A 139,779-nucleotide genomic window follows, 5' to 3' on the forward strand; every position below is an offset into this window, starting at 1 on the left:
CTGTTAATTTTATCTGTCCAGTGTTGGTTGTTGTGTGTTTGACCAATGCCATAATTCTAGGGTGTTCCTCACCAATGGGGATGAATGGGAAGCAATTAAAATAACCTTTCTTACTGCTCATAGCCTTACTCAAAATTGAGCCTTTTAAATGTCTTGATAAATGGGTAAGAATAGTATTTCAAGTGTAATATACTACTACATCCAAAATTCAGTGATGACTGCCTATCACTGTGTTGCTTTTACATTGGAAGGGGATCCAATATAAGATTTCTGCCAGATGTTGAATACTCCAACCCAGTTATTACCCATGGACTGCAGAAATAATGATGACATGGGTCCATAGAATCTTTGACTCCACTGTCAGATTGATTTAGGCCAGAATTCCATGTATCATTCTGGCTTCCTTAAGCTCCCATCTTATCGAATATGTCAGGTCCTTTAAGATCAATGTCATCTCTAACTTTATATCAAAGGGTTTTTTCCTTGAATTTCTTTTGTCAGATATTTATATTACTACATTCCTTTTCAGTTTTTAAATTTTTATTTTATTCTTTGCATTTTCAGAACTTGCTTTTATATCTGTGCACACAGTGGTCTCGGTCAATGACTCACCCATATTTTCTGCATCTGCATGAAGTACTTTCGCTGAAGTTCTTAAAAATGCCTTTGTGGTCCTATGTCACACAGAATGGTGATGATCAGGAAATCCATTCACTCAATTATCATTCTATACAATGCACTCCTTGGTGCAAACGATGGAGAGGGGAATTTAAAAAAGGGAAAGAAGTCTCTCACTTCTTGAACTGGACACAGGAGTTCTCAAATTAAAACCAGAAATCATAAAAAGAGGGAGCAGGTGCTTACTGGCACCATGAATACTAGACACCAGACTGGACAGTGAACTGTATTTCCTTGCAAAGTTTTCAAAACACCCAACCAAGCACTGCCTTAAGTCCAGCAAGTACAACGCTCTGGAAGTTTCCACCAAAATGCAGTGGCTGGCATTTATGGATGAAGATGCAGGCTGAGCATCCCTGCCACAAACACCCCAGTCCCCTGGTTTTAGCTAAAGGTGATGACCTCCAGCTGCTGCTTGGCCTCTATGGCTATGGCACACTGCATGGCACTGGGGATGACCTTCTTCCGCTTACTGGGCACATTGTTCTCCTGCTGCTTCAGATCAAATGCCTTGGTGAAAGCCTTGGTGCAGTAGCCACACATGAAGGGTGTCTTGTCATTGTGCCTCTGCTCGTGGTCCTTGAGGTGGGACTTGTTCTTGAAGGCTTTATTGTATATGTAACAGAGGACGCACCTCTCCTTGCTGTAAGCCCTCACATGCTTCTTTAAGTCTGGAGCATGGATGAACAATTTGCTGCACACCTTGCAGCTATAGGGCTTGTAGGCTGCATGGGTCTTCAGGTGCTTCTTTTTTTTTTTTTTTTTTACAATACTGTATTGGTTTTGCCATATATCAACATGAATCTGCCATGGGTGTACATGTGTTCCCAATCTTGAACCCCCCTCCTACTTCCGTCCCCATACCATCTCTCTGGGTCATCCCAGGGCACCAGCCCCAAGCATCCTGTAACCTGCATCGAACCTAGACTGGCGATTTGTTTCTTATACGATACTATATCCTTCATGTGTGCCTGGGTGATGAGGCCTGTAGTGCACATCTTGTAGACGAAGGGCCGGTCGGCTATGTGCAAATTTTTGTACTTCCTCAGCCAGCCCTCATCTGAAAGCGTCTTCCCACAGGCCTGGCAGGTGATCTGTTCCTGGTGATGGTCATCCAATAGGTACCCGAACTTCATGTTGCTGGCAGCTGTGGTCCAGCCTGGAGTCGTTCATCCTTCACTTTTCCCATCTCATTGCTCAATGTTAAGGCATTGAGGGGTCTGGTATCCCAGATCCTTGGACTTGGCGGTCTCCATGGATTTGAATTTCTGGTGGTAGCTGTTAACTTGCCCTATTCCTTGCTCCCCAGCTCTTTCAAGATTGCTTCCTGGACTCTGAACATTGTCTTGGGCGTTTTACTGTCCTTCTGACTTGCAGGGGCAGGGGGAGAAATGCCTTCTACTGTGTCATTGGAGGGACTATTGTCCTGGTCTCCGAGTTCCTCCTTGTCTTCATCCTGAGTGTCAGCAGCATCTCCAGTGGGGTAATTGATCTTGAGGTAGTACTTGCTTTTGGATTGGTCATTATTTTTGCCTGGACTGGACACGTCCAACTTCTGAGAACAGTTTATCCAAAAATCGGATACCAAGAATCTGACCCGATGACATCATTAAATTAACATTTTTTTCCCCACAGAAGCCTTTAACCATTTACATATAATTGAATACCTCTTCAAATATATCAGAATGGCAAAAAAAAATCTGCTTCTATTACTGAAGAGATATCAACATCAAGCTTATTGAAAAGCTTTCTAAATTAGGTACCATAGGGGGCAATGGTATATTTGTGTGTGCTCTGAACTTTACATCATCAGCCACGATTCCGACATTGAAAAATTCTCCTTCCAGGTTTTGCTCATTTAGTGTCTTCAGAGACAGAGTTTTATGATCTTTGTCATATTTAATGGATGGTTCCAAACATGATTGAAAACTCCATGAATGCCCAAGATGGTGGAGGGATAGTACAGGGAGACCACATTCTTCCCCACAAATTCATCAAAAGATAATTTGAATGCTGAGCAACTTTCACAAAACAACTTCTGAATGCTGGTAGAGGACACCAGACACCCAGCAAGGCAGCCCATTTTGTTCAAAATGAGATAGGACAAAATATAAAACATTTTTAAAAAAGAGAGAGAGACAAAAGAATTAGGGACAGAGATCCATCCTAGGGAGGGAGTCATGAAGAAGTTTCCAAACAGTAGGAAACCCTCTCACAGAAAGGTCTGGGGGTAGTTTTGTAATCTTAGAGGGCAACATAACTGGGAGGGAAAAGCACTACAAAATATGTGACTAACTGCAACTCCCAGAGGAGAAGTAGCCCAGATGCTCGCCTCTGCCACCAGCTAGAGGGGGCTGGACAGGGAGGCACGGACTGCATCATTGGTGCTTAGGGTAAGGACCAGGTCTGAATGCCCTGAAGACGACCCGAGGGAGCTAATGTGAGATAGCAACCCAAATTGTGGCATTGCCAGAGGTGGGGGAGGGGAAGGAGAACTTTCCCTTGAAAGGTGCTGACAAGCAGCCAGGCTGCTCAAAGAAGAAAGGATTGAGTGAATACCAAAGGAGAGCTAGCTGGCTGCTAATAGGGCCCTTTCCCTTGCTGAAGGCAGAGAGTCAGGTGTAGGACAGCCAGAGCCAAAAGGCAAGGGGCAATCTCGGCCCCAGAGACCGTCATCTTTCACCACATTCTGAGTAGGCTCCCAGTTGCTAACCACATCTTCCTGGGATCCTGGAAGTTTAGCATCTGCCAGCAGTGTCACGGCCTGAGGTCAGCGTCCCAGAGGAGACACACGGCATAACTGAGACAGTGCTCTCATGGCACACGGGGAAACCTAGCAGCTGGGACAGGGGAGGTGATTAAGATGCACGACCCACCCGGGACAGTGTGCTTACCAAGCACCTGAGCTGCTCGGACCTGGGAAGGGCACAAAACAAATGCCCAACTGAGTCTGTACCCTTGTGGAGTACCCAAAAACCTGAACCTGAGCAGCCTAGACCTGGGAAATGCAATAAATGCAAGGTCCACTTTGGAGAGTGGCCATGCAGAGTACCCTGGAGCTTGAGCAGGGTAGAGCCGGAAAGCACATGCCATGAACTGGGGCAAACCCATTGTGGTCCATACACTGAGAACACTCCTCACACACACCAGCAATATTTTTTGCAATGTCCCTCCCTCCCTACAACACAGCAGAACAAGTGAGCCTAAATAAGTGACCACCTTTGGCCTCTTGTGTCAGGGAGGAAATTAGACACCGAAGAGACTTGCGAACAGAGGAAGTTAAACAAAGAAGAGGGAACTGCCCTGGAAATGACAGGTGCAACTGATTAAAACCCTGTAGTTAACATTGACTAAATATTGGAGGGGGACTATAGACCCCCTCTGAAAACAAGGACAAGCTGGTAAAATGAACTATCTGAAACTGTATTGAGGCCACACTGCCCAAAACATCTCCAGAAAAATTCCAAGATATATTTTTACTATAATCACTTTTTAATATTTTTTTAAATTCAAGTTCTTTATTAGTCTCTTAATTTTAATTTTTAAACCTACTATAACCTTGCAAAAAGAGACCTTTTTTACAGTAGACTATATATATATATATATATATATATATATATATATATATATATATATATATATAATTTGGGGGATGAATTCTGGTTTGTATTTTTAATATAGTATCTTTGAGAATCTACCTCTACTTGAGATTTTTAATCTTTGCTTTTTGGTATTTGTTATCAATTTTTTACCTTTAAGAATCTAATCTTCAGTATCCATTTTCACTTAGGGGTGTGATTAACGGCTTGATTGCTCTCTTCACTTTTGACTCTCCCTTTTCTCCCTCAGGTCACCTCTATCTTCTCCTTCCCCGTACTTTCCTCTACTTAACTCTGTGAATCTCTATGGGTGTTCCAGACTGTGGAGAGCATATATGGAAATGATCACTGACTAGATTAGTCTCTCCCCTTTTGACTCCCCCTCTTCTCCTCCTGGTCACCTCTATCTCCCTCTTCCCTCTTCTCTTCTCCATGTAACTCTGTGACACTCTCTGAGCGTCCCTTGCTGTGGAGAATTATTTCACCATTAAACTAGATGTTTTATCATCTGTGCTGTATGGATAGAGAAGTATTCAGCCTACTGTTAGAATAAAACTGAAAGCCAGAGGAAGGAAATTTAAATCCAAAACTTGAAATCATCAGAGAACTCCTGCCTCCCAAGAAATTCAATCAACAACAGCTCATCTAAAAGCCTCCATACTTACACAGAAACCAATCTCCACCCAAGAGCCAACAAGTTCCAGAGCAAGAAATACCATGCTAATTCGCCAGCAATGCAAAAACAGAGACCTGAGCATTAAAATATAGGCTTCCTGAAGTCACACCAAACCCATAGCAAATCAACACTCACTACTGGCCACTAAATTCCAGGGAGAAGAGCTCCAGCTTCATCCACCAGAAAACATGCAAGCTTCCCTAACCAGGAAACCTTGACAAGCCACTAGTCCAACCCCACCCACAGGGACGAACCACCACAATAAAGAGGAAACACAAACTTTCAGCCTACAGAAAGGCCACCCCAAACCCAACAATCTAAACAAAATGAAAAGTCAAAGAAATATTCAGCAGGTAAAGGATCATGATAAATGCCCACTAAACCAAACAAAAGAGATAGGGAGTCTACCTGAAAAATAATTCAGAATAATGATAGTAAAACTGATCGAAAATCTTGAAAATAAAATGGAGTGACAGATAAATAGACTAGAGACAAGGATTGAGAAGATACAAGAAATGTTTAACAAGGATTTAGAAGAAATAAAAATGTCAATCAATGATGAGTAATGCAATAACTGAGATCAAAAGCACTCTGCAGGTAACCAAGAGTAGAATAACTGAGGCAGAAGATAGGGTATGTGAGGTGGAAGATAGAATGGTAGAAATAAATCAAGCAGAGAAGATAAAAGAAAAAAAAAAGAATTAAAGGAAATTAAGACAACCTCAGAGACCTCTGGGACAATGTTAAACACACCAATATTTGAATTAGGAGTCCCAGAAGAAGAAAAAAGGAAGGGCATAGGAAAATACTTGAGGGTATAATAGTTGAAAACCTCACTAAAATGGGGAAGGAAATAGTCACCCAAGTCCAAGAAACCCGGAGAGTCCCAAATAGGATAAACCCAAGGCAAAACACCCCAAGACACATATTAATCAAATTCACTAAGATAAAATACTAAGAGCAAATATTAAAAGTAGCAAGGGAAAAGCAACAAATAATACACAAGGGGATTCCCATAAGGATAACAGCTGATCTTTCAATAGCAGCTCTTCAGGCCATAAGGGAATGGCAGGCCATACCTAAAGTGATGAAAGAGAAAATACATATTAAAAATGAATATTAATCTGCTGTTAAAAAGAGCACGTTTGAATCAGTTCTATTGAGATGGATAAACTGGAGCCTATTACACAGTAAAGTAAGTCAGAAAGAGATACACCAACAGAGTATATTAATGCATATATATATGGAATTTAGTAAGATGCTAATTCACTTCAGTTCAGTTCAGTCGCTCAGTCGTGTCCGATTCTTTGCAACCTCATGAATTCCAGCACACCAGGCCTCCCTGTCCATCACCATCTCCCAGAGTTCACTCAGACTCACATCCATCGAGTTAGTGATGCCATCAAGCCATCTCATCCACGGTCGTCCCCTTTTCCTCCTGCCCCCAATCCCTCCCAGCATCAGAGTCTTTTCCAATGAGTCAACTCTTCACATGAGGTGGCCAAAGTACTGGAGTTTCAGCTTTAGCATCATTCCTTCCAAAGTAATCCCAGGGTTGATCTCCTTCAGAATGGACTGCTTGGATCTCCTTGCAGTCCAAGAGACTCTCAAGAGTCTTTTCCAACAACACAGTTCAAAACATCAATTCTTTGGTGCTCAGCCTTCTTCACAGTCCAACTCTCACATCCATACATGACCACAGGAAAAACCATAGCCTTGACTAGCCGGGCCTTTGTAGGCAAAGTAAAGTCTCTGTTTTTGAATAAGCTATCTAGGTTGGTCATAACTTTTCTTCCAAGGAGTAAGCGTCTTTTAATTTCATGGGTGCAGTCACCATTTGCACTGATTTTGGAGCCCAAAAAAATAAAGTCTGACACTGTTTCTACTGTTTCCCCATCTATTTCCCATGAAGTAATGGGACCAGATGCCATGATCTTCATTTTCTGAATGTTGAGCTTTAAGCCAGCTTTTTCACTCTCCTCTTTCACTTTCATCAAGAGGCTTTTTAGTTCCTCTTCACTTTCTGCCATAAGGGTGGTGTTATCTGCATATCTGAGGTTATTGATATTTCTTCTGGCAATCTTGATTCCAGCTTGTGTTTCTTCCAGTCCAGTGTTTCTCATGATGTACTCTGCATAGAAGTTAAATAAGCAGGGTGACAATATACAGCCTTGACGTACTCCTTTTCCTATTTGGAACCAATCTGTTGTTCCATGTCCAGTTCTAACTGTTGCTTCCTGACCTGCATACAGATTTCTCAAGAGGCAGGTTAGGTGGTCTGGTATTCCCATCTCTTTCAGAATTTTCCAATTTATTGTCATCCACACAGTCAAAGGCTTTGGCATAGTCAATAAAGCAGAAATAGATGTTTTTTTTCTGGAACTCTCCTGATTTTTCCATGATCCAGTGGATGTTGGCAATTTAATCTCTGGTTCTCTGCCTTTTCTAAAACCAGCTTGAACATTTGGAAGTTCACAGTTCACGTATTGCTGAAGCCTGGCTTGGAGAATTTTGAGCATTACTTTACTAGCATGTGAGATGACTGCAATTGTGTGAAACTTTGAGCATTCTTTTTCATTGCTTTTCTTTGGGATTGTAATGAAAACTGACATTTTCCAGTCCTGTGGCCACTGCTGAGTATTCCAAATTTACTGGCATATTGAGTGCAGCACTTTCACAGCATCATCTTTCAGGGTTTGAAACAGCTCAACTGAAGGTCCATCACCTCCACTAGCTTTGTTCATAGTGATGCTTTCCAAGGCCCGCTTGACTTCACATTCCAGGATGTCTGGCTCTAGATTAGTGATCACATAATTGTGATTATCTGGGTTGTGAAGATCTTTTTTGTACAGTTCTTCTGTGTATTCTTGCCACCTCTTTTTAATATCTTCTGCTTCTGTTAGGTCCATACCATTTCTGTCCTTTATCGAGCCCATCTTTGCATGAAATGTTCCCTTCGTATCTCTAATTTTCTTGAAGAGATCTCTAGTCTTTCCCATTCTGTTGTTTCCCTCTATTTCTTTGTATTGATCGCTGAAGAAGGTTTTCTTATCTCTTCTTGCTATTCTTTGGAACTCTGCATTCAGATGCTTATATCTTTCCTTTTCTCCTTTGCTTTTTGCCTCTCTTCTTTTCACAGCTATTTGTAAGGCCTCCTTAGAAAGCCATTTTGCTTTTTTGCATTTCTTTTCCATGGGGATAGTCTTGATCCCTGTCTCCTGTACAGTGTCACGAACCTCATTCCATAGTTCATCAGGCACTCTATCTATCAGATCTAGGCCCTTAAATCTATTTGTCACTTCCAAAGTATAATCATAAGGGATTTGATTTAGGTCATGCCTGAATGGTCTAGTGGTTTTCCCTACTTTCTTCAATTTGAGTCTGAATTTGGTAATAAGGTAATGATCTGAGCCACAGTCAACTCCTGGTCTTGTTTTTATTGACTGTATAGAGCTTCTCCATCTTTGGCTGCAAAGAATATAATCAATCTGATGTTGGTGTTGACCATCTGGTGATGTCCATGTGTAGAGTCTTCTCTTGTGTTGTTGGAATAGGGTGTTTGCTATGACCAGTGCATTTTCTAATGATGCTAAGATGCTAATAATGACCATATATGCGAAACAGCAAAAGAGACATTATTGATGGTCTAGTCTAGTATTGATGTTGTTTGTGGTTTATTCTGTTCCACTGACTTCAACTTCATTCTGACGCAAACACCTTCTTGTTCTGATGACAGTGGCTTTACTCTGGGTACCTCTCCGTGATCTACTGCAGCCCCCACATGCACACTTAGATATCGTGCAGGAGGAATTTAGCAGCTCAGCCATAAGAAGCTGGTGAGATGCTGGGGCTCAGTGTTGGGACCAGGGAGGCCCTAGTGAATAACTGAGCTGAGGTGGCAGAAGCATGAGGCCCTGGTCACTTCTACTCAGTGTGGGATGCCATCAATAGTGTAAGTTTTGATCTATCCGGAACTCTCCACTGACTTGGGCTGGGACTTTTCATATGCACATCCCTTTTCATTTTTAAATCTGTTTGCTTGTATATTTTTTCTATGTAATTTTTGCAACTTTCATTTGAGTTTTATCTCTTGTTAACAAAATATAGCTGGATTTAGCAATCCCAATCTGAGAGCATCTGCCATTTAATAATGAATTTACATCATTTACATTGCCTATTATTATGATTATATTTAGACCTATTTCTTAATCTTATTTGGTGTCTTTCTTTTTGCCAGTTTCTAGAGTTTTTTTCCCATTTTTAAAAAATCTTTGTTGACAATCCTTGTTAGATTGACTGAGGCTTCTTTTTTACTGTATTTTTCTTCTATTTTATGCTCACTATTACTAAGAAGTAATGAAATCCTAAGCCTAACCCTAACCTGAGCTTTTACCTGAGCTCTGTAGAACATTCATATTGTGCTTATGGCTTATATCTTGGGCATATCTCACTGTTTTTGTGGTCACTTTCAGGGATAAACCGTCTAATTCTAAGTATACAAACAGAAATCTAGTCTATTACTGCATTTTTGACCTCTCACTCTGCTTATAGTTGAATCTGACTCATGATTGGAAGCCTGAAGTGAGAAGTGATCATAGAGAGGAGGTTATGTGTGGATGGCTTCTTTCCTATTTCTTTAACATCCTTTTTATGCCTTTCTTCCCTGTGTTGACTAAAAAAAAATGTACAACTTGCCACAAGTTTTATTTGGGGCAAAATGAAGACTGCAGCCCAGCATCTCAGATAGCTCTGAGAGACTGTTCCTGTTATAACCACATGTTCTGGAAAACAAACTCATTCAGAAGGACAATGCAGATAGTGAAGTGCAGTTTATTACACCAGTGGACCCAAGGCAGAGTCTCCTCTTAGCCAAGGACCCCAACCAGCATTTGTGAAAATCTTTTATACCCCATGTGTACGTGTCTGAACCCACCACCCCAATTTCCTTGCTGCTACTGCTGCTAAGTTGCTTCAGTCGTGTCTGACTCTGTGCGATCCCTTAGACGGCAGTCCACCAGGCTCCTCTGTCCCCGGGATTCTCCAGGCAAGAATACTGGAGTGGGTTGCCATTCCCTTCTCCGGTGCATGAAAGTGAAAAGTGAAAGTGAAGTCCCTCAGTCGTGTCCGACTCTTGGTGACCCCATGGACTGTAGGTAGGCTCCTCAGTCCATGGGATTTCCCAGGCAAGTGTACTGGAGTGGGGTGCAATTTCCTTGAGACTTACATAAAACAAAGGAAGGGTAAATACAATCACAGTAATCCCATCATTCATGTGTTAGGTGTTCAAACAGTTAATAATCAATAAGCCTGCGGTTACATCCCAGTAGATACAGAAATAATTTATGACCTGTCCGGAGGCAGGGGTGATTAGAGTGTGTTTTCTCTTAGGCGATGAGTAACCTGGATGTGATCTTCAAGATTTCCCTGTCTAGATGGGGTCTTATCCTTTTATTGTAGTTTCCATAGGCACTCAGCACAGAGTTCAGCATCCATTGGAGAGGTGGCCGAGCGTGATAAGCATGAACAGGCCAAAGACGGAATTCAGCTCTGTTTCCTCCTTCATGCTCCTCTCTTGATGCTCTTAACTCATATTATGAGCATCATTCATAGGGATATATTGCACCCTGGCTCTCCGGCTGCCAGTTTGGGAGAATGACATCAACCTTTGGGTTACAAAGTTCATAACACATTGTAAAATTCAGGGTCCAAAAAGCAGAACTATCAAGGTAACTATAACAGTGGTAAATATAGTTTTCCACCAATTGCCCTTCATCCAAGATAGGACTGAAGTCCAGAAAGGAATGTTTTCATTTGACATTGTTTTTACCTGGTTTTTCATGTCATCTAAACAGTCAATACATTGCTAGATAAGTCAGGATTGTATACACAACATTCAACCTTAATTATAGAACAAATCCCTCCTTGAGCAGCTGTGAGTATGTCCAAAGCCATGCTATTATGAATTACCACTTTTCTCATTTGGATTTGCTCTTCATTTAAGGCTTGGATGGCTTTTGTTCTATCTAGGAGGGCATGTTTTGTGAAATTAGTTAAGGCCTCTACTTTAATCATGATATCGCTTGTCCCTATAGAGGGTACAAATAAGGCAGCAATATACTCACACCATTGTAACCTGGATCTTGTCCACCTAGCATGTAAATAAGGTAGATTTACCAGGGCTTGTTGTAGGTTAAGCTTTTGTTACACTGGCATTTATATCAAATGTAACCCCATGACTCGAATCTATTGACTGTAGGTTTTACACCAAGAAAGCAAGGAGAGGTTATGATAAACAAGAGAGAAGAAAGTCTCTTTTTGCCATCCCAGAAAAGAACAGAGTGGTTTAAAATCTCCTTGGTAGAGCAGTGACACCCACCAAGAAAGTCCATCCATCACTGACAGAGGCATAGCCCTACATACCCAGCAGTTGGAAGTGTTACGGAAGTCTGTATAGGAATATGCCCATGAGATGAAAACATTGTCCTGAGTTGAAATGGAAGTTAAATTCAAAATCACGTTGATGAGGCCAAGCAGCAGGAGTTGATTGTGCAGCTTTATCCTGAAGGGGTTCTTCCAGGATCTTCTCTTCCTTCTTCTCAAGGATGGTCTTAGTCTCTCGAGGGTCGGTGGGGTCCCTCTGTGCAGTCCACTCAGCGTTTTATGGGTCTGCGTGGTATGTTCTCTTCACCCTCGTATGATGGATCCAAGGGACAATACCTGCAACTTTAACTGCAGTAGGGGTAGTTAGAATAACATAAGGGTCCTTTGACCAAGAGGCTAGCAAATCATGTTTCCAATCTTTGATGCATACTTGGTCACCAAGCGTAAACTCATGAATCTGTTCCCCAAGGGGGAATGACACCCTTTCTTGTACAAACTTAGTTACCCGATTTATTATCTTACCCAGTTCTATCTGCTGTGAAATCCTATCCCCCCTTACCTGACACCTGTTTTATAATGGGAGGGAGCTTCCCATACACAATTTCGTATGGAGAATAGCCTTGGGACTGTGGGGTCATCCTGAGTCTGAGCAGAGCCATTGGAAGCAAGTCAACCCAGGAGCAGTCAGTCTCTATGATCCACTTGGAGAGTCTCTTTAATGTCCGGTTGGTTCATCCCACCATCTCAGAATTCTGGGCCTATATGCAGTTTGCAGTTTCCATTTGATGTTTAAAGTTTTGCTTGCTTGTTGTACTAAATCAGCTACAAAAACCGGGTCATTGTCTGAACTAATACTGGTAGGAAGTCCAAATCTGGGACTATTTCCCTAAGCAGGCACCAGGCTACTTCTGATGCTCTTTCAGTCCAGGTAGGAAAAGCTTCTACCCATCCTGAGAATGTATATACCATGACCAGCAGGTAACAGTAGTATCAGTGAAGTTTCATTTCAGTGAAGTCCACTCCCAGGTGTTCAAAGGGCAGCATGCCTTTCAGCTAAATACCTGGAGGTTTTTGTCTGAATACCCGAGAGGCAGCATTAACCTGTGAGCAGGCAGCATGCCCTAGGTGGGTCGCTTGGTGTGTTTGGCTTACCAGATTGTGTGACAGCTCCTCCAGTACCAATAATTTGCCACTTGGCAATTCCCACCATTCCTTTTCAGTTTTGATGGACCCTTCCACATTGGCTAACCTGACAGCCATTGTCCTTCTTTTGTAAGGCTAGTACCATCAGTATATAAGACCCAACTAGGGTCTGGAACCTTGTGTCCTTCTTTAAAACAAACCCCAGATACCTTACCTCTTCCTTGCAGATCTGTGCCTTCTTCTTCAACACCCAGTAGGTAACCTGCTTTCATCAGCACCTGGAGCAATGCTTTTGTCCCTTTCCAGCATTTTTCCTTGGTCTCAGCAGCCAGCAGCAGGTCATCCCCATATTGTAGGAGCCAACATCCATACCCTTCCAGATAGAATGAGTTCAGGTCAGAAGCCAAGGCTTCTCCAAAGATGGCTGGGGAGTTCTTAAACCCTTGTGAGGGAGTCCAGATGAGCTGATGTTTGGTGACCCCGACTAGATCTTCCCATTCAAAGGCAAAGATGGGCTATGACGCTGGGGTGAGGCATACGTAGAAGAAGACATCATTGAGGTCTAGGTGAGTATAAACTTTAGTCCTTGGCCAGAGGAGGTTAAGTAAGGTATAGGGGTTTGAAACAGTGGGGTGTAAAGTCATAGTAGCTTGGTTGACTAGCCTGAGATCCTATACAGGCCTATAGTCCTGTCCTCCTTCCTTTTTGACTGGCAGGATCAGCGTATTCCAAGCCAACCGGCACTCCACCAGAATGCTGTCTTGTTTCAATCTATTGATGTGGGGCAGTATGCCGGCCCAGGCCTCTATCAGTAGCGGATACTGGTGCTTTCTAACCGGGATGGTGCCTGGTTTGAGTTCTGTTATCACTGGGGCTTGATGTTTAGCCAGCCTGGGGGGAGGGGGTTCGTCTTCTGCCCAGACCTCATGGAATAATTGAGTTAGCTCTCTCTCAGGCCCTTCTGGCCCACCAGGTTCTTCCTTTGGAAGCTCATGAAACCTCCACTCATCTTGGGGTGGTATTGAGAGAGAGCGAGCAAATAAATCATAGTGTCCATCTGGAAGGTGAGCCTCTCCTCAGGGGAGAAAGTCACTTGTGCTCCTAATTTGGAGAGCAAGTCTCTTCCCAATAAGGGTACTGGGTACTCAGGAATGTAAAGGAATTCATGAATCACTTGGTGTACCCCCATCTGACATTTTCTGGGCTGGCAAAATGATTTAATCATTTCTTCTTCCTATACCCCAGTTACAGCGGTAGTTAGTCTTTTTGGAGAGTGGTGCCACAGGTTTTGTTACTACCGACAGTTCTGCTCCTGTATCCACCATGAAGTCAATGTTTTGGTCCCCCACTTTTAATGTTACCATGGGCTCTCGGGACCTGATATCTCTGAGCCCTGGCAGCCCTATTTTATTTCCAAGTCAGCAAGCCCCACAACTGTGGGAGCTTCCTCTTCCTTCCTTGCCTTAGGACATTCATTCTTCCAATCGCCAAAAGCTTGGCACCAGGCACACTCGTTTGGCTGTAACGGGGCCTGGGGACTCCTTTGGGACCAGTTGAAAGACTGTCCTGTCCCTGGGGCAGATTAGGTTTTTTGGAGGGCCCGAGATAGACTTTTCCAGAGCAGCAGCTAGCATTGCAAATGTCTTGTCTGTTCTCTTTTTTTCCCTCTGGCTCTCTGGCAGAGTGCAGTCTCTGCTTACTTCCAACATCTCCCTCCCTTTCTTGTCAGTACTCATCCGGAGAGGCAGGTATAGCTTGGGCCGCAGCTGCATCCTGGAAGTGTTGGCCAGAGGCTTCTGTCACTGGGATTGGAGCCTGCCGAGGTGGTGGCTCTAAGACCTCCAGGAGAGCTGGTGGAGGAACAGCCGCTGCTGCAGGTCTTCACCTGTCCCTGGATTGGGCATTAAGGTGGCTTCCTGTTCTCACTTCCTTCCATCTTTCTTACCTTCTCAGACCTTCTTCTACTTTTCCTTTTTTGTTCTGTCTATGAAGTTCTCAGTACCCTATGTACTTCTGATACTTCCACTTAATGACACTTAAATTCCCATTCTGCCTCCTTCTTAATTGGGGTGAGAAGAGCCTTACCTGCCAGATCCCAGAGGGAGAAGGGGGATCAGTGGGCTTTCACCTGCCGGTCAGCACAGCTGAACCAGAACACCAGGTGGTCCAAGACTGTTTCTCCCTTAAAGTCCGTTCTGCCTTGGTGGGCTTGATCAGGTGTGGATGAAAACACAGATGGGTTAAATATCCCATGTCCAAGGCTATCTCTGGAAAAGCCAATTCCTACTCACTTATGTATCTCCCTCCTTCTTGCCTAACAAATCCGAGGGGGTCAAGAATTTCTCAGCACACGGGACGCTTCCTGCGGGAGGGCAGAATATGAGCATACAAGGACCAGTTTCCTATCCCCAAAATCCCCTGGTGATCGCTGGTAATAATTTTCCCTGGGACAGCATGGACACACCTCCTAAATGACCTTCACAAATTTCCTTCCTAAACCCTAGAACACTTGTCGACCTGTGTACCAAACAATCGCTGCTGCCTGCCTATTCCAGGCCCCTGTGGCTCCGTGCTCCTTCTAGTCCCTCCCAGGGGCGTGATCAGGCCCCCTCTTCCATCCTGCCGGGTGGGTTCCTCCTCACCTGAGCGCTCAGTTCCCTTGCTGCAGTTTACTACCTGCCAAAGTGAAGAAACCAGGTGTTGAAAGGCTGAATTCTTCCAGTGGAGTGAGAAGCCTTCCCCCCTTTAGGAGATTCAAGCCACAAAGCCTCGGGGTGGCCTCAAATGAGACCTGTCTCCTCAAAGTGAGGAGTTTCCCAGCCCATGCACCAAATGTTATAGCCACATGTTCTGGGAAACAAACCCACTCAGAAGGACAATGCAGATAATGAAGTGCAGTTTATTATACCAGTGGGCTCAAGGCAGAGTCTCCTCTTAGCCAAGGACCCTGACCAGCATTTGTGAAAATCTTTTATACCCCATGTATACATGTCTGAACCCACCACCCCAATTTCCTTGAGACTTACATAAAACAAAGGAAGGGTAAATACAATCACAGTAATCCCATCATTCATGTGTTAGGTGTTCAAACAGTTAATAATCAATAAGCCTGTGGTTACATCCCAGTAGATACAGAAATAATTTATGACCTGTCCGGAGGCAGGGGTGATTAGAGTGTGTTTTCTCTTAGGCGATGAGTAACCTGGATGTGATCTTCAAGATTCCCCTGTCTAGATGGGGTCTTATCCTTTTATTGTAGTTTCCATAGGCACTAAGCACAGAGTTCAGCATCCATTGGAGAGGTGGCCGAGCATGATCAGCATGAATAGGCCTAAGATGGATTCCAGCTCTGTCTGTTTCCTCCTTCACTCCAAAGCAGCCTTGGGGGAAAGTTAATATATAAGGTTTTGGTGAAGGGGAAGTTCAATACTATGAAGCATTCATTTTACAAAATGGTTTTTGTTAGTCATGAGGATCTGATGTCACCATAAAGGGATTTATTGCTTCTCTAGATATGAGGAGATGCAAGGGTTGAGATCATAAAATCTGTTCCTAAAAACATCCAACTATCTAAAGACCTGTCCCACCATATTCCCTGGAGTACAGAGTGCCTCATTCCACCCTGAACTCCCTCAGGGATTGTTGAAGGTAAACAGCTAGAGTGGCATGTGGTTCAATCTCCGTAGAGGCAGATGGCAAATTCCTTTGTTGTTCAATCATTGGTAATTCTCTTAAAATGAAGTCGCTCAGTCGTGTCCGACTCTTTGCAACCTCATGGACTGTAGCTTATCAGGCTCTTTCATCCATGGGATTTCTCAGGCAACAGTACTGGAGTGGGCTGCCATTTCCTTCTCCAGAGGATCTTCCTGACCCAGGTATAGAACCCAGATCTCCCACATTGTAGGCAGACGCTTTACCATCTGAGCCACCAGGGCAATGCTCTTAGTAAGTGCCAATTTGTAGTTGACACCTGCTTGCTTGGCTGCCTCTAGCTCATGCAAGATGATTGGTGTTTAAAGGGAAGGAGAGAAGAAGAAAATACATCTTACCAGCCTGATCTATTGTATTAGTCATGATGTGTCATGTGCCCAAATTCAAATATACTCTCCATGGTTATTCCTCTTTCTGAATTCTTGAGAAAGCCTATTGCCTTAGGAATATTCCAGTACCTGTCTGTTCCAATGTCTTGGAAATGCCCTTATAGTTGACTGCTTAGCAATTTCCTCTCCTTTTCTATTTCTGGAAGTAATGAATTGTTCCATCCTAATTTTTTTAGAGAGAGTAATTTCTCCATGCAGGACTATCTCTTGGTATAACAAAAGGATTCTGAAAAGTACAGGCAGGGATTGTCTGATACTGATCACTTTGATAAGATGGATGCTATAGGTGTTGCAAGAGGGCATCAGAGGGCAGACACACTGAATCATACTCATAGAAAACTAGTCAATCTAATCACACTAGACAACAGCCTTATCTAACTCAATTAAACCAAGCCATGCTCACAGGGCAACCCAAGTCGGGTAGGTCATGGTGGAGAGGTCTGACAGAATGTGGCCCACTGGAGAAGGGAATGGCAAACCACTTCAGTATTTTTGCCTTGAAGCACCATGAACAGTATGAAAAGGCAAAGTGATAGGATACTGAAAGAGGAACTCCCCAGATTAGTAGGTGCCCAATATGCTACTGGAGATCAGTGGAGAAATAACTCCAGAAAGAATGAAGGGATGGAGCCAAAGCAAAAACAATACCCAGTTGTGGATGTGACTAGTGATAGAAGCAAGGTTTGATGCTGTAAAGAGCAATATTGCATAGGAACCTGAAATGTCAGGTCCATGAATCAAGGCAAATTGGAAGTGGTCAAACAAGAAATGACAAGAGTGAATGTGAACATTCTAGGAATCAGAGAACTAAAATGGACTGCAATGGGTGAATTTAACTCAGATGACCATTATATCTATTATAGCAGGCAGGAATCCCTCAGAAGAAATGGAGTAGCCATCATGGTCAACAAAAGAGTCTGAAATGCAGTACTTGGATGCAATCTCAAAAACGACAGAATGATCTCTGTTTGTCTCCAAGGCAAACCATTCAATATCACAGTTATCCAAGTGGATGCCCCAACCAATAACACGGAAGAAGCTGAAGCTGAAAGGTTCTATGAAGACCTACAAGACCTTTTAGAACTAACATCCCAAAAAGATGTCCTTTTCATTATAGGGGATTGGAATGCAAAAGTAGGAAGTCAAGAAACACCTGGAGTAACAGGCAAATTTGGCCTCGGAATGCAGAATGAAGCAGGGCAAAGACTAATAGAGTTTTGCCAAGAAAATGCACTGGTCATAGCAAACACCCTCTTCCAACAACACAAGAGAAGACTCTACACATGGACATCACCAGATGGTCAACACCAAAATCAGATTGACTATATTCTTTGCAGCCAAAGATGGAGAAGCTCTATACAGTCACCAAAAACAAAACCAGTAGCTAACTGTGGCTCAGATCATTAACTCCTTATTACCAAGTTCAGATTCAAATTGAAGAAAGTAGGGAAAACAGCTAGATCATTCAGGTATGACCTAAATCAAATCCCTTATGATTATACAGTGGAAGTGAGAAATAGATTTAAGGGCCCAGATCTGATAGATAGAGTGCCTGATGAACTATGGAATGAGGTTCATGACATTGTTCAGGAGACAGGGATCAAGACCATCCCCATGGAAAAGAAATGCAAAAAAAAAGCAAATTGGCTGTCTGGGGAGGCCTTACAAATAAATGTGAAAAAAAGAGAGGTAAAAAGCAAAGGAGAAAAGGAAAGATATAACCATGTGAACGCAGAGTTCCAAAGAATAGCAAGAAGAGATAAGAAAGCCTTCTTCAGTGATCAATGCAAAGAAGTAGAGGAAAGCAACAGAATGGGAAAGACTAGAGATCTCTTCAAGAAAATTAGAGATACCAAGGGAACATTTCATGCAAAGATGGGCTCGATAAAGGACAGAAATGGTATGGACCTAATATAAGCAGAAGATATTAAGAAGAGGTGACAGGAATACACAGAAAAACTCTACAAAAAAGATCTTCATGACCCAGATAATCATGATGGTGTGATCACTAATCTAGAGCCAGACATCCTGGAATGTGAAGTCAAGTGGGCCTTGGGAAAGCATCACTATGAACAAAGCTAGTGGAGGTGATGGACCTTCAGTTGAGCTGTTTCAAACCCTGAAAGATGATGCTGTGAAAGTGCTGCAGTCAATATGTCAGTAAATTTGGAATACTCAGCAGTGGCCACAGGACTAGAAAAGGTCAGTTTTCATTCCAATTCCCAAGAAAGGCAATGCCAAAGAATGCTCAAAGTACTGCATAATTGCACTCATCTCATATACTAGTAAAGTAATGCTCAAAGTTCTCAGGCTTCAGCAATATGTGAACCGTGAACTTCCTGATGTTCAAGCTGGTTTTAGAAAAATCAGAGCAACCAGAGATCAAATTGCCAACATCCGCTGGATCATGGAAAAAGCAAGAGAGTTCCAGAAAAACATCTTTTTCTGCTTTATTGACTATGCCAAAGCCTTTTACTGTGTGGATCACAATAAACTGTAGAAAATTCTGAAAAAGATGTGAATGCCTGACCACCTGACCTGCCTCTTGAGAAATCTGTATGCAGGTCAGGAAGCAGCAGTTAGAACTGGACATGGAAGAACAGACTGGTTCCAAATAGGAAAAGGAGTACGTCAAGGCTGTATATTGTCACCCTGCTTATTTAACTTATATGCAGAGTACATCATGAGAAATGCTGGACTGGAAAAAACACAAGCTGGAATTAATATTGCAGGAGGAAGTATCAATCACCTCAGATATGCAGATGACACCATCCTTAAGGCAGAAAGTGAAGAGGAGCTAAAAAGCCTCTTGGTGAAAGTGAAAGTGGAGAGTGAAAAACTTGGCCTAGAGATCAACATTCAGAAAACGAAGATCATGGCATCCGGTCCTATCACTTTTTGGGAAATAGATGGGGGAACAGTGGAAACAGTGCCAGACTTTACTTTTTTGGGTTCCAAAATCACTGCAGATGATGACTGCAGCCATGAAATTAAAAGATGCTTACTCCTTGGAAGAAAAGTTATGACCAACCTAGATAGCTTATTCAAAAGCAGAGACATTGCTTTGCCGACTAAGGTCCGTCTAGTCAAGGCAATGATTTTTCCTGTGGTCATGTATGGGTGTGAGAGTTGGACTGTGAGAAAGGCTGAGCGCCGAAGAATTGATGCTTTTGAACTGTGGTGTTGGAGAAGACTCTTGAGATTCCCTTGAACTGCAAGGAGATCCAACCAGTCCATTCTGAAGGAGATCAGCCCTGGGATTTCATTGGAAGGAATGATGCTAAAGCTGAAACTCCAGTCCTTTGGCCACCTCATGCGAAGTGTTGACTCATTGGAAAAAACTGTGATGATGGCAGGAATTGGGGGCAGGAGGAGAAGGAGACGACAGATGATGAGATGCCTGGATGGCATCATGGACTTGATGGACGTGAATCTGAGTGAACTCCCGGAGTTGGTGATGGACAGGTAGGCCTGGTGTGCTGCGATTCATGGGGTCGCAAAGAGTCGGACACAACTGAGCGATTGAACTGATCTGATCAATTAAAAAAAAAAATCTGTAGTGATTCTGAGTGTGAAGGTGTGTGGAGGTGTGTGTGTAAGAACATGTGTCAAAGCTTGGGAAGCACTTCAAACTGTTACCGAGTTCAGGCTTGCTCTGCTCATTGCATGACAGGTCAATGAATCTGAGAGATGAGGTGTTGAGGCAAGGAATACTACTTTATTTTGATAATCAGCTGACCGAGAAGATCCCAGGCTAGTGCCTCAAAGTAACCATCTTGTTGGGGTCTGGATGCCACGTTCTTTTGTAGAGTCAGAGTAAAAGAAGCAGTGAGGAACTAAAGTCAAAAGGCAGAATAGAGAGGGAGAGGCAGTGAGGAAGTAAAGTGAAAGTGTCTTCAGTCTTGCAAAACATCTCCAAAGGTATGGCCCTTCTTTGGAATGAATATGTTAATCTCTTCACAGGTGGGTAGCATGATATTATCTCTCTGTGAGCTGAACAAAGGTACTTTAATTCAGTCAGGCAGAGGGGCAGGGTTCCTTTGAAGCACAACATTACGTATGATTATAATAACAAAAGCAACAAAAAACAAGTCAGAAAAACAGTTTCCAACATGGAGTCAGAATTGGCTTCTTCTCTGCAGCACGGTCAGAACTGGTTTCTTCCCTGCAACAATTCCCCACTGTCAAAGTCCATTTCACAGTCTTGTGGATCAAAGGGTGAAGACGGTTCTGCTTAGTTAGATGGCTCTTTCTGGGAGTTTCCACCATCACTGCCAGTTTCTCAAATGTTGAGATTTGTCTTCATTTTGTTCCTCTTTTGGTGTCTATTTTACACCTGTAGACTTAGAAATATTGAACTTCAAATCCATGAGTCAGCATCTCAAGTTAAGAAATTTAGCACTTTTCTATGTATGGGAAGATACAAGAGTCAGGGCTCATTAAAATTATTTCCTTGATGTGTACCTCAGCCATCTGAGGCCTGTAATGCTGTATTCTTAGTGTTTCCTCAGAGTTCACCATAGGGAGTGGCTGCAGTCCAATGACTGCCAGGTGGCAGGCATTCCCCTTCCTCAGGGTTCACTGGCTCATGTTGAAGGGCTGCAATTGCTGATTCCATTCCTCAGGTCTTCCCCTCTTGGTCATGCAATTTGATAAATATTTGGGACGCATTTCCCAAATATGATCAACTTTTGTCCCATAGCACTGGGAGGCTCATCCTCATTCAAGCAAACATTCTTGATAGCTCACTCCAGGTGTTAAGGTTTAGAACAGGCCCCATCAATAATTAAAAAATTCTCTGGATTCTAACTACAATTCAGGAGACATTTTCCTTGTTGCTTTTTCTCATATCTAGAATCACACTACTGCAATTATTTTATGTTACAAATATTATTTCCTTAAAGTGTTTATCTTAGAAGTTTTGTTGGAGGCCTAATTACATATTAGCTACTTCAAGAGACAACAATCTTATAAATTAAACAAGATATAAGTAATGCATAGTTCAGCAAGGAGATACAGAGCACAATTTGAAAACAAAGAAGAAATTTAAACAATGACTAGTATAACTAGTTGTAATCCAGTTGCAGTAAATGAATGACCAAAGGAGCCAAAGCTGACTTAATTAGCTTTCTGCAGTTTTGTTGTACTGCTATGCATGCTTATGCATGGCTTAATCTTTGAGGCAAGGATATGTTGCTGGCAGGATCAACCAGGTAGAGAAAAAAAAATATATAAACGTTCCCAAATATACAATCTACAAAACCATTGAAAGTCATATTTAATTGAAGGAGAAGGTCTTTCTTAGAGCTGGAAAATACAGATTTAAACCAGTAATCCTTTTAGATAGAAACCATAAAAGTTACAAGCATATTTACCAGTTTACTCAGTTCTCTGTAACTAATCCTTTTTGTTAACAGTGTTATGAAGTCATCAGTTTTCTCATTAGGATTCTTCAATTTTTTGCTCAGTTCAATATTATGTTCTAAAAGTCAGAAACTTGTATATATATGAAAGTACTTTTTTATAAATCTTGAAGAGGAGATATTTGTATTTACATACAAATTGTGAAATTATTTCTTCTAGTTCTGTGAAAAATACTATTGGTACTGGATAGGGATTACATTGAATCTATAGATTGCTTTGGGTAGCATACTCATGTTCACTATATTGATTTGTCCAATCAATAAACATGGTATTTTTCTCCATCTATTGTGTCATCTTTGATTTCTTTCATCAGTGTTTTATGGTTTTATATATATAGATCTTTTGTTTATTTAGGTAGATTTGTTCCTAAGTATTTTATTTTTTTCATTGCAGTGGTGAATGGAATGGCTCCTTAATTACTCTTTCTCTTTACTCATTATTAGTGTATAGGAGTGCAAGGGATTTCTGTGTATTAATGTTATAACCTACAACTTTACTATAATCATTAATTAGCTCTAATAATTTTCTGGTGGTGTCTTTAGGGTTTTCTATATAGAGAATCATGACATCTGTAAACAGTGAGTTTTACTTCTTTTTTCCCATCTGGATTGCTTTCACTTCTTTTTCTTCTCTGATTGCTGTGGCTTAAATTTTCAAAACTATGTTGAATACTAGTGGTGAGAGTGTGCACCTTTGTTTTGATCCTGACTTTAGGGAAAATGGTTTCAATTTTTCACCATTGAAGATAATATTTGCTGTGCATTTATCATGTGTGGCTTTTATTATGTTTAGGTATGTTCCTTCTATTCCTACTTTCTGGAGGGTTTTTATCAAAAATGAGTATTGAATTTTGTCAAGGCTTTCTCTGCATCTATTGAGATAATCACATGTTTTTTATCTTTCAATTTGTTAATGTGGTTTATCACATTGATTGATTTGTGAATACTGAAAAATCCTTGCAACCCTGGGATAAAGCCCACTTGGTCATGATGTATGATCTTTTTAATACGTTTTCAGATTCTGTTTGCTAGAATTTTTTGAGGAGTTTTGAATTTATCTTCATCAGTGATATGGGCCTATAGTTTTCTTTATATATATATATAAAATTTGTGGCATCTTTTGGTGATGGTGGCCTCATAGAATGAGTTTCACAGTTTACCTTCCACTGCAATTTTCTGAAAGAATCTGGGCACCATAGGTGTTAGCTCTTCTCTAAATTTTTGGTAGAATTCACCTGTGAAGACATCTGGCCCTGGTTTTTGTTTGTTGGATGATTTTTTGGTTATAGTTTATATTTCCGTGCTTGTGATGGGTCTGTTAAGATTTTCTATTTCTTCCTGGTTCAGTTTTGGAAGGTTATACTTTTCTAATAATTCATCAATTTCTTCCCAGTTATCTATTTTATTGTCATATAATTTCTGATGGTAGTCTCTTATAAACCTATTTCTGTGTTGTCTGATGTGATTTCTCCATTTTCATCTCTAATTGTGTTGATTTGATTCTTCTCCCTTTTGTTCTTCATGAGTCTGGCTAATGTTTGTCTCTTTTATTTATCTGCTCAAAGAATCAGATTTTAGTATTGTTGATTTATGCTATAGTCTCCTTTGTTTCTTTTTCATTTACTTCTGCTCTAATTTTTATGATTTCTTTCCTTCTACTAACCTTGAGGCTCTTCCTTTCTTCTTGTTCTATTTTCTTTAGGTGTAAAGTTTGGTTATTAATTTTACTCTTGTTTCTAGATGTAAGCTTATATTGCTACGAACCTTCCCCTTAATACTGCTTTTACTGAATCACATAGATTTTGTCTTGTTTTGCTATCATTTTTATTTGTTTCTATGCATATTTTCATTTCTTTTTTTATTTCTTCCATGATTTGTTGATTATTCAGAAGCTTGTTGTTTAGCCTCCATATATTTGTATTTTAATAGTTTTTTTTCTGTAATTGACATCTCATTTTACCATACTATGATCAGAAAAGATGCTTGAAATGATTTCAATTTTTTTGAATTTACCAAATTTAGATTTATGGCCCAGGATATGATCTCTGTGCACTTTAGGAGAAGGTGAAATTCATTGTTTTGGGGTGAAATGTTCTACAGAAATCAATTATGTCTGATTGGCCCATTGTATCTTTTAAAGTTTGTGTTTACTTGCTAATTTTCTGTTTGGTTGACCTATCCATAGGTGTGAGTGGGGTATTAAAGTCTCCCAGTATTGTTGTGTTACTGTTAATTTCCCCTTTCATACATGTTATCATTCCCTTACATTTTGTGGTGCTCCTATGTTGGGTACATATATATTTATAATTATTATATCTTCTTGGATTTATCCTTTGATCATTATGTAGTGTCCTTCTTTGTCTCCTTTCATGGCCTTTATTTCAAAGTCTATTTTCTCTGATATGAGTATTTCTACTCTTGCTTTCTTTTCGTCTCCTTTTTCATGAAATACCTTTTCCAGCTTTTCACCTTCAGTCTGTATGTGTTCCTTGGTTTGAGGTGGGTATCTTGTAGACAGCGTATATAGAGGTTTTGTTTTTGTATCCATTCAGGCAAGCTTTGTCTTCTGGTTGGGGCATTCAAACCATTTACATTTAAGGTAATTACTGATAAGTATGATCTTCTTGCCATTTACTTTGTTGTTTGGGGTTCGAATTTATAAACCTTTTCTATGTTTCCTGTCTAGAGAAGATCCTTTAGCATTTGTTGAAGAGCTGGCTTGGTGACACTGAATTCTCTCAGCTTTTGCTTGTATGTAAAGGTTTTCATTTCTCCTTCATATTTGAATGAGATCCTTGCTGGGTATAGTAATCTGGGTTGTAGGTTTTTTGTGTGTGTGTGTTTGTTTGTTTGTTTTGTTTTGTTTTTAATTTCATCACTTTACGTATGGCCTGCCATTCCCTTTTAGCCTGAAGAGCTTCTATTAAAAAGATTTTAAAATTAAAAAAATAAAAAATAAAAATTAAAAAAAAAAAAAAAAGATCAGCTGTTATCCTTATTGGAATCCCCTTGTGTGTTATTTGTTGCTTTTCTCTTTTTGCTTTTAACATTTTCTGTTTGTGTTTGATCTCAATGAATTTGATTATTATGTGTCTTGGGGTGTTTTGCCTTGGGTTTATCCTGTTTGGGACTCTGCATTTCTTGAACTTGGGTGGGTATTTCCTTGCCCATTTTAGGGAATTTTCCAACTATTATCTCCTCAAGTATTTTCCCATGCCCTTTCTTTTTCCTTCTTCTTCTGGGACTCTCCTATGTTGGGGTGTTTAACAATGTCCTAGAGGTCTCTGAGGTTGTCCTAATTTCTTTTAATTATTTTCCTTTTTTCCTCTCTGCTTCATTTATTTCCACAATTCATCTTCCTTCTAATGTATCCTAACTTCTGCCTCAGTTATTCTACCCCTGGTTACCTGCAGAATGCTTTTGATCACAGTTATTACATTATTTATTATTGATTGACTCTTTTTTATTTCTTCTAGGTCCTTGTGAGGAGAAGGCAATGGCACCCCACTCCAGTACTCTTGCTTGGAAAATCCCATGGATGGAAGAGCCTGGTAGGCTGCAGTCCATGGGGTCACGAAGAGTCAGACACGACTGAGTGACTTCACTTTCACTTTTCACTTTCATGCATTGGAGAAGGAAATGGCAACCCACTCCAGTGTTCTTGCCTGGAGAATCCCAGGGACGGGGAAGCCTGGTGGGCTGCCATCTATGGGGTTGCACAGAGTCGATATGACTGAAACAACTTAGCAGCAGCAGCAGCAGCAGCATGTCCTTGTGAAATATTTCTTGCATCTTCTCAATCCTTGTCTTTAGTCTATTTATCTGTTACTTCATTTTGTTTTCAAGATATTTGATCATCTTTACTATCATTATTCTGAATTGGGCATTTATCATGTTCTTTTCAGTTCAGTTCAGTTCAGCTGCTCATTTTTGTCCGATTCTTTGTGACCTCATGTCCCACAGCATGCCAGGGCTTCCTGTCCAACTCCAACTCCCAGAGTTACCCATTGAGCCAGTGATGCCATCCAACCATTTCATCTTCTGTCATTCCCTTCTCTGTTGTCTTCAATATTTATCAGCATCAAGGTCTTTTCAAAAGAGTCAACGCTTCACATCAGGTGGCCAAAGTATTGGAGTTTCAGTTTCAATGTCAGTCCTTCCAATGAACACTCAGGACTGATCTCCTTTAGGATCTGCTGGTTGGACCTCTTTGCTGTCCAAGGAACTCTCAAGAGTCTTCTCCATCATCAGAGTGCAAAAGCATCAATTTTTTGGCACTCAGCTTTCCTATTAGTCCAAATAGCATATCCATACCTGACTACTGGAAAAACTATAGCCTTGACTAGATGGATCCTTGTTGACAAAGTAATGTCTCTGCTTTTTAATATGCTATCTAGGTTGGTCATAACTTTCATTCCAAGGGGTAAGTGTCTTTTGATTTCACAGCTGCAATCACTGTCTGCATTGATTTTGGTGCCCCCCAAAATAAAGTCAGACACTGTTCCCACTATTTCCCCATCAATTTGCCATGAAGTGATGGGACTGGATCTTAGTTTTCTGAATGTTGAATTAAACCAATATATTCACTCTTCTCTTTCACTTTCATCAAGAGGCTCTTTCGTTCTTTTTCACTTTCTGCCATAAGGTTTTTGTTATCTGCATATGTGAGATTATTGATATTTCTTCCAGTAATCTTGATTATAGCTTGTGCTTCATCCAATCCAGCATTTCTCATGATATATTCTGCATATAAGTTGAATAAGCAGGGTGACAAGATACAGCCTTGACATACTCCTTTTCCTATTTGGAACCAGTTTATTGTTCCATTTCCAAGTTCTAACTACTGCTTCCTGACCTGCATACAGATTTCTCACGAGGCAGGTTAGGTGTGCTGGTATTCCCATTTCTTAAATAATTTTACACAATTTATTGTGATCCATACAGTCAAAGTTTCATTGAGTTAGACAAGGCTATTGTACTTTGATTTGACTGACTAGTTTTCAGCCTTCTCTTACTCAATGAATCTAAGCCATGCCCTGTGCAGCTACCTAAGATGGGTGGGTCATGGTAGAGAGGTCTGATAGAATGTGGTCCACTGGAGAAGGGAATGGCAAACCACTTCAGTATTCTTGCCTTGAAACACCATGAACAGTATGAAAAGGCCAAGTGATAGGATACTGAAAGAGGAACTCCCCAGGTTAGTAGGTGCCCAATATGCTACTGGAGATCAGTGGAGAAATAACTCCAGAAAGAATGAAGGGATGGAGCTAAAGCAAAAACAATACCCAGTTGTGGATGTGACTGGTGATAGAAGCAAAGTCTGATGCTGTAAAGAACAATATTGCATCGGAACCTTGAATGTTAGGTCCATGATTCAAGGCAAATCGGAAGTGGTCAAACAGGAGATGGCAAGAGTGAACATCGACATTCTAGGAATCAGTGAACTAAAATGGACAGGAATGGGTGAATTTAACTCAGATGACCATTATATCTACTACTATGGGCAGGAATCCCTTAGAAGAAATGAAGTAGCCATCATGGTCAACAAAAGAATCCAAAATGCAGTACTTGGATGCAGTCTCAAAAATGACAGAATGATCTCCATTCGTTTCCAAGGCAAACCGTTCAATATCACAGTAATCCAAGTCTATGCCCCAACCAGTAATGCTGAAGAAGCTGACGTTGAACGGTTCTATGAAGACCTACAAGACCTTTTAGAACTGACACCCCAAAGAGATGTCCTTTTCATTATAGGCGCCTGAAATGCAAAAGTAAGAGGTCAAGAAACACCGGGAGTAACAGGTAAATTTGGCCTTGGAATACAGAATGAAGCAGGGCAAAGGCTAATAGATTTTTGCCAAGAGAACGCACTGGTCATAGCAAACACCTACTTCCAGGAACATAGGAGAACACTCTACACATGGACATAACCAGATGGTTAACCCTGAAATCGGATTAATTATACTCTTTGCAGCCAAAGATGTAGAAGCTCTAAACAGTCAGCAAAAACAAGACCAGTAGCTGACTGTGGCTCAGATCATGAGCTCTTTATTGCCAAATTCACACTGAAATTGAAGAAAGTAGGGAAAACCGCTAGATCATTCAGGTATGACCTAAATCAAATCCATTTTGATTATACAGTGGAAGTGAAAAATAGATTTAAGGGCCTCGATCTGATAGATAGAGTGCCTGATGAACTATGGACTGAGGTTCAAGACATTGTACCAGAGATAAGGCTCGAGACCATTCCCATGGAAAAGAAATGCAAAAAGGCAAAATGGCTGTCTGGGGAAGCCTTACAAATAGCTGTGAAAAGAAGAGAAGCAAAAAGAAAAGAAGGAGAGGAAAGATATAAGCATCTGAATGCAGAGTTCCAAAGAATAGCAAGAAGAGATAAGAAAGCTTTCCTCAGCGATCTATGCAAAAAAATAGAGGAAAACAACAGAATGGGAAAGACTAGAGATCTCTTCAAGAAAATTAGAGATACTAAGGGAACATTTCATGCAATGATGGGCTCGATAACGGGCAGATGATATGGACCTAACAAAAGCAGAAAATATTAAGAAGAGGTGGTAGGAATACACAGAAGAGCTGTACAAAAAGATCTTCATGACCAAGATAATCACGACGATATGATTAGCCACCTAGAGTCAGACTGCCTGGAATGTAACGTAAGTGGTCTTAGAAAGCAGCACTAAAAACAAAGCTAGTGGAGGTGATTGAATTCCAGTTGAGCTATTTCAAGTCCTGAAAGATGATGCTGTGAAAGTGCTACACTCAATATGCCAGCAAATTTGGAAAACTCAGCAGTGGCCACAGGACTGGAAAATGTCAGTTTCCATTCCAATCCCAAAGAAAGGCAATGCCAAAGAATGCTCAAACTACCACACTATTGCCCTCATCTCACATGCTAGTAAAGTAATGCTCAAAATTCTCCAAACCAGGCTTCAGCAATACGTGGATCATGAACTTCCAGATGTTCAAGCTGGTTTTAGAAAAGGAAGAGGAACCAGAGATCAAATTGCCACCATCTGCTGGATCATCAAAACAGCAAAACAGTTCTAAAACACACACACACACACACACACACACACACACACACACACATGAATTTCTGCTTTATTGACTATGCCAAAGGCTTTGACTGTGTGGATCATGATAAATTGTGGAAAATTTCGAAAGAGATGGGAATACCAGACCACCTGACCTGCCTCTTGAGAAACCTATATGCAGGTCAGGAAGCAACAGTTAGAACTGGACATGGAACAACAGACTGGTTCCAAATAGGAAAAGGAGTAGGTCAAGGCTGTACATTGTCATCCTGCTTATTTAATTGATATGCAGAGTACATTATGAGAAAAGCGGGACTGGAAGAAACACAAACTGGAATCAAGATTGCTGGGAGAAGTGTCAATAACCTCAGATATGCAGATGACACCACCCTTATGGCAGAAACTGAAGAGGAACTAAAAAGCCTCTTGATGAAAGGGAAAGAGGAGAGCGAAAAAGTTGGCTTAAAGCTCAACATTCAGAAAACAAAGATCATGGCATCTGGTCCCATCACTTCATGGGAAATAGATGGGGATACAGTGTCAGACTTTTTTGGGAGGGCTCCAAAATCACTGCAGATCGTGACTGCAGTCATGGAATTAAAAGATGCTTGCTCCTTGGAAGAAAAGTTATGACCAACCTAGATAGCTTATTGAAAAGCAGAGACATTACTTTGCTGACTAAGGTCCGCCTAGTGAAGGCTATGGTTTTTCCTGTGGTCATGTATGGATGTGAGAGTTGGACCATGAAGAAGGCTGAGCACCGAAGAATTGATGTTTTTGAACTGTGGTGTTGGAGAAGACTCTTGATATTCCCTTGGATTGCAAGGAGATCCAACCAGTCCCTTCTGAAGGAGATCAGCCCTGGGATTTCTTTGGAAGGAATGATGCTAAAGCTGAGACTCCAGTCCTTTGGCCACCTCATGCGAAGAGCTGACTCATTGGAAAGGACTCTGATGCTGGGAGGGATTGGGGGCAGGAGGAGAAGGGGACAACAGAGGATGAGATGGCTGGATGGCATCACGGACTCGATGGACGTGAGTCTATGTGAACTCCGGGAGATGGTGATGGACAGGGTGGTCTGGCGTGGTTCGATTCATGGGGTTGCAAAGAGTCAGACACGACTGAGTGACTGAACTGAACTGAAAGGGTTGGATATGACTGAGCAACTGAACGGAACTGAACTGAAAACAGTCAGGCTTTGGCATAGTCAATAAAGCAGAAATTTATGTTTTTCTGGAAGTCTCTTGCTTTTTCAATGATCCAGGAGATGTTGGCAATTTGATGTCTGGTTCCTCTGCCTTTTATAAAACCAGCTTGAACACCTGGAAGTTCACGGTTCATGTATTGCTGAAGCCTGTCTTGGAGAATTTTGAGCATTATTTTATTAGCGTGTGAGGTGAGTGCATTTGTGCGGTGGTTTGAGCATTCTTTGGTATTGACTTTCATTGGGATTGGAATGAAAGTGACCTTTTCCAGTCCTGTGGCCACTGCTGAGTGTTCCAAATGTTCTGGCATATTGAGTGTAGCACTTTCACAGCATCATCTTTCAGGATTTGAAATAGCTCAACTGGAATTCCATCATCTCCATTAGCTTTGTTTACAGTGATGTTTCCTAAGGCCCACTTGACTTCCCATTCCATGCTGTCTCTCTCTAGGTGAGTGATCTCACCATCATGATAATCTGGATCATGAAGATCTTTTTTCTACAGTTCTTCAGTGTATTCTCACCACGTCTTCTTAAAATCTTTTTCTTCTGTTAGCTCCATACAATTTTTGTCCTTTATTCGACCCATTTTTTCATGAAATGTTCCCTTGGTGTCTATAATTTTCTTGAAGCAATCTCTAGTCTTTCCCATTCTTTTATTTTCCTCTATTTCTTTGCACTGATCATTGAGGAAGGATTTCTTATCTCTCCTTGCTATTCTTTGGAATTCTGCATTCAGATGTTTATATCTTTCCTTTCCTCCTTTGCTTTTCACCTCTCTTCTTTTCATGCTCCTTTACCAGCTGACTATTTCTCTGCCTTTTTATTTTGCTTATATTGCTCTGTTTGGGGTGGCCTTTCTGTAGACTGGAAGTTTGTGGTTCCTCTTTATTTTAGAGGTTGCTCCCTGTGAGTGAGTTTGGAGTAGTGGCTTGTCAACATTTCTTGGTTAGGGAAGCTTGCATCGGTGTTGTGGTGTGTGAAGCTGAATCTCTTCTCTCTGGAGTGCAATGAAGTGTCCAGTGTGAGTATTGGTTTGATATGGGATTGGTGTGACTTTGGGAAGCCTTTATTTTAATGCTCAGGGCTCTGTTCCTGCATTGTTGGAAAATTAGAGTCATATGTCTTGCTCTGGAACTTGTTGGCTCTCGGCTGGAGCTTGGTTTCAGTGTTGGTTTGCAAGCTTTTGAATGAGCTCTTGTTAGTTAATGTTCTCAGGATTCAGGAGTTTTCTGGTGTTCCTAAGTTTTGGATTAACTTTCTTGCCTCTGGCTTTCAGTCTTATTCTTACATTAGCCTCAAGACTTCTCCATCCATACAGTGCAGTTGATAAAAAATCTAGGTTAATGGTGAAAAGCTTCTCCACAGCAAGGGACACCCAGAGAGGTTCATAGATTTGCATGGAGAAGAGAACAAGGAGAAGGGAAATGGTGGTCATCAAGAGGAGAACAGAGGGATTGAAAAGCAGAGAGAGCAATGTAGCCAGTGATCAATTCTCTATGTGCTCACCAGTCTCAAACACACAGTTAGGTTCATGGAGTTACTTAGAGAAGAGCAGAGGAAGGAGCGAAATAGAAGTGGCCAGGAAGAGAAGAGGGGGAGTCAATAGGGGAGAGACAAATCTAGCCAGTAATCAATTCCCTAAGTGTTCTCCACAGCCTGGAACACACAGAGAGATTCATAGATTTAAGTAGAAAGGGAAGGGTAAAGGAAGAGATAGAGGTGACAGGGTGGAGCAAAGGGAGAGTCAAAAAGGGAGAGAGCGATCAAGCCAGTAATCACACCCATAAGTAAAAATGGTGGAGAAGGCAATGGCACCCCACTCCAGTACTCTTGCCTGTAAAATCCCATGGACGGAGGAGCCTGGAAGGCTGCAGTCCATGGGGTCGCTGAGAGTTGGTCACGACTGAGCTACTTCACTTTCAGTTTTCACTTTCATGCCTTGAAGGAAATGGCAACCCACTCCACTGTTCTTGCCTAGGGAATCCCAGGGACGGTGGAGCCTGGTGGGCTGCCGTCTGTGGGGTCGCACAGAATCAGACACGACTGAAGTGACTTAGTATAGCATAGCATAAGTAAAAATGGATACTGAAGATTACATTCTTAAAGGTACTAAAATGATAACAAACACCAAAAAAAAGATTTAAAATCTAGAGCTTAAACTTTCAGTTCAGTTCAGTTCAGTCACTCAGTCGTGTCCGACTCTTTGTAACCCCATGAATCGCAACACACCAAGCCTCCCTGTCCATCATCATCTCCGGGAGTTCACTCAGACTCACGTCCATCGAGTCCGTGATGCCATCCAGCCATCTCATCCTCGGTCGTCCCCTTCTCCTCCTGCCCCCAATTCCTCCCAGCATCAGAGTCTTTTCCAATGAGTCAGCTCTTCGCATGAGGTGGCCAAAGGACTGGAGTTTCAGTTTTAGCATCATTCCTTCCAAAGTAATTCCGGGGTTGATCTCCTTCAGAATGGACTGGTTGGATCTCCTTGCAGTCCAAGGGACTCTCAAGAGTCTTCTCCAACACCGCAGTTCAAAAGCATCAATTCTTCGGTGCTCAGCCTTCTTCACAGTCCAACTCTCACATCCATACATGACCATAGGAAAAACCATAGCCTTGACTAGCCGGGCCTTATTCAGCAAAGTAATATCTTTGCTTTTGAATATACTATCTAGGTTGGTCATAACTTTTCTTCTAAGGAGTAAGTGTCTTTTAATTTCATGGCTGCAGTCACCATCTGCAGTGAATATCATATATATTTTCTTAATATTTTTGTGATTGATTTTGTTTGTATTTTTAATATTGTATTTTTAAACTCTTTAAATACAATATTAAAAATACAAACAAAATCAATCACAAAAATATTAAAAATATATATATATATTTGTGTTAAAAATAGGGTGTCTTTTTTGGAAGGTAATAATAGGTTATTAAAATGAAAATTAAAGGAGTAATAACTTAACATTTAAAAAATGGAAAACGATCATAGTAAAAATATATCTAAGTATTTTTCTGGAGCTGTTGTGGGCAGTGTGGGGTCAGTTCAGTTTCAGGAAATTCCTTGTTCCAGCTTATACTTCTTGTGAAGGTCTATAGGTCTCTTCCAATACTTAGTCAATGTAACTGCAGGGTTTTAATCTGTTGCACCTTTCAATTCCAGAGCAGTTCTTTCTTCTTTGTTTATTTTGGCTTTCTGTGTTTGCGAGTCTCTTCAGTGTCTAATTTCCATCCTGACAGAAGGGGATGAAGGTGGTCACTTATTTAGGCTTACTTGTTCAGTTGTGTTGAGGGGAGAGAGGAACATTGTAAACAAATATCACTGGTGAGTATGGGGAGTGCTCACAGTGTATTGAGCACACTGGGTTTGCCCCAGCTCACGGTGGCATGTGCTTTACCAGTCTACACTGCTCAGGCTCCAGGTTGCTCAGGAGGGGTACAGTCCAATTGTTCAAATCACGCCCTGCATTTAGTGCACTTCCCAGGTCTAAGTTGCTCAGGTTCAGGTTCTCAGTTATTTCACAAAAGCACAGACTCAGTTGGGCTTGCGTTTTGTGCCCTTCCCAGGTCCAAGCAGCTCAGGCCATGAGGGGCTTGGCGAGTGCACTGTCCCAGGTGTGCTGTGCCTCTTAATTACATCCCCAGTCCAGTCGCTCGGTTTCCCAGGTGTACCATGAGAGCACCATCTCAGGTGTGTCTCCTTCAGGGAGATGATCTCAGGCTGTGATCCTCCTGGAAGATGTCCACCATCCAGGATCCTAGGAAGACTTGGTTAGCAACTGGGAACTTGCTCCCAGTTTGGTGGAAGATGCCCTCTCTGGGGCCGAGATTTCCCTTTGCCTTCTGGCTGTGGCTGTTGCATGCCTGCTTCTCTGCCACTGGCAGGGAGAGTGGCCAGTCTGGAGCTGGCTAGCTCTCCTTTGGTATTCGCTCAATCCTTTGTTCTGTGAGAGGGTCAGGCTGTGCCTTAGGTTAGAGCTTTCTGTGGGAAAGTTCTCTCTCTCTCTCTCTCTCTCTCTCTCTCTCTCTCTCTCTCTCTCTCTCTCTCTCTCTCTCTCTCTCTCTCTCTCTGTTTTTTCCACCTCTGGTTATCCCACAGTTTGGGTTGCTATGTCATGTTAGCTCCCTCAGGTTGTTCTCAGGGCATTCAGGTCTGGTCCTTACCCTAAGCATGCAACCTGCACATCCCTATTTGACCCCCCTTGCTGGTGGTGGCCACAAGTGTCTGGGCTACTTTTCCACTGGAAGTTGCAGTTAGGCGTGTGTTTTGTGTGTGTGTGTGTTCCTGGTTATAAAAGCCCTTTGAGATTCCAAAATTTCCCACAGACCTCTCTGGTAAGAGGGTTTCCTGGTGTTTGGAAACTTCTCCTCCTTCACGACTCCCTCCCCAAGATGGGTCTCCATCCCTAACTCTTTTGTCTCTCTTTTTGTCTTTTATATTTTGTCCTACCTCATTGAAGAGAATGGGCTGCATTTCTGGGTGCCTGGTGTCCTCCACCAGTGTTCAGAAGTTGTTTTGTGGAAGTTGCTCAGCATTCAAATGATCTTTTGATGAATTTGTGGGAGAGAAATTTATCTCCCCATCCTCTTCCTCCACCATCTTAGGAATGCCCCCTTGCTTTTATGATTTTAACATCTCTAGTATGTGCCCCAAAGTTCTTTCCTCTGGATAGATGAAATATCCACCATTATAAGTTTGATAACACCAAAACACAAAAGAAAAGACATAGGGAAATTCTGACACAGGCAGCACAAATTCCAGCATAAATGGACAGACAAATCAATTCTCAAATCAGGTAAATAAATTTACCTTACCAAACAAATGAAATAATTCCAACTAGACTATCCACCCCCATAAGAACTAGCTTCCCAATAAACCGGTTCCAACTGAATCAGCTCCCAAATCAGATAAATGAATTTACCTTACAAATGAGCTAATTCCAATGAAGGTGGGCTTGCCCCACAAGAACTAGTTCCCCAATGAACTAGTTCATGGGAGGGTTCAGCAGCACTTCCCCTCTTCAACAGGGTACCCTAATCAAATTGGCTTTTCTCTTAAAAGAAAAGCCCAAATTGGGGGTGGGGGTGGATGTTCCCGATGTGCTCAATGGAGTGACTTACCCTCCAAAACTGAACCTGTCAGCTCATAACACCAAAGGTCTCATAAAACAAGTGGATATTTTGCTTTCATGTGGCAAAACCAATACAATATTGTAAAGTAAAAATAAATAAATAAAATAATAATAATAATAATAATAATCAAGTGAATAGTCTGGACTGGCTATCCAATTGGGTAGACTTACCTTACAAATGAAATTGAGGCTGTCAACTCATAGAAGTGTTCCTTGTCTCAACTGCTGAGCCCTGGGTCAGCCAGTGCTGCTTCAGTTAATTTTGAAGGAAAGAACCTCAGGACAAATTGTCCTGGCAGCTGCTAGGGTTGTGCCCCAATATTCCTTGATTAGGGCTGGCGAGCCACAAGCAGCAAGGATCCTGGCTGGCTAAGCCAAACTATTACTGTAACCTCAAAATAACCATTTGTTGGGGTCTGGATGCCATTTTTTTTTGTAAAGTCAGAGTGAAAGATACAAAGAGTGAAAGAAAGATTCTATCAAAAGGCAGAATAGAGACAGAGAGGCAGTGGGGAAGTAAAGTGAAAGGGTCTTCAGTCTTGCAAAACATTGCCAAAGGAATGGCCAGTCTTTGGAATGAGTGTGTTAATCTCTTCTATTCACAGGTGGGTAGGGTCAGATTATCTATGAGCTGAACAAAGGCAGTTTAGTTTATAGTCAGGCAGAGGGGCAGGGTCCTTTGAAGCATGCCATTTTGTATGATTATAACAAAAACAATGAAAAACAAATCAAAGGAACAATTTCCAACAGCCAGTCATAACTTGCTTCTTCTCTGCCCAAAACTACACATAACCTCTGAAATACCTAATTGTGTCCATATCCATTCCCTTGTTTGCAAATCACTGCTGTGCTGAGCCACACATTTTGGTGGGATGTGTCATATTCTTAACTAACTGTATGCATAAATAAATATTTCAGTCTTTGTGTGGGTACTCAGGCTTCCCAGGTGGTACTAGTGGTAAAGAACCCATCACCCAGACTTAAAAAACACGGATTTGATCCCTGGGTCAGGACGATCCCCCAGAGGAGGAAATGGCAACCCACTCCAGTATTCTTGTCTGGACAGTCCCATGGACAGAAGAGCCTGGTTGGTTATGGTCTATAGGATCGCAAAGAACTGGACATGACTGAAGCGACTTAGCACGTGGGTATACTCAGGCGTCTCTCATTCAAAGAAGTGAAGATATTGAAAGCTTTTACTACTTACTTGTGTGTTCACTCTTTTTTGCATGTTTTCTCTCCCTGTTTCTCCTTTTTTTTCTTTTCTCTCATGCATCTGGGATAGTATTAGTAGATGGTAGTTAGAACTGGTTCCAAATTGGGAAAGGAATATATCAAGGCTGTATATTGTCACTGTGCTTATTTAACTTATAGAGAATATCATGTAAAATGCTGGGCTGGATGAAGCACAAGGTGGAATCAAGATTGCCAAGACAAATATCAATAACTTCAGATATGCAGATGAAAAACACCCTATGGCAAAAAGTGAAGAGGAACCTCTTGATGAAAGTGAAAGAGGAGAGTGAAAAAGCTGGCTTAAAACTCAACTTCAAAAATTAAGATCATAACATCCAGTCCCATCACTTCATAAAAAATAGATGGGGAAACAGTGGAAACAGTAACTAACTTTATTTTCTTGGGTTCCAAATCACTGCAGATGGTGACTGCAGCCATGAAATTAAAAGACACTTGCTCCTTGGAAGAAAAGCTACGACCAAACTAGACAACATATTAAAAAGCAGAGACATTACTTTGCCAACAAACATCCATCTAGTCAAAGCTATGGTTTTTCCAGTGGTCTTGTATGGATGTGAAAGTTGGACTATAAAGAAAGCTGAGTGCCAAAGAATTGATGCTTTTGAAGTGTGGTTTTGGAGACGACTCTTGAGAGTCCATTAGACTGCAAAGAGATCAAACCAGTTTATCATAAAGGAAATCAGTCCTGAATATTCATTGGAAGGACTGATGCTGAAGCTGAGACTCCAATACTTTGGCCACTTGATATGGCCAAACTCAGTATGGAACTGACTCACTGGAAAAGGCCCTGATGCTGGGAGGGATTGGAGGCAGGAGGAGAAGGGGATGACAGAGGACGAGATGGTTGGATGGTATCACTGACTCAATGGACGTGAGTTTGAGCAAGCTCTGGGTGTTGGTGGTAGACAGGGAAGCCTGGCTTGCTGAAGTCCATCAGGTAGCCAAGAGTGGAACATGATTGAGCAACTGAATTGAGTTAGAACTGTATGTCATGCTGTATCCAAGTGGGAAGATGCCTCTAGATTGTGTTTCTGAGACTTCTGTGTGTGCAGGCTCCTTGGTGGACTCATACAAATTGTAGGTTCTGATGGGTGTTTGAAGAGAGAGAAAAGAAGGTCCAGAGTATTCCTCTCTCCTTACTTTCCTTGGGGAAGTCTCTGATAGCAGCTGTTCATGACTCTAGCTTTTAGTGTGAAGAGGAAAAGTTAAAATTTTACATAACCTCCTGTTCCTTCTGCCTCTGTAAGTCAGATTGCTCCTTGTAAAGTCTGGATCACGTAGGTCATGTAGTCTCAGAAAGAGGGGACTGACAATACTAGGAACAGGAGCTTATCTCACTCACCGTTGTCCTGCTCTTTGCAATCGTCCAGACCCTGCAAACCCACTTAATCATGACTGTTCATGTATAAAAACTCTGTAACCCCTGTGTTTGGGGCTCAGAGCTTGGAGTGTTAACTTCTCTGGGTTCTCTGGTGTAAAAAACCTGAATTCTCCAATTCTCCGAGTGTGGTACTTGGTTTCTCGAGTACTGGTTTCTGCAACAAGTGAACATGAGTGCTAATGTTTTAGCTTCTGCCAGATCATTCTGGCCACAGTGGTAAGTTTCCACCTTCTCTCTTTGTCTCTTCAGCCTCAGGGTAGTAGTAGCTTCTTATTGTTGTTAATCTTTCTAATCTGTCAAATTTATGTTTTCATTGTCATGTCTATTTCAGGTTGTTGCCGTTTCTCAGTAGGTCTCAATGTGCTGTGCTAAGTCGCTTCAGTCATGTCCAACCTAAGAGAACCCATGGCACACCAGGCTCTTCTGTCCATGGAATTTTCCAGGCAAGAATACTTGAGTGGGTTGGCATGCCCTTCTCCAGTTTTTATTCATACTGTCGACTAAAAAATCATAGTCACAACCTGAAAGTAGAGAGTTATTTTATTTGGTGGCAATGTTTAGGACTCTGAGGCTGAAGACAGCATCTCAGTAGCTCTGAGGAAACTGCTCCAAGGAGGCAGGGAGGAAGTCAGACTATATACAAGTTTTCAACAAAAGGAGTAGGTAGTCTGAGCATCAAAGATCAGGTATCAAGTTAAGGAATTTAGCATGCTATGAATGGGAAAAAGCAAGTCTCTGGGCTCATCAAATTCATTCCTTTCATATGCACTTCAGCTACCTGGGGCCTGTCCTTTTTCCTTGTTCCTCTCTTTCCTTTCCCCAGCTCCTCAGCAATCACTGTCAGGAGGTGGCAGCATCACCTGGATAGCAGTTTGGGGAACCTCATTCACATTTGGAGGCTGGAAACTGCTGATGGCTGTGACATTTCTTATTTATGAAAATGGCAGGAGATATTTTCATTCCACAGTACCTCTTATTTAAGATGCATTCACCATTTTTTTTTTTTCAGTTCTTGGAATTTGCCATGATATTTCTCTGGTTGCCTATGTCTCTATTTTGCTTTGCCAGTAAATCTTATCCTTTTTTTTTTTTTTTTAAAGCTATCTCCAACTTTTCCTCCTTTGAGTCTCAGTTAAGATTTTTTTCCCCAGGACATTGTCTCAGTCTTCTTTCTTCTTTTAGTCTGGATTAAGACCCTTGATTCTGTGCTCTCATGTGTTTTGTACTCCCCCAGTATCTAACTGAATTGCATTAGGATTGTAGTTTTAATTTGTATCTCTCATTAGTCTGTAGCACAAAGGCCAAACCTATATTGAAAGCATTTAGCATCATATGCCCAGTACCTAGCAGCAAATACATAATGAACACTCAATAAACAACTATTGGTTGTATATGTATTGTTGAATGAACCTCACTTATTTTATTCTAATGACCTTAGTTGTTTATGTGCCTACTTCCCCCTTTAAATCATAAGTGTCTTGATTGCAAGGAATTAGTGTTATCCCTCATGTCTACAGCATGAAGTTCTATACCCACATAGTATAAAAAGTACATACAAGACACAAATGATTTTGAACACTAAGCATTATTTTTGAAAAGGAGTAAATAGAAGTTCACAAAGGTTAAGTAAACTGACTAAGGTCATCAAACTAGGATCTAATGGTGAGAATAGACTCCAGTCTGCTAATTCATATTTGTTGATCTTTTATATTTATCAAATCTTCTGAGTTCAATAATTTGTCCTATACCATTAATTTAACAATTACCTTCTTTATAGATTTATACTATGTAAGTCTTAATAACAATGGACTACAGAGTTAAATATTTGTCTTTTATTTTTTAAAAGGAAGGAAATATCTATCAATTACATGCATAGATAATTATCCCTTCAAAATGAAAAAAAAATGCATCAACCAAAACTTGTTCAACAATACTCATAGCAGCCTTTTCCACAATAACCAAAACTAGTAAAAACCCAAATGTCCACCCAAATGTGATATATTTTACAGTGAAACACCACTTGACATTAAAAAGTACTAAACTACTGATGTGTATAACAACATGGCTAATTATCATGCTGATTGAAAGAAGCCAGACACAAGACAGTACATACTGTATGATTTAATTCATATAAAGTTCAAGGATAGATAAAAAGTAATTTATATTGAGAAAAGAATGGTGCTTGTCTGTGTGTTAAGGTGAGGATAAGCTGAGAAGTAGTATGAGACAAAGGTTCAATATCTTCCTTGAGGGGTAGTTATAAAGGTGTATATAAATTGCCAAAACATGAAGCTGATTATTTAAGAACTGTGCATTTTATTAAATATAAATTGTACTTCAATGAAAACAGAAAATAATAGAGAGGTGCTTTTCTGGAAATAATATTCCATTGATCCTAAAATCACATTATGTATTGCTTCTATAAAAGGCTAGACTTGATAATGAGGGACACCAATATTGAGTTGTTGTTCAGTCGCTCAGTCGTGTCCAACTCTTTACAACCCCATGGACTCCAGCACAACAGACTTCTCTGTCCTTTACCATCTCCTGGGGCTTGCTCAAACTCATGTCCATAAGATTACTCTAGAACTTGGTCTAGCGGAAACCTGGAAAATAATTACTAAGAATAGTGTGTGAGTGTGTGCTCAGTCATATCTGACTCTTTGTGATCCCATGGACTATATATAGTCTGCCAGACTCCTCTGTCCATGGAATTCTCCAGGAAAGAATACTGCAGCACATTGCAATTCCTTACTCCAGGAGATCTTCCTCACTCAGGGATCAAACCCATGTTTCCTGTGTCTCTTGCATTAACAGGTGGATTCTTTACCACTGAGACACCTGTAATGGTTAGTGTCAAATTTGCTATCTTTGATCTGAAAATAAAGTAAATAGCTAAATCCTGTGTATAGGATGATAATAAATAAAATTGCAGATGGAAAAATTTACAAGAAAATTAAATTTTAACTTTTCAAGATCTTTAATTTATGCCCTGCTTAAAAAAAAAAAAAAGATTTATTTTCAAGAAGACAGCTCATTGACATACTAAAAACATATGTATTGGTGAGATTGTGTCCTCAAATTATTCCTTTTTTGTTGAAAAATGGGTCATTGATTTATCATTAGTTGTTAGGTTAGATGGTGTTAGGCAAATAAGGAAAAATGGGTCATTGATTTATCTAATAGCCTTGGGCTCCCATACTTTAATTACCTGTGTTCTCCGTGAATAGTTAGCTATGGTAGCAGTACCACATTCTGTTTTGTGAAATATTTACTTACTTATATCAGCCTTCATTTCTTCTTTCTTCCTTCCCTTCTTTCCTCCCTCTTTTTCAATGTATGCATATTTATATGTAGTTTTTGCTTTCTATAAGACAGGCAAGTGTGACGATTATTAAAACAAGAATTTACCATGAAAACATTTTCCCACTTTTACTGTATAATTTTGCTGTATTGTGTTCACACACAAAAAAAGGAAAAATACTTTTCTTTGGTATCAAAAATATCTGTATTTGCCATAATGCTCAAAATGTACATCACTTTAAAATAGATCCATCAACATCCCCCATGAATTTTTTAAATTACATACCTTTAGTCCAGAAAAAACACCTATTTCTGCTTTATTGACTATGCTAAAGCCTTTGACTGTGTGGATCACAATAAACTGTGGAAAATTCTGAAAGAGATGGGAATACCAGACAACCTGACCTTCTTCTTGAGGAACCTGTATGCAGGTCAGGAAGCAACAGTTAGAACTGGACATGGAACAACAGACTGGTTCCAAATAGGAAAAGGAGTACACCAAGGCTGGATATTGTCACCCTGCTTATTTAACTTATATGCAGATTATATCATGAGAAACGCTGGGCTGGAAGAAGCACAAGCTGGAATCAAGATTGCCAGGAGAAATCTCAGTAACCTCAGATATGCAGATGACACCAACCTTATGGCAGAAAGTGAAGAACTAAAGAGCCTGTTGATGAAAGTGAAAGAGGAGAGTAAAAAATTGGCTTAAAGCTCAGCATTTAGAAAACTAAGATCATGGCATCTGGTCCCATCACTTCATGGGAAATAGATGGGGAAACAGTGGCTGACTTTATTTTTCTGGGCTGCAAAATCACTGCAGATGGTGATTGCAACCATGAAATTAAAATACTCTTAATCCTTGGAAGGAAACTTATGATCAACCTAGACAGCATATTCAAAAGCAGAGCCATTACTTTGCCAACTAAGGTCCATCTAGTCAAGGTTATAGTTTTTCCAGTTGTCATGTATGGTTGTGATATTTGGACTATAAAGAAAGCTGAGTGCCGAAGATTTAATGCTTTTGAACTGTGGTGTTGGAGAAGACTCTTGCAAGTCCCTTTTACTACAAGGAGATTCAACCAGTCCATTCTAAAGGAGATCAGTCCTGGTTGTTCATTGGAGGGACTGATGTTGAAGCTGAAATTCCAATACTTTGGCCACCTGAAGCGAAGAGCTGACTCATTTGAAAAGACCCTGATGCTGGGAAAGATTAAGGGCAGGAGGAGAAGGGGACATCAGAGGATGAGATGTTTGGATGGAATCACTGACTGGATGGACATGGGTTTGGGTGGACTCTGGGAGTTGGTGATGGACAGGGACGTCTGGTGTGCTGCGGTTTATGGGGTCCCAAAGAATCGGACACGATTGACCGACTGAATTGAACTGTTCTATTCAATTTTAGAGGCTGAAAATACAAAACATTTATAGGAAAATAATAATGCTTATAAAGAATTTTATAATATTATGGGACAAATACAAAGATGTAGTTCAGAAATACGATAGTAATCAGAGAAAATTCATAATTTTTGTCAACATGCCACGGGATTCATATGTATATTATTAATAGCAACTGTTAACTATATGGACAGTGTGATGTGGATGCTTAGCACTGAAAACTCAGGGAAATAACTCAAACAGATATTGCATAAACCTTTTCCTTCTTTTGTTCATGCGTACATGCTCAGTTGCTTCAGTAGTGTCTGACTCTTTGTGACCTTATGGACTGTAGCCCACCAGGCTCCTCTGTTTGTAGGATTCTCCAGGCAAGAATGCTGGAGTGGGTTGCCACGCCCTCCTCCAGGGAATCTTTCCCACCCAGGGATCGAACCCGCGTCTTCTGTGGCTCCTGAATTGCAGCCAGATTCTTTACCACTGAGCCACTGGAGAAGCCCTTTCCTTTTTTAAGATTGGCTCTATTCTTTCTTTGAAACTAATAACACAAACATTTGTTGATGAAAATAATCAACAAGCAATGCATAATAGAAATAGAAAAGAGTTTTATTTGTGCCAAACTGAGAACTGTAGCCCAGAAGATAGCCTCTCAGATAACTCTGGGGAAATTCTCTGGAGAAGCATGATTTTCAGTACAATTTTATATCTCTTCAGAACAAATAACATTAAAAGTATCAGGAATACATTCCTTCAAGGTTTGAAAAAAACACAGATCAGCACATACACAGCGAGTCACTATGGCTGTGGCACCTAGGAAGTGAATCTTATCATCAAAGAAATACCAGCATTGATATCCAGGAACAGGAGGCATTTAATCTTTACTTTTAACATGACCATTATTTACTTCTGGTCAATCCGCATGTTTCTTTATTATTTATTTACTTATTTAGTTTTAGCATGTTGTTAAAAGACATTCAAGAAACAATACAAAGCATGGATAGCAAAATACACAGCCTCATTATAGGAATAAATTCTGTTAGAAGCACAAACAATTGAACAAATGTAGGATGGGTGGGGTGAGCAACAGGAGGATTGAAGAGATGTCAAGCCCAGGTTAGAGTGTTAACCCCTTCCACACTTAGTGCCTCAGAAGTGGGGAGGAGAGGCCCTGCTTGCTGCATTTGAAGGGATCTCCCAGTCCAGAACCCTCATTTCTATCTACTGGAGCTGGGGGAGTAGCTAGACTGAATACTTCGGGGTCAGAATTCAACAGTCAGGAAGATCCAGTTCCTGAGTAAAGGGAAAATCAGGAAGGGTTCTGAATGTTAGGAAGAAGGCTATGCTTTGTATTCAATGGCCATGTGTTCAACAAACAAGCTGTTCAGTTAGCATAAAAATCATGTTTACTTATGTAAGACAGAAAATGACTCTCTCATACTTCAATAAGGGAAAACTTACATCACATTCCACTTTTAATTGCATATTTTCCAAGTTGCCACAGGCAAACATGTAGTAAGTATTAAATTTGTGATGCCATTTCATTTGGTAATCTATATACCACATCTATGGAAAGAGTTTGACAAAGGAAAACAATAGAAAAGAAGACATCAGATTTAAAATCATGCTTAATTTGAGGATAATAAATGTGAAAAAGGTACAATGATACAAAAATAAATGTAACTATTTGGTATGTCAGTCTCTCTGGTGAAATCTCACTGAGTTTATAAGGAACCAGTACATATTTTTCAGACTCTTTTGTTAACCATGATGGCTACTCCATTTCTTCTAAGGGATTCCTGCCCACAGTAGTAGACATAATGGTCATCTGAGTTAAATTCACCCATTCCTGTCCATTTTAGTTCGCCGATTCACAGAATGTCGACGTTCACTGTTGCCATCTCCTGTTTGACCACTTCCAATTTGCCTTGAATCATGGACCTAACATTCCAGATTCCTATACAATATTACTCTTTACAGCATCGGACCTTGCTTCTATCACCAGTCATATCCCAAACTGGGTGTTGTTTTTGCTTTGGCTCCATCCCTTCATTCTTTCTGGAGTTATTTATCCAATGATGTCCAGTAGCATATTGAGTACCTACCGATCTGGGGAGTTCCTCTTTTAGTATCCTATCATTTTGCCTTTTCATACTGTTCATGGGGTTCTTAAGGCAAGCATACTCAAATGGTTTGCCATTCCTTTCTCCAGTGGACCACATTCTGTCAGACCTCTCCACCATGACCTGCCCGCCTTGGGTGGCCCCACATGGCATGGCTTAATTTCATTGAGTTAGACAAGGCTGTGGTCCATGTGATCAGACTGACTAGTTTTTTGTGATTATGGTTTCAGTGTGTCTGCCTTCTGATGCCCTTTTGCAACACCTAATATCTTACTTGCATTTCTCTTACCTTGGACGTGGCGTATCTCTTCATGGCTGCTGCAGCAAAGCGCAGCTGCTTCTACTTAACTTGGACGAGGGTTATCCCCTCACAGCTGCCCATCCTGACCTTGGACATGGGGTTGCTCTTCTCGGCCGCCAGCCCTGACCTTGAGAGTGGGGTAGCTCCCCTTGGCCACCCCTCCTGACCTTGAACATGGAGTAGCTCCTCTCGGTCCAATGGAGTAGCCATCATGGTCAACAAAAGAGTCTGAAATGCAGTACTTGGATGCAATTTCTGAAATGACAGAATGATTTCTGTTCGTTTTCAAGGCAAACCACTCAGTAAGACAGTAATCCAAGCCTATGCCCCAACCAGTAACGCTGAAGCAGCTGAAGTTTAATGGTTCTATGAAGACCTACAAGACCTTTTAGAACTAACACCCAAAAAAGATGTCCTTTTCATTACAGGGGATTGGAATGCAAAAGTAGGAAGTCAAGAAACATCTGGAGTAACAGGCAAATTTGGCCTTGGAATACAGAATGAAGCAGGGCAAAGTCTAATAGAGTTTTGCCATGAAAATGCCCTGGTCATAGCAAACACCCTCTTCCAACAACACAAGACAAGACTCTACACATGGACATCACCAGATGGTCAACACCAACATCAGATTGATTATATTCTTTGCAGCCAAAGATGGAGAAGCTCTATACAGTCAGCAAAAACAAGGCTGGGATTGACTGTGGCTCGGATCATGAACTTCTTATTGTCAAATTCAGAATTAAATTGAAGAAAGTAGGGAAAACCACTAGACCATTCAGGTATGACCTAAATCAAATTCCTTATGATTATACAGTGGAAGTGAGAAATAGATTTAAGGGACTAGATCTGACAGATAGAGTGCCTGATGATCTATGGAATAAGGTTCATGACATTGTACTGGAGACAGGGATCAAGACCATTCCCATGGAAAAGAACTGTAAAAAAGAAAAATGGCTGTCTGGGAAGCCCTTACAAATAGCTGTGAAAAGAAGAGAAGCAAAAAGCAAATGAGAAAAGGAAAGATATAAGCATCTGAATACAGAATTCCAAAGAATAGCAAGGAGAGATAATAAAGCCTTTCTCAGCGATCAATGCAAAGAAATAGAGGAAACTGTTCTATACAACTGTGTCTCTTTTGCTGTCTCACATACAAGGTTATTGTTACCATCTTTTGAAATCCCATATATATGCATTAGTATACTGTATTTGTGTTTTTCGTTCTGGATTACTTCACTTTGTATAATAGGCTCTAGTTTCATCCACCTCATTAGAACTGATTTAAATGTATTATTTTTAATGGCAGAGTAATACTCCATTGTGTATATATACCACAGCTTTCTTATCCATTCATTTGCTGATGCTCCAATTAAATAAATACATTTATATTGAAAAAGGAAAAAAAATAAATAGAGGAAAACAACAGAATGGGAAAGACTAGAGGTATATTCAAAACAATTACAGATACCAAGAGAATATTTCATGAAAAGATGGGCTTGATAAAGGACAGAAATGGTACGGACCTAACAGAAGCAGAAGATATTAAGAAGAGGTGGCAAGAATACACAGAAGAACTGTACAAAAAAGATCTTCACAACCAAGATAATCACAATGTTGTGTTCACTCACCTAGAGCCTGACATCCTGGAATGTGAAGTCAAGTGGGCCTTAGAAAGCATCACTACGAACAAAACTAGTGGAGGGGATATAATCCCAGTTGAGATATTTCAAATCCTGGAAGACGATGCTGTGAAAGTGCTGCACTTAATATGCCAGCAAATCTGGAAAACTCAGCAGTGGCCACAGGAGTGGAAAAGGTCAGTTTTCATTCCAATCCCAAAGAAAGGCAATACCGAAGAATGCTCAACCTACCGCACAATTGCACTCATCTCACACGCAAGTAAAGTAATGCTCAAAATTCTCCAAGCCAGGCTTCAACAGTACCTGAACTGTGAACTTCCCAATGTTCAAGATGATTTTAGAAAAGGCAGAGGAACCAGAGATCAAATTGCCAACATCCACTGGATCATGGAAAATGGAAGAGAGTTCCAGAAAAACATCAATTTCTGCTTTATTGACTATGCCAAAGTCTTTGACTGTGTGGATCACAAGAAACTGTGGAAAATTCTGAAAGAGATGGGAATAAGAGACCACCTGACCTGCCTCATGAGAAACCTATAGCCAGGTCAGGAAGCAACAGTTAGAGCTGGACATGGAACAACAGACTGGTTCCAAATAGGAAAAGGAGTACGTCAAGGCTATATATTGTCACCCTGCTTATTTAACTTACATGCAGATTATATCATGAGAAACACTGGGCTGGAAGAAGCACAATCTGGAAACAGGATTGCCAGGAGAAATCTCAGTAACCTCAGATATGCAGATGACACCACCATTATGGCAGAAACTGAAGAGGAACTAAAAAGCCTCTTGATGAAAGTGAAAAAGGAGAGTGAAAATGTTGACTTAAAGCTCAACATTCAGAAAACTAAGATCATGGCATCTGGTCCCATTACTTCATGGGAAATAGATAGGGAAACAGTGGAAACACTGTCAGATTTTATTTTTGGGGGGCTCCAAAATTCCTGTAGATGGTGATTGCAGCCACAAAATTAAAAGACCCTTACTCCTTGGAAGGAAAGTTATGACCAATCTAGATAGTATATTGAAAAGCAGAGACATTATTTTGCCAACAAAGGTCCATCTAGTCAAGGCTGTGGTTTTACCAGTGGTCATGTATGGATGCGCGAGTGTGAAGAAAGCTTAGCACCAAAGTATTGATGCTTTTGAACTGTGGTGTTGGAGAAGACTCTTGCGAATCCCTTGTACTGCAAGGAGATCCAACCAGTCCATTCTAAAGATCAGTCCTGGTTGTTCTTTGGAAGGACTGATGCTAAAGCTGAAACTCCAATACTTTGGACACCTCATGCGAAGAGTTGACTCATTGGAAAAGACTCTGATAGTGGGAGGGATTGGGGGAAGGCGGAGAAGGGGACGACAGAGGATGAGATGGCTGGATGCCATCACCGACTCAATGGACATGAGTTTGGGTGAACTCCAAGAGTTGGTGATGGACAGGGAGGCCTGGCATGCTGTGATTCATGGGGTTGCAAAGAGTTTGACACTACTGAGTGACTGAAATGAAATGAACTGACCTATCCTGCTCTTAAGTACTAGGGCCCTTATTCACACTAATTTTTTTTTTTTTTCTCCTGGAATTTTTAGGAGTAGGTGATTTAATTTTTTCTATGCCTTCACCTCTCTCTGTGGAAACAAGGAGCTCTAATGTTAAGAGTTTTGCCCAAGAGGCAGCTGAAATTTGGCATCCTAGTTCGGGTTCTCATTTGCACAGTCCTTGATAATCTTTGCAGATTTGATAATTCGTCTTGAATACTTTTCCATATCCTTTATGAATTGGATTTATTTTATAGTAAGAAAATAGATTCCTAAGTGGCCAGAATCCAGATCCAGTAGTTTTCTTCCCCTGGCAGTTAGAACTGGGGGTAAGATCCTTTTCTATGTCAATCAATGAATTTGTTCCATTTTACTCCGTTTGCTAGCTCAGGTTCTAATTTCATTCCAGGGAATCACAGCCCATCATTTCTCTTCTGGAACTCCAGGGAGCTGCTGAAATTTTCACTAATCATTAAATACTAGCCAGAAAGACTAAGGGTCAAGGACAGCAAACCACATTTGCGAGCAGCTGCAGCTGGAAAGGAGATTAAATACTTAAGCAAGCACAGCTGGCAGAGCTGGTGATGGTTCACAGGCTGGGGCTCCTGTTGCCTCTGCTGCTGGGTCAGCTCTGCTCCCAGCTTCTGGGAACCTCTGGGAATAGCATGCTGCACTACTGGAACCTGAGGGCAGAAAATGACAGCTGGGGATCCAAAAGAATTCAGGATAATGACTCGGTGGCATCTGCTCACACACTTCTCTTCTCCCTGGATTACCAGCATGTGCAGACTCCTTTTGAGATCACACTATGGATTATGTTAGCCTCTCTGGCAAAGATAGGTAAGTGAGGAATTTCCCAAGGCTTTCCCAGGGAGTTGCCTAATAGGGAGAGTGGGGCACGGAGTGAGTGGGGGATCTCAGGGCTTTTCCAGATGTTAAGAAAGGCACCTTTTTCTTAATAGAACAGAGAAAGGCAAACTGGAATATCTTCCTCCTTAGCTGTTCCAAAATTATCTTTATCTTCATAGCTCAAACCTTCTTGCAGTGATAATGTTCAAATGTTGGTGGTCTCCCAGTGGGAGGAGGCAGAAATAGGCCCAGCAAAGGGACTTAGACTGCAAAGGGTCCCAGTTGTTCAAGGGTTGAGCAGACAAGACATAATTTTAAAAGGGAGAGCAGAGAAATCTAAATAGAATGATCCTAACTGATCTGAGTCTTTAGACAGCCTTTTTTCCTCACAGGATGCTTGCTATAGTTGCCATGTAGTAACAAAATGGGACAAGTCCGTTTTGTATTTTTTAAAAGATAAGCCTTTATGCCATTACTCAGAATTTAAGATAAAACACAAACTAAGACCAGATCCAGAAAGAGAAGAACTGTTATGTTTTAACTATTTCAACTTTATGAACACCCTGAATTTCTAGCTTTATGATTCTCCTAAGGGGATTTATTCTGTTTTCCTTTGTATGTTCTTTAATAATTTATCAGACTTTTGCCTTGATGGTGTTAAAGTATTTATGATAAAGTTATCATTTTTTTAGGTTCAGAACAAAAGCAATGTCAGGAAAACTTCAAAGTCTATAGAATTTTGTTATTTTAAAATTAATCTTTTTTCTAAAATAAATCATGTTCAGCATTTCAAAGTTTTATTTTAGTGACTATATATACTAAAGCTTTACCATTCATGACATATATTATTTAATGAGGACACAAAAAATCCATAGATTCATAGCATGATAAGTTGTCAGAGCTGGAAAAACCCTGAGAAATCATTCTCATCCAACTCCTTCATTTTGTAGATAGGAAATCTGAGGCCCAGGAAGAGAAGATGCTTTGTGAAATTCAACAAAATGGAACTAAAAAGCTCATTTTATGCCTCCTTGATTAGAAGTATATACTGTCTTGGGTGATAATAAAGAACATTTGTGTATTCTTTTAAATTGTTAGGGTTAATAATTAAGATTATTAGGGTTCAGGTTCTTTTAAATTATTTTTATATTATTAGATATGTTGATTATATTAAATAGCCTAATTAAATGTTAATTTCAGGATGATAGGGCAAAGGGACTTCCCAGTAGTCTTCCATTCCCATTTGTTAAAGTAGGAATTTATTGAACCATCACTGACAGATAATTTTTTTCTGTGACCTTGTAAGAGAATGTAAATTTAAAAAGCTAACCAAATTAATTAATTAATTAATTTAAAAAGCCTTCCTTGTTAGCAATCATTCAACACATATTTTTTAATACATTTTATGTGTGAAGAATTATATTGGGGCCAGGGGCTACAGTGATGAATAAGGCCCCATCCTTCCCATGGGAAGTTTTCAAATTATTTCAATGCCTAGAGAAAATAAGTGATTCTGTAGAGGATAAAGAAGGGCACATCATGGTTTAGTGGAAAGATAAGATTACTATGAGCTGTTTAAAATTTTCTCAAATTAGGAGCCAGTGCCTGGCACATAGGTACTCAATAAGTATGTGTTAGATAAGTAAAGTACTTCTTTGTCTCATATATATCATTTTTAATATGAGAATAACAGTATTTACATTGCTATTTTGGTATGATGGACTTCCCTGGTAGCTCAGATGATAAAGAGTCTGCCTGCAATGCAGGAGATCTGGGTTACATCCCTGGGTCAGGAAGATCCCCTGGAGAAGGGAATGGCAATCCACTCCAGTATTCTTGCCTGGAGGATTCCATGGACAGAGAAGCCTGGTGGGCTACAGACCATGAGGTCTAAAAGAGTTGGACACAAGTGAGTGACTAACACTTTGCTGTTGGTTTGATGAGAGAATCAAATAGAAGCATATACGTGAGAGCACTTTTGAAAATATTTCGAAATAAACTCTAGCATAGGAACCAATTGGCTTTCTTTTCTAAAATGTGTTCATTATTTATTTGATAAGTATCTGTTGAGCTATTTCTATGTGCTAGCAATGTGCTAAGGGATTATTGTAAAAACTATCCTCAATCCTTGAGAAAATTGTAGTCAAATTATCTAACATATATTAGAAAAGGATCTCAGCAGTGTATTGGTGAGGACTGGCTTAGACAGGAAGGAATGGATTATCTTAGATGGTCATTAAGGTCCTTTCTATAATAGAGAGGATTGATGATAATTAGAGTAATTTTCTGCAGGCTTCATGTAAGTTAGAGCATGATGATGTGGAATATAAGGTGGGCAGAGGAAAAAGAATACAGCATAAAACAGAGAACTGCTGCCATGTAGGTTGCTAGAGATGGCTGTATTTCCCTCATGGGAAGAAAGAAACATATCATTCTATGAAAAACAAACTTTATAATTGGGATTGTATTTTGATAATTCAGTAGTATGCATTTATGTAAGCCCATATCTGTCAATCAGACTAAGTGACAGTTTTGGGTAATTATATGAACATTGAGCTAAAAGTCAAGATACCTGTCTAGGTTATCATCCCAACTCCACCACATACTTACTGTTCAGCCATGAAAAGTAGCTTCACTTCTTTGGTCTCAGTTTCCTTATAAATAATTATGATTCCTTATGAGTGAAGAATCAGTTATGATTACTAAAGCCCTTTTCGACTCTTATTATTCAAAGCAGACATTTGAATTATGGTTGTCATTTCTGATGTCTTTAACTATGATCATGAGAAAAGCAGAAGAACATTGCAAGCTGATAAGTGTGTTTCTATTTTAGAATACATACTCATATTTGAAAATGATTCAGTGGGCATATGAATAAACTTGCTGTTAGTTATGAATATTTTAATTCTATTAGTAAATATTTCCCATCATAAAGTAAAGTGTCTTCACTCATGCCTCTGCATCTTTATTAAGTCATTATTAAAATGTAAAATGACTGAGAAGCTATTTTTCTGAAATCATAAGACTTGACAAGAAGGCTGACATATAAGGATAATAAAGATGTTTATTAGTCTATTTTTTTCTCTTTTCTAGGATTTCATCTCTATAATAAGATACCCGCAGTTGTACCTGAAAGCTGCCTTTTGATATTTGTAGGTCTCATCATGGGAGGACTAATTTACAGTTTAAATGACAAATCCCCACCAGTCATGAACAGTGATATATTTTTCTTGTATTTACTTCCACCAATAGTCCTTGATGCAGGATATTTTATGCCCAGTCGGCCATTTTTTGAAAACATAGGAACCATTCTGTTGTATGCTGTAGTTGGAACAATGTGGAATGCATTTGGAATAGGCCTTTCCCTCTATGGCATATGTCAGGTGAAGCTCTTCAACCTTGAAGATGTGTCATTGCTCCATAACCTTTGGTTTGGTAGTTTGATTGCTGCAGTCGATCCTGTGGCTGTACTCTCTGTATTTGAAGAAATTCATGTGAATGAAAAGCTTCACATTTTGGTGTTTGGAGAATCCCTCCTTAATGATGCTGTTACTGTTGTAAGTATCCTAGACATGAGTTTTCATGGTAATTAATCAGGTTCCCTTATGCTCACCCTTGAAATTTAAATAATAATTTAATTCTAGTTTAGATCATGATTGAACAATTTAGTCCTAGGAATAAGGTTATGAATTTAGATAATATGATTTACTCACAATTAATATGTTTTCAAAAATAAAAATGCTCCTTTGATACTATACTAACCTTTATCAGTTTATTAAGAGAAAATTAGGGTATGCCTTCTGGGGTCACAGTCTTCCTAGTCATGTTACAAGAATATTTTAGCCATAAAGGATATATTCATAGCCCATCAGACTATTTTAAAGCAGAATCATGCATAATTTAATACTGATCTGTAGAAATATCTTTTGATATAAGGAAGCTTTCTAGGAACTCATATTGGGAAGGAAATGGGGAGTTGAAGAACTTCAAAGTTGAGAAACCTCAAATTAGAAGGGCATAAATTGAGACCTTCCTAATTGGTAAATTCACTCTAATCTTTTTTATTTTATTTTTATTTTTTATGCAGGTGCTCTATAAGCTGTTCAAATCTTTCTCTGAAATGCCATCTATCGAACCATTGGACATTTTGGCTGGGATAGGAAAGTTTTTTTTGGTTGGAATAGGAGGCATTTTCATTGGGCTCTTGTTTGGCATGATTGCTGCCTTTACCACACGCTTTACCAAGACCATCCGGGTCATCGAACCTCTCTTTGTCTTCTTATACAGTTATCTCTCCTACCTGACAGCTGAAATGTTCCATCTCTCAGGTATTGTGGCGTAAGTATCTGGACAAGTCTTTGATCTATTGAATTTCTTTTAGGAATTGATTCTTATTTTCCACTAGAAATCTAGGAAATTGCATTTCCTAAATATGGAAGGTGACCCTCCATTTATGTTCTTCAATGATTTCCTGTTACCTCTAATAGTCACTTAATCATAGGACTGCAAGTGTTACTGTTGTCAAGCTCATGGACTCCCTGTAGAGATTAAATGTCTACATCTCAACTATCTTGCCTGTGTTGGGATTGGGGGTCAGTAGGACTCTCATTGCATAACAAAAATGCTGAGAATTTGGCATGGGGCTACCTTGAGCACTCCTCTCTTTGCAGGGGAGAATTACTCTCCTAATGGATTAGTGTATCTGAACCCAGTAATATTCCAGTGGTAAGTAATTAGATAGCACACTATATCAATAAACTTGGCATTAGCTCTTATATAGATAGACTTTCTGCCATAAAAAATAACTTTATGACTTGTTTTGTAAACCATGACATATGCCATATTTTTCTCTTCTCTATCACTGGCATTTAACCAATGATGATAGTACCTCATATCTAGCTTATAAGGCTAAATGCCCATATGGTAAGTATTAACACCTAAATGCTTTTGCGCTAGGGTTTAGATAGATCACTACTTTCTGTGTTTTTAAAAGAAATGGAATGCATTATCTTTTTCAAATGACACATGTTTTCTGAAAGCTCAAAGAGAAAAAGAAAAAAAGAAAAGATTAATATTTAAAAAAGCAAATTATTTATTTATTTTAATTGGAGGCTAACTACAATATTGTGATGGTTTTTGCCAAAATTAAGTTCTTTAGAACTAATGCCATTTGACTTTAGGTTACTCTTAGTTCTCAAAGGACTTACTGTACATGAGAAATGTCATAAAATTGTGATTGAAGTTAGTCTGTTTTAAATAAAACGTTCTAGGTTGAAAGCAACCTATCTAGCATCTGGGTGATTGCATTTTAATTGGTTGAGAGATGTAGTTTGTGTTTTAAATTGTCTTTGATTTTTATTGTTTGTATTACTATTAATGAAAGACGTAGAAAAAAGCCAAAAAAGGAATTGGATGGGGCAATTTACATTCTTTTAATCTAGGACATTTTCCAAAGTTTTAATATAGTATCATTTAAGTGGTTTCCTTCTTTTGAGCACCCTGCACTTTTAAAGAACTTGACAATGTGGCGAGTCCTGAAATAAAGAAACAGGGAAAACAATGTTGTCAGAATTACTTGTTTCCTCTGAAACTCTCTTGATTCTTAACTTTCTTATAACTCTAATATATTTTATTTTGGATTAAGAATATGAGAATCTTTCAGAGTCATATCTGACAATCTTTTTCCTTTTGACTGCTAAAGATATTGGAAAAAAGACCTTCCTTTATTTTTATGGAGGTAGTTTAACAAAATAATTAAATGATTAATTCAGACCATCTTAGGCTAACACTTTATATGCATTTTTGTTATTTTAAAAGGTACTTGTGTAAATATCCTTTAAATATATATATATCTTTATAAACTTTGTGTTATATGCAAAACTTTGTCTTACTTAAAGTGAAATTGTTTTGGATGTAGTTGGAAAAGAAGAGCACAAGTATGATTTAAAGTATTGGGGAAAATCTTTTCCTAAGATATTGTATTAATTGGAAAATTAATTAGGCTGAAAGCACTAGATTAAGTAATGGAACTCCAAAATTTAGGTCACAAAAATGACAAAATAATGATGGTATTAAAACTTGTAATAAAATGAACAGAATGATAACTGTCAAATCATAGATTTTAAATATTAAATACATTTGAAAATTAATTTATTTTTTTGTGATGGAAATAGAAAACCTCCTTCAAAACTTTCTGAGTTTCAGTTTCTCTGTTAAAAATAGATGATAATATCTACATTACAGAATGATTGTAATAAAATGAAATAGTGTATTAGTTGAATTTTTCATTTAAATATATAAACAGCAAATTTTAGACATTATGTAGTTATTTATTGATCGAATCACTGTGTTAAGCATGAAACAAAAGTATAATCATAGTCACAATGTCACTTTGGGAAGATTTTCCCTTCCTTTCAATTTGTTGAATTATCCAATATGAAAATGTAGCACAAAACACTTACACTCATTCAATTATTAGTCATTTTTTTCATAAATGAGCTGTGTATAAATCAAGTTCTGCCTGAAGGATTACTGATTCTTAGAATGGTCAATATTATAGATTTTTTTTGTTGTTGTTGAAATGGAAATGAGGACACAGTTTTACTGTGAGGAAAGTAATTAAAATCTATTAGAATTATGAGGTTGAAGACTATTTTTAGCCTAAAAGCATAAGGTATCAGTCTTAATGATGGGTGCTTGTAACAGTGGTATATTGCATCCATTATAAGAAACATTTTTGTTCCTTTTCAATAATTCATTGTTTCTCAAGTCAATAAGTACACATTTACTGATATCTTAAAATAGGTTTATAATATATAATATTATAGGTTTATAATATTATAGGTATATAATAGTATATAGTATAATAGGTTATATTATGTGGCCTCCTACTTTAGAAATTTTTTCATAAAAGAAAATCTGATCATCAGAAGTACCAATTGCTATATAAATTTATTTTCTAAATTACCAAATGTATTTATTTATTTATAAAAGTTCCAATTTATTTATAAAATATTAAACTTTATTATATCTGTATATATACATTTATAGAAAATTAAATATAATTTTAATTTTATCAAATATAGAAAATTAAATATATGTATATATCTTTGTATTATAAGTTAATAGTTGTTAGTGATTCTTTGAGATGAATAGTCAAGTCTAGCTTTCTATTAGACACTTGATAATTTGTTTTTTATCACCATTGTATTTTGTTACATTTTTTAAAAAACGTGACAAATGTGAGTTTGCTTCTCTGAGTTTCAAATTGTTCTGTATTTCATTCAAAAAATTATTTGCTATTGTTGCCTATCAGCATAAGTGGAGAACAATATTTTTTAATTAACTTTGGTTGGGTCAGACAGCTATGACTGTCTAATATTGCTTTTGAGAATCTCAGAAAATAGTAGGCATTGTTATTTTTATTTATTTTTTCCATTCTCATATTTTTTTAAAATATAAATTTATCTATTTTATTTGGAGGTTAATTACAGTATTGTACTAGTTTTGCCATACATCAACATGTATCCACAGGTATACACGTGTTCCCCATCCTGAACCCCACTCCCTCCTCCTTCCCCGTACCATCCCTCTGGGTGGTCCCAGTGCACCTGCTCCAAGCATCCAGTATCATGCATCAAACCTGGACTGGTGATTCATTTCATATATGTTATTTTAAAATTAATCTCCAAAATATATTGGCATTGTTTTAGATGTCAGATTGACATCACTGTTTGGCATAGGACACAAATAATTTCTATATACAATTAACAAAGTGAACCATTTGTTGGCCCTGTAGATAGTATTGCTTTCCTGGTGGTTCAGACGGTAAAGAATCCACCTGCAATGAGGGAGACCTAGGTTCAATCCCTGGGTTAGAAAGATCCCCTGGAGAAAGGAATGGCTACCCACTCCAGTGTTCTGGCCTGGATAATTCTATGGATTGTATAGTCCATGGGGTCACAAATAGTAGATAATATTATAACAAGGTTATAGTGTAGAAAACAGCAGACCAATTAATTTCTCATCTTTCACCCTCATATTGTAGAACTTCCTTAGTAGTCCAGATGATAAAGCATATTTAAATGCAAGATTATGTTCTCTACACAAAATTATTTGTGCAATTAACTTGTTTGTGATTTCTATTCAAGAGCTTGTACAAAATTGTTTTGCATTCTAATAAAAATGAATAATTATAGCTAAAATACTCAAAGGATGTTCTTTTAATATACTATTTTATTCACCCTGTCATGAAAAAAAAAACTCTCTAAATTTTGTAAAAAGAGACACTAGATTTAGAAATGTTTTTACATAATGACAAATACTATTTTTGTGAGATCAGAAATACGTTAAAGTTATTTTCATGCATTTGATATGAACTATAAAGCTAAGGTGTTAGAATTTAGGAATGTTCTGGCTTAAGGATCCAGTTCTATAATGGGTTTGATCTGTACCAGTTGGTAATTCCATAACTTATTATTTTCACAATATAATAGTACTCTATCAAAGAAAGTGTCATCAATCAGCACAAAAATGCTCTCTATAATGAAGTTTATATATTGTATTATAACTTTCCTTCACTTTCAAAACTGTTCAAATCTAATAGAAATTCCTTTTTGTTTGCTGAAAAGCTAAAACTCTATGCCTGTGGAGCATAGTTCTCTTTCACTTTTTTTTCTTATTTTTTCTTTAATTTTACTTTATTTTAATTTACAATGCTGTAATGGTTTTGCCATACATCAACATGAATCCGAAACGGGTGTACATGTGTTCTCAATCCTGAAGCCCCCTCCCATCTCCCTCCTCATACCATCTCTCTGGGTCATCCCAGTGCACCAGCCACAAGCATCCCATATCCTGCATCAAACCGAGACTGGCGATTCATTCCTTATATCATATTATACATGTTTCAATGCCATTCTCCCAAATCACCCACCCTCGCCCTCTCCCACAGAGTCCAAAAGACTGTTCTATACATCTGTGTCTCTTTTGCTATCTCACATACAGGGTTATCGTTACCATCTTTCTAAATTCCATATATATGTGTTAGTATACTGTATCGGTGATTTTTTTTTTTTCTGGCTTACTTCACTCTGTATAATTGGCTCCAGTTTCATCCACCTCATTAGAACTGATTCAAATGTATTCTTTTTAATGGCTGAGGAATACTCCATTGTGTATATGTATCACAGCTTTCCTATCCATTCGTCTGCTGATGGACATCTAGGTTGTCTCCATGTCCTGGCTATTACAAACAGTGCTGCGATGAACATTGGGGTACACATGTTTCTTTCAATTCTGTTCTCCAGAGTGGCTGTACTAGTTTGCATTCCCACCAACAGTGTAAGAGGGTTCCCTTTTCTTCACACCCTCTCCAGCATTTACGGCTTGTAAACTTTTGGATTGCAGCCATTCTGACTGGTGTGAAATGGTACCTCATTGCGTTCTTGATTTGCATTTCTCTGATAATGAGTGATGTTGAGCATTTTTTCATGTGTTTGTTAGCCATCTGTATGTCTTCTTTGGAGAAATGTCTATTTAGTTCTTTGGCCCATTTTTTGGTTGGGTCTTTTATTTTTCTGGATTGAGCTGCAGAAGTTGCTTGTATATTTTTGAGATTAGTTGTTTGTCAGTTGCTTCATTTGCTATTATTTTCTCTCATTCCGAAGGCTGTCTTTTCACCTTGCTTATAGTTTCCTTTCTTGTGCAGAAGCTTTTAATTTTAATTAGGTCCCATTTGTTTATTTTTGCTTTTATTTCCAATATTCTGGGAGGTGGGTCATAGAGGATCCTGCTGTGATGTATGTCAGAGAGTGTTTTGCCTATGTTCTCCTCTAGGAGTTTTATAGTTTCTGGTCTTATGTTTATATCTTTAATCCATTTTGAGTTTATTTTTGTGTATGGTGTTAGAAAGTGTTATAGTTTCATTCTTTTACAAGTGGTTGACCAGTTTTCCCAGCACCACTTGTTAAAGAGATTATCTTTAATCCATTGTATAATCTTGCCTCCTTTGTCGAAGATAAGGTGTCCATAGATGCATGGATTTATCTCTGGGCTTTCCATTTTGTTCCATTGATCTATATTTCTGTCTTTGTGCCAGTACCATACTGTCTTGATGAATGTGGCTTTGTGATAGAGCCTGAAGTCAGGCAAGTTGATTCCTCCAGTTCCATTCTTCTTTCTCAAGGTTGCTTTGGCTATTCGAGGATTTTTGTATTTCCATACAAATTGTGAAATCATTTGTTCTAGCTCTGTGAAAAATACCGCTGGTAGCTTGATAGCGATTGCATTGAATTTGTAGATTGCTTTGGTTAGTATCCTCATTTTCACTATATTAATTCTTCCAATCCATGAACATGGTATATTTCTCCATCTATTAGTGTCCTCTTTGATTTCTTTCACCAGTGTTTTATAGTTTTCTATATATAGGTCTTTAGTTTCTTTATGTAGATATTAAGTATTTTATTCTTTTCATTGCAATGCTAAATGGATTTTTTTTTCTTAATTTCCCTATTTTCTAATTATTAGTGCATAGGAATGCAAGGGATTTCCGTGTGTTGATTTCATATCCTGAAACTTTACTCTATTCATTGATTAGCTCTAGTCATTTTCTGGTGGAGTCTTTAGGGTTTTCTATGTAGAGGAACATGTCATCTGCAATCAGTGAGAGTTTTACTTCTTCTTTTCCGATTTTATTTCTTTTTCTGCTCTGATTGCTATGGCCAAAACTTCCAATACTATGTTGAATAGTAGTGGTGAAAGTGGGCACACTTGTCTTGTTCCTGACTTTAGGGGAAATGCTTTCAATTTTTCATCATTAAAGATAATGTTTGCTGTGAGTTTGTCATATATAGCTTTTATTATGTTGAGGTATGTTCCTTCTGTTCCTGCTTTCTGGAGAGTTTTTTTTTTTATCATGAATGGATGTTGAATTTTATCACAGGCTTTCTCTGCATCTATTGAGATAATCATATGGCTTTTATTTTTCAATTTGTTAATGTGGTGTATTACATTGGTTGATTTACGGTTATTGAAGAATCCTTGCATCCCTGGGATAAGGCCCTCTTGGTCATGGTGTATGATCTTTTTAATGTGTTGTTGGATTCTGATTGCTAGAATTTTGTTAAGGATTTTTGCATCTATGTTCATCAGTGATATTGGCCTGTAGTTTTCTTTTTTGTGGCATCTTTGTCGGGTTTTGGTATTAGGGTGATGGTGGCCTCATAGAATGAGTTTGGAAGTTTACGTCCTCTGCAATTTTCTGGAAGCATTTGAGTAGGATAGGTGTTAGCTCTTCTCTAAATTTTTGGTAGAATTCAGCTGTGAAGATGTCTGGACCTGGGCTTTTGTTTGCTGGAAGATTTCTGAGTACAATTTCAATTTCGGTGATTGTGATGGGTCTGTTAAGATTTTCTATTTCTTCCTGGTTTAGTTTTGGAAAGTTGTAATTTTCTAATAATTTGTCCATTTCTTCCACATTGTCTATTTTATTGGTATATAATTGCTAATAGTAGTCTCTTATGATCCTTTGTATTTCTGTGTTGTCTGTTGTGATCTCTCAATTTTCATTTCTAATTTTTTTTTTATTTGTTTTTTCTCCCTTTGTTTCTTCATGAGTCTGGTTAATGGTTTGTCAGTTTTATTTATCCTTTCAAAGAACCAGCTTTTAGCTTTGTTGATTTTTGCTATGGTCTCATTTGTTTCCTGTGCATTTATTTCTGCCTTAATTTTTAAGGTTTCTTTCCTTCTACTAACCCTGGGGTTCTCCATTTCTTCCTTTTCTAGTTGGTTTAGGTGTAGAGTTATTTATTTGACTTTTTTCTTATTTCTTGAGGTATGCCTGTATTGCTATGAACTTTCCCCTTCGCACTGCTTTTACAGTGTCCCACAGGATTTTGGGTTGTTGTGTTTTCATTTTCATTCATTTCTGTGTGTATTTTGATTTCTTTTTTGATTGCTTCTGTGATTTGTTGGTTATTCAGAAGCTTGTTGTTCAGCCTCTATATTTTGGAGTTTTTCATAGTTTTTCTCCTGTAATTGAGATCTAATCTTACTGCATTGTGGTCAGAAAAGATGCTTGGAATGATTTCAACGTTTTTGAATTTACCAAGGCTAGATTTATGGCCTATGATGTGATCTGTCCTGGAGAAGGTTCCATGTGCGCTTGAGAAAAAGGTGAAACTCATTGTTTTGGGGTGAAATGTCCTATAGATATCAATTAGGTCTAACTGGTCTTTTGTATCATTTAGAGTTTGTGTTTCCTTGTTAATTTCTGTTTAGATGATCTATCCATAGGTGTGTGGGGTATTAAAGTCTCCCACTATTATTGTGTCATTGTTCATTTCCCCTTTCATACTTGTTAGCATTTGTCTTACATGTTGTGGTGCTCCTATGTTGGATGCATATATATTTATAATTGTTATATCTTCTTCTTGGATTAATCCTTTGATCATTATGTAGTGTCCTTCTTTGTCTCTTTTCACAGCCTTTGTTTTAAAGTCTAATTTATCTGATATGAGTATTGCTACTCCTGCTTTCTTTTGGTGTCTATTTGCATGGAAAATCTTTTTCCAGCCCTTCACTTTCAGTCTGTAGGTGTCCCCTATTTTGAGGTGGGTCTCTTGTAGACAACTTATATAGGGGCCTTCTTTTTGTATCCATTCAGCCAGTCTTTGTCTTTTGGTTGGAGCATTCAACCCATTTATGTTTAAGGTAATAATTGATAAGTATGATCACATTGCCATTTACTTTATTTTTGGGGGTTCAAGTTTATACACCCTTTTTGTGTTTCCTGTCTAGAGAATATCCTTTAGCATTTGTTGGAGAGCTGGTTTGGTGGTGCTGAATTCTCTCTGCTTTTGCTTGTCTGTAAAGCTTTTGATTTCTCCTTCATATTTGAATGAGATCCTTGCTGGGTACAGTAATCTGGGCTGTAGGTTACTTTCTTTCATCACTTTAAGTATGTCTTGCCATTCCCTCCTGGCCTGAAGAGTTTCTATAGAAAGATCAGCTGTTATCCTTATGGGAATCCCCTTGTGTGTTATTTGTTGTTTTTCCCTTGCTGTTTTTAATATTTGTTCTTTGTGTTTGATCTTTGTTAATTTGATTAATATATGTCTTGTGTGTTTCACCTTGGGTTTATCCTGTTTGGGACTATCTGGGTTTCTTGGACTTGGGTGATTATTTCCTTCCCCATTTTAGGGAAGTTTTCAACTATTATCTCCTCAAGGATTTTCTCATGGTCTTTCTTTTTGTCTTCTTCTTCTGGGTCTCCTATGATTCAAATGTTGGGTGTTTAACAGTGTCCTGGAGGTCTCTGAGATTGTCCTCATTTCTTTTAATTAGTTTTTCTTTTTTCCTTTCTGATTCATTTATTTCTACCATTCTTTCTTCTATTTCACTAATCCTATCTTCTGCTTCTGTTATTCTACTATTTGTTGTCTCCAGAGTGTTTTTTATCTCATTTATTGCATTCTTCATTATATATTGACTCTTTTTTGTTTCTTCTAGATCCTTGTTAAACCTTTCTTACATCTTCTCAATCCTTGACTCTGGGCTATTGATCTGTGATTCCATTTTGATTTCAAGATTTTGGATCATTTTCATTTTCATTATTCAGAATTCTTTATCAGGTAGATTCCCTATCTTTTCCTCTTTTATTTGGTTTGGTGGGTATTTATCCTGTTCCTTTACCTGCTTGGTATTCCTCTGTCACTTCATCTTGTTTATATTGCTGGATTTGGGGTGTCCTTTCTGTATTCTGTGAGTGGGGTTATATCAGTGGCTTGTCAAGGTTTCATGATTAGGGAAACTTGTGTCAGTGTTCTGGTGGATGGAGCTGGATTTCTTCTCTCTGGAGTGCAATGAAGTGTCCAGAAATGAATTATGAGATGTCAATGGTGTTGGGGTAACTTTGGGCAGCCTATATATTGGAGCACAGGGCTGTGTTCTTGTATTGCTGGAGAATTTCCATTGTATGTCTTCCTCTGGAACTTGTTGGCCCTTGGGTGGTGCTTGGTTTCAGTGTACGTATGGAAGCTTGTGATGATCTCCTGTCAAGTAATGTTCCCTGGAGTCAGGAACTCTCTCGTGTTCTCAGGGTTTGGACTTAAGCCTCCTGCTTCTGGTTTTCAGTCTTATTTTCACAGTAGTCTCAAGACTTTTCCTTCAATAAAGCACCATTGATAAAACCCCAACCACAGTGAGGAAGCTCCACAATAAAGAGAACTCTCTTTCGCTTTTGGAAAAAGTTTTTTTTTTTTTTTCCCCCCTAACCAACTGACTCGCAGATGGCTTTAGTTTTCATCTGTGATCTTCGTTATCTGTAGATTCCAGTTAAGTACCTTCTAATTGTTTTATATCCTAGTTGGACACTTTAAATACTAAACCTAAATTTAAGGTGAAGTCCTAGCTCAAAATATGTACATAAATAAAATAAATTATTATAACTACAGTCCATGTTATATTTTTATGGTTGATACTATTAACCTGGAAATATTCCTTAAAGATATCAAATGTTAATAGAATCATAGAGTTTCTTTAAAATGTAATTTTCTTTCTATTTCTTTTGAAATGTATCAAGCCTATATACCTTTTTCATTTGGAGTAACAGACAGGATACTTGTACATTTAACTACTGATATTAGAGCAAACAATTGAATTGGGAATCATGAAAATGTTTCTGCTTACCAGTTCCACTGTTTTAATTCAAAATTTCCAAGACTGAAATAGAATAGGTTCTGTTAGCTGTCTTTAGCAAAACTTCTCTGGCCTACCCAGGTTACTCAGTTTTGAAATTTCAGTGCCAAAAATGTTCTCAGGAAAGAACCAGTGCCTTTGTGCTGAGAATGATATAAGAAATAAGATCTGTAGAGAGACTTGCACACAGTAGGGACTCAATTGTTTCTTTTTGAATGAATGCACACGTGAATGCATAAATGACTAGGGAAATTTTGGATGAGACATCATGAAACCACTTCTGTAAAAGAAAGTACTTGTATTGATCATGAAAGAATTATAACCCTGCATAGCAATCCAGAAAGCCAAAGCAATTAAAAAGAATTATTTTGAAAAATCAAACTTTTTTATTCTCTGTGACATTTCAGAAATAAAACTCTAAAAGACTAAAGTGGTAACCACCTAAGTCAAGAGAAATGAACGTTGCAAAATTACAAATTCTTTTTGAGTGACATTTTTTATGGAAAATAATTTTTCAGAAAATAAGTACTCATAAACTAATGAGTTCTTCTAGAGAAACATAACCAAAAAATGTTTTGTACAATCAAATAAATGTTCCTACTCAATGTATTCCCCCCAACAAATCTCGTTACCCAAATTATACTAATTCCTCAAAGACGTGAATCACTTCTTCATGAAGACTGTATCACTCATAGAAATTTATTTGCAACTTTGTCTTAACCCTAGTCACCTCTGCCTTGTGTCATGACTACTCATTTAGATGTTTCTCCCTCACAAATATTAGCTAATATTCATTGAGCACATCCAGTATGTCAGACATTATGCTTATCGCTTTACATACCATTTCTTGTTTAATTCTCATGGCAGTTGAGGCATTTATTTTGCCCATTTTACAGACCAGAAAACTCAAGTTTAGAAGGATTAACTAATTTGCCTAAGCTTATGCCCCTTGGCAGCTCTAAGAGCAGGGATTCACTCATATATCTGTCTGACTGCAGACCCCAGTGCCTTAAAAATGAAAGTATTAGTTACTCATTGGTGTCTGACACTTCGACCTCATGGACTGTAGCCTCAAAATGGATTAAAGATCTAAATGTAAGACCAGAAACTATAAAACTCCCAGAGGAAAACATAGGCAAAACACTCTCTGACATAAATCACAGCAAGATCTTCTTTGACTCACCTGCCAGATAATGGAAATAAAAGCAAAAATAAAGAAATGGACATAATTAAACTTAGAAGCTTTTGCACAGTGAATGAAACTGTAAACAAGGTGAAAAGACAGCCTTCAGAATGAGAGAAAATAATGGCAAATGAAGCTACTGACAAGGAATTAATCTCAAAAATATACAAGCAGCTTATGCAGCTCAATACCAGAAAAATAAATAACCCAATAAAAAATGGGCCAAAGAGCTAAATAGACATTTCTCCAAAGAAGACATACAGATGGCTAACAAACATGAAATGCTGCTCAACATCACTCATTATCAGCGAAATGCAAATCAAAACCACAATGAGGTACCATTTCACACCAGTGAGAATGGCTGCTATCCCAAAGTCTACAAATAATAAATGCTGGAGAGGGTATGGAGAAAAAAGAACCTTCTTGCACTGTTGGTGGGAATGCAAACTTATATAACCACTATGGAGAACAGTGTGGAAATACCTTAAAAAACTTGGGATAGAACTGCCATATGACCCAGCAATCCCACTGCTGGGCATACATACTGAGGAAACAAGAATTGAAAGAGACACGAGTACCCCAATGTTCATCACATCACTGTTTATAATAGCCAGGACATGGAAGCAACCTAGATGTTCATCGGCAGATAAATGGATAAGAAAGCTGTGGCACATATACACAATGGAATATTAACTCAGCTATTAAAAAAAACACACACACACACATTTGAATCAGTTCTAATGAGGTAGATGAAACTGAAGCCTATTATACAGAGTGAAGTAAATCAGAAAGAAAAACATCAATACAATATATTAACATATATATATGGAAAAACATCAATACAATATATTAACACATATATATGGAGTTTAGAAAGATGGTAATGATGACCCTATATAGGAGACAGGAAAAGAGACATAAAAAGAACAGACTTTCTTTTAATCTTTTTTTAAAAAAATATTTTATTATTATATTTTTTTTTTTACTTTACTCTGTGGTAAAAGGCAAGAGTGGAATGATTTGAGAGAATAGCATTGAAACATGTATATTACCGTATGTGAAATAGATGACCAGTCCAAGTTCAATGCATGAAACAGGGCACTCAAATCCAGTGCACTGGGATAACCCAGAGAGATGGGATGGGGAGGGAGGTGGGAGGGGTTTCAGGATAGGGGACGCATGCACACCCATGGCTGATTCATGTCGATGTATGGCAAAAGCCAGTACAATATATAATTAGCCTGCAATTAAAACAAATAAATTAATAATTTAAAAAATTGTTCCATCCATTAAAACCAAAGGAAAAGCTTCCATCCCCAGCACTACAGGACCTCCAGCTCACAGGATGTATAAGTCAGTTTGCTACCACTTACTAATAGCTATATTCTGGATTAAATAGATTTTGTGTGATGGTCTGTGAATACAATTGTAATTCATAACATTGATGCTTTAAAATTCTAAATATAGACATTTGAGATGCATTTCATTCATAAATGAATGTTTGTAGATACTTTGTATCCTTCTCATGTCTAGTCCCTTGAAAATGCAAAGTACAATAGAAACCTGTGCATGGTTTTGTGTTACAGGCAATCATTATTTACTAGTTGTGTTTCTATTCTTTTAGTTTGTGTGTATTTATTTATTTATTTTTTATTCTTGAGATCCAGTCCCAGAAACAGCAACTATTATTTGATAGATAAATTCTGGAGATTTTGGAATTAAGTGGTTCCAGAATATATTTCAATAAATGAAATAGTCATTGTAGAACTAACGTATTCATGTTTTTGTGTTTGAAAATATAGCTCACTATTCATTATAATTAAATTGTTTTTAGTATGATGAGGGTCATTTGTTTCTTAAACTGAGGTAAAGATGGAGGACAGTAGGTAGCATAGGATAGTGATTAAGACCATAGTGTTTGAAATTAAACAAATCTGGGTGAAGTCTCAGGTCTACTATTAATACTTAATAGTTCTGCGATTGTGTTGTATTAAAAAATTAGATGTAAAGGGCTTAACACAGTACCTGGCCCATGACAAGAGCTTAAATGGTATATCATATTGTTGTATTCTCTTTTCTCTTCATCCTTGAGAATATGTGAGCCCTATACTCTATTAACTGTAATGAGAATAAATCGTACTTATTTCTGCCTACCAGATTTTCTCTTTAGGCCAGGCACACACGGAACTGGTAACTTATAGTGCTGCTAGCTGTGTATGAGTTACACTACGTAACTTTGGAAAGTGGTTTAATTTTTTTCTTATAAATTATTCTTATTCATTGCAAAATATTTACAAAATTGACAATTTTTTTAATTCTAACCAAATATGCAAAGATATCTATAAACAATATTCTGGTGGACATTCTTCTAGTTTTTTTTTTTTTCTATGTATTATGGCATTTAAAAAGCATGATAAGAAATCCACTATAAAGAAGGGAAAAGGTTAGTTTTAATGATAGAACAGGCTGGTTCTATTTCTTTCAGGACAATGGGGCCAGGACTGTATTCATGTTGAGTACAACATAATAGATGTCTTTCACCAGTATAGAGTGGCTTCTCTCTGCAAAGACGTATAAAGGTCATTTCTTTCTAAGCCATGGCAGCTTTCTTTTCTCCATACACTGAAAAACACTGGACTTATTATAACTTGTTACACTAGGCAAATTTTATACTTCACTAGTACACTGTTTTTTTAAATTTTACTTAAATTGAATTATTTGTGAATTATCTAAGAATTACAACCCAGTGCAATTGCTGACATTTTCAGGGGGTGCAGTGGAGCAATGGACTTAAACCTGTTGTTATGATATGTTTTCTCTTCTTAAGTTAAGATGTAAAAGCAACCTGATTAAAATTAGATTTGAACAGGACAAAATAATGTACGTTTTATATTGATCCAAAGCCTAAATCCATTCAAATATTAAAACTTCATTCATATAAAAGCACAAAAATTCTCATTTCCTCACTCTTTTCAAACTTAATGAAATGATTTACACATAAAGCATTAATTGCAACATTTACTGCTTTAATGTATCAGTGTAGCAGCCATACATTCAGAGGTTTATCTGATTTTAGTTATCTACTGATAATACTTGATGCTTGTTCTGTCCACTTTTCAGAGTGAAATGCACTTCCTATTTATTCTTCTTCAAAATTAAAAAAAAAGAAAGTACAAAATTAAAACAAGCTTTACAACTATAAGGAAACTTAAAGTTAATTTAATATAAACCCCTCATTTTTCAGCTGAGGAAACTGATGTCCAGAAAGACCAAGAGATGTATGTATGATTACATATTTGAATTTTTCACACAGGCGTATAACTAAGTTATCTCAACAAATCAGAGTCTCATCTACTTTTAAAGAGTTCCTAGAGAAAATAATTTCTACACAAAGTTCAGCCAATTTAAAAAGGTTAATTGTGGCAAAAATTACATAATATATAATTTACCATCTTAACTATTTTTAGTGTACAGTTCAGCAATATTAAATATATTCACATTCAGCCAAATTTTTTTTGCTTCAACATAATTTATAATCACTTTCTTGAGACCAAAAGCCATACTATTATATTAAAAGGTTCAGTTGTTATTTTTGTGCTCCTGGAGTGACAACTCTACAATGTGAAACAATAAATAGTGGATGAAGGCTGGTAATTTTGTAACTGTTACCTAAATATCAAATCATGTCAAATACGGTATGAAATTCCAGTTAAAAGGCAAAAGAGAGATTGTTGTAGAAATAATAGCCAGATCATTAAAGATCATTGTTTCTTTTGCTTTTTATATACTGGGATGAGACTAAAGAGAAACATTATTTTCACAAGCCATTTGAATTATTTTGTTTTGTGATAAAATACAATTTTTGTATTTCATTCTTTCAAAGGAGGATTTAGTTTCTAGATATTTTATAAATTTTAGCATTATTATGAAACTATCAAGAAGATATTTCCCTAACATTTTATTATAGAAGATTATGGAAACAAAGAATTATTGGTTTTGATTTGTTCTTGATACATAGAGATACTTTTAGATATAGTTGAATCAATTACTTTTCATAAAAGCATACTATGATTTTCTCACTTGGCTTCATTACTGACTACTGCATTGGGACTGGAGTGTAAACAGTCACATCGAGTGAGGGCTCTCTCCGATTAAAATGAATTCCAGTAAAACTGTTTTCATTGTCCCTGAGAAACACTTTATTTATTTATTTATTTTTAACATTTCTGCATGTCTTATTTTTTAATTTTTTTGAATATAAATTTATTTGTTTTAGTTGGAGGTTAATTACTGTACAATATTGTATTGGTTTTGCTATACATCAATCAACATGAATCTGCCTCAGGTATACACGTGTTCCCCATCCTGAACCCCTCTCCCTCCTCCTTCCCTGTACCATCCCTCTGGATTGTCTCAGTGGAGCCTATTATTCAGAGTGAAGTAAGCCAGAAAATTAAAAAAAAAAAAAAAAAAAAAACACCAATACAGTATACTAACGCATATATATGAAATTTAGAAAGATGGTAATGATAAAGCTTTATGCGAGACAGCAAAAGAGACACAGATGTATAGAACAGTCTTTTGGACTCTGTGGGAGAGGGCGAGGGTGGGATGATTTGGGAGAATGGCATTGAAACATGTATAATATCATATATGAAACAAATAGCCAGTCCAGGTTTGATGCATGATACTGGATGCATGGGGCTGGTGCACTGAGATACACTTTAATTAAAAAAAAAAAAAAAAAGCAGACGAGTATTTATGAGCTCCTATATTCTCAGTGCTGGAGGGTAGAAAAGGTAGAAGAGGAGGCTGGCTTCATGACTCTCTCAGCACTGAAGACCTAAAGCCTGTAGCATTCCCTGAGTGCTTCCTTGTTTTGCTCCATAATAATTTCTTTTAATCTTTAATGCCATTTGATATTGCAGCTTCTTTTTTAAAACTTTGTATTGTGGTATAGCCAATTAACAATGTTGTGAGTTTTAGGTGAACAGCGAAGGGACCTAGCCATGCATCCACATGTATACATTCTCCCCCAAACTCCCCTCACATCCAAGCTGCCACATAACACTGAGCAGAGTTCCATGTAAATATTGCATAGTTTCTGATTCGTATTAACTACTTAAATAGTGAAGACAGTTTTCAACCAGCTACTCATTAAATCTTTTGTTACCAAAGTCAGGTTCAGCTGCTTACATCTTGAAAGCCAGTACTGGAGACACAAGCGTTGGTTGGAAAAGGAAAGTTCACTCTATTCAAGAGGCTGGCAACCTGGGGAGAAGGTGGACTTGTGTCCCAGAACCCATTCCAAAGATTTTGCTCTAGTCATGAAAGTTTTTAAAGGAAAAGCTAATCACAGTTAATCATTTCAGGATGGGATGAGAACCTTCATCATCTTTCACTGTGTGCAGACTTGCTGACTCTGTGTGATCTTTCTTTAGATTCTATCTCATTCATACAGTAAATGGGGAAAAAATCTACTAATCAGTTAATTCTTCATTTTATTTTTTCAGTCTAAGAAAAGAATCAACAAATAAGGCATTATATGATCAAAAGATTTGGGAGATATCCTTGGGCCAGAGATTAATGAAGTAGGGGGGCACCTGGTATAAAAGCTGAGTTAAAATATAGCTACTAAAGTGATGAAACAAAGGGACTCTTGCAAAGAGCTACTCCCTACAAAAATCTGTGTTTATTTATTTATTTATTTATTTATTTTGCAAAGAGCTGCTTACAATTTGACAGGTAAATTAAGTGCCTAGCAACCTGAGTTACAAAATTTGTGTACAGAGATAAAACTCCCTTTTAATTATTAGAGCTTGCTGATACTTCAATACTGTATATAGTAAGGGTGAAAACAGATAAGTGATTGGAATTAATTGTCTAATAAGTGATCTTTAAAAACCCTGTTATTTCTTTAAAATCTTTGTCATAGTATTTTTTTAAGAAAAACTATTGTTAGAACTTTATTACTAAGTGGCTGTATTTTAAAAAATAATATTCCTCTCTCTTTTAAAAATATTTTGCTGAAAGAAAACTTTGGAGTTTTATAGTGAAAATAGAAAGAAATAAAGAGTAAAAAGGGGTGACCAAAAGTCTGTTGGGTGACAGCTGATAGTGAAGGGAAAAGAAATCAAAGAAATAGGGATAGGAAACTTTATAAAGTAGATGCAAATTATTACTAAATTAGCTTTTGCGGAGTACCAAACTACAAGAACACAAATATAGTTTATGTAGGCAGGCTTCATTTGTTTTGCATGGAGAACTACAGGAACCATATATGATTATTACTGGTAAAGATTTGACACGGTTCTTTTCTGATACAAGTTTTAGATTGTAGATTCTAGTCCTAGCCACTACATACAGAGGTGAATAGTTATAACAATTTTATAGCAATTTACTATTGCCCCATATAGAGCTTGTCATGTAAAGGGAAATCATAAGGTATGCAGAATGTAGGAAATAAAGCATACCTGAAATTGTTTAAGTCTAGTGAAGGTATATCTCATTTTATTGTGCTTCACTGTACTGCGCTTTGCAGTTATTGCATAATTTACAAACTGAAGGTTTGTGACAATCCTGCATTGGGCAAGTCTATCAGCACCGTTGATCTAATAGCATTTGCTCACTTCATGTCTCTATGTCACATTTTGGTGATGCTTACAATATTTTGAACTCTCTACTAACAAAAAGATTACAACTCACTGAAGGCTCAGTTGATGGCTAGCATTTTTAGCAATAACAACTTTTAAAATTAAGGTATGTACAGTTGATTTTCAGAAATAATACTGTTGCATATGTAATAGGTTACAGTACAAAGTAAACATTACTTTTTTTGTACACTGGGAAACTACAGTCTGTGGGATTGCAAGAGTCAGACATGACTGAACAACTAACATGACTATATGGACGTTTGTAGGCAAAGTAATGTCTCTGTTTTTTTAATATACTGTCTGTGAAGTGAAGTTGCTCAGTCGTGTCCGACTCTTTGTGATCCCATGGACTGTAGCCTACCAGGCTCCTCTATCCATGGGATTTTCCAGGCAATAGTCCTGGAGTGGACTGCCATTTCCTTCTCCAGGTGAACTTCCCAACCCAGGGATCAAAACGGGTCTCCCGCATTGTAGACAGACGCTTTACCGTCTGAGCCAAATGCAAAGTACAAGTAACTAGACAGTAATATACTGTCTAGGTGTGCATAGTTTTGTGTGTGTGTGTGTGTTTTCCCAAGGAATAAGTGTCTTTTAATTTCATGGCTTCAATCACTGTCCACAGTGATTTTGGAGCCCAAGAAAATAAAGTCTGCCACTGTTTCCATTGTTTCCTCATCTATTTGTTATGAAGTAATGGGACTGGATACCATGATCTTTATTTTTTGAATGTTGACTTTTAAGTCAGCTTTTTCACTCTTCTCTTTAATATTCTTCAAGAGGCTCTTTGATTCCTCTTCATTTTCTGCCATAAAGATGGTGTCATCTGCATATCTGAGGTTATTGATATTTCTCCTGTAAATCTTGATTTCAACTTGTGCTTCATTCAGCTCAGCATTTCTCATGATGTACTCTGCATATAAGTTACACAAGCAGGGTAATAATATACAGCCTTGGTGTACTCTTTTCACAATTTGGAACCAGTCTGACATTTGATGTCTGATTCTCACTGTTGCTTCTTGACCTGCATACAGGTTTTGAAGGAGGCAGGTTATGTGGTCTGGTATTCCAATCTCTTTAAGAATATTCCACAGTTTGTTGTGATACACACAATCAAAGGCTTAAGTGTACTCAATGAAGCAGAAGTAGATGTTTTTCTGGAATTATCTTGCTTTTTCTATGATCCAACGAATGTTGCAATTTGATCTCTGGTTCCGCTGTCTTTTCTAAATCCAGCTTGTATATATGTAAGTTCTTTGTCCACGTACTATTGAAGCTTAACTTGAAGTATTTTGAGCATGGCCATGATAGCATGTGAAATGAGAGCAATTGTGTGGTAGTTTGAATATTCTTTGGCATTGGTCTTCTTTGGGATTGGAATTTCAATTGCCCATTCCCAGTCCTGTGGCCACTGCTGAGTTTTCCAAATTTTTTGGCATATTGAGTGAAGCACTTTCACAGCATCATCTTTTAGGATTTGAAATAGCCCAGCTTAAAATCTATCATTTTCACTAGTTTTGCTCATAGTGATGCTTCCTAAGGCCCACTTGACTTCATGCTCCAAGGTGTCTGATGCTAAGTGAGTGATCACACCATTAGGTTTTCTGAGTCATTAAGATAATTTTGAAGAATTTTTCTGTGTATTCTTGTCCACTCTTCTTAATATCTTCTGCTTCTGTTATGTCTTTACTGTTTCTGTCCTTTATTGTTCCCACTTTTGCATGAAATGTTCCCTTGGTATCTCCAATTTCCTTGAAGAGATCTCTATTGTTTTCCTCTATTTATTTTCATTGTTCACTTAAAAAGGCTTTCTTGTCTCTCTCTGTTATTCTTTGGAAATCTGCATTCAGATGGGTATATCTTTCCTTTTCTTCTTTGCCTTTCACTTGTCTTCTTCACTCAGCTCTTTGTAAGGCCTCCTCAGACAACTATTTTGCCTTTTTGCATTTATTGTTTTGGGGGCATGGTCTTGATCACCACATCTTGTACAATGTCACGAACCTCTGTCCATAGTTCTTCAGGCATTCTGTCTACTGATCTAATCCCTTGAATCTGTTTGTCACTTCCACTGTATACTCAGAAGGAATTTGATTTAGTTCATACCTGAATGGCCTAGTCATTTTCCATACTTTCTTCAATTTAAGTCGGAATTTTGCAATAAGGAGTTCATGATCTGAGCTGTAGTCAGCTCCCTGTCTTGTTTTGGCTGACAATGTAGAGATTCTCCATTTTCAGCTGCAAAGAATATAAACAATCTGATTTCAGTATTGACTTTCTGCTGATGTCCATGCGTAGAGTCTTCTCTTGTGTTGTTAGAAGAGAGTGTTTGCTATGACCAGTTCATTCTCTTGGCAAAACTCTGTTAGCCTTTGCACTGCTTCATTTTGTACTCCAAGGCCAAACTTGCCTGCTACTCCAGGTACCTCTTGACTTCCTCCTGTTACGTTCCAGTCCCCTATGAAGAAAAGGACATCTTTTGTTGTTGTTAGCTCTAGAAAGTCTCATAGATTTTCATAGAACCATTCAACTTCAGCTTCTTTGGCTTTAGTGGTTAGGGCATAGACTTGGATTACTGTGATACTGAATGGTTTGCCTTTGAAACAAACAATTATCATTCTGTCATTTTTGAGATTAGACCCAAGTACTGCATTTCAGACTCTTTTGTTGATGATGAGGGCTACTCCATTTCTTCTAACGGATTCCTGCCCACAGTAATAGATATAATGTCATTAGATAAATTCACCCATTCCGGTTAATTTTAATTCACTGAATCCTAAAATGTTGATGTTCACTTTTGCCATCTCCTGTTTGACCACTTCCAATTTACCATACTTCATGGACCTAAGATCCCAGGTTCCTACGCAATATTGTTCTTTACAAAATTTGGCTTTATTTCTATCACCAGTCACATCCACAACTGGGTGTGATTTTTGCTTTGCCTCCATCCCTTCATTCTTTCTATAGTTATTTCTCCACTTTTTTCTAGTAACATATTGGGCACTTACCGACCTAGGGAGTTTATCTTTCAGTGTCATATCTTTTTGCCTTTTCATCTTGTTCATGGGGTCCTCAAGGCAAGAATACTGAAGTAGTTTATCATTCCCTTCTCCAGTGGACCATGTTTTGTCAGAACTCTCCACCATGACCCGTCCATCTTAGGTGGCCCTGCATGGCATGGCTCATAGTTTCATTGCATTAGACAAGGATATAATCAAAGCAATCAGTTTAGTTAGTTTTCTTTAATTGTTCCTATTCTGTCTGTCTTCTGATGGATAAAGATAAGAGGCTTCTGGAAGCTTCCTGATGGCAGGGACTGGCTGTGGATGAATCTGTCTCTGGCTTTGATGGGCAGGGCCATGATTAGTAAATCTTTAATCCAATTTTCTGTTGATGGGTGGGGCTGTGTTCCCTCCTTGTAGTTTTGCCTGAGGCAAAACTATGGTAGGGGCAATGGCAGTAATAGTGACCTCCTTCAAGAGGTATTATGCCAGGACTGTTGTATTCACTGCCCCTAACCCCACGACAGTCCTCTGTCGACCCATGCCACTGCTGGAGACTCCTCGACACTCATAGACAAGCCAAGCTCAGTCTCTTGTGGGGTCACTGCTCCTTAATCCTGGGTCCTTGTGTGCACAAGGTTTTGTTTGTGCCCTCAAAGAGTCTGTTTCCCCAGTCCTCTGGAAGTTCTGTAATCAAATCCCACTGGCCTTCAAAGTCAAATTCCCTGGGACTTCTCAGTCCCTTTGCCAGATCCCCAGGTTGGGAAATCTATTGTGGACCCTAGAAATTTCACAACAGAACTTAAGTGGTATAATTGTTCTCCAGTTTGTGGGTTGTCTGCTCAGGGGCTCTATGGTGGGGCTCTATGGTGGGGCTCACACACCATGCCTTCCAGATCTGCTGCAGCCAGGGCCCCAGTCACTGTAGCAGACCACTGCTGACCCATGCCTCTGAAAGAGACACTTAAACACTCAAGGGCATGTCTGGATCAGTCTCTTGTGGGGTCCTTGCTTCCTCGTGTCCATAAGGTTTTGTTTGAGCCCTCTGAGCATCACTGATGGATATGGAGTTTGATTCTAAATTCTGTGTCACCCCTCCTACCATCTTGTTGGGCCTTCTTCTTTGCCCTTGGACATGGGATGTCTTTTTTTTTTTTTTGGTGGGACCCAACATTTTGTAAATGGCTATTCAGCAGTGAGCTGTAATTTTGGAGTCCTCAATGGAGAAGATTGGCACACATCCTTCTACTCTGCCATCGTGTTTAGCAAAGGTCCATATAGTCAAAGCTATGACTTTTCCAGTAGAGAGTTGGAACATAAGGAAGGCTGAGCACCAAAGAATTGATTTGAACTGTGGTGTTGAAGAAAACTCTTGAGAGTCCCTTGGACAGCAAGGGGATCAAATCAATCAATCCCAAAGAAAATGAACCCTGAGTATTCATTGGAGGTACTGATGCTGAACCTCCATGACTTTAGCCACCTGATGCAAAAACTGACTCACTGGAAAAGACCCTGATGCTGGGAGAGATTAAAGGAAGGATGAGAGGGGGCAACAGAGGTCGAGATGGTTGAATGGCATCACTAACTCAATGGACATGAGTTTGAGCAAGCTACAGAAGATGATGAAAGACAAGGAAGGCTGTTGTGCTGCAGCCCATGGGGTCGCAAAGAGTCAGACATGACTGAGTGTCTGAACAACAACATGGTAGAAAACAGACAAGAAAGAAAAATACAATTTATCTTTGAAAATAATTTATATGCAAATTATATTTCTAATTTAATATATGTACTGGCAGAGTGACATTTTTTTTTTCTTAAGATCATAAGGTGATTTAGAGTAAGGACTTGTTTGAAGGGAAAATCACACGATGCAGCATACCTCTCAGTAAATATTAAGCAGTTTATCAACTGTAAATTGCTTTAGATGTGGTCATAGTGCATGTAAGTTGTCAATAATATATTCTAGATAATATCTTAATTGGTTACCAACCCTAAGATACTCAAAGATGCAAGTGAAGAACTGTCTTGTGCTGAAAGACACCAGACAGTATGTAGTATTACAGGGATTTCAGTTCATTCTCTATGTAAATCTTACTGCCTGAGGTTTTCATTATTCCATTTCTCTCAAAGAATCACAAATTGACCCACAAGAATGGACATTTGTGGCTACTGAGCTGCTTTCTTTTCTTTCTTTCTTTCTTTTCTTTTTTTAACAGAATAAGATATGAGAATAAAACCTGCATGTAACAGGTTGGAAAACAAGACATTTATGATACTTATCAAGTAACCAAATGCTATTTTTAGGAAAAATTATTAAACATAGTGAAAGTATTAAAGGAATACATTCTCTTGAGATTAATTAGCACTTGACAGTTCACTTAAAGCTTTTGATTATCAATTATTTTAGATATTTTAAACATTATCCAGGAATTGTTTTAAAATATATAAAAAAATAAATTTTCACTAGCCAAATAAAGCTGGTCATTCATGAGACACCTACACTTATACAGGAACTCAGTTTTTGCCTTCAAAATTTGCACAAAGAACTATAACTGAAAGCAAAATTCTACAAAAGATTGAGAGCAGATAGTTGTCTATTACATTTTAAAAGGCTGGTAATTTACTAATTGACCAAGCCTATCTACCTAAAGCAGTTGAGAATAAAATGAAAATAGAGCAATTAAAAACATTAAAAAACTGTTGGCCTAGAATACTGAACTTCATCAAAGAACTCTTCCAGTTTCCGGAAAAAATCCAAAATTGTTTAGAGAAGAAGGAAGCAACATTAGATAACAATGACAGGAAAGACAGCTCTTTAGAAATAAATTGACTAGAGAGAAAAATGCAACTTGACAGAGAAAACCAACATATATGTTGGTAACAATACTTGATTTTAAGTATAATAAATAATTTGAAATTATATCTTCAAAAATTGAAATTATCAACTGAAAAAGTCTTTATGTAAGCTGTTGTGAGGCGAAAAGAAATGAAAAGTCAGACAAACTTCTTATTCTATTTCTTTCAATATGAAACAGTTAATAGTGTTTCTTAAAAAAAAAAGGGGGGGGAGGTTTATATTGGGCTGATGCTGAATGTCAGTATTTCAGTACCCAATTAATGACAGAAAAATAAAAAGCAAGTCAGTAAGAAAGGTAACCAACTTCCAAAACAAATGGAAAAGTAAAACATCATGTTGATTAAACATGTCACATTTAAAAAACATTGAACATCATTCACACAACTGAAATATATTGTGTATATGTAAAATATATAACAAGGTGGTCAAGGACATGGGTTCTAGAGACTGATTAGATTGAATCCCAGAGCTGCTACTTTCAAGCCAAGTGATCTTGAGAAAGTTATTTAATTTCTCCTGGCCTCATTCACCTGTGACATTCTCAATAGTAACAATGTCTATCTCATAAATATCATTGTGAAAATTAACTGAGATAAAATAAATAAAATACCTATAATATACAGTTGCCACAAAATAAGCACATACATATGTTAGCTACACTTACTGGCATTTTAAATCATTAACTGTCTTAAATCAGTGCCTCTAACTGAATTTCCTGGATTTAATCTGACTGAAGCAATCCAAGAGGGCTTGTGGTAACTATAAGTAGAAATGTTACTGATATTAAGGGAGCTGAAGGTGAATCAGTCTTTTCAACTCTCCTTTGTGAGTGCAGGTTTAACCAAAGCTGAAATGTTTAAAAACTTTATTGGAGTATAGTAGATTCACAGTACTGTGTTAGTTTCAAGTGTACAGCAAAGTGATTCAGTTATATATATATATATATATATAATAGAAAAATAATGTATATCTATACATCTAGATCCTTGCTCAACACTGTTTTACCTACTACTTTGTGTTTTTCGTATGGTAATCCTTTGGCCATTTTCAATGTAGATTGGTTTAGACTAAGGATTAGCAGCTGATGGTTTTTATGCTTTGAGTATCACAAGATTTATTATTGTTTGTTTAGTCTGGGCTAGTCATGAGCAAAAATGTGGACTTACAAAGCTGAATCATATCTTCCTCTGTCTGCATCTCAGATTCCTAGTTTGGCATTCTTACCCTTAAGGCTTTTAATGTGAGCCATTTTCTGGGAGTTTTGCATTTTTGAAAGGTTGTATTAGAGGTAGTAGAACATGTTTCTTTCTAAAATTCATACAATTGTGTCCATATCTATCACTCCTCCCCACATCTTCAGCAGAGAGTAATTTAAAAATAATTTAGCATGGGGTGGCAATAGGTTATTGCTCATCTCATATACAATGTTTTCCCCCCTTCCCTGCTCCCCAGTTGTTAAGAAAATATCTAAATATCTGACCCTTAAATGAATAAGAGTGGGAAGGCAGTCTTGCAGGCAATAAATCATTTTGATGGATTGAAAGGTGCAACAAAATACTCTAGAGTAAGGCTTGGAAAAGATTATTCAACAGGAATATAACTACATAATCTTGAAAGCATAATGAAGAGAATAAAACAGTAAAACACTCCCTGATTATCAAAAATTGCTTTATTTATAACAGTAGTGCTTTAGAGGCTACAAGTATGTATTATTTCTCATATTAGCCCTTGCCTCTTAGCATATTTGATGCTAACTAATTATTAGAACCTGTCAGTGCAACACTATTTAAAGAAGACTGATTAGGCAATGGGCTTCCCTGGTGGCTCAGACTGCAAAGAATTTGCCTGTAATGAGGGAAATCTGGGTCTGAGCCCCGGGTCAGGAAGATCCCCTGCAGAAGGGAATGGCTATCCATTCCGGTATTCTTGCCTGTAGAATCCCTTGGACAGAGGAGCCCAGCAGGCTAGGGTCCATGGCATTGCAAAGAGTCAGACAAAACTGAGTGACTAAACACTGAATGACTGACTGATTAGACAATGTTAAATATGATAAAGCAGACACATTATTCTCAGCACACAAAAGGACACAGAAGCTGCCATTTATTTTGAAAATTAAGCATTTGATTGTCTTAGAAATGTTATTGTATAAATTCTGAGGAAATGGCATGTTTTTTAAGTTCTGGAATGGAGTAAGGCATCTAGAGTAACAGAGATCCTAATTTAGTCTTCAACAACATTTGTGTGACTACTTTCCCTTACAGTTAAATGCAAATATTTACTCTTACAGATTTTTTCCTCTTCTTTAGAGTTATTGCCTGTGCTATGAGCATGAAACGCTATGTGGAAGCTAACATTTCTCAGAAATCCCATACCACTATCAAGTACTTCATGAAGATGTGGAGCAGTGTTAGTGACACTCTTATCTTCATCTTCCTTGGTGTTTCTACCATTGGAAATAACCACGAATGGAACTGGCCTTACATTTGTTTCACTGTCATTTTCTGTCTTATTTGGAGAGCATTAGGTATGGTGAATATTGCTTTTTTATGTAAAATGTGTCAGCTTGTTTTGAGATTGCATTAGAAACAAGAAATTTAAAATTCCGATATGCTTTATTTGCTTTACTTTTCATAAGTAGACTGTTTTCTATTCTTCACTTATGCAGGGACTCCATAATAGCAAGGTTAAGAAACTGGCTCTAAAATCAGACTGAGTTCAAATTCTAGCTTCACTACATAGCCTTTTGACTTCGAAAAAAATCATATAATCATGCTAGAAGTAACAGTCCTTAACTGTAAAATGAGAATAGTTGACACTATAAACTTTTGCCAACTATTGTGAGAATTTTATGATATAAGGTAATCAAAGAGTTTAGCATACAGCCTGGTACATCATAAATTCTCAGTAAATGTTATTCTTTAGTACTATTATTATTGGGCTTTCCAGGTGGCACCAGTGGTAAAGGATCTGCCCCCAATGCAGGAGATGCAAAAGACCTGAATTTGATCCGTAGGTAGGGAAGATCCCTGGAGTAGGAAATGGCAACCCACTCCAGTGTTCTTGTCTGGAAAATTTCATAGATGGAGAAGCCTGGCTGGCTGCAGTCCATGGGGTCACAAGGAGTTGGAAGTGACTGAGCACCCACGCAGGCATGCAAACCCTCTTCTAATCCAGTGTTTACATTAAAAAATATATACTCCACTGGTACTGAAGTGAAATACACATGTAAGCATATTTTTCATCCTAAAAACATCACAGCTTCATTGTTACTTAAATTAAGCTGTCTCTTTAATCTTACATGTTATAGTGTGTATAGAAACACAATTTATAGTTTATCATATTTTTTGACATTTCTATCTCTATTTTCCACATCCTCAACACATGAACAGAATCATTGTAGACTTTTCTTTGGAGACTATGAAAATTACCCCAGCAACACTAAAGGGCACATTTGCTTGTAATTTTAAGAATGAATAATAATACTGGCCAGAGTATGCTTTATTATCTATTGAAATGTATTTAGGTTGGCACTAACAGTGAAACTATAAGCTAAATGTCATGCAAGTTCACAGAAGGCAATTTCTAATTTATTCTGAGCACACTGGAAAATCTCACTAGAGTTATAAAATATTATTTTTAATCTAAATGTCTTTTTAAATAAAATTGAACAAAAAGTCTACTTTGTGCTCATGTGCTATAAAAAATAGCTGATGGAAACAAAAATGCCAAGAATAACTGAAAATATTTTCCTATAAAAAGTTAAGACCTATAGTCTCCCAAAGCAATAGAAATAAAAGCAGAAATAAATGAGTGGAACTGAATCAAATTTAGAAACTTTTGCACAGCAAAATAAACCATAAACAAAACAAAACAATCTATGGAATGGGAGAAAATATTTGCACATGGTGTGACTGACAAGGGATTAATTTCCAAAATATACAAACAGCTTGTACAACTCAATGACAAAAAACAACTCAATCAAAAAAACGGGTAGAAGACCTAAATAGACATTTCTCCAAAGAAGACATACATATGGACAATAGACACATGAAAATATGATCAATATTGCTAATTATTGTTGTTGTTCAGTCGCTGAGTCATGTCCAATTCTTTGCCACCCCATGGACTGCAGCACACCAGGCTCCTCTGTTCTCCACTGTCTCCCTGAGTTTGCTCAAATTCATGTCCATTGAGTCAGTGGATGCTGATTATTAGAGAAATACAAATCAAAACTACAATGAGATAGCATTTCACATTGGTCAAAATGACCATCATTAAAGATCTACAGATAACAAATACTGGAGAAGGGATTGAGAAAAGGGAACTCTCAATCACTTTTGCTGGGAATGTAAATTGGTACAACTACTATGGAGAATGATATGGAGTTTCCTCAGAAATCTAAAAACAGAGCTATCATATGATCCAGCAGTCCCACTCCTGGGCCTATATCTGGAGCAAACCATAATTCAAAAATGTACATGCACCCCAATGTTTATTGCAGCACTATTTATAATAGCCAAGACATAGAAGCGACATAAATGCCTATTGATGGATGGATAAAGAAGATTTGGTACATGTATACAATGGAATACTGCTCAGCCAGAAAAGAGAATGAATACTATTTGCAGTAACATGGATGGACTTAGAAGTTATCATACTAAGTTTAGTATGTTTATATCATACTTAATTTATATCATATGATATCAGTTAAATGTAGAATTTAAGATGTGATACAAATGAACTTATTTATGAAACAGACTCACAGACATAGAAAGAGATCTATAATTACCAAAGGGGAAAAGAGGGGGAAGAGGAAGAAATCAGGAGTTTGGGATTAGCAGATACAAACTACTATATATAAAATAGATAAACAACAGCATCCTACTGTATAGTACAGATAATTATATTCTATATCCTATAATAAACCATAATGGGTAAAAGATATGAAAAAGAATATATATATATATGTATATATACATATATATATACATATATGTGTGTGTGTGTATAAGTGAATCACTTAGTTGTGCAATAGAAAATAACACAACACTATAAATCAACTATATTTCAATTGAAAAAAAAAAAGAGTAGTAAAATTTTAAGGCCTAGTAAGAGCAAACATTAAAGATGAACACCAGGATTTCTATAGATTTGTAAATTTAGCTTTTTAAAATTTATTAATTTTTAATTGAAGGATAATTGCTTTACAGAATTTTGCTGTTTTCTGTAAAACCTCAACATGAATCAGCAATAGGTATACATATATCCCCTCCCTTTTGAAACTTTGTGTGAAAATTCATGAGATGAAACAAATCCTCTGTCCAATACCATTTTATATCTAAATTAAAATATGTAGATAATTGCTATATTTGGTATGAGAAGAGAAAAGCAAAAGATCTTTATCATAAATCAATGAAGTATCTGTACTTCCTTTAAGCCTGACATCACGATTTAGGTTAATTTTATGCCTAAATAGACAGAGGAAAGATGAGCTGAGTACAGGCCATAGGAGGCCATGTTTCCCCCCCCCCCCCTTTGGATTTTAGCTATATTAAATGATGTATATTTTTTGTAAGTCTGTTAAATTAGAAGGTTTCAGTAGAATATTTTCATTCCTTTGGTTTGGGAATCCACATAGAATAAATAATAAAATTATAAAGTTAGCATTCTGAAAATGTCAATGCAATTCATCTCACTTTTCCAAAATGCAATTTGACTCAAAATATGATGGATGAATTTCTGTTTAATCAAAATGATAACTTGGTCTCAAATATAATGTCAGTAGCCTTGAATTCTGGTAACTATACAGAAAAAGATTGATTAGAAATTTTATTACATATATTTAGGCATCATTGGAACATCTTAAATGTTCAAGTGTAGATAAAGCAGTTATTATTAGAAAAATAATGATATAAACAGTCATGTGTGGCTTTGGAAACAGACTCAAAGTGTTAGGAATTCTTCTCTCTGGATGGGTGGAAATATAGGTGCTATATGCTTCCTTTGCATATTTATGTTTTTCTCTAAAAGTTACCTTTACTTTTGTAGTAATATGAAAGAAAATTAAAAGAGCTAAGAGATAGTTTTTAAAAGATAATTAAAATATCTTAAACTTTCAGTGGATTTAGTTCTCATTTATTTTAATTTAACTATGACTGCTGTAATAGTTTGACTATGCTTTCATTTTCTGGCACTATTTAAAATATATCTATTAAATTAAAATGTTTTTAAAAACAGAAAAATGAACCAAGATTCCCAGTCATATACAGAGGCTGCAAGACTCCTCCCATGGCTCTCCAAATTGCCAATACCATACTACAATGAAAGGATATGATATTTTTTCCAAACAAATCAATTTTGGCTAAATTGTCTGCTGACCAACTTATTTCAGCTCAAATTTTGTGTAAGAGTACCCACTTCCAGCCCACTTGGCAAGAAATTTTGCCTTTCTGGTCTTGAAGTAAATTATCTGCTAAACTCATTCACAATAAGATTCTCAAAACATAATCACTGGGAGTAAGATCTGTGGGATAAAGGTTTAACTGGAACCCTTCAAATAGTACTGGTACATGAGAAAATACTTCTCTTGTGCTTAAGGCTACTTTTTGACACTACCAACAAATGTGAGAAGTAAAAATCTTTGGCTGAGACTTGAGTCTCAGAACTTTAGATTCTGGGTAACAGGGGAAAAATATCTTGTTTTTGAAGCCTTGAGGAATATGGAATCCTGGCTCATTAAAGATTAAAACCAACACAGGTCACAGTACTTAACATTTAGTTCACTAGTTGGGTCTACTCACTAGCATTTATGAAGAGAAATGTTATTTTCTGTTTGTAGAGACTATTTTGCAGAATGCCCCAGATTAGTCCACATAGCCCTAAAGAAGAGAAATGCATTGCTTTCATTCTAAAAAAAAAAAAAAAAAACAAAACTAATCAAAGGTAAAACCAAAATACAAACAAAATAAAATGTAGCTGTTTAAAGAAAGCTCTCTGAGGAAATCTTTTAATAGTTTACTTCGTTTAGGCTTTTAAATCATTCATCACAAATCCTTAGAATTTCAATCTAGTTTAACACTATTATATTTGTAGCATTTCCTTCTGTTGATTAATTACTCAAGTATTCTTCTTATTCAAAAATTTAGGCGTTCTTGTGCTGACTTTCTTCGTGAACAAATGTCATGTGAATACAGTCACCAGAAAGGACCAATTTATTATAGCCTATGGAGGACTGAGGGGAGCAATCTGTTTCTCCCTTGTTTTTCTGCTCCCAGAGTTTTCCAGAAAGAAGCTCTTCATTGCAGCAACCACAGTTGTTATCCTCTTTACTGTTATTGTTCAGGTAAACAAAACAAAATAGCACAATTTGAAATCTTCCACTTAGACGGATATGAGTAGTCCAACATTCTCTTTCTAGGTCTTGAACTGAGTTATATTTAGGAGAGACAATTATAGCGTGTGAAACAGTCTCTACAATAATTTAAACAGAACATTTGCCAAAGCTGAGATATTTCTTTTTAAAGTAATAGGGAAATGGATGAAGGTACCATTTATTTAAGTAGCTGACACCAACAGTTTTACAAGTAAAACTTGCATTTTAGCTACTTAAAAAGGTAAGGTTGGGGTTGAGTGCAGAGGAGGAAATGAATGAAATACTTTAAGAATTTAATTCTAAAGAAGATTTTCTCTTGAATTTTTTCTTTATCCTGTCCATATGATCATTTCTTTTTAATCCCCAATTTACTGCAGTTTGATTTTATACAGTTGGCCAAAAGAATATTGGAAAAAATATCTTAAAATATATTCAGCAACTTAATGAGATAGTATTTCAAATTTTGGCTAGAAAGTTTTAACTAGAATGATGATGGTGAATATGTGTGTGTGTTTGTGTAGTGGGAGAAGACAAGTCAGAAGATGAGAATTTGGCAGGCTTCTCTTTAAAATACTCATTTCTGTAGAATGGGTGAGATAATTGTTTAGGTTTTGAATGTTTTATTTTGTTTGTAAACAACTGACTAAGATTGAGTGCTTATAAATATAATTTAAAACTTAATGAATTTTATTAAACCTGTCCCAAATCAAATTGTGCTTTTATCTGGTTAACTGATTTTCACTTTAATATGTATCATGTAGCACAATACTACTTCAAAATACGAAGTCATTTTAAAGAAAAAACTTACAATTCCTATATGTTTTAGAGTTCTTACTTAATATCTCTGATACTATATCAATAATAGTCATGAAATGAAATGAAATGAAATGTTAGTCACTCTGTCATGCTTGACTCTTTGCAACCGCATGGCCTGAGGCTAACTCGGCTCCTCTGTCCATGGAATTCTCCAGGCAAGAATATTGGAGTGGGTTGCCATTCCTTTCTCCAGGAGATCTTCCTGACCCAGGGTTTGAACCCAGGTCTCCTGCATTGTAGGCACACTCTTGACTGTCTGAGTCACCAGAGAAGCTCTCTAATAGTCTCCTTTGATTTTACATTTCCTCCAAATATTCAAATGCATCTTACTCCTAGAGACGTCATCATTGACATTTACATTTTCCCACTGATTAGTTCAGTTCAGTTCAGTTGCTCAGTCGTGTCCAACTCTTTGTGACCCCATGAATCGCAGCACACCAGACCTCCCTCTCCATCACCAACTCCTGGAGTTCACTCAGATTCACGGTCATTGAGTCCATGATGCCATCCAGCCATCTCATCTTCTGTCATCCCCTTCTCCTCCTGCCCCCAATCCCTCTCAACATCAGAGTCTTTTCCAAAGAGTCAACTCTTTGCATCAGGTGGCCAAAGGACTGGAGTTTCAGCTTTAGCATCATTCCTTCCAAAGAAATCCCAGGGCTAATCTCCTTCAGAATGGACTGGTTGGATCTCCTTGCAGTCCAAGGGACTCTTAAGAGTCTTCTCCAACACCACAGTTCAAAAGCATCAATTCTTCAGTGCTCAGCCTTCTTCACAGTCCAACTCTCACATCCATACATGACTACTGGAAAAACCATAGCACTGACAAGGCAGAACTTAGTCGGCAAAGTAATGTCTCTGCTTTTAAATATGCTATCTATGTTGGTCATAACTTTTCTTCCAAGGAGTAAGCGTTTTTTAATTTCATGGCTGCACTCACCATCTGCAGTGATTTTGAAGCCCCCCAAAAATAAAGTCTTACACTGTTTCCATGGTTCCCCCGTCTATTTCCCATGAAGTGATGGGACTGGATGCCATGATCTTCGTTTTGCAAATGCTGAGCTTTAAGCCAACTTTTTTGCTCTCCTCTTTCACTTCCATCAAGAGGCTTTTTAGTTCCTCTTCACTTTCTGCCATAAGGGTGGTGTCATCTGCATATCTGAGGTTATTGATATTTCTCTCAGCAATCTTGATTCCAGCTTGTGTTTCTTCCAGTCCAGTGCCGGGAGCCAGTGTGAGGAATCCCGTCCGTGACAAGGTCATGAGGAAGGAAGCTGACATACGCAAGGCGTGCTCAGACTTCAGGGACCCCTCTGGAAATTCCTAAGCATGTACCCCAACAAAAATCTGCCAGCTTTTGTGCTCTGCTTTTCTACTCTTCTGACATTTTCTGGAAAAAGTCAATTCAGGGCTTTAGTCTTCCGCATTTGAAAGAGTGTTTCAATCCAAATACTCCTCTGATGGCTTTCTAGCCTGCCTGCAGGACTCCTACAGCTGTGCATGTGATTGTTTGAGGCCTCCTGACCGCAGGAGGCACAAGAAGCTTAAAACATCCTAGGAATGTAGGGGCTTCCGAGGAGTCAAAATCTTTAGAATAGGACTGATTAAAAGTTTCATTTGTTGAGTCAATGCTTGCTGCCAAATTTTTATTTGTAGATATAGTTGGTATACAGAAAAACAAGTAGTAGACCTTGTATTAACAACATTAGATCTTTGAGTTAAGTACCTTCTTTGTTATATCCCACTGCACCTTTGTTCTATAGAGATGTAACTTTAATGCTTTAAGGAGATGTAGATTAAAGAAAAACACTTCAGGGGAAACAAGATTAACATTCATTAAGGAAGAGAGCCAAAAAGTGTTAACAAGCCTCTTGGCCAGAAGATAATGTAAATCACCTGAGACCTTTTGTATACAAAATGATGTATAGAAAGAGTCTGAGCTGCGAAAGCTACATAATTTTGTGTTACCCATTGATCTCTGTGTTTTATAAAAAGTATAAAAGGCCTTCTGAACAATAAAGGATGGGGCCAGCTTCTTGGACCAGTTTCTCTAACTAGTCTCCCGGCCTGGTTTCTTGGGGCTCTGGCTCCCCCCGGGTCTCTCTGTCTCTTTCTTCTTCTCTCTCTCTCCCTCTCTCTGCTCTTTACTTTAACTTCAGGCTGAATCTCCACCTGGGGCGCGGAGGCTCGCCAGGTCTACTTACTTGCCCTGGCTGTTAAGACCCGCACGAAAGGGAGCTTAAGGCGAGGCACCCTTAGATATTCAAGTGGGCGCCAGTGGCCCAACGTAGATGGTGCAAATTCCTTGTCTGGAATTTTATTGGCCTTCCGCATAAACCAAGCTATCCAGCCCTCTTCCTCCACTTAATCTTCTTACTACACTATAGTTTCTTAATCTAATCTTACATTAATAAACAAACAAGTCTTTCCACGCAGACGCCGTCCACCCTTCGAATTCCCTGGATCCACCGGGGCTGGACCCCGGCAGTCCAGTGTTTCTTATGATGTGCTCTGCATAGAAGTTAAATAAGCAGGGTGAAAATATACAGCCTTGACGTACTCCTTTTCCTACTTGGAACCAGTCTGTTGTTCCATGTCCAGTTCTAACTCTTGCTTCCTGACCTGCATACAGATTTCTCAAGAGGCAGGTCAGGTGGTCTGGTATTCCCATCTCTCTCAGAGTTTTCCACAGTTTATTGTGATCCACACAGTCAAAGGCTTTGCATAATCAATAAAGCAGAAATAGATCTTTTTCTGGAACTCTCTTGCTTTTTCCATGATCCAGCAGATGTTGGCAATTTGATCTCTGGTTTCTCTGCCTTTTCTAAAACCAGCTTGAACATCAGGAATTTAAGGTTCACATATTGCTGAAGCCTGGCTTGGAGAATTTTGAGCATTAGTTTACTAGCATGTGAGATGAGTGCAATTGTCCAGTAGTTTGAGTATTCTTTGGCATTGCCTTTCTTTGGGATTGGAGTTAAAATTGACCTTTTCCAGTCTTCTGGCCACTGCTGAGTTTTCCAAATTTGATGGCATATTAAGTGCAGCACTTTCACAGCATCATCATCCAGGATTTAAAATAGCTAAACTGGAATTCCATCACCTCCACTAGCTTTGTTTGTAGTAATGGTTTCTAAGGCCCACTTGACTTCACATTCCAGGATGTCTGGCTCTAGATTAGTGATCACACCACCGTGATTATCTGGGTCGTGAAGATCTTTTTTGTACAGTTCTTCTGTGTATTCTTGCCACCTCTTTGTAATATCTTCTGCTTCTGTTAGGTCCATACCATTTCTGTCCTTTATCCAGCCCATCTTTGCATGAAATGTTCCCTTGATATCTCTAATTTTCTTGAAGAGATCTCTAGTCTTTCCCATTCTGTTCTTTTCCTCTATTTCTTTGCACTGGTCGCTGAAGAAGGCTCTCTTATTTCTTCTTGCTATTCTTTGAAACTCTGCATTCAGATGCTTATATCTTTCCTTTTCTCCTTTGCTTTTCACTTCTCTTCTTTTCACAGCAATTTGTAAGGCTTCCCCAGACAGCCAATCTGCTTTTTTGCATTTCATTTTCATGGGGATGGTCTTGATCCCTGTCTCCTGTACAATGTCACGAACCTCATTCCATATTTCATCAGACACTCTATCTATCAGATATAGGCCTTTAAATCTGTTTCTCACTTCCACTGTATAATCATAAGGGATTTGATTTAGATCATACCTGAATGGTCTAGCGGTTTTCCCTACTTTCTTCAATTTGAATCTGAATTTGGTAAAAAGGAGTTCATGATCTGAGCCACAGTCAGCTCCTGATCGTGTTTTTGTTGACTGTATAGAGCTTCTCCATCTTGGCTGCAAAGAATATAATCAATCTGATTTTGGTGTTGACCATCTAGTGATGTCCATGTGTGGAGTATTCTTTTGTGTTGTTGGAAGAGGGTGTTTGCTCTGAGCAGTGCATTTTCTTGGCAAAACTCTATTAGTCTTTGCCCTTCTTCTTTCCGCATTCCGAGGCCAAATTTGCCTGTTACTCCAGATGTTTCTTGACTTCCTACTTTTGCATTCCAGTCCCCTATAATGAAAAGCACATCTTTTGGGGGTGTTAGTTCTAAAAGGTCTTGTAGGTCTTCATAGAACAGTTCAACTTCAGCTCCTTCAGCGTTACTGGTTCGGGCATAGACTTGGATTACAGTGATATTGAATGGTTTGCCTTGGAGACGAACAGAGATCATTCTGTCGTTTTTGAGATTGCATCCAAGTACTGCATTTTAGACTCTTTTGTTGACCATGATGGCTACTCCATTTCTTCTGAGGGATTCCTGTCTGCAGTAGTAGATATAATGGTCATCTGAGCTAAATTCACCCATTCCAGTCCATTTTAGTTCGCTGATTCCTAGAATGTCAACATTCACTCTTGACATCTCTTGTTTGAACATTGATTAATACTATAATCCATTTAAGACCCTAATTGAGGGTCTTGAGGTTTAGGTGTTTTGGAGGGATATTGTTGGATGATTGCAGTTGTAGACAAATTGTACATTGGAGAACTTCTCATGTTATTCTAGTACCATCTAGTGGTGAAAATATTTGCAGAAATTTAAATTTTGTTTGAGAATGAAGTCCCACTGGGGAGAAAAGAGCAAAAGTACACTATATACATACATACCTACATATATATATATATATTTTTTTTCCTTAGATATTGATAAAATTGCCATGATATGCTTCAGGTAAATGAGTGCCTGGCCCATGATCAGTAGAACATGTTGTTGTTGTTTTTCTTCTGTGATATACTGGAGATATTCTGATTTGGTCATTTTTACCCCATTATTCTTCTTGAGGGGAAAGGAGTACTAAAGTTGAAATCAGAAGACTTAGTTGCTAATCACAACTTCAATCCAGATGAGCTTTCTAATCTCAGACATTTAAATGATTACTCAGTATTCTTTTTTTTTTTTTCTTAGAAAAAGGATACAGGACTTATCTTTCAGGGCTGTTTTGTTGTAACGATTAAATAATAATATAAATTTAAAAGACATTGTATTTATAAGATGATATTGTTATTATCACTATGACTGAGCACACTTAAGTTATCTTCACACGTTGTGTCAGTTTATCAGTTCTGCTTACCTACATTTTGGATTCAGCCCTCACTGTTCCACCAAAAATTATTCTTGGCAAAATGTCTCTTCTGGCTTCCAGAAGGGCTTCCCTGGTAGTTCATATAGTAAAGAATCTTCCTGCAATGCAGGAGACCATCAAAATCCCAAGTTATGATAATTCTTTTTCCTAACATTATAAAACTTGTCAGCAAAGTTTTATACAGTTTAAAACTTCTTTCTTGAAATGCTTTCTTTTTTTTTTTACTTTTCTTAACATCATACCCTCCTAGTGTTTCTGTCTTTCTGGGAATTTGCTGGATGATCCTTTTCTGTTGGGTCTCTAAATATGAGAGTTCTTCAGTATTAGGTCCTGGACATTCAATTCTCACTATACTTTTTCATTAGATGTTTATATTCATTTTCATGGCTTCAAGCACAATATAAATTCTGATGACTTCTAAATGTTTGTCTCCAGCTCAGCTATCTACTCTGAGGTCTAGATATTTGCATTCAACTATTATGTGATACTTACACTTGGATGTCTCATAAGAACATCACAGCTGTGAACTGGGGGAAAAAAAAAAAAAAAACAACTAAAAATTGTGAGTTTTGTTTTATTTAGTGAGCTTACTGAGGACTATAGCCTGGGAAAAAGCCTCTCAGATACCTCTGAGAAAGTGTTAAAAAGTGGTAAGAAAGGAGCCAGGATATATAGGAGCTTTTGCTGGGGCGGGGGGGGGGGGGGGGCGGGGGAAACATGTTGTCCAACATAAAAACATTGCTAATTACAAAAACCAAACATCTCAAGTTAATAATTTCAGTGCTTTTCTATATATGGGAAGATGTAAGAGACTGAGTGCATTGAAATTATTCCTTAGATATGAATCTTAACTTTCCAGGGGCAGTGTCCTGTTTTGTTTTGTTTTTGTTTGTTTGTTGTCGTTGTTGTTGTTATTTCCCATTCTGAATTCCCCTAAGGGCGTAACTTTGAGGATGACTGCAAAGGCTGGTGGCAGGAAACAATCATTGTTTATTGGAAGGGCAGGTAGTATTTACTTTTTTGTCCACATAGCCAATATGTCTACAAAAGATAAATCTGATCCTAATCTGTTTTTCTTCTATCTTAGTAAATGACACTGTCATCTATCCATTTACAAAGACATTCTACAAAAATGTAGACTACATATTTGATCATTTCTTTTTACTTATCCCTCACATCAAGCCCTGTGGTTTTTATTTTTTATTTTTATTTTTTTAGATATCTATTTTTTTATTTTTTGGGGGATTTTTCTTTTATATCTTCAATATATGTACTTGATTAAAAAATTTAGATATATGAAATTGTATTAATGATATATTTTGATTCACAACACCAACACCAATTTGAATCATTGACCCAGTGAAAGAAAGAGAAAGTGTTAGTTACTCAGTCATATCCAACTCTTTGTGACCCCATGGACTGTAGCCTGCCAGACTCCTATGTTCATGGAATTATTCAGGCAAGAATACTTGAGTGGGTTGCCATTTCCTTCTCTGGTCTCCTGCATTACAAGCAGATTCTTTATAGTCTGAGCCACCTGGAGAGCGTGCTGAAAGAAAGTGAAAGTGTTAGTCACTCAATTGTGTCCAACTCTTGACATTCATTTATTCATTCATTCATTCACTCAATACTTCTAACAGCTGTGAGCCCAGCACTAAACCCAAGAAAGTTAATAATAATCTATGCCATGCACTATCCTATTTTCTTTTATCTCTCTCTCTATATATACAGGTGACTGATATCCTGAGTAAATAATTTATTATTCTCTTGTCTATTAAAAAATGCTTTTTGAAATCACATATTATACACATAGACACACACATAAATAATATATTGATCAGTTTAAATTATTTTTTAACTATATAAAAAGTGTCTATTGGGGGTGTGTATATGTATGTTTTACATGTTCAGTTCAGTTCAGCTCAGTCATGTCCACCTCTTTGTAACCCCACGGACTGTGGCATGCCAGGCTTCCCTGTCCATCACCAGCTCGTGGAGCCTACTCAAACTCATGTCCATCATGTTGGTGATGCCATCCAACCATCTCATCCTCTCTCCATCTCATCCAACCATGTTTTGCATATAGCCTTCGGGAATTTTTTGGTCTATTAACATTAACATTTTGTTAATAATATTTATTTATATAGTTGTGAGTAGCTGTAGCTTATTAATTGTCAGTGCTCTACCATACTACATTTTATGATTATATACCAATTTATTTATTAATTGTCCTTTCAGTTGATAAAGCTTTTCTTTTTAATTTTTAAAATGGTATTTTCATGAGTATTCTCATATCTATCTTCTTGTGGAATCTTTGTGCTATTCTCTATTACCATTGCCATCATCTTAGTCCAAGTTGCCATCACGTTTCCTAAACTGCCTTAAAATTTTCCATTTTCCTTTCCTCTTTTAATCTATTATTCCCACAAAATCAAAAGCAATATTTTTAAAACACAAATTGTATTACATACCTTCCAAAATTCCTTTATTGGCTCTTTTTTGACTTTTAATAAATTCCAAAACACTTAGCATGACTATAAGCTATCTCTAACAAGTATGGCTCATGTCTACCTTTGAAACGCCATGTTTTGTGGCCATTCTCCACCTTGTTCACTGTGTTTTAAGCCTCTTGAACTGCATCAACCTTGACAAACTTTTTCTTCTTCCAACATGTCATTCTCTTTCCCCCAAACACTATCTCCTAAGTTCCTTGCGTGTCCATCTTCTTTTCATGCTTCAATCCTCAGCTATGTACAGCCTCCTCAGAGAAGAATTCCCAGACCACTCTATGTAAGTATGTTTGATTCCATTTCTGGGAGAGCAGAAACTGTAATTAAATTAAGCCTTGGTTTGATGGTGTGGGGCTTAGTATAAACATCTCCGTTTTGGGCTTACTGTTTTGAACATTTTCATAGAATGTATCACTATATCTATCATCTGTCTGTTTTTCTTTTTTCTTTTTTGGGGTGGGGTTGCTAATTTGTGTCCAACTCTTTTGCCACTCCATGGACTGTAGCTTGTCAGGCTCCTCTGTCCATGGGATTTCCCAGGCAAGAATACTGGAGTGGGTTGCCATTTCCTTCTCCAAGGGGCTCAGTGGTAAAGAATCCATCTGCCATTGAAGGAGATGTGAGTTTGATTTCTGGGTTGGGAAGATCCTCTGGGGAAGGGAATGGCAACCCATTCAGCATTCTTGCCTGGGAAATCCAATGGGCAGAGGAACTTGGTTTGCTACCGACTATGGGGTCATGAAAGAGTTGGATACAACTTAGCAACTAAAGCATAGCAACAATAATCTATCTTTTAACCATTCTCTTCTCCACTTGGGTGATGTCTGTCTCCTTGCTAAACTGAATTCCATGAATGCAGGAAATAAATATAAATTATTCACCACTATATACTCAGTCTACTAGTGTGGCTCCAATGAAATGTGCAATAAATTTCTGAAGCAAGGAAATAAATGAATAAATAATAAATAAAAGTTAATATGGAGTATGAATATAAATTATGAACATTTGTAGTAGAGGTTTGAAATCAAGACTATTTTTTTAAACCATGATTTTTATTGATTTACTCAAGCTTCACTTAACCATATATATGATTTACTACAGAGATTCAAACATAAAGAATAAAATTTTGTCTCTCAACTATTCTACATCTTTAAAAGACCAGAGTATAATAGTACAAAATATGTAAAATGAGTTATAAGAGGAGATGTCACTGAGTCAGGTTGGTTTGACACCTTTATTTTATTTTTTTTTATTTTTATTTATTTATTTATTTATTTATTTATTTATTTTTATTTTTTAAATTTTAAAATCTTTAATTCTTACATGCATTCTGAAACATGAACCCCCCTCCCACCTCCCTCCCCATAACATCTCTCTGGGTCATCCCCATGCACCAGCATTTTCTATACATCTGTGTCTCTTTTGCTGTCTTGCATACAGGGTTATCATTACCATCTTTCTAAATTCCATATATATGTGTTAGCATACTGTGTTGGTGTTTTCTCTTTCTGGCTTACGTCACTCTGTATAATCAGCTCCAGTTTCATACACCTCATTGACTCTGTGGGAGAGGGAGAGGGTGGGATGATTTGGGAGAATGGCACTGAAACATGTATACTATCATGTAAGGAATGAATCGCCAGTCTATGTTCGATACAGGATACAGGATGCTTGGGGCTGGTGCACTGGGATGACCCAGAGAGATGATATGGGGAAGGAGGTGGGAGGGGGGTTCAGGATTGGGAACTCATGTACACCCATGGCGGATTCATGTCAATGTATGGCAAAACCAATACAGTATTGTAAAATAAAATAAAGTAAAAATAAAAATAAAAAAAAAACAAAGATAAAGTTGTAATCAAGTACTATAATGATTTTGGACACTATGAACATGTTAATAAATTTAAATAAAGAACAAAGAAAAAATGCAAAAAAAAGCATTAATTTTGATCTATCCATGGTAGACTGAATAGAATGAATTAAGTTAAATGAAGATGGAGAGTCATGTAAAAGTGTTTAAAAATGCAAACGTGGAGTCAGCCTTTCAAAGACAGGTCATTGGACAGATCTGCTCATGGTGGGAAGCTTTTTATCTGTGATAAACACTGTTAAAGGATACAGTTATATCCCATGAAAGCATTGTATGGTGATTTTTTTAAATGCCAGAATGAATTTAGTGGAATTGCATAACTGAAATATCATCTAAAAAGCAGGAATTACGTGAAATTATTTATGAAAACCGTGTGAATAAGATGATCACCTGACTTTGAGCAATTCATATGCATTTACAAAATATTGCATAGCTCCAAATTGGAGAAGAAGCTTTTGGGGTGGCATGCTTATTTGGTGTGTTAAAGCAATCAGGCCCACGGTAAGGCATTTTTGTCATTCAGAAGTGCTGAAGAGTTGATGAAGAACTAGGACACCCCTGAGATTCTTTTAAGTTGCAACCTTAACATTAATGAAAATTATTACCTGCTTCTTTCCATATTTTTGAAATAAGGTAAAAATAGAACCCTCATGGGAATGCTTTTACAAAATATTTTTAAATTGACTAAGTAGTGTGGAAGTTCATTTGAAAACAGTAGATTTTGTTTATTTGCAGCCAGGTTTTTCTATATTCCACTTTATATTTCTTACTTCAGTTCATAACACTTTATTAAAGTCCTTGTTTCCAAATGTAGATCCCAGGGCAAATCTCATCTTCTCTTACTTTGCATTCAACCATACTTTGGTTTAAAAAGACAAAACAAAGCTAAAGAAAGAGAACTCTGCAAAGAGCAACTTGGCTTACAGTAGTCATCCACAGAAGAGCCTTTAACTTCCCAACATAACTGTATCTGTTCCTAACCTCTTCTTTCTGTTTCTTATAATAGAGCTGGGGGTTTCTATCTCAAGTTATCCTCTGTAATCTATTCCTTTTTTGTCTTGTGTTTTCAATCATTTATTTTCTCTCATGTATATTTACACTCTTCTCAGCTAGATTCTTCCCATCAACTTTAAATAGGCTCAAGCAACTCCTACTTAAAACACACTACAACTACACTAAAATAATGTTCTCTCTTGACCACATAAAACTTTGTTGCTCCCATCTCTTTTAGTAAGGTTACTAATGGTTATTTGCCATTCTCATTTCACTTGAGCTTTCCCAGGGATTACACAAGTCAAACTCCCACATTCTTGAAATATTCTTTTTGTGTTTTGTGACAACTGACTTCCTGATTCTCCTCTTACTTCTCTGGTTTCTCTTTCTCTGTTTCTTTTACAAGCTTATTCTCATTGTGTGTTTATTCATTCAGTTATGTCTGACTCTTTGTGACTCCATGGACTCCCACCGGGCTCCTTTGTCCATGGGGATTCTCCAGGCAACAATTCTGGAGTGGGTTGCCATTCTCTTATCCAGGGATCACGAATAATAAAGACAAAGTTATATACCAGAGGTATTTGGCAATAATTGAAATGAAAATCTCTTGCAGCATTTTGGCTCTGTGATTTAAGCACTTTCTGATTTTGAAATATAGTGGTAGATTTTTTTCAGGTTTTTAAAAAATGGCCCACATTTTTGTCAACAATATATACTCCTGATTGATCCTTATAAGGGAAAATCACAGCACATCCCTCTAGTGTTAGACCAATGATCCTTCTGAATTTTAAGAAAATGTTTTAAATTTTTGTCATGGCCAGTTTAAGACACCTGTGAATATGTGTCTTAAACCACACATAGACACACACAGAGACACACCAGGGAAATATTCAAGCACTAATTTCTTATTTTTAAATTTAAATTTATTTATTTTAATTGGAGTCTAATTACTTTACACTATTGTAAAATAGTGACATAAACATGAATCCACCACTGGCGTACACGTGTTCCCCATCCTGAACCCCCCTCCCACCTCCTTCCCCGTATCATCCCTCCGGGTCATCCCAGTGCACCAGCCCCAAGGATCCTATATTGAACCTGGACTGGCGATTCGTTTCTTATATGATATTATACATGTTTCCATGTCATTCCCAAAGCATCCCACCCTCACCCTCTCCCACAGAGTCCAAAAGACTGTTCCATACATCTGTGTCTCTTTTGCTGTCTCACATACAGGGTTATCATTACCATCTTTCTAAATTCCATATATATGCATTAGTCTACTGTATTGGTGTTTTTCTTTCTAGCTTCAAGCACTAATTTCATACAAAAGAAATTCAGCTTTTTGTTTTTCATTTTGTAGGGAATGACTATTCGTCCTCTTGTTGACTTATTAGATGTGACAAAAAGAGGAGAGACCTCTCCAACTGTGAGTGAACAAATTCTCATTCGGGTAAGATATCTATATATCATGTATGTCATCCTGTTGACTGGAACTAACCCTTGTATATTAGGTCTTTACATGTTAGGTCTTTTTATACTTGAATTTCTCTAATAAAAGGAGATGTGATTTTCTGAATAGGTATTTATTATATTGGGCTTCCTAGGTGGATCAGTGGGTAAAGAATCTGCCTGCAATGCAGGAGATGCAGAAAATGTGTATTCAATTCCTGGGTTGGGAAATTCCCCTGGAGGAGGGCATGACAACCCACTCCAGTATTCTTGCCTGGAGAATTCCATGGACTGAGAAACTTGGTGGGCTGAAGTTCATAGGGTTTCAAGGAGTCGGACATGACTGAGGCAACTGAGCACACATGCATGCACACATTTGTTATATTGTAATGATCTGTAATTTGAAAATCAGTCAATCAGTTCTTTTGATAAGTGATAAGAACAATGAAAGTCTGAATGTTAGCATTTGCTCGTGAGAGAGTAACAGAAAAGATAGCTGTAGACTCCCAAGTGGCAGGAGGAAATAAACTGCAAGTGCAAGTGAAAGTCACTCAGTCATGTCCAACTCTTTGCGATCCCATAGAGTATAGAGTTCATGGATTCTCCAGGCCTGAATACTGGAGTGGGTAGCCTATTCCCTCCTCCAGGAGATCTTCCCAACCCAGAGATTGAACCAAGGTCTCCCACATTGCAGGGGGATTCTTTGCCAGCTGTGCCACCAGGGAAGCCCAGTGGCAGACATTTCTTCCTTCTCTATACAAAATTAAAAGAGGCTTCTTTTAATTCTGTGTTGAAGACACCTGGTTCTGCCTTGAGCTAACCAATGTATTTTTCTTATGGAAATGTTTTTCTTAAACTATGTTAATGAAACTATGCATTCGCTTTGGAATCTGCCTTTCTTCAAAATGGTTCCGCCTAAGACCTTTCCTTTTCTCAAACTTTGGGATGAGAATGGCTCAACAAACCAGTATTCATGGCAATTGTTTTATGGTCAAGGGATGACATGGTACCTCCTCTCTCAAAAATGCATATTGTGGGAGGGGGGCCTGGTGAAAATCCCTCAGCCTTGAAGCGTCTCTCTTATCTGGTTAATAGCTTTCTATGACCTAAATCAAATCCCTTATGATTATACAATGGAAGTGAGAAATAGATTTAAGGGACTAGATCTGATAGATAGAGTGCCTGATGAACTATGGGCAGAGGTTCATGACATTGTATAGGAGACAAGGATCAAGACCATCCTCATGGAAAATAAATGCAAAAAAGCAAAATGGCTGTCTGGGGAGGCCTTGCAAATAGCTGTGAAAGAAGAGAAGTGAAAAGCAAAGGAGAAAAGGAAAGATACAAGCATATGAATGCAGAGTTCCAAAGAATAGCAAGGAGAGATAAGAAAGCCTTCCTCAGTGGTCAATGCAAAGAAATAGAGGAAAACAACAGAATAAGACAGACTAGAGATCTCTTCAAGAAAATTAGAGATACCAAGGGAACATTTCATGCAAAGATGGACTTGATAAAGGACAGAAATGGTATGAACCTAACAGAAGCAGAAGATATTAAGAAGAGGTGGCAGGAATACACAGAACTGTACACAAAAGATCTTCATGATCCAGATAACCATGATGGTGTAATCACTCACATTCACCTAGAGCCAGACATCCTGGAATGTGAAGTCAAGTGAGCCTTAGAAATCATCATTATGAAAAAAAACTAGTGGAGGTGATGGAAATCCAGTTGAGCTATTTGAAATCTTGAAAGAAGATGCTGTGAAATATGCCAGCAAATTTGGAAAACTCAGCAGTGGTCACAGGACTGGAAAAGATCAGTTTTCATTCCAATCCCAAAGAAAGACAATGCCAAAGAATGCTCAAACTACCGCACAATTGCATTTATTTCACATGCTAGTAAAGTAATGCTCACAATTCTACAAGCCAGGCTTCAGCAGTGTGTGAATCATGAACTTTCAAATGTTCAAGCTGGTTTTAGAAAAGGCAGAGGAACCAGAGATCAAATTGCCAACATCTGCTGGATCATGGAAAAAGCAAGAGAGTTACAGAAAAACATCTATTTCTGCTTTATTGACTATGCCAAAGCCTTTGACTGTGTGGATCACAATATACTGTGGAAAATTCTGAAAGAGATGGGACTACCAGACCACCTGACCTGCCTCTTGAGAAATCTGTATGCAGGTCAGGAAGCAAGAGTTAGAACTGGACATGGAACAACAGACTGGTTCCAAATAGGAAAAGAAGTACGTCAAGGCTGTATATTGTCACCCTGCTTATTTAACTGTTATGCAGAGTACATCATAAGAAACGCTGGGCTGGAAGAAGCACAAGCTGGAATCAAGATTGCCTGGAGAAATATCAATAACCTCAGATATGCAGATAACACCACCCTTACGACAGAAAGTGAAGTGGAACTGGTACATCATAAGAGACGCTGGGCTGGAAGAAGCACAAGCTGGAATCAAGATTGCCTGGAGAAATATCAATAAACTCAGATATGCAGATAACACCACCCTTACGACAGAAAGTGAAGTGGAACTGAAGAACCTCTTGATGAAAGTGAAAGAGGAGAATGAAAAAGTTGGCTTAAAGCTCAACACTCAGAAAATGAAGATCATGGCATCTGGTCCCATCACTTCATGGGAAATAGAAGGGGAAACAGTGGAAACAGTGTCAGACTTTATTTTTGGGGGCTCCAAAATCACTGCAGATGGTGACTGCAGCCATGAAACTAAAAGACGCTTACTCCTTGGAAGGAAAGTTATGACCAACCTAGATAGCATATTGAAAAGCAGAGACATTACTTGATAACAAAGGTCCATCTAGTCAAGGCTGTAGTTTTTTTTCAGTAGTCATATATGGATGTGAGAGTTGGACTGTGACAAAGGCTGAGCGCCGCAGAATTGATGCTTCTGAGCTGTGGTTTTGGAGAAGAGTCTTGAGAGTCCCTTGGACTGCGAGGAGATCCAACCAGTCCATTCTGAAGGAGATCAACCCTGGGATTTCTTTGCAAGGAATGATGCTAAAGCTGAAACTCCAATACTTTGGCCACCTTATGTGAAGAGTTGATTCATTGGAAAAGACTCTAATGCTGGGAGGGATTGAGAGCAGGAGGAGAAGGGGACGGCAGAGGATGAGATGGCTGGATGGCACCACTGACTCGATGGACGTGAGTCTGAGTGAACTCCGGGAGCTGGTGATGGAGAGGGAGGCCTGGAGTGCTGCAGTTAGTGGGGTCGCAAAGAGTCAGACACAACTGAGTGACTGAACTGAACTGAGCAGCCATAAAACACCTTGCTAAAAACTAGCAATGGGGCATTCTTTCTGCTCCTTTCTGATCTCTATGTCAGAAGCTTTCCCTATCTCTGTTATGCTTTAATAAAAAAAATAGCTCCAAGTAGTCAAGCCTCATCTTTGACCCCCAATAGAAATCCTCTCCTCTGGAGGTCACAATTCCTGATGTAACACAAAGCTTGCAGCAGCAACCTTTCACTCTGTTACTGTGCAGCTTCCCACATTCTCTTAGGAAAGTTTTTAACTTTTTTGTGCACTTGGTTTCCTAATCAGTAAATTTGAATGGCTATTTACATTATCTCTGAAGGCCTATCCAGGTTGAATAACCTATGATTTATGAATGTTTTTAACTGTAAATTATGTGTTTTGGGTTTAACATATTAATTCTAATTCTAGACTAAATTATCCAGGAGCTGAGTTGATTTTCTGTTTGTTAATCCTTATGTAGTTGGAAAATTTTTCTTGGGATATTTTAGCCTTTGGTGGAGTTTTTAATATACCACCAAAGATTGAGAAAGTTAAAATTTTCTATATTCAAATTGCAAAATATACTCTTTGACATAGAGTTTCAAAATTACCTAGAGTTTAGACATAAATGCCTAATTTCTTCATTAGAAGTAAGGAGAATATCAGAGAAATGTAAAGATGTGAACTCTATCACTTGCTTTTGTCTTATTATAGAAATAGATTTTTTTTTTTTGCTTATCTTGGATGGGCTTTTATATAATGTAGCAATAGGAATATTGAAATATAGAGAACGTTAAGAATCCTATCAAGATATTCTTATTTTTATTAATATGGAAAAATTGGGGGAATTTTTGTCAAAGGGAAAGGCTAGTTTGTCTACCTTACCTTTAACTTCAATATGGCACAGACTGTAATTTTCTGGGATACATTTTCGGCACATATGATGGCTTTTTATATGTAAAATAGTTGTTTTATTAATAATTATCTGCCTAAGAGGGCTTCCCAGTGGCCCTAGTGGTAAAGAACACACCTGCCAATGCAGGAGACATAAGAGACATGGGTTCAATCCCCGGGGTGCAAAGATCCCCTAGAGAAGGGAGTGACAAACCACTGCAGTATTCTTGCCTGGAGAATCCAATGGACAGAGGAGCCTGATGGACTATGGTCCATAGAGCTGCAAAGAGTTGGACACGACTGAAGCCACTTAGCACACATGCATGTGCCTAAGAACATATACAGATAAGCATGATTAGCTCAACTGATTACATTCTTCTTTCAAATTTTAATAGCTAATTGCCCAAGTTGTAAAATAAGCATTTATTGATAATTTTATTACAATTGAAAGATGTTTTAGGTTATTTTTAGGGAAAATCATATTTTTCCTGTGTTATTCCTAACATATGGATGAGTTTTAATGACTGTGAAATATATGTTATATTGATAAAACATAATATAGCCAATTTATAGGACCAAGTCAAATTTTATTTTCTTATTCAACTTTTAATTTTAAAGATGTCAAGTGTACAGATTTCAAACCCAGTTCAATGAATATGTATATACCATTTACCTCGACTCTCTGTTGCATTTGCCACATTTGTTTTACCACTCTCTATCTACGTTGGTACGCATTATTACTGTCATTGGCTGAATGATTTGAAATTAGATTGCAGACGTCCTGATTATTCACTTCTAAATGTTTTAGCATGTATTAATATTTTTAAGTAAAAGGACATTCTAGTACATACCACAATTGTTTATCAAATTCAGAAAGTTTAACAGTAGTGTTATCTAATTTAATTCCATATTCACAATTTTTCCAAATTTTCCAATACTTTATAGTATTTTTCTCCTCATCTAGGATCATGCATTGGATTTATTTGTCATATCCTTTCAGTTACCTTTAATCTAATACTGTTTTTCAACTTTTTGTTACTTTTTGTGACACTGGCATTTTTGGAAAGTTCATGAAGATATTTTGTATTAATAGAATATCACTCAAGTTGGGTTTATTATTTCTTCATCAATATATTCAGTTTATTTATTGTGATGTTATGTCAAATTAAACTTTTAATCTTAGCACTTAAATTCCTTTTTTAACTGCTTTCTTTCCCCACTCTTGATCTACATCTAGCCAACCTTCTTTTTTTGTAAATCTCTTATAAAGTTCTTTATTTTCTCCTATACATGTTACTCATGATGTTCCCATTACAAAGAATGATTTATTTTTTCCATACATAACCTCATTTCTTCTAGGGCAAGCTCACACTGCACATTTTCATATAATCCTTCTCTAAATTCATATTTTTCTATTTATTTCCTAAATATTCCTTTTTTTTGCTGCATTTATACATATACACATGCCAAGTTTAAACTGAATTATCATGTATGTGCTTTTAACTTGCCTCTCCAGTTTGGTTCTGTATCCTTCAGAAACAAGAATTTTGCCTTTTACATCTTTTATTTCTTTCACTTTACCAGACCTAGACTTTGGTAGTTGAATGAATTTATCATTTGATACTGATTAATATGTATATTTTCAATTTTAAATGGAGTGTCTCTAATGCTTATGCTAGAATTATTACAAACATTCTTATTTATAAATACAGATTCTCTTTTTTATGCTTACCCTGAAAAGAGTTTAGGATTAAAAAAAACAAGCAGCTCAGATGAAATCAACAATTTTGAAGATGATTTTAAGAGATCCTTTTATTTAGTATTAACTAACAAAGTTCCTCATGTATACTATATATTTAGACATATATTTTGTTTTATTTCAGTTCTTTGATCATTTGCTGGCTGGCATAGAAGATATATCAGGACACTGGGGACAATATTACTGGAAAGACAAGTGAGGATTTGCCAAAAGTATGCTTGTGTACATGCACAAAAAAAATGGAAATCAGCCTGTATATCTTTCTGTATGTTTCTGTTGGGAATAGTTAAGATTTACTCATTCACATGTTTAAAAAATGATGACAGCTAAAGAAACAAAGATCTTTCTTTTTCTTATCATGAAGGATATGACCAACCCTAAGTCCAGACCTTAAAACTAAATAGTGTGCCATAAAATTCTTAGACCGTCCTGGGGTGGGAGGTATTATGCACAGTTCCAGAGAAAGTGATTTTACATCAAATCATGTCACTATCCTAAATAAAGTCTCTAATATCTTGTCACTTAAAGCTTAACCAAATTTTTTAACCTCAGTTTATAATTCTAACTACTGTTAGCTTCCTTCCACATCTCATTCTATTCTTTCTGCCATATACCATACTGTAGTCATGTCTTTACTAACACATTAAGTTCAGCATATTGTTACCTTAAAGCCTTTGTGTAATGTTCCTGTTGCCTGAAATTCTCTTCTACTTGATCTTTGCATGCCTAATAACTTCATGTCATTTAAGCCTTGGCTAAAATTTCATTTCCTCAAAGAGTTATTCCCTTAATATTAATTCTTTATTATATCAGAATTATCTGATATTTTAATGTTTTTCTTTATTAAATGATATTTTATTTTAATCTTAAAAATACAATTCATATAAAATAAATCATTCTTGTAAGTTTCTCTCAAACTAATATATAAGTGGCAAAAGGACAGAGACCTTGTTTGCATTAAGTTCTGTAACTGTAGCACTTAGAAAAGTTCCTTCTACATAATAGGTGTGCATGTGTGTATGCTAAGTTGCTTCAGTCCTGTCCAACTCTTTGTAAGCATATGGACTGTAGCCCTCCAGGCTCCTCTATCCATGGGATTCTTCAGGAAAGAATACTGGTGTGGGCTGCTGTGCCCTCCTCCAGGATATCTTCCTGACCCACGGGGTTGAACCCATGTCTCTTAGGTCTCCTACACTGGCAGGCAGATTCTTTACTTCTAGTGCCACCTGGGAAACCCTACATAATAGGCACCAGATAAATATTTTAAAATAAAGAAGTGAATGAGTGAATTATAAAAGGGATGCTTTTAATGCTGATATTAAATCTAATATGAGATTTTTAATCCAAATATTTAAACTATTCTAAATTAAGACCTATTCGTAAGTACCCTGGTAGCAACACATATTAAAATTTGCTGCTTCAGCTTAGATTCCTTGCAGGAGCTGTGTAAAAAACCAAATACAGTTTTAGCAGCAAACACTTGGCACAAGCAGTAGGGTCGATACTTTGTCGATATCCATTTATGCCACATTACAGGAGAGATGGCTTCTATTGTGAAGTTAAGATCGGAGAACCAAGAGAAATTTTACTAGTGTTCATCCTCTAAGAAAGTTAATTTTAAACTCTGAAAAGGAAAAATTCATTTACCCTTCTTATAAATGCAAAGGATCTAACAAAATCATTTTTTCCATGTTTTATTTGGATGCATGTTTTTGATCATAGAGAAAGGATGTAAACCATGATAAACCATGATTGGGACTTGTTTGTGTGTGTTACTCCCTCAGTCGTGTCTGATTCCTTGCGACCCCATGGACTGTAGCCCACCAGGCTCCTCTGTTCATGGGAATTCTCCAGGCAAGAATACTGAAGTGGATTGCCATTCCCTTTTCCAGGGGATCTTCCTGACCCAGGGATCAAATCTGGATCTCCCACACTGGAGGTAGATTCTTTACCATATGAGCCACCAGGGAAGACCCTACACTTACTGTCTTGCCCTTTCTAATAATTCAAACAGCCTAGAACTTTTTTCTTTTTTTTAATAAACAGTTTGAGCTAATTACCTAGTTCTCTGTTTAAGTATGTTCCATGTGGTTTTATGCAGTGACTTTTGTCGTCAGAAGAGCTACACACACACTTCGAAGACTTTATACTTAGGGTCATCTCCTTTCCTTCTCCCTTTGCTTTCACCTGTTGTACACAAATATCCTCCTCCTCTAAAGTAGAATCTCTACCATGTCCCATAAATTTATGGGTCCAATTTTTTCATTGGCAAAAATTGCTATTTAACATTCTAAAGTTTTGTGTGTGTGTGTGTGTGTGTGTGTGTGTGTGTTTTGATATTGCCATCTACTGTCTTCCTGAGCAAATTTCATGTTGACGGCTTGAGCCTAGAGTCAAGGTGGCTTTAAACTCCTGGAGCATCAGAAAGTGACTTTAAAGTATGTAAACATTTAAAAAAGTAGACCTCAGGAAATATTCAAGATTGCAGTGATTTTGAAAAAAAAATATGAACTTATTGCCTATAAATCTATATTTAGCTGGTATTTTCACTGAAGTGTTGTGAAACCGTAGTTTAACATGGTTTATTTTTCATTTTGTGAGTTTAAATTCAGGTTCCTTAAGCAAATATTTAATTCTGGTGTTCCATTCCTTTCCCCATTCATTGAAATAAACTATATTTCAGCGGCCTTCTATGAAATATAGACCCTATGTGGCTAATACTTCTGTCTTTGGTGTAAATATTTTTTCTTCATAAGTCTATACTTCCCTTGGCTTGATTTACGATAGTGGGATAAATCTAAAGCTTCAATTTCCTAATAAAGACATTTGAAATTAGAATTTCTTATGTTTTTTTTTCTTCTCTTTACACCAAAGAATGATTTTTCCATTTAAACAAGTTACATGTGAAATAGGCAGTGGGTGAAACAGTTCTGGGACCTTCAAACTATAGTATAAAAATTCCTGAAAAAAAAAAGGCACTAATTTCCTGGAATTTTTATTTTATTTACTTCTTGAACAGATTGGAGTATTTGAACAGCAAGTATCTGCAGAAGATTTTGCTCAGAGAATATGATCAGTCCAGATCAAGCATTGTGCTTCTTTACGAAAAGCTTGAAAGAAAACATGCCATAGAGCTAGCAGAAGCAGGCCAGTTAATACACACACCATCTAGTACATCTTTGCTGTAAGTGTGTGCATGTGTGCAGTGCATGCATGCATTTATGCATGTGTGTGTCTGTGTTTTCATTGGTTTAGTGAAATATCGAACAAAAATTACAGAATTATTTAAAGTTCTATCCCTTTAAAGTACAATCATCTTTCCTTGCAGCATGTCCTGGGAAATATGAAGCAGAACTCAGATAAAACTAAGGATGTTTGAGTAGCACAAGCTGCATTGTTTAGCAAACAATGGTGAACAAAGCTTAATGGAATAAATTGTCTATGAAACTTCAGCTTATAAGAGTTTTGAAATGTTCTCTATCTTTAAGAAATACATGTCTGCATTTTTATTTCATTTAAAGACTCATGTTGGGTAAAATAATTTACTATTATCTTTTATTGATTAAGGACTGAACTGAGTGTTAAAAGGTATTTAATTTTTCTTTTTCATTTTGCTGAAGAGAATAAATAGAGAAAATATAATTTGGAGATTTCTTTGCTGTAGGTCTTTAGGCAGTTGTTAGGAGAGAATAGATAAGATCTTGAAAAGGGAAAATGAAGCAAAGGGAAAGAAAATTATGTTACTATGAATAATTATTAACTGCATTTGGTGTTTGAGTAGGAATTGATGTTTTCCTGCATCATGAAATTTTGAGGAGGGAGGAGGTTCTTTTATTAATTTTTAAATATATTTTTAAGATCCTTCAAGAATAATTTGTTTTAACAGGTATGAGGCAACTGTAGTTGCATATTTAGTCTAGGACAAAAGGATTAATTACCTTACCCTAAGGCCCATCATGCATAATCAGAAAGTGCAGATTTGACAGGAATGTATTTCACCAGTGGATAGCTCATTTCTCTATTTTACATTCAGAAGTTGGGGCCTCAATATTTAGCCATTGTTTTATTGGGTAGAACACTATTATAGCCCTTAGATATACATGGTATATACTGACATGGAACTATATCCAAGACATAATATCAATTAGAATTAGAATACTGAGAAATAACAGTGTAGCATGATCACTTTTGTAGAAAACATAATTTATATACCTATATCTGTATGTGTGCATAAATAGTCAAAAAATGTGTACACCAAGAGTTAATTGTAGTTTTCTCTAAGTAATGAAATTGCTTAATTTTTGTGTTATTCTTTATATTGTTGTGTATTTTTGGTTATGCATACATTAATTTTAGGAAAAAAAAAAAACAACCCTTAAATCCTTTGAGCAAAGGAAATAGTTAAAATCAAAAGCAAAACAGAACTTAAGGGAAAAAAAAAAAAAAAAAGATCCCAAACTCCACGGTGTAAAATGGGAGTCCTCTTGGTTCCAAACAGTTGACCAAAGTTAAGTGATGTTTTTCTCAGCAATAAGTTAGCAAATAAACACTGGAATAGGATATCAAAATATAGTACAAACAATTTTTGTTTTCAGAGATTATTAATTAGAATATAGCAAATTTTTTCATTGTTGAGTTTATGACTTGACTTTTTAAAGTGAACTGCACCAGAAGACCTACTGAAGTATTTTCTGCTATAAAGTATTACTGATATTGTCTCAGCTGAATCTTCTATATTAAATGGAAGTGGCTGGCTACGGGGAGGGAAATGTAGATGGATAACAACTGTTATGCCATAGACTCTTGAATAAACCAGGCTTTGGACGTATTTAGGAATATTAACATTTTTCTTTTAAGCCAGGTACAAATAACCAAAACACAATTAAGAGCTAAACATAAATTTGATGCATTTGAACAGTATACATAACAATTCTGATTAATTCAGGACTTTAAGTGTGAATTCTATTTTATGCAAATCACACAAATAGGCTCACATCATTGTCTGAAATTACCTCAGAAATGCTGACATTTCCCTTTGAAATAGTAATATAAATCTGGCATTAATATTAGGATAATAAGTATGAAAACTATTTGGTAATTTATAAGTCTTTCTTAAAGATAATATATTTCAGAATTTGAATGGAGACTAAAGCTTCAATTGCATAATTGTTATAAAAATATTGTAAGTTTGTTTATATAGGAAAAGTCAATTCAACTATTGTTAGATGGTAGCAGACTTTAAAATTTCAAGCCACTTCATACCCATTAGAATGGCTATTTAAATATATATATATATATATATATATATATATATATATATATATATATCTCAAGTATTGGACAGAAAACAACATGTGTTGGCCAGATTGTGCTGGCATTGGCACCTTGTTGGGGATATAAATGGGTGAGGCCTCTGTGGAAGATGATACAGTGATTCTTTCAAGAAATTTAAACAGAATTACCATATGACCTAGCAATTCCACCTGTGGGTATTTACCCAAAAGAAATGAAAGCAGAGACTTGAACAGATATTTGTACACCTTTGTTTGTAACAGCATTACTTACAATAGGCAGAATGTGGAAGTGACCTAAGTGGCCGTTGATGAATGAATACACAAATTGTGGTAAATATATTATATATATGTATATACACATCTTTTAGTATTTGACTTACCTCAACCATAATTCCATCACCTTCACTAGGTTTGTTCATAGTGATGCATCCTAAGGGCCATTTGACTTTGCACTCCAGGGTGTCTGGCTCTAGGTGAGTGATCACACTGCCATGGTTATCTGTGTCATTAAAATATTTTTTGTATAGTTCTTCTGTGTATTCTCACCATCTCTTCTTAATATCTTCTGCTTCTGTTAGGTCCATACCATTTCTGTCCTTTATCGAGCCCATCTTTGCATGAAATATTCCCTTGGTATCTCTAATTTTCTTAACAAGAACTCTGTTTTACCCATTCTATTGTTTGCCTCTATTGCTTTACATTGATCACTTAAGGAAGGCTTTCTTATCTCTTCTTGCTATTCTTTGGAACTCTGCATTCAGATGGGTATATCTTTCTTTTTCTCCCATGCCTTTGGCTTCTCTTCTTTTCTCAGCTGTTTGTACGGCCTCCTCAGACACCCATTTTGCCTTTTTGCATTTCTTTTTCTTGGGGAAGATTTTGATCTCTGCCTCCTGTACAATGTCATTAACCTCTGTCCATAGTTCTTCAGACACTCTGTTTATCAGATTTAATCAAATCTATTTGTCACTTCCACTGTATAGTCATAAGGGATTTAATTTAAGTCCTACCTGAATGATCTACTGGTTTTCCCTACTTCCTTCAATTTCAGTCTGAATTTGGCAATAAGAAGTTCATGATCTGAGCCACAGTCAGCTCCCAGTCTTGGTTTGCTGACATGAAGAGCTTCTCCATTTTCGGCTCAGTTCAGTTGAGTTCAGTCACTCAGTTGTGTCCGACTCGGTGACACCATGGACTGCAGCACAACAGGCTTCCCTGTCCATCACGAATTCCCAGAGCTTACTCAAGCTCATGTGCATTGGGTCAGTGATGCCATCCAAACATCTCATCCTCTGTTGATCCCTTCCCCTCCTGCCTGCAGTCTTTCCCAGCACCAGGGTCTTTTCCAAAGAGTTAGTTCTTCCCATCAGGTGGCAAAAGTATTAGAGCTTTAGCTTCAGCATCGGTCCTTCCAATGAATATTCAGGACTGATTTCCTTTAGGATTTTCTGGTTGGATCTCCTTGCAGTTCAAGGGACTCTCAAGAGTGTTCTCCAACACCAAAGGTCAAAAGCATAAATTCTTCAGTGCTCAGCTTTTTATATGGTCCAACTCTCACATCCATACATGACTACTGGAAAAACAACAGCTTTGACTATACAAAGTTGTGTCAGCAAAGTAACATTTCTGCTTTTTAATACTCTAGCTTTGTAATAGATTTTCTTCCAAGGAGCAATCTTCTTTTAATTTCATGACCACAGTCACAATCTGCAGTAATTATGGAGCCCAAGAAAATAAAGTCTGTCACTGTTTCCATTGTTTCCCCATCTATTTGCCAGGAAGTGATGGGACTGGATGCCATAAATTTATTTTTTATGTAAATTTATTTATTTCAATTGGAGGTTAATTACTTTACAATATTGTATTGGTTTTGCCATACATCAACATGAATCCACCACAGGTATATATGTGTTCCCCACCCTGAACCCCTCCCATCTCCCTCCCAGAACCATCCCTCTGGGTCGTCTCAGTGATTCAGCCCCAAGCATCCAGTATCATGTATTGAACCTGGACTGGCGAATCATTTCATATATGATATTATACATGTTTCAAGGCCATTCTCCCTAATCATCCCACCCTCGCCCTCTCCCACAGAGTCCAAAAGACTGTTCTATACATCTGTGTCTCTTTTGCTGTCTCGCATACAGGGTTATCATTACCATCTTTCTAAATTTCATATATATGTGTTATATACTGTATTGGTGTTTTTCTTTCTGGCTTACTTCACTCTGTGTAATCGGCTCCAGTTTCATCCACCTCATTACAACTGATTCAAATGTGTTATTTTTTAATGGCTGAGTAATATTCCATTGTGTATATGTACCACAGCTTTCTTATCCATTCATCTGCTGATGGATATCTAGGTTGCTTCCATGTCCTGGCTATTATAAACAGTGCTGCAATGAACATTGGGGTACACGTGTCTCTTTAAATTCTGGTTTCCTCAGTGTGTATGCCCAGCTGTGGGATTGCTGGGTCATGAGGTAGCCCTATTTTCAGTTTTCTAAGGAATCTCCACGCCGTTCTTCATAGTGGCTGTACTAGTTTGCATTCCCACCAACAGTGTAAGAGGGTTCCCTCTTCTCCACACCCTCTCCAGCATTTATTGCTTGTAGACTTTTGGATCTCAGCCATTCTGACTGGCATGAAATGGTACCTCATTGTGGTTTTGATTTGCATTTCTCTGATAATGACTGATGTTGAGCATCTTTTCATGTGTTTGTTACCCATCTGTATGTCTTCTTTGGAGAAATGCCTATTTAGTTCTTTGGCCCATTTTTTGACTGGATCGATTATTTTTCTGGAATTGAGCTGCAGGAGTTGCTTGTATATTTTTGAGATTAGTTGTTTGTCAGTTGTTTCATTTGCTCATATTTTCTCCCATTCAGAAGGCTGTCTTTTCACCTTGCTTATAGTTTCCTTTGTTGTGCAGAAGCTTTTAAGTTTAATTAGGTGCCATATGTTTAGTTTTGCTTTTATTTCCAATATTCTGGGAAGTGGGTCATAGAGGATCCTGCTGGAATGTATATCAGAGAGTGTTTTGCCTATGTTCTCCTCTAGGAGTTTTACTGTTTCTAGTCTTAGTTTAGATCTTTAATCCATTTTGAGTTTATTTTTGTGTATATTTTGAGAGAGTGTTCTAGTTTCATTCTTTTACATGTGGTTGACCAGTTTTCCCAGCACCACTTGTTAAAGAGATTGTCTTTTCTCTTTTCTTGCCTCCTTTGTCAAAGATAAGGTGTCCATAGTTGCGTGGATTTATCTCTGGAATTTCTATCTTGTTCCATTGATCTATATTTGTGTCTTTGTGCCAGTACCATGCTGTCTTGATGACTGTGGCTTTGTAGTAAAGCCTGAAGTCAGGCAGGTTGATTCCTCCAGCTCCATTCTTCTTTCTCAAGATTGCTTTGGCTTTTCGAGGTTTTTTGTATTTCCATACAAATTGTGAAATCATTTGTTCTAACTCTGTGAAAAAACTGTTGGTAGCTTGATAGGGATTGCATTGAATCTAAAAGTTGCTTTGGGTAGTATACTCATTTTCACTATATTGATTATTACGATCCATGGACATGGTATATTACACCATCTATTAGTGTCTTCTTTGACTTCCTTCACCAGTGTTTTATAGTTTTTTTTTTTAATAGGTCTTTTGTTTTTTTAGGTAGATATATTCCTAAGTATTTTATTATTTTCATTGCAATGGTGAATGGAATTGTTTCCTTAATTTCTCTTTCTATTTTCTCATTATTAGTGTATTAGGAATACAAGGGATTTCTGTGTGTTTATTTTATATCCTGCAAATTTACTATATTTATTGATTAGCTCTAGTAATTTTCTGGAGGAGTCTTTAGGGTTTTCTATGTAGAGGATCATGTCATCTGCAAACAGTGAGAGTTTTGCTTCTTGTTTTCCAATTTGGATTCCTTTTATTTCTCTTTCTGCTCTGATTACTGTGACCAAAACTTCCAGAACTATGTTGTATAGTAGTGGTGAGAGTGGGCACCCTTGTCTTGTTCCTGACTTTAGGGGAAATGCTTTCAATTTTTCACCATTGAGGATAATGTTTGCTGTGTGTTTGTCATATATAGCTTCTATTATGTTGAGGTACGTTCCTTCTAGTCCTGCTTTCTGGAGAGTTTTTATCATAAATGGATGTTGAATTTGTTCAAAGGCTTTCTCTGCATCTATTGAGATAATCATATGGTTTTTATTTTTCAGTTTGTAATGTGGTGAATTACATTGATTGATTTGCAGATGCTAAAGAATTCTTGTATCCCTGGGATGAAGCCCACTTAGTCATGGTGTATGATCTTTTTAATGTGTTGTTGGATTCTGATTGCTAGAATTTTGTTGAGGATTTTTGCATCTATGTTCATCAGTGCTATTGGCCTGTAGTTTTCTTTTTTGTGGCATCTTTTTCAGGTTTTGGTATTAGGGTGATGGTGGCCTCATACAATGCGTTTGGAAGTTTACCTTCCTCTGCAATTTTCTGGAAGAGTTTGAGTAGGATAGGTGTTAGCTCCTCTCGAAATTTTTTGTAGAATTCAGCTGTGAAGCCATCTGGACCTGGGCTTTTGTTTGCTGGAAGATTTCTGGGTACAGTTCCAATTTCCATGCTTGTGATGGGTCTGTTAAGATTTTCTCTTTCTTCCTGGTTCAGTTTTGGAAAGTTTTACTTTTCGACGAATTTGTCTATTTCTTTCATATAGTCCATTTTATTGGCATATACTTGCTGATAGTAGTCTCTTATGATCCTTTGTATTTCTGTGTTGTCTGTTGTGATCTCTCCATTTTCATTTCTAATTTTATTGATTTAATTTTTTGCCCTTTGTTTCTTGATGAGACTGGCTAATAGTTTGTCAAATTTATTTATCCTTTTAATGAACCAGCTTTTCATTTTGTTGATTTTTGTTATAGTCTCCTTTATTTCCTGTGCATTTATTTCTGCCTTAATTTTTAAGATTTCTTTACTTCTACTAATCCTGGAGTTCTTCATTTCTTCTTTTCCTAGCTGCTTTAGGTGTAGAGTTAGGTTATTTATTTGACTTTTTTCTTGTTTCTTGAGGTATGCCTGTATTGCTATGAACTTTCCCCTTAACACTGCTTTTATAGTGTCCCACAGGATTTGGGTGGTTCTGTTTTCATTTTCACTCATTTCTGTGCATATTTTGATTTCTTTTTTTTTTAAATTTATTTTTTATTTTATTTTTTTTTAATTTTAAAATCTTTAATTCTTACATGTGTTCCCAAACATGAATCCCCCTCCCACCTCCCTCCCTATAACATCTCTCTGGGTCATCCCCATGCACCAGCCCCAAGCATGCTGTATCCTGCGTCAGACATAGATTGGCGATTCGATTCTTACATGATAGTATACATGTTAGAATGCCATTCTCACAAATCATCCCACCCTCTCCCTCTCCCTCTGAGTCCAAAAGTCCGTTATACACATCTCTGTCTTTTTTGCTGTCTTGCATATAGGGTAGTCATTGCCATCTTTCTAAATTCCATATATATGTGTTAGTATACTGTATTGGTGTTTTTCTTTCTGGCTTACTTCACTCTGTATACTCGGCTCCAGTTTCATCCATCTCATCAGAACTGATTCAAATGAATTCTTTTTAACGGCTGAGTAATACTCCATTGTGTATATGTACCACAGCTTTCTTATCCATTCATCTGCTGATGGATATCTAGGTTGTTTCCATGTCCTGGCTATTATAAACAGTGCTGCGATGAACATTGGGGTACATGTATCTCTTTCAATTCTGGTTTCCTCGGTGTGTATGCCCAGCAGTGGGATTGCTGGGTCATAAGATAGATCTATTTGCAATTTTTTAAGGAATCTCCACACTGTTCTCCATAGTGGCTGTACTACTTTACATTCCCACCAACAGTGTAGGAGGGTTCCCTTTTCTCCACACCCTCTCCAGCATTTATTGCTTGCAGATTTTTGGATCGCAGCCATTCTGACTGGTGTGAACTGGTACCTCATTGTGGTTTTGATTTGCATTTCTCTAATAATGAGTGATGTTGAGCATCTTTTCATGTGTTTGTTAGCCATCCGTATGTCTTCTTTGGAGAATTGTCTATTTAGTTTTTTGGCCCATTTTTTGATTGGGTCGTTTATTTTTCTGGAATTGAGCTGCAGGAGTTGCTTGTATATTTTTGAGATTAGTTGTTTGTCAGTTGATTCATTTGCTATTATTTTCTCCCATTCCGAAGGCTGTCTTTTCACCTTGCTTATATTTTCCTTTGTTGTGCAGAAGCTTTTAATTTTAATTAGATCCCATTTGTTTATTTTTGCTTTTATTTCCAGTATTCTGGGGGGTGGATCATAGAGGATACTGCTGTGATTTATGTTGGAGAGTGTTTTACCTATGTTCTCCTCTAGGAGTTTTATAGTTTCTGGTCTTACATTTAGATCTTTAATCCATTTTTAGTTTATTTTTGTGTGCGGTGTTAGAAAGTGATCTAGTTTCATTCTTTTTCAAGTGGTTGACCAGTTTTCCCAGCACCACTTGTTAAAGAGATTGTCTTCACTCCATTGTATATTCTTGTCTCCTTTGTCAAAGATAAGTTGTCCATATGTGTGGGGATTCATCTCTGGGCTTTCTATTTTGTTCCATTGATTTATATTTCTGTCTTTGTGCCAGTACCATACTGTCTTGATGACCGTGGCTTTGTAGTAGAGCCTGAAGTCAGGCAGGTTGATTCCTCCAGCTCCATTCTTCTTTCTCAAGATTGCTTTGGCTATTAGAGGTTTTTTTGTATTTCCATACAAATTATGAAATTATTTGTTCTAACTCTGTGAAAAATATCGCTGGTAGCTTGATAGGGATTGCACTGAATTTGTAGATTGCTTTGGGTAGTATACTCATTTTCACTATATTGATTCTTCTAATCCATGAACATGTTCTATTTCTCCATCCATTAGTGTCTTTTTTGATTTATTTCATCAGTGTTTTATAGTTTTCTATATATAGGTCTTTAGTTTCTTTAGGTAGATATATTCCTAAGTATTTTATTCTTTTCATTGCAATGGTGAATGGAATTGTTTCCTTAATTTATTTTTCTACTTTCTCATTATTAGTGTATAGGAATGCAAGGGATTTCTGTGTGTTGATTTCATATCCTGAAACTTTCTTATATTCATTGATTAGCTCTAGTAATTTTATGGAGGAGTCTTTAGGGTTTTCTATGTAGAGGGTCATGTCATCTGCAAACAGTGAGAGTTTTGCTTCTTCTTTTCCAATTTGGATTCCTTTATTTCTTTTTCTGCTCTGATTGCTGTGGCCAAAACTTCCAGAACTATGTTGAATAGTAGCGGTGAAAGTGGGCATCCTTGTCTTGTTCCTGACTTTAGGGGAAATGCTTTCAATTTTTCACCATTGAGGATAATGTTTGCTGTGTGTTTGTCATATATGGCTTTTATTATGTTGAGGTACGTTCCTTCTAGTCCTGCTTTCTGGAGAGTTTTATCATAAATGGATGTTGAATTTTATCAAAGGCCTTCTCTGCATCTATTGAGATAATCATATGGCTTTTATTTTTCAATTTGTTAATGTGGTGTATTACATTGATTGATTTGCGGATATTGAAGAATCCTTGCATCCCTGGGATAAAGCCCACTTGGTCATGGTGCATGATCTTTTTAATACGTTGTTGGATTCTGATTGCTAGAATTTTGTTGAGGATTTTTGCATCTATGTTTATCAGTGATATTGGCCTGTAGTTTTCTTTTTTTGTGGCATCTTTTTCAGGTTTTGGTATTAGGGTGATGGTGGCCTCATACAATGAGTTTGGAAGTTTACATTCGTCTGCAATTTTCTGGAAGAGTTTGAGTAGGATAATCGTTAGCTCTTCTCTATATTTTTGGTAGACTTCAGCTGTGAAGCCGTCTGGACCTGGGCTTTTGTTTGTTGGAAGACTTCTGATTACAGTTTCAATTTCCTTGCTTGTGATGGATCTGTTAAGATTTTCTATTTCTTCCTGGTTCTGTGTTGTAAAGTTGTACTTTCTAAGAATTTGTCCATTTCTTCCATGTTGTCCATTTTATTGGCATATAATTGCTGATAGTAGTTTCTCATGATCCTTTGTATTTCTGTGTTGTCTGTTGTGATCTCTCCATTTTCATTTCTAATTTTATTGATTTGATTTTTCTCTCTTTGTTTCTTGATGAGTCTGGCTAATGGTTTGTCAGTTTTATTTATCCTTCCAAACAACCAGCTTTTGGCTTTGTTGATTTTTGCTATGGTCTCTTTTGTTTCTTTTGCATTTATTTCTGCCCTAATTTTTTAGATTTCTCTCCTTCTACTAACTCTGGGGTTCTCTATTTCTTTCTTTTCTTGTTGCTTTAGGTGTAGGGATAGGTTATTTATTTGACTTTTTTCTTGTTTCTTGAGGTATGCCTCTATTGCTATGAACTTTCCTCTTAGCACTGCTTTTATAGTGTCCCACAGGTTTTGGGTTGTTGTGTTTTCATTTTCATTCATTTCTATGCATATTTTGATTTCTTTTTTGATTTCTTCTATGATTTGTTTGCTATGCTTGAAATGATTTCGATGTTTTTAAATTTATTAAAGTTAGATGTATGGCCTAGGATGTGATCTATACTGGAGAACATTCTGTGAGCACTTGAGAAAAAGGTGAAATTCATTGTTTTGGGGTGAAATGTCCTATAGATATCAATTAGATTTAACTGGTCTATTGTATCATTTAAAGTTTGCGTTTCTTCGTTAATTTTCTCTTTAGTTTATCTGTCCATAGGTGTGAGTAGGGTATTAAAGTTTCCCACTGTTATTGTGTTATTGTTAATTTCCCCTTTCATACTTGTTAGCATTTGTCTTACACATTACGGTGCTCCTATATTGGGTGCATATATATTTATAATTGTTATATCTTCTTCTTGGATTCATCCTTTGATCATTATGTAGTGGCCTTCTTTGTTACTTTTCATAGCCTTTGTTTTAAAGTTTATTTTATCGGATATGAGTATTGCTACTCCTGCTTTCTTTTGGTCTCTATTAGCGTGAAATACCTTTTTCCAGCCCTTCATTTTCAGTCTGTATGTGTCCCTTGTTTTGAGGTGGGTCTCTTGTAAGCAGCATATAGAGGGGTCTTGTATTTGTATCCATTCAGCCAGTCTTTGCCTTTTGGTTGGGGCATTCAACCCATTTACGTTTAAGGTAATTATTGATAAGTATGATCCCATTGCCATTTACTTTATTGTTTTGGGTTCGGGTTTATACACCCTTTAGTGTTCCTGTCTAGAGAATATCCTTTAGAATTTGTTGGAGAGCTGGTTTTGTGGTGCTGATTTCTCTCAGCTTTTGCTTGTCTGTAAAGCTTTTGATTTCTCCTTCATATTTGAATGAGATCCTTGTTGGGTACAGTAATCTGGGCTGTAGGTTATTTTCTTTCATCACTTTAAATATGTCTTGCCATTCCCTCCTGGCCTGAGGAGTTTCTATTAAAAGCTCAGCTGTTATTCTTATGGGGATCCCCTTGTGTGTTATTTTTTATTTCCCTTGCTGCTTTTAATATTTGTTCTTTGTGTTTGATCTTTGTTAATTGTATTAATATGTGTCTTGGGTGTTTCGGCTTGGGTTTATCCTGTTTGGGACTCTCTGGGTTTCTTGGACTTGATTGATTATTTCCTTCTCCATCTAGGGAAGTTTTCATCTGTTATCTCCTCAAGGATTTTCTCATGGTTTTCTTTTTGTCTTCTTCTTCTGGAACTCCTATAATTCGAATGTTGGAGCATTTCATATTGTCCTGGAGGTCTCTGAGATTGTCCTCATTTCTTTTAATTCATTTTTCTTTTTTCCTCTCTGATTCATTTATTTCTACCATTCTATCTTCTATTTCACTAATCCTATCTTCTGCCTCCATTATTCTACTATTTGTTGCCTCCGAAGTGTTTCTGATCTCATTTATTGTGTTATTCATTATATACTGACTCTTTTTTATTTCTTCTAGGTCCTTGTTAAACCTTTCTTGCATCTTCTCAATCCTTGTCTCCAGGCTATTTATCTGTGATTCCATTTTTATTCCAAGAGTTTGGATCAGTTTCACTATCAATATTTGGAATTCTTTCTCAGGTAGATTCCCTATCTCTTCCTCTTTTGTTTGGTTTGGTGGGCATTTCTCCTGTTCCTTTACCTTCTGAGTATTCCTCTGTCTCTTCATCTTGGTTATATTGTTGCGTTTGGGGTGGCTTTTCTGTATTCTGGGAATTTGTGGAGTTCTCTTTATTATGGAGCTTCCTTACTGTGGGTGGGGTTGTATCAGTGGCTTGTCAAGGTTTCCTAGTTAGGGAGGCTTGTGTTGGAATTCTGGTGGGTGGAGCTGGGTTTCTTCTCTCTGGAGTGCAGTGGAGTGACCAGGAATGAGTTGAGTTGTCAATGGTTTTGGAGTAACTTAGAGCTGCCTGTATATTGAAGCTCAGGGGTGTGTTCCTGTGTTGCTGGAGAATTTGTGTTGTATGTCTTGCTCTGGAACTTGTTGGCCCTTGGGTGGAGCTTGGTTTCAGTGTAGGTATGGAGGCGTTTGATGAGCTCCTATTTATTAATGTTCTCTGAATTCTGGAGTTCTCTGATGTTCTCAGGCTTTGGACTTAAGCCTCCTGCTTCTGGTTTTCAGTTTTATTTTTACAGTAGCCTCAAGACTTCTCCATCTATACAGCACCAATGATAAAACATCTAGGTTAAATATGAAAAGTTTCTCCACATTGAGGGACACCCAGAGAGGTTCACTGAGTTACATGGAGAAGAGAAGAGGGAGAGGGTAGTTAGAGGTGACTGGAATGAGATGTGGTGAGATCAAAAGGGGAGTTAGCAAGCTAGCCAGTAATCACTTCCTTATGTGTGCTCCATAGTCTGTACTTAGAGGTATTCATGGAGTTAAATAGGGAAGAGGAGAGGGAGGAATTAGACAGAGGTGGCCAGAAGGATAAAAGAGGGAAATGAAAAGGAGAGAGACAAATCCATCCAGTAACCAGTTCCTTCAGTGTTCTCCACTGTCTGGAACACACAGAGATTCACAGAGTTGGATAGAGAAGAGAAGGGGGAGGGAAGAGACAGAGGCCACCTGGTGGAGAAAAAGGAGAGTCCAAAGGAGGAGAGAGTGGTCAAGCCAGTAATGTGGCTCTCAGGTAAAACTGGGTAGTGAAGTTTGTGTTTTTAAATGTAGAAAAATGACCACAAATACAAAAAAGCAAAGATTAAAAATCTAGAGTAGAGGTTGGATTTTCAAAAATATTAAAGAAAAGAAGAAGGGAAAAAGAAAAAAGAAAAAAAAAAAAACAAGAAAACCAAAAAAACACAAAAAACAAAAAACAAAAAACAAACAAAGCCACAAGAATTATTAAAACAACAACAACAACAACCACACAAAGACTATATATGGTGATTGCTTTAAAAAATAGTCTTTTTTTTGAAAAGTAATAGTAGGTTATAGAAATAAAAATTAGCGGAGAAATAGAAGACTTAACAATTTTAAAAAGTTAGAGAAAGAAAGAAAAAATAGAAAAAGAAAAGAAGAAAAAACAACCCCACAAGAGCATGAACAAAAAACAAACAAAAAAAGGAAAAAAAAGAAAAGGAATGATTGTAAAAAATAGTAAAGATATATCTAGCCCTTTCTCTGGTGTTGTGGACATTGTGGGGTCACTTCCAAGGCGGTTCCCTCTGTTTAACTTCTTCTGTTTGCTGGTCTGTTCAGTATCTGATTTCCATCCTGACACAGGGGGGCGGTGGTGGACACTGTTTTTTTTTTTTTTTTTTTTTTTAGGCTTACTTGTTCAGTCACGCTGTGTGGAGGGAGGGATGCTGCAAACAAATAGCACTGTCCTGTGCACACAGTGTCTCAGCCTCGCTGGGCCTGTCCCTGCTCGCGGCACACAAACTGTTCCGGCTCTACTATGCTCGGCTGGGAACCGTCTGAGGCCGGCCCTAGGCTGCGTGCACCTCTCTGGACTAAGCCTCTCAGGTTCGGCACTCAGGTAGCCCTCAGAGGCGCAGATTCAGTTGGGACTGCGTTTTTTGCCCTTTCCAGGTCCGAGTAGCTCAGGAGTTTGGCGAGTGTGGTCGCCAAACTTGTCGCCTTTCGTGTCTCTGCTGCTCAGTTTTCTGAGTGTACCACTGGTGCCCCTTGTGAGGCAGATGGTGACTGTCCAGCACCCCCAGAAGTCTTAGTAAAGAAGCTTGCTTGCAGTTTGGTAGGTAAAGTCTCTCCAGGGCTGTGATTGCCCCTCTCTAGCCCTTACGGCTCTGGCTGCCTGTCCCCGGCAGGGGATGGTCTGCAGCAGGCTATTTCCGTTCCGTCCTTTGTTCTGTGTGCGGTCCTGGCGGTGTCTTATGTTTGAGCTTTTTGCATGGTAGCGATCCCACAGTCTGGTTTGCTAGCCCAAGTTAGTTCATTCTGGTTACGTGCAGGGCGTTCCTGCCTGATTCTTACAAAGGACTACAGCCCGCACCTCCCATGCCTCCTTGCCCTGCCCTCACTTGTTAGTGGTGGATGCAGGCATCTGTGCTGCTTTTCCACTGGGGGAGTTTCTGTTGGGCTTGTAATCTGTTGGTTTTAATTATTTATTTATTTTTCCTTCCTGTTATGTTGCCCTCTGTACTTCCAAGGCTCACCACAGACTCAGCAGGGAGAGTGTTTCCTGGTGTTTGGAAACCTCTTTTCTTAAAATTCCCTTCCCATGATGGGCTTCCCTTTCTGGGACAGAGCTCCCTGCTAACCTCCTTTGTCTCTTTTTTCATCTTTTATATTTTTTCCTACCTGTTTTTAAAGACAATGATCTGCTTTTCTGGGTGCCTGATGTCCTCTGCCAGCATTCAGAAGTTGTTTTGTGGAGTTTGCTCAGTGTTGAAATGTTCTTTTGAGGAATTTGTAGGGAGAAAATGGTCTACCCATCCTATTCCTCTGCCATCTTAGGACCGCCCCTGAAGATTGGGTTCTTAAAGGTAAAAAATTGATAACAAATACCAAAAAGCCAAGATTAAAAATCTAGAGTAGAGTTTGGAATCAAAAAAATACAATATTAAAGAAAGGAAGAAAAACAAAGAAAGAGGAAAAAAAGTCACAAAAATTCCTATATATATATATATATATATATATATATATATATATATATATGAAGTTTGCTCTTACAAAGTAATAGTAGGTTATAAAAGTGAAAATTAAAGGGGTAATAGAGGACTTAAAATTTAAAAAATAAAATAAAAATTAAAAAAAAAATAATGGTAAAAATATATCTAGGACTTTCTCTGGTGTGGTTGTGGGTATTGTGGGGTCAGTTCATTTTCGGAAAGTTCCTTGGTCTGGCTTATATTTCTCAAGATCTGTAGGCCCCTTCCCATGTAGTCAGTACTAACGACAGGGTTTTAATCTATATCACCCATCACTTCCAAGGCGGTTCCCTCTGTTTTAGCTTCTTCTGTTTGCTGGTCTCTTCAGTGTTTGATTTCTGCCCTGACACAAAGGGGGCGGTGGTAGACACTTTTTTTAGGCTCACTTGTTCAGTTGCACTGTGCGGAGGGAGGGACGCTGCAAACAAATAACACTGGTGTGTGCTTGCAGTGCCTCAGCCACACTGGGCCTGCCTCTGCTCACAGCACATGTACCCTCCCTGCCCACACTGCTCAGGCTCTAGGTTGCTCTACCAGGAACCGTCCGAGGCCGGTCCTGGGCTCTATGAACCTCTCAGGTCTAAGCCGCTCAGGTTCAGGCACTCGTGTAGTCCTCAGAGGCGCAGACTCGGTTGGTCCTGCATTTTGTGCCCTTCCTAGGTCTGAGCAGCTCAGGTGATGAGGTGTTTGGCGAGCGCAGTAGCTGCGACTTATCACCTCCCCCGATCCCTGCTGCTTGGTTTACTGGGTGTACAACTGGCCCACCTTCTCAGGTGGATGTTGACCATCCAGAACCCCAAGAAGTCTTAGTTAGCAAAGAAGCCTGCTTACAGTTTTGTAGATAATGTCTCTCTGGGGCTGCAATTGCCCCCTTCCAGTTCTGGCTGCTTGTCACTAGAGGGGGATGGTCTACAGCCGGCTATCTCTGTTCAGTCCTTTGTTCTGTGTGCGGGCCTGGTGGTTTCTTAGGTTAGGGCTGGTTTTTCGCATGGTAGTTATCCCACAATCTGGTTTGTAGCCCAAGTTAGTTCGTTCATATTGCTCTCGGGGCATTCAAGCCAGATCCAATGCAATGCAGCCCGTGCCTCCCTGCCCAGCCACCACTTGCTAGTGGCGGGTGCAGGCGTCTGTGCTGCTTCTCTGCTGGGGGAGTTACTGTTGGGCTCGTAATCTGTGGGTTTTATTTATTTATTTATTTTTCCTCCCTGTTATGTTGCCCTCTGTGCTTCCAAGGCTCACCACAGACTCGGTGGTGGTGTTTGGAAACTTCTCTCCTTTTAAGACTCCCTTCTTGGGATGGAGCTTCATCCCTACCTCTTTTGACTCTTTTTTTTTTTTGTCTTTTATATTTTTTCCTACCTCCTTTTGAAGACAATGGGCTGCTTTTCTGGGTGCCTGATGTCCTCTGCCGGCATTCAGAAGTTGTTTTGTGGAATTTACTCAGCGTTCAAATGTTCTTTTGATGAATTTGTGGGGGAGAAAATGGTCTCCCTGTCCTATTCCTCTGCCATCTTAGGACCACCTCTGCTATTTTTTGAATGTTGAGTTTTTCGCCAGCATTTTCACTCTCTTCTTTCACCGTCAACAAGAGTCTCTTAAGTTCTTCTTCACTTTCAGGCTAAGAATGTTGTCATCTGCATATCTGAGGCTATTTATATTCCTCCCAGTGATCTTGATTCTAGCTTGTGCTTCATCCAAGCCTGGCATTTCACATGATATATTCTTCATGTAAGTTAAATAAGCAAGGTGACAATAGAGAGCCTTGATGTACTCCTTTCCCAATTTGGAACCAGTCTGTTGTCCCATGTCCGGTTCTAACCATTGATCCGTGACCTCCACATAGATTTCTCATGAGGCAAATAAGGCAGTCTTCTATTCCTATCTCTTTAAGAATTTTCCACAGTTTGTTTTTATCAGTACAATGAAAGGTTTTGGCATAGTCAATACAACAGAAATAGATGTTTTTCTGGAATTCTCTTGCTTTTTCTATGATCCATTAGATGTTGACAACTTGATCTCTGGTTCCTCTGCCTTTCCTAAATCCAGCTTGAACATCTGGAATTTTTTGGTTCATGTACTGTTGAAGACTAGCTTGGAGAATTTTGGATATTATTTTGCTAGCATTTGAGATGAACACAATTGTGTGGTAGCTTGAACAATCTTTGGCATTGCCTTTCTTTGGGATTGAAATGAAAACGGACATTTTCCAGTCCTATGGTCACTGCTGAGTTTTCCAAATGTGCTGGCATATTGAGTGCAACAGTTTAACAGCATCATCTTTCAGGATTTGAAATAGCACAAATGGAATTCCATCACCTCCACTAGCTTTGTTCGTAGTGATGCTTCCTGAGGCCCACTTGACTTCACAGTCCAGGATGTCTGGCTCTAGATGAGTGATTTCACCATCGTGGTTATCTATGTCACTAAGAACATTTTGTGTAGTTCTTCTGTGTAATCTTGCCATCTGTTCTTAATATTTCTTCATTTCTGCTATAAGGTTGGTGTCATCTGTATATCTGAGGTTAGAATATAATTAATAAGATTTTGGTATTAACCATCTGGTGATGTCCAAGCCTTCTCTTGTGTTGTTGGAGGAGTGTATTTTCTGTGACCAATGTGTTCTCTTGGCAAAACATATTAGCCTTTGACCTGTTTCATTTTGTATTCCAGGCCAAACTTTCCTGTTACACCAGGTAGCTCTTGATGTCCTACTTTTGCATTCCAGTCCACTATGATGAAAAGGACAACTTTTTTGGTGTTAGTTCTAGAAGGTATTGGAGGTCACCATAGGACTGGTAAGCTTTTTTAGCATTAGTGGTTGGGGTATAGTCTTAGACTATGGAGATATTGAATGGTTTGCCTGGAAATGAACAGGGATCATTCTATCACTCTTGAGATTGCAACCAGGTACTGCATCTCAGAATATTTTGTTGACTATGAAGGCAACTTCATTTCCTCTAAGGGATTCTTGCCCAAAATAGTAGATATAATGGTCATCTGAATAAAATTTGCCCATTCTGGTGCATTGTAGTTCACTGATTCCTGAAATATCCGTGTTCACTCTTGCCATCTCCTGTTTGACCACTTCCAATTTATCTTTATTCATGACCTAACATTCCAGGTTCTTATGCGATATTGTTCTTTACAACATAAAACTTTACTTCCATCACAGTCACCTTCACAACTGCGATGGTTTTTGCTTTGGCTTCATCTTTTCATTCTTTCTGGTTTTATTTATCCACTCTTCAGTTTAGTTCATTCACTCAGTCGTATCTGACTCTTTGCAACCCCATGGACTGCAGCATGCCAGGCTTCCTTGTGCATTACCAACACCCAGAGCTTGCTCAAAATCATGTCCATCGAGTCAGTGATACCATCCAACCATTTAATCCTCTGTTGTTCCCTTCACCCCACCTTCAACCTTTCCCAGTATCAGGGTGTTTTCCAATGAGTCAGTTCTTCACATCAGGTAGCCAAAGTATTGAAGTTTCAGCCTTAGCATCAGTCCTTCCAATGAATATTCAGGATTGATTGCCTTTAGGATTGACTGGTTTGATCTCCTTGTAGTCCAAGGGACTCTCAAGAGTCTTCTCCAACACCACACTTCAAAAGAATCAATTTTTCAGTACTCAGCTTTCTTTTTAGTCTAGCTCTCACATCCACACATGACTACTTTACAAACCATAGCTTTCCAGTAGTAAATTGGCCACCTACACACTTGGGGAGTTCATCTTTTAGTGTCATATCTATTTGGCTTTTCATACTGTTCATGGGGTTCCCAAGGTAAGAATATTGAAGTGCTTTATCATTCCCTTCTCCAGTGGACCACATTTTATCAGAATTCTCCACTGCGACCTGTCTGTCTTGGGTGGCTCTACATGACATGGCTCATATTTCATTGACCTAGACAAGGCTGTGATCCATGTGATCAGTTTGGTTATTTTTCTGTGATTGTGATTTTCATTCTATCTGCCCTCTGATGGGTAAGGATAAGAGGCTTGTAGAAGCTTCCTGATGGGATGGACTGATGTGGGGAAATCTGGGTCTTGTTCTGATGGGTGAGACCATGCTCAGTAAATCTTTAATCCAATTTTCTGTTGATGGACAAGGCTGTGTTCCTTCCTGTTGTTTGGCCTGAGGCCAAACTATGGTAATAGTGACATCCTTCAAAGAAATTATGCCAGGATTGTTGTATTCAGTGCCCCTGACCCAACAGCAGGCCTCTGTTGACCCATGCCACCACTGGAGACTTTTGCACACTCATAGGCAAGCCATGATCAGTCTCTGAGGTCACTGCTCCTTTCTCCAGGGCCCTGGTGTGAACAAGGTTTTGTTTGTGTCTGTTTCCCCAGTGCTGTAGAAGTTCTGTAATCAAATCCCACTGGCCTCCAAAGACAAATTCCCTGGGGCTTCTCATCCCTTTGTCAGATCCCCAAGTTGGGAAATCTGTTGTGGGTCCTAGTACTTTTATAACAGTGAGAGAACTTCTTTGATATAATTGTTTTCCAGTTTGTGGGTCATCTGCTCAATGGCTCTATGGTGAGGCTAATGGCAACTTCCTCCAGAGGACTTATTCTATATGCCATGCCTCCCAGGCCTGCTGCAGCCAGAGATAGTGTCCCTGTGAGAGGGCACTGCTGACCCATGCCCCTGCAGGAGACACGGAAACAATGAAAGGCAGGTCTGGTGCAGTCTCTATGGGGTCTATAGTTCCTGGTGTGCACAAGGTTTGTCTGTGCCGTCCAAGTGTTTCTGGAAAATATGGGGCTCTATTCTAAATGCAATTTTTCCCCTTCTAGAAAGCCTTCTTCAGCAATCTATGCAAAGAAATAGAAGAAAAGAACAAAATGGGAATGACTAGAGGTCTCTTCAAGAAAATTAGAGACACCAAAGGAACATTTCATACAAAGATGGGCTCTATAAAGGACAGAAATGGTATGGACCTAACAGAAGCAGAAGATATTAAGAAGAAGTGGCAAGAACACACAAAAGAACTGTACAAAAAATATCTTCATGACCCAGATAATCATGATGGTGTAATCACTTATCTAGAGCCAGACATCCTGGAATGTGAAGTCAAGTGGGCTTTGGAAAGCAACACTACAAACAAAGCTAGTGGAGCTGATGGAATTCCAGTTGAGCTGTTTCAAATCCTGAAAGATGATGCTGTGAAAGTACTGCACTCAATATGCCAGCAAATTTGGAAAACTCAGCAGTGGCCACAGGACTGGAAAAGGTCAGTTTTCATTCCAATCCCAAAGAAAGGCAATGCCCAAAAATGCTCAAACTACCGCACAAATGCACTCATCTCACATGCTAGTAAAGCAATGCTCAAAATTCTCCAAGCCAGGCTTCAGCAATACCTGAACTGTGAACTTCCAGATGTTCAAGCTGGTTTTAGAAAAGGCAGAGGAACCAGAGATCAAATTGCCAACATCCACTGGATCATTGAAAAAACAGGAAAGTTCCAGAAAAAAACATCTATTTCTGCTTCATTGACTATGCCAGAGCGTTTGACTGTGTGGATCACAATAAACTGTGGAAAATTCTGAGAGAGATGGGAATAAGAGACCACCTGACCTGCCTCTTGAGAAATCTATATGCAGGTCAGGAAGCAACAGTTACAGTTCGACATGAAACAACAGACTGGTTCCAAATAGGAAAAGGAGTACGTCAAGGCTGTATATTGTCACCCTGCTTATTTAACTGATATGCAGAGTACATCATGAGAAACGCTGGACTGGAAGAAACCCAAGCTGGAATCAAGATTGCCGTGAGAAATATCAATAACCTCAAATATGCAGATGACATCACCCTTATGGCAGAAAGTGAAGAGGAACTAAAAAGCTCTTGATGAAAATGAAAGTGGAGAGTGAAAAAGTTGGCCTAAAGCTCATCATTCAGAAAACAAAGACCATGGCATCTGGTTCCATCACTTCACGGGAAATAGATGGGGAAGCAGTGGAAACAGTGTCAGACTTTATTTTTTGGGGCTCCAAAATCACTGCAGATGGTGATTGCAGCCATTAAATTAAAAGACACTTACTCCTTGGAAGAAAAGTTATGACCAACCTAGACAGTATATTCAAAAGCAGAGACATTACTTTACTGACTAAGGTCCATCTAGTCAAGGCTATGGTTTGTTCGGTGGTCATGTATGGATGTGAGAGTTGGACTGTGAAGAAGGCTGATCGCCGAAGAATTGATGCTTTTGAACTGTGGTGTTGGAGAAGACTCTTGAGAGTCCCTTGGACTGCAAGGAGATCCAACCAGTCCATTCTGAAGGAGATCAGCCCTGGGCTTTCTTTGGAAGGAATAATGCTAAAGCTGGAACTCCAGTCCTTTGGCCACCTCATGTGAAGAGTTGACTCATTGGAAAAGACTCTAATGTTGGGAGGGATTGGGGGCAGGAGGAGAAGGGGACTACCGTGGATGAGATGACTGGATTGCATCATGGACTCGATGGACATGAGTCTGTGTGAACTCCGGGAGTTGGTGATGGACAGGGAGTCCTGGCGTGCTGCAATTCATGGGGTTGCAAAGAATCAGACACGACTGAGCAACTGAACTGAACTTAACTGAACAGTCTTATTGGGGCTTCTCCTTTGCTCTTGGATATAGGGTAGCTTTTTTTGGTGTGGTCCAACAATCTCCTGTCCATAATTATTCAGCAGAGATTCTGGAGTTCTCACAGAAGATGAGTGCATGTCCCTCTACACCATCAGTTTTACCTAAAATAGGCAAATTCATAGACAGAAAGTAGAACAGTGTTTTCCAGAGCTAGAGAAAGGTGAGAATGAAGAGTTATTTTTTAATGGGTACAGACTGTCAGCTGGGAAAGATGAAAAAGTTCAGATGATAAGTGGTGGTGATTGTTGTGAGAGCTGTGAATGTATTTAATGCTACTGAACTACTTAAAATGGAAACAAAAGAAAAGCCTCAAAGCCATTTGAAATGCTACTATGAAACAGCATAATTCTGATGGCTAGCCTCAGTTATCATAATTAAATTGATTTGCAGTTTTCCTTGAATAATGATTGAATAAGCACTTTAACTTAAATTTCAGCAGATATTCAATTTATATCTTTATTAAAGTCATTTTGAGGAAACTTTTTCAGCAATTTATGCATACTTGTTTGGTTGTGTATACAGTGAACACGGGTATGGATTATAAAAATTTTAGTACTCACAAACAGAACTGTCCTTTGAAATATTTTTAGTCCAATATTGAGATAAACTGACTTAGAAGTAGAAAGTCCCTGAATGTCTGAATTTGCTACACTTAAAGTTCATATTTCTTCTTTTCAGTGAGTCTCCCTCTCTATCTCAACCTCAATTAGTCTTTCAGACCATCTTTGTAATGCATGTATTGATATTTTAGCTTTGATGAATGCATTTATGAAAATATATTTATATGGTGAATGCCTATAATGAATCCAGGTATTTTTTTTCAGCCGCTGTCATGGAACAGCCAAGTCAGTCCCATCTGCTGCACCTCAGGATCAAGACATTATGGATAATATTCAAGACCTACTGGCTACAAACCGTTATAGGATCAGGAGAGTGGTAAGATTGTTATTCTGTACATACTACTTTATTCATCACACAAATGGAATAAATCTATATACACTTCTTTTTATAATTTCAAATGAACATTCCCCCTATATATGTCACAGAAATGTTAGCAAGGTAAATGAAATGACAAATCAGTGTTTAAGTTACTCGAAATTTTGTTACTCATAGGAAAGTCCTATAACATTTTCTATTTAATTGCCAGTTTTTTAAGGAAACTCCATACTTCTTCCATAGTGGGTGTATCAACTTACAGTCCCATCAGCAGTGCAAAGGTTTCCCTTTTCTCCACACTGACTCGAGCACTTGCTGTTTGTGGACTGTTTTGAGGATGGCCATTCAGACCAGTGTGAAGTGATACCTCATTATAATTTTGATTTGCATTTCTCTAATAATGAGTGATATTGAGCATCTCTTCATGTGTTTGTTAGCCATCTGTATGTCTTTTATGGAGAAATCTGTTTAGTTTTTTTGCCCACTTCTTGATTGAGTTGTTTGTTTTTCTGGTATTCAGTTGTATGAGCTGCTTGTATATTTTGTAAATTAATCTTTCATCAGTTGTTTCATTTGCTATTATTTTCTCCCGTTCTGAGGGTTGTCATTTCACCTTGTATATAGTTTCCTTAGCTGTGCAAAAGTTTTAAAATTTAATTAGGTCCCACTTGTTTATTTTTGTTTCTATTTCCATTTCTCTAGGAGGTGAGTCACAAAAGATCTTGCTATGCTTTATGTCATACATTGTTCTGCCTATATTTTCTTCTAAGAGTTTTATAGTTTCTGGTCTTACATTTAGGTATTTAATCCATTTCGAGTTTATCCTTGTTTATGGTGTAAGAAAGTGTTCTAATTTCATTCTTTTACACATAGTTATCCAGTTCTCCCAGCACCACTTATTGAAAGTAAAGAAGTGTTATTTGCTCATTTGTGTCTGATTCTTTGTGATCACACAAACTGTAGTCCACCAGGCTCCTCTATCCATGGAATTATCCAGGCGAGAATACTGGAATGGTTTGCCATAACTTACCTGATTTCAGATAACACTACAGTGCTACAGTCATCAAGACACTGGCACAAAAACAGAATTATAGACCAATGGAACAAGGTGGAAAACTCAGAGACAAACCCACACACCTACGGGCACATTATCTTTGTATATTCTTGCCTCCTTTGTCAAAGATGAAATTCCTATAGGTGTGTGGGTTTATCTCTGGGTTTTCTATCCTGTTCCATCGGTCTATATTTATGTTTTTGTGCCAGTACCATACTGTCTTGATGACTGTTTCTTTGTAGTATAGTCTGAAATCAACCAAGTTGATTCCTCCAGCTCCATTCTTCTTTCTCAAGATATTCAGGGTCTTTTGTGTTTCCATTCAAATTGTGAATTTTTTTTGTTCTAGTTCTTTGAAAAATGCCATTGGTAATTTGATAGGGATTGCATTGAATCTGTAGATTTTATTTGGTAGTATAATCATTTTCATAGTATGGATCCTTTCAACACAGGACCATGGAATATCCCTCCATCTGTTTATGTTGTCTTTGATTTCTTTGATTAGTATCTTATAGTTTTCTGTATGCAACTCCTTTGTCTCCTTAGGTAGGTTTATTCCTAGGTATTTTATTATTTTTGTTGCAATGGTATATTTATACCTTTAAATTCTTTCATTATGCTGAAATATGAAAATTTCTTCCAGTGCCCACATCTGATCAGGCAACTCATCCAGCTAACTCACTCAATGCTGAAGTCCTAACTTCACTCCCTGACTGATAGAAGAATCCTGTCATCAACTCTGAAATACCATGGACCACTACTAGGAACCAATATTTGACCACAGATGTTCATTTTATTTTGAAGTACTCATTTCAATTTGAAGAACCATACATTTCCATTTGAAGAACTCCTGTTAGCAGTTCTTGTAGAGCAGGTCTGATGGTGACAAACTCCAATTTTTGTTTATTTTAGAAAGATATTTATCTCTCCTCTTTTTGAAGAACAGTTTTGTCATTTACAGTATACTTATTTTGTGGTTATTTTCCTTTCAATACTTTGATTGATTATTCCACTTTCTCCTGGCCTGCAAGATTTTTGCAGAGAAAAATGTATATATTCTATTAATGGCTTTCCTAAATTTGTGATGAGTCATTTTTCTCCTGTAATTTTAAAAATTCTCTCTTTGTCTTTGACTTTTGACAATTTAATAATAATGTTTCTTATATAGACCTCTTCAGGTTTAACATATTTGTGGGTTCATGTGAATATGAATGTCCATTTATCTCTCAATATTTATATATTTCAGCCATTATTTTATCTTACAGTAGCTTATTTTAATAAACTTTTATCCTTTTTCTTATTTACTTCTGGTACTCTTATTGTGCATATATTGATTTACTTGATGGTTTCCGAAAGTCTCATAGGCTTTCTTCATACTTTTTCCTCTTGTTCCTCTGATTATGTAATCTGAAATGAATTGGCTTCAAGTTCACAAATATATTTTTTTGCTTGAATGAAATTGATATATGAAGCTTGATATTTAAATTTTCTCTTCAGTAACTATACAACTCTTGGATTACTGTATACACCTTCCCCCTTGAAAGGTTGTTATTGAACGATGCAAAGACGCTGGACTTATTGGTCTCCAGAGGAGAGGAATTCAATCCGAGGCCAGAGACAAGACTTGATCATTGAGAGATTTTGTGGAATAAAGTGTTATTAAAGTATAAAGGAGATAGAGAAAGCTTCTGACATATGAATCAGAATGGGGCAGAGAGAGTACCCCTCTCTTTAATTAGCTATTACAGTGAATCAAAAGAATGTCTGGAGGTTGTAAAGACCTCACTAGACCTACTCCCATAATTTACATTTTAAGATAACAGGATGCAGTTCAGTTCAGTTCAGTCGCTCAGTTGTGTCTGACGCTTTGCGACCCCATGAATCGCAGCGTACCAGGCCTCCCTGTCCATCACCATCTCCTGGAGTTCACTCAGACTCACGGCCATCGAGTCAGTGATGCCATTCAGCCATCTCATTCTAGGTCGTCCCCTTCTCCTTCTGCCCCCAATCCCTCCCAGCATCAGAGTCTTTTCCAATGAGTCAACTGTTCGCATAAGGTGGCCAAATTACTGGAGTTTCAGCTTTAGCATTATTCCTTCCAAAGAAAGCCCACGGTTGATCTCATTCAGAATGGACTGGTTGGATCTCCTTGCAGTCCAAGGGATTCTCAAGAGTCTTCTCCAACACCACACTTCAAACGCATCAATTCTTCGGTGCTCAGCCTTCTTCACAGTCCAACTCTCACATCCATACATGACCACAGGAAAAACCAGAGCCTTGACTAGACAGACCTTAGTTGGCAAAGTAATGTCTCTGCTTTTGAATATACTGTCTAGGTTGGTCATAACTTTTCTTCCAAGGTGTAAGCGTCTTTTAATTTCATGGCTGCAGTCACCATCTGCCTTGATTTTGGCGCCCAAAAAATATAAAGTCGGACACTGTTTCCACTGTTTCCCCATCTATTTCCCGTGAAGTGATGGGACCGGATGCCATGATCTTTGTTTTCTGAATGTTGAGCTTTAAGACAATTTTTGTGCTTTCTTCTTTCACTTTCATCAAGAGCTTTTTAGTTCCTCTTCACTTTCTGCCATAAGGGTGGTGTCATCTGCATATCTGATGTTATTGATATTTCTCTCGGCAATCTTGATTCCAGCTTGTGTTTCTTCCAGTTCAGCATTTCTCATGATGTACTCTGCATATCAGTTAAATAAGCAGGGTGACAATATACAGACTTGATGTACTCCTTTTCCTATTTGGAACCAGTCTGTTGTTCCATGTCGAATTGTAACTGTTGCTTCCTGACCTGCATATAGATTTCTCAAGAGGCAGGTCAGGTGGTCTGGCATTCACATCTCTTTTAGAATGTTCCACAGTTTATTGTGATCCACACAGTCAAAGGCTTTGGCATAGTCAATAAAGCAGAAATAGATGTTTTTTTCTGGAACTCTCTTGCTTTTTCCATGATCCAGCAGATGTTGGCAATTTGATCTCTGGTTCCTCTGCCTTTTCTAAAACCAGCTTGAATATCAGGGAGATCACGGTTCACATATTGCTGAAGCCTGGCTTGCAGAATTTTGAGCATTACTTTGCTAGTAGGTGAGATGAGTGCAATTGTGCGGTAGTTTGAGTATTCTTTGGCATTGCCTTCCTTTGGGATTGGAATGAAAACTGACCTTTTCCAGTCCTGTGGCCACTGCTGAGTTTTCCAAATTTGCTGGCATATTGAGTGCAGCACTTTCACAGCATCATCTTTCAGGATTTGAAACAACTCAACTGGAATTCAATCAGCTCCACTAGCTTTGTTTGTAGTGATGCTTTCTAAGGCCCACTTGACTTCACATTCCAGGATATCTGGCTCTAGATTGGTGATCACATCATCATGGTTCTCTGGGTCGTGAAGATCTCCTTTGTGTAGCTCTTCTGTGTATTCTTGCCACTTCTTCTTAATATCTTCTGCTTCTGTTAGGTCCAGACTATTTCTGTCCTTTATCGAGCCCATCTTTGCATGAAATATTCCCTTGGTATCTCTAATTTTCTTGAAGAGATCTCTAGTTGTTCCCATTTTGTTCTTTTCTTCTATTTCTTTGCATTGATCACTGAAGAAGGCTTTCTTATCTCTTCTTGCTATTCTTTGGAACTCTGCATTCAGATACTTATATCTTTCCTTTTCTCCTTTGCTTTTTGCCTCTCTTCTTTTCACAGCTATTTGTAAGGCCTTCCTGGAAAACCATTTTGCTTTTTGGCATTTCTTTTCCATGCGGATGGTCTTGAACCCTGTCTCCTGTACAATGTCATGAACCTCATTCCATAGTTCATCAGGCACTCTATCTATCAGATCTAAGCCCTTAAATCTATTTCTCACTTCCACTGTATAATCATAAGGGATTTGATTTAGGTTATACTTGAATGGTCTAGCGGTTTTCCCTACTTTCTTCAATTTGAGTCTGAATTTGATAATAAGCAGTTCATGATCTGAGCCACAGTCAGCTCCTGGTCTTGTTTTTGTTGACTGTATAAAGCTTCTCCATCTTTGTCTGCAAAGAATGTACTCAATCTGATTTCAGTATTGACCATCTGGTGATGTCCATGTGTAAAGTCTTCTCTTGTGTTGTTTTAAAAGGGTTTTTGCTATGACCAGTGCATTTTCTTGGCAAAACTCTATTAGTCTTTGCTGTGCTTCATTCCGCATTCCAAGGTCAAATTTGACTGTTACTCCAGGTGTTTCTTGACTTCCGACTTTTGCGTTCCAGTCCCCTATAATGAAAAGGACATCTTTTTTGTGTGTTAGTTCTAAAAGGTCTTGTAGGTCTTCATAAAACCATTCAAACTCAGTTTCCTCAGTGTTACTGGTTGGGGCATAGACTTGGATAACTGTGATATTGAGTGGTTTACCTTGGAGACGAACAGAGATCATCCTGTCGTTTTTGAGATTGCATCCAAGTACTGCAATTCGGACTGTTTTGTTGACCATGATGGCTACTCCATTTCTTCTAAGGAATTCCTGCCCACAGTAGTAGACATAATGGTCATCGGAATTAAATTCACCCATTCCAGTCCATTTTAGTTCACTGATTCCTAGAATGTCGATGTTCAACCTTGCCATCTCTTGTTTGACCACTTCCAATTTGCCTTGATTCATGGACCTGACATTCCAGGTTTCTATGCAATATTGCTCTTTACAGCATCGAATCTTACTTCTATCACCAATCACCTCCACAACTGGGTATTGTTTTTGCATTGGCTCCATCCCCTCATTCTTTCTGGAGTTATTTCGCCACTGATCTCCAGTAGCATATTGTACATCTATTGTATCCTATCATTTTTCCTTTTCATATTGTTCGTGGCATTCTCAAGGCAAGAATACTGAAGTGGTTTGCCTTTCCCTTCTCCAGTGAACCACGTTCTTTCAGACCTCTCCGCCATGACCCGCCTGTCTTGGGTTGCCCCACAGGCATGGCTTGGTTTCACTGAGTTAGACAAGGTTGTGGTCCTAGTGCGATTAGATTGACTAGTTTTCTGTGAGTATAGTTTCAGTGTGTCTGCCCTCTGATGCCCTCTTGCAACACCTACCATCTTACTTGGGTTTCTCTTACCTTGGGCATAGGGTATCTCTTCACGGCTACTCCAGCAAAGCACAGCCGCTGCTCCTTACCTTGGACGAGGGGCATCTCCTTAACGCTACTGTTCCTGACCTTCAACAGGATTAGCCAGAAGGTTTTTTCCAGAGACTGTCCTCAAGCAGGATACATTATTGTTATATAGTCCTAAGGAATGTAGAGGGAAAAAAAGAAAGTTTGTCCTTTCTTCCTCCTTGAGAATTCCAGACCCCTCTCTCCTTGGGGACCCCTAAACTTCTTATCAACCTGCCTAGGAAATTACTTTCTCATACTCCCTTTTCTTTTAGAAGAATTAGGTTGCCAAGGTAAAGGGGGCTCGTGTTCATTCCATAACTGCTTCCGAGCTGATAAGGGGCACTGTCCCTAAATTGGTGAGGCAACATATTCTCCTAACCCTCGTATTGAGGGTCTCTGATCCAGGGGCTCCAAGTAATAGTTGGAGGAGGCTGTGGCACTCGTAGGAGCTCGGACAACCATTTGTAACTTGAAAGTTGTTAGATGGTTAGAAAACTCCATTATACAGTTACAGACATAAGACAAAATAGTCATTAAACCAAGTTAAAATCCAAATGAAAAGTCACATTATGTCCATAGTTACATCAGTCCATCTTAAGGTTGTTAGATGTCATCAGTTTAAGAAGAGGCATCACATGCGATTGTTGTCGAAGATATTTGCAGACTGGGAGAAAGTCTTTTCCTTGAAGTGGAGATGTCCACCATGGGAAGCTTTCCACTAATGAAGAGGGGAGTGCTCTGCAGACCCAGTAGTTAGACTGATTGTGGAATGCAGTGTAGGAGTGAGCCCAGGACAGGAAGGCATTGTCTTGAGGATCAAATCACAGACTCAAGATTTTTGGAGTCAGCAGAAATAGGCTCACATAGATTATCAGGCCCATCTGAAAAGTATAAAGTCAGAGCATAGAAAGTAAAGACATAAAATGAAGTTACTTAGTTCTGGTCAGAGTGCCACCTCTTAACTCAAGTATGATGTACCCATGAATCAATTCCTGGCATTTTGACAGCTGTGAGAGAAGAAAGAATAACCTGATAAGGGCCTTCCCAGAGGCACTCAAGGGATAGGCCCCCAGACCACAGTGTTTTTATGAGGAACTCGGTTCCTTGCTCAAATAGAGGCTTGCTTGACTCAGAGGCTGGGTCAGGAGTTGTCTTCCGGAGTTCTGTTAATGCCTGTTGTAAAGCTGAGAGCTGAGTTACATAACTAGTTAATTCCAAGGCTTCAGGGTCTATAACTATGTCTGTGTATAAGAATGGCCTTCCATAGATACATTCAAAGGGGGACAGTTCAAGCCCTCATTAAAGCTACGGGTAGGATTTTAATCCAAATGTCTTGCGTCTTTTGAATTAATTTGTGCAGATGTCTTTTGATAATGTCATTAGCTTTTTCAATCTTTTCTGAGGATTGGGGTCTCCAGGAACAGTGTAAGTAATATTATATTCCTAGAGTTTTAGACACCCCCTGAGTTACAGCAGTTTAAAGGCGGAGCCATTGTCATTCTGAAGGCTCCATGGCAGCTCAAACCTGGTGATAATTTCATGGATTAAAATCCTTATAACCTCCTTAACCTGTTCACTACGGCAGGGAAAAAGTCTCAATCCATCCAGTAAAAGTATCCACCCAAATTTGTAAGCAAGAATATCCATTAGCTTTTGGCATATGAGTAAAATCAATTTCCCAGTCCTATCTAGGATACTTTCCACTTTGTTGTTATCCAGATTTTGCTAGCTTTTCTTTGGGTTATTTTTCTGACAAACGCACACCTTTTGATAATGTTCTTTAAAGTATTTATTACATTTTTACCTTCGAACAAATGAGAAGCCATCTGGTAAGTACTCACTGCACCCAAATGAAAACTCTGGTGTAAACCCTTAAGAATTTTCCATTGAACATTTTCAGGAATTATTAATTGTCCATCCTCAGACTGTAACCATCCTTTATCAGTAATCTTTGTTCCCCTTTTCTCATATCTTTCTAGTTCTCCCTCAGTATATTATGGTTTTTCATGTTCCAAAGGACCTGTCCAGACCAAAGGCATCTGTAGTGAACGGGTTTTGAAAAGTGCTGCTTTTCTGCCTTGACAGCCAACCAGCTGATTACCTTTGGCTGCTTTACTCCCATCCCTGTTGTGTCCTTTGCAATGCATAACAGCTACTTCTTTAGGACAATATATAGTAGTTAAAAGTCTCTCGATCTCTCTGAAATGCCTAATAGGTTCTCCTGTTGCAGTTTTAAACTGTCTTTCTTTTCATATTGCAGCAAGAACATGTAAAGTCAAATAAGCATACTTAGAATTAGTGTAGATATTTACCTGCTGCCCTTTGCTTAACATTAGAGCTTGGGTCAGAGCCATAAGCTACGCTAACTGAGCACTGATTCCCTCAGGGAGAGATTTTGTTTCTAAAACCTGTTCAGCAGTCACCACAGCATAACCTGCTTTACGCTTTCCATCCTGAACAAAAGAACTGCCATCTGTAAATGTTTCCATGTCAGGATTGTCTAATGAGGTATCCATTAGATCTTCCAGAGCTGCATAGTTTAAAGTTAGGAATTGGGAACAATCGTGATCAGGTGTTTTATTTTCCTTCTCAGGAAGGAAAGTGGTAGGATTTAAATTTCCACAAAGTTTAAGCTTAGTTACTCGTTCTTCTAACAAGAATGATTGATATTTAAGAAGCCAAATATTCTGTCATCCAAATATTAACTTTAGAAATTAAGATTCCACTCACATCATGAAAAGTCAGCATAGTAAGGTGTCATCCCTTAATTATTTTTAAAACTTCAAGTGCTAATAAAGCTGCTGCCCCAATAACTCTTAAATAGTGTGGCCACCCAAGTGAAATTGCATCCAATTCTTTGCTTAGATAAGCAATAGGTTACAGGTGACCTGTCTCTTAAGAAATCTGTGTGCATGTCAGGAAGCAAAAGTTAGAACTGGGCATGGAACAACACACTGTTTCCAAATAGGAAAAGGAGTACATCAAGGCTGTATATTGTCACCCTGCTTATTTAACTTATATGTAGACTACATCATGAGAAATACTGGGCTGGAAGAAACACAAGCTGGAATCAAGATTGCCGGGAGAAATATCAATAACCTCAGATATGCAGAATACACCACTCTTATGGCAGACAGTGAAGAGGAACTAAAAAGTCTCCTGATGAAAGTGCAAGAGGAGAGCGAAAAAGTTGGCTTAAAGCTCAACATTCAGAAAACGAAAATTATGGCATCCGGTCCCATCACTTCATGGGAAATAGATGGGGAAACAGTGGAAACAGTGTCAGACTTTATTTTTTTGGACTGCAAAATCACTGCAGATGGTGATTGCAGCCATGAAATTAAAAGACACTTACTCCTTGGAAGAAAAGTTATGACCAACCTAGATGGTATATTCAAAAGCAGAGACATTACTTTGCCAACTATGGTCCCTCTAGTCAAGGTTATGATTTTTCCTGTGGTCATGTATGGATGTGAGAGTTGGACTGTGAAGAAGGCTGAGCGCCAAAGAATTGATGCTTTTGAAGTTTGGTGTTGGAGAAGACTCTTGAGAATCCCTTGGACTGCAAGGAGATCCAACCAGTCCATTCTGAAGGAGATCAGCCCTGGGATTTCTTTGGAAGGAATGATGCTAAAGCTGAAACTCCAGTCCTTTGGCCCCCTGATGCGAAGAGTTGACTCATTGGAAAAGACTCTGATGCTGGGAGGGATTGGCAGCAGGAGGAGAAGGGGATGACAGAGAATGAGACGGCTGGATGGCATCACTGACTCAATGGACGTGAGTCTGAGTGAACTCTGGGCATTGGTGATGGACAGGGAGGCCTGGTATGTTGTGATTCATGGGGTCACAAAGAGTCAGACACGACTGAGTGACTGAACCGAACAGAGGCCCTCGGGGCTGTGTCAAAACTGCCAAGGCCACACCTTTTCTTTCAGTGACAAACAAATTAAATTCTGACCCTGTGGGCAAGCTCAGAGTGG

General features: G+C 38.1%; 1 protein-coding gene and 1 pseudogene across 1 annotated transcript; one reads left to right on the forward strand and one right to left on the reverse strand.

Annotated features, from left to right (window-relative positions):
- Positions 1–1,062: 1,062 nt before the first annotated feature.
- On the reverse strand, positions 1,063–12,594 carry LOC138930751 (zinc finger and BTB domain-containing protein 14-like; annotated as a pseudogene).
- Positions 12,595–48,853: 36,259 nt separating this feature from the next.
- Positions 48,854–120,857, forward strand: LOC138930752 (sodium/hydrogen exchanger 2-like). Its single transcript, XM_070291194.1, has 7 exons — positions 48,854–49,152; positions 52,255–52,718; positions 53,249–53,499; positions 79,854–80,071; positions 84,693–84,889; positions 97,610–97,699; positions 120,705–120,857. Exons 1-7 carry the CDS (start codon positions 48,897–48,899, stop codon positions 120,855–120,857), a joined length of 1,629 nt encoding a protein of 542 aa, XP_070147295.1. The 5' UTR covers positions 48,854–48,896.
- Positions 120,858–139,779: the final 18,922 nt, after the last annotated feature.

This window comes from Ovis canadensis, chromosome X (assembly GCF_042477335.2).
Source record: "Ovis canadensis isolate MfBH-ARS-UI-01 breed Bighorn chromosome X, ARS-UI_OviCan_v2, whole genome shotgun sequence".
NCBI classification, from domain to species: domain Eukaryota; kingdom Metazoa; phylum Chordata; class Mammalia; order Artiodactyla; family Bovidae; genus Ovis; species Ovis canadensis.

Excerpts from the sequence above, each read along its gene's own strand:
- LOC138930752 (XM_070291194.1), top strand. The coding sequence starts at position 48,897 with ATGGTTCACAGGCTGGGGCTCCTGTTGCCTCTGCTGCTGGGTCAGCTC. Across the intron at positions 52,719-53,248 it reads TTAATGATGCTGTTACTGTT|GTGCTCTATAAGCTGTTCAA; the intron begins GTAAGTATCCTA and ends TTTTTTATGCAG. Across the intron at positions 97,700-120,704 it reads GTGAACAAATTCTCATTCGG|GCTTACTTGTTCAGTCACGC; the intron begins GTAAGATATCTA and ends TTTTTTTTTTAG.